Below are 144,179 nucleotides of genomic sequence, written 5' to 3'. Positions count from 1 at the left end.
GGGACATTCGAAGCTGGAAGACATTCCACCCACTGACTGAACAGCTCAGAACCACATCTCTCACGCATCTCTCACACAGCTGTTGTGCTGAGGCTGAAACTCGGTTGATTTTGCAAAGGTCTCCAGTTACCCTCCACTCTATACTAGGCGTTTCCAAGACATCCTCGTCTTGTGAATTTGGCATGGACCTGAAGGGAGGTGCTGTCTCTTTTCGTGGTTTGAGGATGAAGTTAAAATTCGCATTTCCCAATGACTCCTGGTTTTTCTGCCTGAAAGGCAGTTGTTTGCAGAAGCACCACGCTGGCCTCCCTTGCCCAGTTCGTACTCACAGGCAACTGAATGCATTTGTGCATTGCAGTTGGGAGACTAAGCAAATAACAGTTTGGGTCCCATTGTGAGCTGTAGAAATGGAGCTGGGGAAATGCTCCATTTTCCTCCTGACCTGCGCCTGCCCTACTTATTTGAAGACATTCTTGATAGTGCCTAGTGGCCTTCTCCACAAGTGGAGAGCCTTTGGGGGAACCTAAAGGCGTTCATAGCTATTTAGCAATGATTATGTGTTTTACCAGGATCTTGACAGCTATACCTGAAAGGTTCTCAAAGCATGCATCTTCTTGGGGACTCATGGATTGATTCTACCTTTGTTGAATCCTCTCTTTTCTCTTCTAACCTGACCAGGTTGCAGTACATAATGCCATGTACACCCTGCTTCTGCATTCATATAATCCACTCTTTCCGGATGATGCCATCCTAAGGACCAGTCCAGGTAGACTCTGCTCCGTGCTTAGCTTGAGATTGACCACAACTCAGACAGCCTGTTTATTTTTCAGCAACTCACACTCTTGGGGTTCTATTCTGCACATGCTCAGCTCAGCTGATGCCCACAACTTGAAACAACGTGCTGAAATCTGGTGTGGTAGGAGTTTTTAAAGCCACGGTTTTTCCAGCTCCCTTTGCTGTGAAAGCAATAGGTCAGCTGTGCTCTTTGTTGATCCACTTGTGTCTGTGTTTGAGCTGTGGACTCTGCATGGCTGTGTGAATCAGGAGCAGGGCTCTGTGTGTGCTAAGCACACATTCTCCCATTTGCCATCAGTGGCTTTTTGATGACATTAGGATACTGTCGAAGCTATTCATCTTAGGGTTTTACTGCTGTGAACAGACACATGACCAATGCAAGTTTTATAAAAGAGTTTTTTAACTGGGGCTGGCTTACAGGCTCAGAGGTTCAGTCCATTGTCATCAAGGCAGAAATGGTGTAGGAGGAGCTGAGAGTTCTACATCTTCACCTGAAGCCTGCTAGTTCCAGGCAACTAGGGTGAGGGTCTTAAGCCCACACCCACAATGACACACCTACTCCAACAAGGCCACACCTCCTAATAGGGTTACTCCCTAGGCCAATCACATATGAACCATCACACTATTGAAAGGACACTTCATCGTTCGTTCGTACATGGTTTTGAGTCATCACCCCCTTCTCCCATGGTCATGAATTATCCCAGAAGGTCACATTGACAGTCAGATTTGAAAGAAAGACTAGGAATATTTTTATTGTTGATTTTTTTCTTTGGAGACAGAAGGTTTATACTGATGAAAAAGTTTGAGTTGAACAGCTCATTGCTGTGAACCCAGGAAACTATTGCTGAGCCCACTGGCTTTCTGCGGGAAAAAACGTTGCCCTCGCAGATCCTGTAAGTCCAGTTCTTCGTGTGGGAATGTCCTGGCAACAGCAAGGAGGCAGCGGATATGACTTCCGTCCTTGAACAACCTGCCGTGCTCCTTGTGGAAGGAAGACTTACGGACAGAAAGCAAAAATAAGCTCAATAAATTGTTTCCAAATGACCTCGGAATGTTTTTATTGTCGGCCATATTTCTACCTTTTAGACAAAGCTATTAAAACGAGTACAGTGAGTCATTTCCTAAATCTTCCACTAGTGTCTGAGGCCAGGACCCCTCGTGAATACGAGAACCTCTAGAGTTTTCACTCTTTGTTTTGCTGCTGTTTTTTGCATGTGTGTGTATGGGGGTGGGGTTTGCCTATGTGTATATGGATGGTAGTGAGGTGCCTATGTGTGTGTAAGGGGATGGGGTTTGCCTGTGTGTGTTTGGGGGTGAGGTTGCCTATGTGTATGGATGGTGGTGGGATGCCTATGTGTGTGTGGGGATGGGGTTCACCTGCGTGTGTGTTTGGGGTGGGGTTACCTATGTGTGTATAAGGGGACAGATTTTGCCTATGTGGGTAAAGGGCTGGTTTGCCTATGTGTATAAGGGAGTGGTGTTTGCCTATGTGAGTAAGAGAGTAGTGTTTGCTTATGTGGGTAAGAGGGTGGAGTTTGCCTATGTGTGTATGGGGGTAGGGGTGCCTATGTGTGTAAAGGGGTGGGGTTTGACTATGTGTGTATAGGGGTGAGGTTTGCCTGTGTGTGTATAGGGGTGGGGTTCACATATGCATGCATAAGGGGTAGAAGCCAGAATACAGCCTTGGGTGCCTTCTATCTTGCTTTTTATACAGGGCCTTTTCATCTAGAAAAGATGATTAGGAGCTAGATGATTAGACTAGACTGGCTGACCTGGGGATCTGCCTTCTTTTCTTCTACAGTGCAGGGGTATAAGTGCATGACACTGCCTCTGGATTTTTTGGGGGGGAGCATGGATTCTAGGGAATCAAACTGATAGCCCTGTGCTTGGGCACATTGCCAATGGGGCCACCTCCCTTCTTTTGTTCTTGATGTGATGTGGATAGGACGTCCCATATTGCTTTTAAACGTAGCATGTCACATGCATTACAAGTATTGACGAGGGACTGGAAAGATGGCTCAGTGGTTAAGAGCATGGACGGATTGCTCTTCCAGAGGTCCTGAGTTCAATTCCCAGCAACCACATAGTGGCTCACAACTATCTGTAATGGGATCCGATGCCCTCTTCTGATGTGTCTGAGGACAGCAACAGTGTACTCACATACATAAAATAAATAAATCTTTTTTTTTATTATTCGATATAATTTATTTACATTTCAAATGATTTCCCCTTTTCTAGCCCCCCCACTCCCCGAAAGTCCCGCAAGTCCCCTTCTCTTCCCCTGTCCTCCCACCCACCCCTTCCCACTTCCCCGTTCTGGTTTTGCTGAATACTGTTTCACTGAGTCTTTCCAGAACCAGGGGCCACTCCTCCTTTCTTCTTGTACCTCATTTGATGTGTGGATTATGTTTTGGGTATTCCAGTTTTCTAGGTTAATATCCACTTATTAGTGAGTGCATACCATGATTCACCTTTTGAGTCTGGGTTACCTCACTTAGTATGATATTCTCTAGCTCCATCCATTTGCCTAAGAATTTCATGAATTCATTGTTTCTAATGGCTGAATAGTACTCCATTGTGTAGATATACCACATTTTTTGCATCCACTCTTCTGTTGAGGGATACCTGGGTTCTTTCCAGCATCTGGCAATTACAAATAGGGCTGCTATGAACATAGTAGAACATGTATCCTTATTACATGGTGGGGAGTCTTCTGGGTATATGCCCAGGAGTGGTATAAATAAATCTTTTTTTTAAAAAAAGCATTGACTATTAACTTCTGTCAGAGCACCAACCTAATACCTGTGACATGCTCTGTCCACACTATTCCCAAGTTGATCTTGAACTGACCGACTGTAACTGGGAACATTACAGGAAATACTAGGTCATATCTGACTGTTGAGCAGTGTTCTCTCACATTCAAATGTGTGCTCCTGTCGTTTTCATAAATTGTCTTCATCTACCTGAATGTGAAGGAAACTGGTTTGATTCTGTCCATTGAAACAGCTGCTGGGACCCAAACCATCTTCTTAAGAGATCATGTCTTCCCTTCATTTGCCAAACTCTCTTCATGTGAAAAGCTCTACCATTTTCCTTCCTGAAGGCAAAATGGCTGCATCATTTTGCTCGTCAAAGCATGCTGGTGGATCTGGCGTGGGGTACGGGTATGAGCAGGAGCAGGCTGCTATCACTTTCTTCCTGGTAACTTGCTCCTCTGATCTTATTATACTGACCAGTATTGACATCCTATTTTTCATCTCCACGCGATGTTTTGACTGGGATGCCTGTCTTTTTTCACCCACGGTTCTGTCAAAGCCACATCTCCAAAATCAACTCTTGACATCCTGATGATTTCAATTCTACCTGCTCAGCCACACAGACATGGCCCTACTGTTGGTCATCTCACTGCATCAGCCCCTGGGGATTTCTAACATGAATTCTGACAGTTCTGTTACTTGGATGTCGATGCTTTCCACAGAGATCCAGGTATGAGATTCTTGGTACCCGGGTGGTGCTGCTGGGAGATGCTGTAGAATATTTAGGATGGTAAGGGAGCACCTTAGGTTATAGGAAGCATGAGAGACAATAATGAAACATATATTTCTCTTCTTTCTGGTTTTGGTTTCCTTTAGTGTGGACAGAGCATGTCACAGGCATTAGGTTGGTGCTCTGACAGAATAGTCAATACTTTTTTTAAAAAAAGATTTAAAAGGCTGGGGCAATAATTCTTCATTCTACTCTATCATGTTCAGGTCCAATCTAGTGCCCCCCATGACCCCAGACCAAGCCAATGCCAAAGGTCAAACTATCAGTTTGCAACTTTCATTTGTATAAATCTCTACCAAGGTCTTGGCTCAGTACATTGATTAAAAGAGCCAAGTTAAAAAATGGAGAGTTGGAAAAAGGGATTTATTCAATATGGACACATTGAGAAGAGAGACAAAGAGATGCAGTGAATACCCATGTACATCTTCTAGACCCAGAAGGGAGAGTAAAGATTAACTTGACAGCTGAGGATCTTCACAACTAAACAATCCTGATCAAACCATGTCTGCCCACTGTTGACCCACCTACTGTTGACCCACCCACTGTTGACCCACCCACTGTTGACCCACCTACTGTTGACCCGCCCACTGTTGACCCACCCACCATTGACCCATCATTGTCTGGGCTTCAGCCTCATCCTGCCAGGTGGTCTGACAAGTTTTTCCTTCCTGCACAAACATCATGACCAAGAAGCAAGTTGGGGAGGAAAGGGTTTATTCAGCTTACACTTCCACACTGCTGTTCATCACTAAAGGAAGTCAGGACTGGAACTCAAGCAGGTCAGGAAGCAGGAGCTGATGCAGAGGCCATGGAGGGATGTTTCTTACTGGCTTGCTTCCCCTAGCTTGCTCAGCCTGCTCTCTTATAGAACCCAAGACTACCAGCCCAGGGATGGCACCACTCAAAAGGAGCCCCCTTGATCACCAACCAAGAAAATGCCCCACAGCCAGATCTCATGGAGGCATTTCCCCAGCTGAAGCTCCTTTCTCTGTGATAACTCCAGCCTGTGTCAAGTTGACACACAAAACCAGCCCGTACACTGAGGAAATCCCTATTTCTTTGGGGTCTATTGTTTCAACAGTCTGATGGTCAGATTGAGAGACACAAGTGTCTCTTTAGAATGTCTTCATTTCTGTTGTGCCTGTTATAATGGGTGTCCTGTGCTCCCAAACACACAGCAAAACCCAGAAAGATTTTGAACCACTGCATTGTATACATATGTTCTAGCACCAGTCTTTTACATCCTTAATTTCTCTTAAGTGTTAAGCATTTGTGGGCCAGGCACATCAGGAGATTTAAAACCATGATCATGTATAGCAGAACCTCTTTGAAGTAGATGCAATGCAAAGTTGCCCATATAGTATGGATGCAAGACAGAAGAATCCATCTTCTTAAGATCTATCAGGAAGAAACAAACCAGGACTTGGACGGTCTCCTTGACCGCAAGCAAGCCGTTATCCTTACTGAACGTGATGTTTCCACTTGCTTTGAGCAACATGTTTGTCCAGGTCAGTTTTGCTCATGGAATCTTGGAGGGTCACAGCAAACTTGTGGAGACAACCTAAAATAACTGTCTGGTCATTCTCAGTATCTTTTTCTGACTCACCCCTACAGGCTTGGAGTACCACAAGGTCCATAATTTCTGAGATCTGACTGAGACCTGACCCGAGAATTGTTTTTGCCAATGGGAAGTGTTTCACTCCATGCCAGATGTTACTTTGTTCTCGCTAGCTTGGAAATCTTGTTATGTGTGGCTACCTCCTTGGTGACCAATACAGTTGGTCAGAGGCATGTTGGGCTGCACTGCAAGTGGCAAAGGAAACATGGATCAATTCGTTACTTGGGTTGAATGTCCAAGCAGAGGTTATGTGTCAGCTGTCAGGTTTCTCAGGGAATGTCGGTGTTGAAGAACAAAGCGTTCTGGTCAGGCATTCATTCTCACATGTGGCTTTTGGGAAGCGAAGCAACAGAACCCACTGATGAGAAGCAGGGTAGCTCCAGGAGGCTCCCTGGAGCCAACAGTCCCAGCTGCCAAGGAGGCTGCTCCCCTCCAGCCTAGAACAGCTTCCCCGTTTCCCTGCAGATGCTGAGCCTCACATTGGTTTGACCTACAGCTGTGCCTCTTTTCTTATCAAAATCCACTTTTTAAAAAAAATTATGTATATAAGTACACTGTAGCTGTCTTCAGACACACCAGAAGAGGGCATCAGATCCCATTGCAGATGGTTGTGAGCTACCATGTGGGTACTGGGAATTGAACTCAGGACCTCTAGAAGAGCAGTCAGTGCTCATAACCGCTGAGTCATCTCTCCAGCCCCATCAAAATCCATTCTTAAAGCTTTGCTTTACTATTTTAAATTATGTATATATGTGTGGGGAGGGGTGTGTGGATGTGAGGGCAGGTGCTATACAAGGCTAGAGTTCTCAGACTTCCAGTGACTGGAGTCATGGGCAGCTGTGAGCCACAGGACTTGGTGCTGAGAACCCGGCTCAGTTTCCCGGGGAGAGAAATATGTGCTCTTAACTACTGAGCTACCTCTCTAGACCCGCAAAAACCTACTTTTGAGTAGTAGCTAAAGTGATTGTGGATTCTCTAGGCCTCCTAATCAGGAAAATGACAGGGATTTAAGGGAAAGAGGTGCTATCCGCCTTAGTTACATTCAAATGGTCCCAAAGCAAAGCACATAAGAGAAAGTCTACGGTGCTTCTGATTGTCTGCCCTCCAGGCAGAGCCAATGCTATCATCAGCTCTGTCAAAGCAATGGCCTGCCTTTCCATACCAAGACTGAAAGCACATTGAGGCCAGAGAGCGGGCTCATTGATCAAGAGCACACACTATCTTATACATGCTTGCTTCCCAGCACCCATGTTAGGCAGCCCACAACCTCCCATAAATCCAATTTCAGGGGATCCAAGCCTTCTGGCTTCTGTGGACACCTACACTCAGATGCATAAACACCCTAAAAGACAGACAGACAGACACAGACAGACACAGACAGCAGACAGACAGACACACACACACACACACACGAAATTAAAAATAAAATAGTTAGGGCTGGAGAGATGGCTCAGTGGTTAAGAGCACTGATTGTTCTTCCAAAGGTCCTGAGTTCAATTCCCAGCAACCACATGGTGGCTCACAATCATCTGTAATAGGATCTGATGCCTTCTTCTGGTGTGTCTGAAGACAGCTACAGTGTACTCATCATTTACATAAAATAAAGTTTAAAAAATAAAATAAAATAGTTAATTAAAAAATTTAGAAGAACTAGGCTGAGCTGGGTATAGTCGAGAAACAGAAACAGATGGATCTCTGAATTCAAGACCAGCCTGGTCTACATAGTAAGATCTAGGACAGTGGGGGCTGCACAGTGAGACTGTACCTCAAAAACAACTTTAAAAGGCCAAAAAGTCTGACTGCATTTAGATCAAGGGGTCGCTTCTCCAGGCCTGGTGGAAAGAAGGTGCCATCGAGTGGTTTAAGCAGAAGAAACATTGCCTCACAGCTATGGATTCTGTAAGTGTGGTGCGATCAGGTTGGTTCCCCTGAGGACTGTGGGAAGGATCTGTCCCGGGATCCCTTCTCTCCATGCCTTGCCGCCTTGCCTACGGCTGCTTTCTCCTCTTCTCTTCACAAAGCTTTCTGTACTCATATATCTTTCTCTCCACGTAGCCTCTTGTCCTAAGTCCCGAGGCACCCTGGGTAAGAGTTCACACTAGCAACTTTAACTTGGTTACTCCTCTCCAAGGTCGCTGTCTCCAAGGCGTGGGCTACTGGGGCCTTCTGGGAAAATGGAGGGAATAAATCTCAGTATTGCAAAACATCATCTTCTAATGATCTTTGCCTCCTCCTCACCAGTTATAATTCATTGTGACTTTGTTGGCATTTTTAGTTTCCTTTTTCTTGATTAAGTTTATGAGAAATCCATGACTTTTTTCCTCTTTCCAAAGAGATGTTTTAATTTTTCCAGCCATTTTAGTATTTATATTTCCAAGACCTTCTTGTTTTTACCTGTGTGTGTTGGGGGGGGGGGATGTGCATGAGCTTATATATGAGGACCAAACTTAGGGCCTGGTGCATACTGGGTAAGTAAGTAATCTCTACCACTCAATGCCACATCTAGCCCGACTCCTGAGTTTTGTAGTAAAAATATTCAGGACTAAAATTGACTTTAGACTCTGATTTATTTATTTATTTATTTATTTATTTATTTATGGTTTTTTGGATTTGGTTTTTTCGAGACAAGGTTTCTCTGTATAACCCTGACTGTCCTGGAGCTCACTCTGTAGACCAGGCTGGCCTCGAACTCAGAAATCCACCTGCCTCTGCCTCCCAGAGTGCTAGGATTACAGGCGTGTGCCACCACCGCCTGGCTTCTGATTTAGATTATAAAGGACACAATGACCACATGCACATGTGAGCCAGGACACCTGTGTTCAAATGTTACCTCTGTCCATCCTCTCTTGAGACTACGATGAAAAAAAAAAAATAAAGTAAGACTGTTGAACAGTTCCTGGCTCATAATAAGTCACTTCTCAGGGATAATTATAGGAGTTTAACTATTTTACATTTAATTACTTATTTATTTTGTGTGTATGAGGTGTTTTGCCTAAATGTGTGCCTCTGCACCTTGTGTATGCCTGGTACTCTCAGAGGCCAGAAAAGGGTACTGGATCTCCTAAAACTGAAGTTACAAATGGTTGTCACCCATGTGAGTGCTGAGAATCAAGCCAAAGCCTTCCAGAAGAACTGAGAGAGATCTCAACCACCGAGGTGACTTTCCAGTCCACTAAATTCGTATTGAAATGAAGCTTTTCAAACACTGTCTTTTCTCTACGGTCCTCATTAGCACACACACCCCATACCTAGGAACCTAACACAACTTTGGACATCTTGCTGAGGGGCCATGCTAAACGTCAAATTACTGGCAAACTGTGACCAAACCATGTCCCAAATAAGCCATAGAGATGACACATGTTTGTGGTACAAGAGCTAAAGCCGGAAATGTGAAGTGCAGCTACATGTTGGACAGAGTCCTGACACACCTCGAACCTTCATCAGAAAGGTTTCTTTCTGCAGTGGACAGAGACTTACAACTGGACAACGCGCAAAGAGCAGAAGACTCTGGAATGCTGGGACCTAACTGTAATATCTGTATCACAACCCTGCCTCCCAAGACACAGGGATCACTGGGAACAAATTTATATACTTCTACTTACTATGACATTTCTACAGTTCATAAAGTCATATAAATGAAAGGTGAAAACTGGACATCCATATGTAGCTAGCACAGTGGTTCGCAATCTGTGGGTCATGAGCTTTTTGTTAGGAGTCTGTCTAAGCTCCGCCCCACAGTTACCTGGCAACAGCCAGGTAGGCCTGGCCCACTATGAGGCTGCTTGCCCCTCCCCTCTCCCTTACCCTCTTACTCTTGCCTCTCTTGCCTCTTGGGCTCTTCCCTTCCCTTCCCCCTTCCCTTCTCCCCTCTCTCCATGTACTCATGGCCGGCCTCTACTTCTCTACTCTCTTTCTCTCTGCCTTTCTCCGCCTCTGCTACCCTCTCAACTCCCCTCCCCATGCCCTAAATAAACTCTATTCTATACTATACTGTCCTGTGGTGTCTGGTCCCTCAAGGGGAAGGGATGCCTCGGCATGGGCCCACTGAGGCACTCCCTTCCCCCACACCTCACCACACCCCCATAGAGCATACTCTTCGCAACTTTTTTTATGATCACATCATGGGTCAGTTTGTAACAATGACAATACATCCTACATATTAGATACTTACGTTACGATTCATAACAGTAGTAAAATTGCAGTTATGAAGTACAACAAAATAATTTTATGGTTGCGGGGTGACCCCAACATGAGAAACTGCATTAAAGTGTTGCAGCCTTAGGAAGGTTGAGAACCACTGCCCTAGCGATCTATCTCTCATGTGGCACAAACAGCAATTCAGAACAGTGGGAAACTAAGACGTGGCAGAGGAAAAGTGTCAAACACACTCTAAGATATAGACAAGGGAAGGTCCTTCTGAGCCAGACTCCGGTTACTCAGGAAGTGGGACCAGTTATCAACAGATGAAGCACACCCTCCAATCTTATCCCCGGATAAAATTAAAAAATCTATACAACAAGGGAAACAGTGAATTGAGTGAAGAGTTTTGAATGGGGACATATCTTTACCAGCTGTCCATCTGATATCTCAATAATGTTCGGGGACACAATTATCATTGTTATAAACTGATACACAGAGAACTCAAAAAGCTGAGCAGGACGAAAACAATGCAAAGGTAAAGATGGATCCAGTCACTTGTGGGGCACGTGGATCGTGCCACGAGACTGAAGAAATGCTAAAGTTGAAGCAGGTTCAAAGCCCTGGGAAATCTCAGAATTGAGAACGGTAGACTTGGAACCAGCTCCCTGCCAAGCTCCTCCTGTCCTGGAACAATTAACCATGTCACCCCGCAGAGGGGACCATGACAACCCATCAAGAAGCATAAAAACCTAGAGTTCTTCAAGCTAATGAGGTATTTAGATAGGCCCAAGTGTTTCCCCAAATGAGTTCCCTTCCTGGGCATTCTTTCCCACAAAAGGGATTTAATGCCTGGTTCACCCTGAGTAAAACAAATGCATTCACATATGCTATAATATAAAGCAGTCTGAACAAACAAGGACTGTCTTCTTCATCAAGGATTCCAACGGGGGAGGCCTTCATCATAAAAAGCCATGCCTGAGTCTCCAGGAGAAAGGACAAGGCCTCTCCTTCAGCCCCTCCAGATTTTCAGCATTCACTCAGAACCAAAGAGATTCCACCCATCTGGGGCTCAGCCATCCCCTTCCTGCCTGGCAGTAGACACAGGCCTACAGCCCCTATTCCCAACTCCCCACGTTCCTCAGTGGCATCTGGTTACATAGGAGATTGAGAACCACCTGTCCCAGATCTCTCTGTTTCTTGCCCAGAAGAACATTGACTGGGACCTTTATCACAGACTGTGTTCTGCCTCCCCTGTGCTGTAGTGCTCTGGGAACCCAGCGGTGAGGCAGACACAGCCTGACAGTTGCTAAACAGTGAGTTTTCAAAGGAGAAAATGGAAATGCCCAATATTTTAAATATTTACCAGAATAGTGGGGTATTCCTATGACAACCTGACCATCTTTTGGGGAGGACTGTGGAAGGACTTTGGAACTTTGGGCTAGAAGATCCATTCAGTGTTAAGAGCTCTGTGGGATGTTGTGTAGGAGCTTGGTAGACAATGTTGAGAACAGTGCAGAGGATGGAGGCCTGGCTTGTGAAATGTCAGAGGGAAGATTAAAGACTCTTATCAGGGCCATTGCTATTTTGATTGTGAAGATTCTGTGGGTTTGGTTAGTTGGAGCTGAAGAATCAGTTGTAATTAACAAGATAACAACTACTAAAGCAAAAACTGGGACTATGGATGCTGGTTAGCTGGAGCCAAGAAATTAGTGGTGATTAAGAAGAGACCAGCATCACTGAGGTGAAATCTTCTGGGAAGTGTTTTCTGAGAACACCGAGGCTGTGTTCCAGAGATAGCCAAGGCTGGACCTTGTGCTGTGACTGGACTTGGTAACATGTAAGAGTCACCCAGATGGTACTGGTTTTGAAAGCACGAAGGGATGGAGAGTAACTGAGGCTCTGCATTGTGAGAGGCCACGGAAGGCCATTGGTGAAGGTGCAGCCTCATTTACAGTCAATGGCCCAGGACTGAAGGAGTCATGCAAAGGAGTTGAGACTTGGTACCATGAAGAGAGCCTGTGAGAAGCTATTGGTGAAGCCTAGTTACAGTGGAAGATAGCAGTGTTTTGGAGATGCCAGTGCCATGAGATGACCACCAAGGACAGCAGCCACAGTGGAGTACAGGCAGCTGGAGCCTAGAAGACAAGCTGTGTGCTACAGAGGGCAGAGCTGGAGAGGTGACCCAAGCCCTCAGAGGAGGCCAGAAGATCCGTGAGTTGGATCCCAGACATTGGACGTTTGGAGTCTGATTTTACTTTTGATTGTTACTGTGCCCTGATACTTTTCCCTCTTGAAGGAAGAAAGCATTTTAGTGGAGTCCACAATTAAGAGACTTTGAATTTTTAAAAGACTTTTAATTTTAAAATACATTGGATATTTTAAATGAGTGAACTTTTAATATATAAAGACTGTGGGACTTTTAAAGTTATTTAGATCTTGAGGATGAATAAAAAAGTATGGGTTGAGGCTTAATAGCAATGTGTTTGTGTGTCAAGTTGACAAGGGGTCAATTTTACTGGCTGGTTCTGTGTGACAACTTGACACAGGCTGGAGTTATCACAGAGAAAGGAGCTTCAGTTGGAGAAGTGCCTCCATGAGATCCAACTGTGGGGCATTTTCTCAATTAGTGATCAAGCGGGGAGGGCCCCTTGTGGGTGGTGCCATCCCTGGGCTGGGAGTCTTGGTTTCTATAAGAGAGCAGGCTGAGCAAGCCAGGGGAAGCAAGCCAGTAAGAAACATCCCTCCATGGCCTCTGCATCAGCTTCTTCTTCCTGACCTGCTTGAGTTCAAGTCCTGACTTCCTTTGTGATGAACAGCAGTGTGGAAGTGTAAGCTGAATAAACCCTTTCCTCCCCAACTTGCTTCTTGGTCATGATGTTTGTGCAGGAAGGAATGGAAATCCTGACTAAGACAAATGTGTTCAACATTCCTGCATTTCCATAATTCACCAAGAAAACAAATGGCAGCAAATGCTAGAGGATGTGTGGGGAAGGAGGAACACTTAGCTGCCGTTGGGGGAACACAAACTGGCGTTGCTATTGTGGTAATCAGTGGGGAAGATTCTCAAGGCATTAAAACTAGGGTTATCAAGTGGCCCAGCTGTGTGCACCTCTCCTGGGAGTCTGTCCAAAGGGTTCTACATCCTACCACAGCGACATCATCAAAGTTCACTCTTCAGTGTCGCTCACGTCACAGTAGCAAGGAAACAGAGCAGCCCACCCGTTCGCCAAACAATAGCTGGATAATGGACATGTGATACGTACACAAAATGGGATTTTATCCAACCATAAAGAAAAGTAAAATTATTCAGTCTGCAGGAAAATGGATGGAACTGCAAAATATCATATTCAGTGAGGTTACCCAGGTTCAGAAAGACAGCCAATCACTGTGTGGTCTCTCTCTCCTCTGCAGAACTATAGCTTCTATATTTATATATGTGTGACTATTTATGAGTGAGGGACAGTTGCCCAGAAACTGGAGGGGCTAGGGGCAAAGGAGAAATTATTTTCAGCATAAAATTACTCTATAATCCAATCTTAGTTTTCTCTGCACTGTGTTTAAAATGAAGAGAGTCATGATTGATTGGATTATCATGATGAGAAACATTACATTCTTGATTACATTCTTTCAGGAATTGCTGTCCACATTTCCTTCCAGATGTACTTCTGACTAGTCATGTGACACTGACCTCTTCCCCTTGGGTCTTGTTTTCATGACTTTCACCTTTTGTTAATTCTCATTACATATATCTAAATCTAATAATAAATTAAAAAAAATAAAGTAAAAAGCCAAAACATTTTATACTTTGAAGATAAATGCTTTAAGTTAAAGCAAATAGCTCTAAATTATATACATCCGAAATTCATTATATATATGCAATCTTAATAAAGTCATATGCATATATGTCCTACAAAATATATATACATTTATCTATATTTGCATTATATATCCATACATATATGATTTTATTAAGATTGCAAACCATATGAAATGACAGATATGTATGCTTGTTAAAGATCCTATTTTCGATTCTGTTTTCAAATTACAGATCACAGCCCTACAAACAGTAGTGTTCAGACCCTGGGATAGCTTACACAATAGAAAATGTGCTGAGTTGGTAAGTCTCACCAGGAAGAAAGCAAAGTCATGTCATCTACTTAAAGTGGGATTGGATTGCTTGTGCTGGCGCTTCCAAATGTACTAAAGCCAAAAAGTTACAAAGAGGCTCTTGTTCATGCTCTCTTGACACTAGCTGGCTCCAACTTGTATTCTGTTTGTAATATTCATTTCAGATGTGGACATAATTTTAAAAATATTTCACACAAGGTAAAACAAAACAAAAAACCAAAATATATCAATCACCTAAACTCCTCAAAGTTAAGGACTAAAAACAGAAAGAGGGGAACTGTAGCCATCCTAGAGGAGAACACAGATTCTGGGGGGACACACCTATGCCCCTCCCTTCTGCTGTCACACTATTGAGGCAATGGATCCCCCAAAGAATTAAAATTTCCCCTGGGCATCCTGTGCTAGGAGGCAGAGAGGGATGAAGCCCTGGTGGCAGTCAGTGGAGGCGCCTGCTGCCAGGAAGAGATGTCACACATCTCTGACAGCTCCCCAGACTGCCCGGCAGGACAGATCTAGAGCTGAGGCAAGAATGAATCACTGGTGGACGGGACCATACCTTAACCAGGCAGAGCCGCTGAATTACGCTGAATTACATCTATCCCTCGCCAGCTCTTTAAACCTGAATCCCATACGGCTATTTCTGAAGAAAGAGTTGGGTGGCCTTTGTTGAGTTGGGTGGCCTTTGTTCTTGTTCCCAATCCGATGTGGCCACATTAAATAAAGCCTTCTTTCTCTTCTTTTCACCATGGGAAGGGAGGGGGGGAAAGCTTGTTGGAACTACCAGGGTCCAGGCTTTTAGCCTAAAAATCCAGTACCGAGGTTACAAATGGGGCGTAGCTTTAACTTGGTGGGAATAAGTAATGACATTTCAAATAACACGACCTTACTGGTAACATTACGGTTGTTACTCTCTGCCCGTCTGCCATGTACGCAGCATGCTTCCTAAGAGGCTCCACTCGGTGCTGACAGCGGCCTCCTCTGCCACGGACAGATCTGCTGACTGAGTCTTACTAATCGAAAGGATGTGTGACACAAGGCAGCTACATTCTCCACGTGGAGATAGCAATGTACGTTTAAGTGGAAAAATCTGAGTTTCGCGGCCCACCCGGAGAGCCATTAATAATGCCCAATAAGCAAGTTACCGGAATTAACTAGCGCGGAGTGCAACCTGCTTCTCAACACGTGCTCGCACCCACAGGATGTCCCTTAACTTCATATTGATCCAGTGCCCTGCCTTTGGTTCTGACTCCTTCCTGTTACTTCCTCAGAGGTGAGGGGAGAACAGATCAATCCTGCTTTATCTAAAAGCGACTCATCTTCGTGGCCCTCTCACTCTGAAAGGCTGAACTCCAGAAGGCTCTGCAGAGGAGAAACAGCCGGTAAATGGAACCATGAGGTTCATTCCTCTGCGGCAGGAGCTTGGAGGAGATTCCTGGATCATGCAAGGAGACATTCAAAATGCAACAGGGGCGATGCTGTATGCATGAGAGGGGACAAGGATTTATGATGACGTTGGAACCAAAGCTGCATCTCGCATGTCAGACATGTATTCAGGAAGCCAGAGTGGATCACGAGTTCTAAATACAAATAGTGCTGTCTTTCCTACGCTTTCTGGGAAACGTGACCACTGCCTTATATTTGAGGGGTATGGGGGTTCTGGTTTTCCCATTTAGGAATGCGGAGTGGGACCTGTGGGGGTGGGGTTGACACCTGATGTACTCTGCATTTCCTATAAGTTCTCCTACTTGCATCCAGGCAAGGCGATGTATGCTTTGGTATTTGCTGGCAAGCTCTTGCAATTTTATACCATATGATGAATTTACATTTAGATATTTATAATGGACCGGATGTTGGTGTCGCTCTTGCCAACCAAATCCCATGTTAAAATCCCATGCCCAAAGTGATAATGTTAGATGTTTAAGCCTTGTGAATGAGAAGAAATGAGGTCATGGGGTAGGAGCTTCAGTGAATGAAATCAGTGTTTTTATGGAAGAGAACCCAGAGATTTTCTTCACTGTCTTTCTACCATGAGGTTCAAGAAGATAACCCAAGTGAGGGGAGGACCTCAGAAAAACCTGGCTATGCAGGAGCCCTCAGCTCAGATTCTCAATAGCAAGAACTGAGAAGTATTTGTTCTCTGTAAGCCTCTCAACCTGCAGTAATTTGTTACAGTATCCCAGAATGACTAATATAATATTGAAATAAATATCTTCACTCTTCAATACAGTTGGGGTATAGTAGCAATCTTAGTCACATTAGATTGTGGATTTGCTACCAGAGAATCAAGAGTTAACTTTCAGGCTGGAGAGATGATGGCTCAGCGGTTAAGAGCACGGACTCTTCTTCTGAAGGTCCTGAGTTCAAATCCCAGCATCCACATGGTGACTCACAACCATCTGTAATGAGATCTAATGTTCTCTTCTGGAGTATCTGAAGACAGCTACAGTGTACTTACATATAATAATAAATAAATCTTTTTAAAAAAGTTAACTTTCATATTCCAATATCTTGTGACAATAATTTAAACCCATCACGAGTAGCAAAGGAAGGCTCTATCTACCATTACACTAGCATTAGGAAATTTTGCTTCCTGCAGCGTTGACTAACTTGCTATGTATTTGCAAACACAAATAAATCATTTCCTTTTCTATTTTAAAATACTAAAACCTGGAAATTAAAATGTCCAAAAAAAATTAGGGGGTGGATTTGAATATAATGTTCATTTATCTGGGGTTAAGAGAAAACCTTCAGACAAATTTAAATAGGGTTTATTTGTGCAGAGGATGGTTAAGGGATTGAGAGATGTCAGAACCAGATGTCTGAGAGGTTTTTGCTGCCATGTGGGCAGTCCAGGGACCAGAGGAACTGAAACATAGAGGTGTGTGTGTGTGTGTGTGTGTGTGTGTGTGTGCAATGTACTTCTAAAGCACATGGGCCACTCCCCAGGGGGGTCTAATAAACAATAGTCAGTCTTATGCGCTGGTGAGATGGTTCAGTGGGTAAGAGCACCATCTGTTCTTCCAAAGGTCCTGAGTTCAAATCCCAGGACCCACATGATAGCTCACACCCATCTATAATGAGATCTGATGCCATCTTCTGGTGTCTAAAGACAACTACAGTGTAGTCACATATAATAAAGAATAGTCAGCCTTAAGAACACATACACGCAAATGTCAAAAACAGACTTAGCAGGATATATACATATGTGTGTGTATACACATATACAACATATACACAATATATACATATATACATAATATATATGTACATATACATGTATTATATATATTTATATGTAACCAACACAATAGAAAATGAGACTATCAGCTTGAGGATGGGGTGTCATGGGAAGGATTCAAGGGATGGCTACAGGAGAGAGGAAAGGAAAGTAAAAGTGATATAATTCTATTTTAATTGAAAACACTCTAAAACATATAATAATTTACAAAGAACCACAGTTACACATTCACTTGCTTTAGCACTATTCCGTGTACTACTCACTTTCCCAAGACACAGTGAGGTGCCTGGGGCTGCCTCCTCCTACAGATGGGGAGCAGGACAGAGGCCTGGAGCTGATATGGGCAGAGGAGGTTGGCGGCTCTCTGGGTAGCGCGGCAGATTATTTTTAAAGAGTTTTTGCAGCGTGCGGATATTAAGATCTCATCTAAGCATTTGGCCGCCCTGAGAGAATCACATTTGTGAAGGATCACAGGGACCAATTAGCTGGAACTCAGAAGTCATGTTCACTGAGGTGACAGAGCCATGTTGGATTATGCTAAGAGGACGTGACCCCTGACCGTCTCCATTTTGACTCTCTTCCCTCAACCTGACTTCACTTCCACGCTTTAGAACCTCAAACCGCAAAGTGACGTACCGTAGATCTTCAGTCAAGATTGCCTTTTAAAAAAAAAACCCTAAATAGGGACATCTATTTCTTCAAAATTAATAAGATTTTAGCTCAATCTTTTGGAAGGTGAAGTAGCAGATACACACTGATATTTTTGCGGTGGTGTGAGTGTCTTTTGGACAATATTGTCCCCCAGCCTCTTGCCCATCCACTTCCTGTTCATATCTGTGGAAATGTCAGTCAAATGTCAACACTGTGGCCTCTGCAGAGCAGACTGGAGCAGTGTGGGTGAACGCCAGGACCAAGCCAACAAGAGGGGCACAGAGTTGGATTCATATGTGTGTGGGCATGGTGTGCCATATTGCACATAATAAAACTGTCATTTTATTACCAGAAACCGGTTTGTATTGTTATAAAGGTCAAAGAGACCCAGGAGAGCCAATGGTCTTGTGTAAGCCTGAAAAGCTAAAGTTTCAACTTATGTAAATTCCAATTAGAATTCAGACCCAAAGTCAGAGGCTGATGGCCCAGTTTGAGGATACTCTGTCAGGGAGAGAAAATTTCCCCTTATTTCAGGCTTTCGCTTCACTTCTGTTCTTCAACAGATTGGATGAAATCCACTCATATTCAATGCCCTACTCAATCTCTCAGTTCCAGAAATAACCTCACGGAAGCTGGGGAGATTGCTCAGTGGTTAGAGCACTGGCTGCTCTTGCAGAGTCTGGGCTGGTCTGATGCTGCTACGTATTCTAATGCTAGATACTGGCTCCCAAGAGCCGGTCACCCCAGTGTGTCTGTCTGCTTCCAGTTTGCTTAGTTTGAGCTGTGAGTTCTCTCAGCTGCAGTTCCAACCAACATGTCTGCTTGCTGCCACAACAATTTATTTCTATTTTATGTGCATTAGTGTTATGCCTACATGAATGTCTGTACACCACATATGTTCAGTGTCCACAGAGGTCAATGCCCTCATTCAGTCGCCCAGAACTGGAGTTACAGGATACCACCATGTGAGAGGTGGGAATCAAACCCAGCCCAGTGTGCCTAACCACTGAGCAACCTCTCCACCCGCTCAATAAATACTTCTTAATTGATCTGTCGATGTTTTGGCCACATTTCAAAATCTTTCATTGTCAGTACGGATGTGAGTTAGGCAAGATTATCAAAAGACTTTGCTAGATGGATTCCCCTAGTACCTTAAGACGGCATTCTCTCCTGGAAGGCACGTTGCTCCTCACGACAGACAGAAATATCAAAGTTCCACACTGTAGTTCAGACATGGCAACCCTGCCCGGTGTCAGGCCCATTTGATTAATGGCATAAAAGACCAGATGCTTGGGGTCACCTGTCCTGAACCAAACCTGAGCTGACAAGAATCAACTCTTGGTATTTGTGAGAAGGCATGACTGGTCCCAAGCTGGGCCTTCTATGACTTAGACGAGCATTCTAAAGCACATTCAATAGAGTTACCACTATTCCATGTGTTAGCATTCTGTCTAAGCTGCACCCGTTACCTAGCAACAGCCAGGTGGGCTTGATCCATTATAAAAGGGGCTGCTTGCCCCCTCCTCGCTCTCTTGCCCTCTTGCTCTTCCCTTCTTGCTCCCTCTCTCTCCCCTCACCACTTACCATTACCTTCCCCCCCCTCTCTCCACGTGCTCTATTCCTCTACTTCTCTACTCTCTCTTTCTCTGCCTCCACTACCCTCTTAACTCCCCTCCCCATGCCCTGAATAAACTCTATTCTATACCATGCCATCCCGTGGCTGCTCCCTCAGGGGGAAGGGGTGTCTTGGCATAGGCCCACTGAGACATCCTCTTCCCCCACACCTCCATAGAACACCTCCATGGAACATATCCCCCCCCCCTCTTTATCTTTGCATAAACACGTCACCACGGGGCTTGACTGAGTTCCCATCATTACAACAATGTCCCATAAGGTGGCATGTTCCTCCTTTACTGTCTATGCCTATCCCACTTTGAAAACTCTAATCTGGAACAACTACACTTAAGCTGTTGTCTTGGGTTGATTTGTCTTGGATTGTCTTGCTCCAAGCTGAAGAGGGGGTGGTCACAGTATGTGGGCAAGTTGGGGTTGGTTCCCATAGCTTAAAGAATGAAAGGTTTCTTCTCAGGGGCAAGGATAGAGTGGCTGGGCACTGAAGAGTGATGTTCTGTCAGAGTCTTAAAGATGAGGACAGTGAGAACATTCTAGAACCTAATGGACATGGTAGAAATGTTGCCTTTGAGCCTTCTCTCCACACTCCAGCCAGTTGATTGAGTTGTACCATGTACACTGTTAAAGGGGCAAGAAATGAGTGGGGTAGGCCAGCTTCAAACACAGGTGTAGAGCAGCTTACAGAGAGACTCTCTTGTGCGATGGAAGTGTCCCCTGTCCATAAAATGCTGTTGGCCTGTTAGCTTAGGCAGGAAATAGGGGGGGGGGGGATTTCTGGTATAGAGAGAGGATTTATGGGATAGAATCAGGAGATTTACCCCAAATCCTGAAGGAGACGGTGGCATGAAACTGAGGAGCAGTAACATGGCGGAACTTAGAATAGAATAAGCAGATAATTAAATTATGAGCCATTCAGGCGACAAGCCAGCTTTTGGCCTAGGCATTTATTCATGAAATATTAAGTCTCAGAGTCATTATTTTGGGAACTTGGACATGAGTGGAAAAGCCAGTAGTTACTGTTATGATTGTCACCCCGCTCCGGAAAGACCACACCAAGCCAAACAGTTCCCCGTGGGGTTGAGAGAGAAAGAGAGAGAGAGAGAGGGAGAGAGAAGAGCAAGGTGGTGGTGACAAAAGAAGGGAGAGGGGAGAGAGACGTCTGAGGGGTCTTCCTTTTATATATGGATAGTGACATAGCCACAGGTAAAGGTGGGAGGTGAGCCAAGGGGATTCTGGGAATATGGTGGGTGTTGCCTTGGTAACAGATGTGTGGGTCACACTATCGCCTAGGTGTGACGTCACTAGTAGGGTTCGGAGACCCTGGTGCCAATTGTTACAGCAGCTGAAATGCGCACTGTAGAAAATGACCAAGGTTCAGAGCTAAGAAGAAAGAACAGCTTACTGGTGAAAGGGGGCCTTTACTGCAGAGTGTGTGGCCACTTTGTAAACTATTTCAGGGAATGCTATAAAGTTTTATCTCTATGAACTGCATTTAAAATCATTATTATTATTATTATTATTATTATTATTATTATTAATTATTGTGATGATGATGCCTGAGGAGGTCAGAGGATAACTTCGTGGAGTCAGTTCTCTCCTTGCACCTTTTACAAACTCTGGGGACTGATTTCAGGTTACCAGGCTTGTGCAACAAGCGTCTTTCTACTGACTGCTAACAAGGTCTAGGGCCTTGTGAATTGCAGCTTTTAGCACTCTGTTTAGAGAGACTCCCGAGCTGGTCATGAAATGCTGCCTCTTTAAGGGTACTTAAAATCATTTAGAAGGAAAATGTCACAAAAATTGCCAGGAGAGCTTGCTAAAAAAAAAAAAAATGCAAATTCCAGGACATCATCTCAGCGAGCTCCTAGATAAGTAGAGAATCATCCCCACAAGCCATCTCCACGGGGAGGTTTGATGCTGGCTGGCTGCTCCCTGCCTCCTCCACTGATTAATATGCAGTGTGACTTCCCCACACAAGAGCCTTTCAAATGTACTGACATTTAAGAGGCAGGCTGCAGTAAACAACTCTATATCCACCCCACCCCCATCCTCCAACACCATCATTTTCATCACTAACTGGAGTGGCTGGTGTGCTTTAGCAATCACCACACACCTCATTAATATTCTGAAACAACCATGAAAGAGGGGAGGGGCATCTTTGTGTCTCTGCTTTGATCAGCTGAGAATAAAACCTGCAACTCTCCAGCCACCCCAAACCTTTCAAGAAAGGCTCCAAGGCGAGGTATGTATAAACCGCATCTAAACAGATCAAACATGCGGAAATGAAAGTCATTAAAGGACATTTCCAGAAAGTGTTTCTCTTACGCTTTGCACTCTAAATCCAGGGAATTTGAGGGCTGAAGAGATAGTTTCGCCATTATGAGCGTTTGCTGCTGTTGCAGAGAGAACAGGGTTCAATTCCCAGTCCTGGCATAGAGGCTCACAATCATCTCTAACTGTACCTCATCAGCTTTCTTCTTCCCTCCTGGGATAAGACTTACTCTCTACTACGAAGGCCAAAGAAAAGTATGTCTTGTCCTCTCAGAGCATAGAATCTTTGTGGCTCATTACACAAAGTGTCTGTTGTCCCGGAAGGTTCCATTGCGTGAGCCAAGGTCACTGATGCAGGGCTTCACCCTGGCCAACTACACCAATATTACTGACACAGTCCACAAGCTGGTACTACTGCAAGAGCGGATGCTGCCTGGAGCAACAGGGACTATGGACAAGGATGTCTAAGGTACAGTGATGTCTCCTAGTGAAGAAGAGGTCAGCTCAGAACCTTTGGAAAATTCCACCAGACCCACCCTCCCCTCCTGAACGAAAAAGGTTCTAAAGAACATAGGCACCCCTCCCCACCAGAAGACCACAGGGAGGAGAGACCTACGGCCCAGAGCTGGTAGACACATTCCTGACCATTCATGACCTACCTCATTCCCTAAAGACCAGTTTAAAAGTCACACTGTTGCTGGGCAGTGGTGATGCATGGCTTTAATCCTAGCACTTGGGAGGCAGAGGCAGGTGGATTTCTGAGTTCAAGGCCAGCCTGGTCTACAGAGTGAGTTCCAGGACAGCCAGGGCTACACAGAGAAATCCTGTCTTGGGGGAGGGGGGAAAGGAGTCACACTGTTCTGCCAATCACACTGTGCCTAATGGCTGCTGCCTTGAGAACTGTATAAAGGCTCACCAGACAGGCTACACATGGTTGTTCTCTCTCTCCATGTGCAGGTCTCCATGTGACCCCAACATGTTGGAACAATAAATTCCTCCTGCTTTTTGCATCGATTCCAGACTCTTTGTTGTTCACTCAAGGGGTCCCCCGTAAGCTAAGGCTTGCCAGAGTCTTACACTAGCAGGTATGTAATCTGCCTATGGATGTACGTGTAAAGCCTTCACACTTTGTGGTGGGATTGGGGTTTCTGGAGATTCACTGTATTTAATGACTATACACCAGAATGTGTCAGTGTCCACAAGAGGTGCCCCCAGAAAGCTCAAAGCCTGTTTTTTCTTGAATAGCCACTGCTTGGTTGGGACTGCAGGTTACATAGCTACCTCCAGAGCCTTGCTACTTCAGACTTAGGTCTTGTGGCAATGATCCCTGTGCCTGGCACTGTAATACTCCTGCTCTTCTGCCTGGGCCTGCAGGTTCCAGCTATCTTGACCTCAGCCAGGCCTTGTCAGGCCTCTCATCAGGTTTCCTCCTCTGTTGGAATCCAGAACAAGTTGATTCTAATACTGGCAAATGAATGTCACAGTTAATAGTCTAGATAAGCAGTTCTCAGCCTGTGGATTGTAACCCTTTTGCGGTTGAAACCTTTCGTGGGAGTCGCACCTAAGATAATTGGAAAGCTCAGATACTTACATTTTGATTCCTAATAGCAGCAAAATTACAGAGATGAAGTAGCGATGCAAATAATTTTATAGTTGGAGGTCACCATCACTTGAGGAGCCCGCATTAGAAGGTGGGGGCATTAGGAAGGTTGAGAACCGCTGTTATAGATGAACTTGCCAGCAAGAGTGTGAACAAGCAGGCAAAAATGGCCACTCTTATGTGGGCTGCCACGAGAAGGTGTCCCCTAGATTTAGAGTGTTCCTTCTTGCTTCACACAATCTGATTGAGAAAAGCTCTCACGGGAGTGCCCAGTGGCTTGCATTTCATTTGATCCTAGATGCAATCAAGTTAACAATCCAGATTAGGCATGACTGGGCTGGAGAGATGACTTATTCCTTAAAGGTGAGGCCAACATCCAAAATATCAAGATTACCCATCACAAGCAATAGACCACCTTTATATGTTTACCACGTAAACCATGTGGGATACTTCCCATTTGGGCTTTTTTTTTTCTTTATATAAATAACACTATACTAATCATTATCAGTTAAAACCAATAGGTTCATAGGAACTATTTTATAGGTTGTAGATGTAATTCCTTTTATTATGTGTGCTGTGAGGGTCTAGTTTGTGAGCTGCCTTCCTAATTTTCTTTATGACATCACCCCTACTAACAAGACTCCTCTTTCCTTCATCTAAATGTATCACAATCTTTACCTTTTTGTTATGTACACGCCTGTTTTTTGTTTCAACAAAGTACATTCCTGAGGCTGGAGAGATGGCTCAGTGGTTAAGAGCACTGGCTGCTCTTCCAAAGGTCCTGAGTTCAATTCCCAGCGACCACATGGTGGCTCACAACCATCTGTAATGAGATCTGACACCCTCTTCTGGTGTGTTTGAAGACACCTACAGTGAACTTTCATATAATAAATAAATAAATATTTTTTTTTAAAAAAAAGTACATTCCTGCCCCCAAAGTCAAAATGGCATACCCCTACCTTGTCTTCTAAATCATCTTATTTTCTTGCAGGCATAAAACTTTAATCTAGCTGAAATTGATTTTGAGTTGTGTGTCACCTTTCACACAGGAGTAACAGGTCCCAGTGCACCTAGGTCCTGTCCATCATCCCCACTTCTGCCCAGTTCTGCATCTTTTTTGAGAATGTCTGTACAGATGGCTCTGGGGTCTGCTTTTCTTTCCTTCTTCCTGTTTCCCACCTCCTGCTTCACCATGACTAGGTTTGTGGAGAACAAGTCCTTCTGATCCTTCTTGGAAGTTTTAAAAGTTACCATTTTTAATTACGTGTATATGTGTGTCTCTGAGTAGATCTGTGCATATGAAAGCTAATAGTGGTCCGAAGTTTCGTTTTCCCCTGGAGCTCAGGTGGCAAACATTTGTGAGCTGCATAATGTAGGTGTTGCAATCTGAACTCAGGTCCTCTGCAAGAGCAGTGTGAACTCCTAACCACTGAGCCATCCCTCCCACCTGCCTCCTGATTCCTTATTTGAGAATTTCTTGGCTATTCCCATTCCTTTTCTTTCTCCCAACATATTTTATAATGAGCTTATACTTTGGGGTTTTTATTGGCTTTGATTCAGATTTATAGACCTATATGAATGAAACTGACATGTTTTGGTATTGAATCTTTCTTCAATGAACTAAGCATATTTCTTCATTTATGTGAGACTTCTTTACTGCCTTTAAATACAGTCCTATCTGTGTCTATGTGATGGTCCTACACAACTTTCATGAGTTGTTTTTTTTTTTTTTAATGATCCATTGAAAGACATTTTTGGCTATAATAAATGACATCTTCGTGTGATTTAAATGAGAATGGCCCTTATACACCTTTATGTTTGAATGTGTGGTCCCCAGTTGGAAGACTAAGAGGTGTGGACTGCTCATTACAAGGGTGTGTATCACTGGAGGGTTTTGAGTTCTCAAAAGCCATATGCATTCCCAGACACCTCTCTGTGTCTCCTGCTTGATGTTAGGAATGTGAGTTCTCCACTCTTCCTGCCACCTTGCTGGCCCTCCACCATCTGGACTCTAACCTTCTACAACCATAAGCTCAGGTAAATAGTTTAATAAGTTGACTAGGTTATAGTGTTTTATCACAGCAACAGAAAAAATAGTTAATACATTCTGTGGGAAATCATATTTTCTAGCTGCCTTTGCTTTATGAATATTTTGCTTGTGGATATAAATATATATCTTGCTGAACCACCATATTAAATCTAGTAATAACTTACAGTCATTATGGATATTCTGCGTATTAATATCTTCTAAGAACAACAGATCTTTTCTAACTTTCTAAGCCTCATCAGGGAAGCCTTCTCATCCCATCAGTGATTAACAACTGGTCAAGGATCTGGGAAGGAGAGAACACTCAGCCCTAAATGGGATGTCTGTGTCACACCCCTTCCTCCTAAGGTTTGGGAGTCATTGTGGAAGTAGACACAGAGAGGCTGTAAGTGGTAACAGCTGACTGCAAGGATATGGTGCCTTCTAGACACAGCTGAGCAGATGCACCAAAGAACTCAGAGCAATCGTGACATCATGCACAAGATCTATACAAGCTCCAGGCAGAAAATCTTGCATAGAGAGGGGAAGTGGGCAGGAAGTCCCGCCCACAATGAAGAACTATTGGCAGTTGATAGCTGCTGAGGGTGTAACTAGTGGTAGCTTGACCATGTTCAGTGGAAGCTCACGCATCCAAGAGTAGATGACCAACACAAAAACACACTTGATGAGAACACAAAGGTGGATGGGTAGAGATGGGGAGGCAGATCTGGGAGGCGTGATGCTTAAAAAACAGTGTACAAAATCCTCAAAGAATTAATATAGAAAAGGAAGAGAAGAGTAGTGTGTGTGTGTGTGTGTGTGTGTGTGTGTGTGCGCGCGTGTGTGCACACACATGCGTGTGCATGTGAGCATGTGCACATGTGTACGTGAGTATATACCTGTATGTGTGCATGTGTGTACATGCATGTGGGTATGTGTATACATCTGTGTGTGCACATGTGAGTGTGTATGCACCTGTGTGTGCACTTGTGTACATGCATGTGTGTGTACCTATGTCTATGTGTGCACACATGTGTATGTGCGTGTGAGTAATTTATTTTCCTTGAACCATCAATTCATCATTGAAAAGACAGCAATAGCCTTAGCTTGTTCCTACTTATAAAAGAAAGGGCTTCTAAAATTTAAGCAGTAACAATATTAGTGCTAGTGTTTAGAAGTGAATTTCAGATTTAAGTGTTTGGTTTCTTATGCAAATGCACCAATACATTCTCATGAAGAGGGCAGAGTTTCAATGAGCATGTTTAGTTCTCTGGTGAGAACACTGGTTTTTCTCTTAATGGACTAATTATACAATGTTCTCTGTCTTTAAAGCAAATCTTAAATTTCTGCGGTGAACCAAAAGTGATAATATATGTGTGTATAATTTCATATTCTATCTGTTTGTGAGGGACACGGTGCACATGTGGAGATCAAATGATTGACAGCTCATGGCAGCTAATCCTCTCCTCCCATCATACGGAGATCAAACTCAGGTCAGCAGGCCTGACAGAAACTACCCTTGCCATCTTGCCAGCATGCGCACCAGAGCGTATTGGGATTCCTCACAAGAACGTGGGTAAGGGGTTATTACAGAAACATTAGTGCTTTGAAGGCATCTGGATCACCAAAATGTGTCCTGCCCACTCCCAAGCATAGCTGATAATTGTCAGAGGATGTATCCTTTGAGTTCCTAATACAGCGTTCCGACCACTTTACAGAAGAGTCTTGTCTCCCACAGCAACTGCCTGTGGCTTATTTAACCCCAAAGGAAATTTGTAAGCCTCATCAGTTTTTCAAGCTTTTGGAGTCTTGTAAGTTTTGAGAGCTTTTTGAGTCCTCTTGCTTCAATTCAGAGAAAATGGTCACACAGCATTCCATCCCTCCTTCTGGCTCTCAGACATCCTCCTCTGCAATGCCTCTGAGCCTTTGAGGAAATTATATTGATACCTGATTACTCTCCTTCATTTATACCAAACATGGAACTGCTGTCCTAATGGCAAGCCAGCCACAGGGCTTTGGACTGGATTGCCGTAGCAACCATGGATTCCCTCTGTAAGACCCCCAAAAACCGAGGGTGCCCCAGCATCCCACACCCCGGAAGGCGACACCCAAATCACTCTCGAGAAACGGTCTCGATGCAATAGCATGAGGATTTCTTTATTCCAGAATTCTGGGTTCCATAGCCGTGCACCATGCAGGGTTAGAGGACTATGGACCCCGAGTGCCGAATTGCGACAGCTTTTATAAGTTTACGACAGAGCCCGTGAATCACAAACCAATCATTTCTTAGCATGGAGAGCCCGCAAAATGGGAGCCAATTGATTTGTACCACTCCATAGTTTTTAGGCCAATCAGTTTAAATTATCGGAGCCCGTGCTCAGTGAACCAATTAGTTTCCTATAATGTCTACAGCTGCGTGAACTCCTGCTTAGGGGTAATGGCATAAGTTTACAGAAGCAAGATAAGCTTAGCCCATTTCCAGTTACCCAATGGGGCCAGGATCACCTATTCAAGGCCTTTCTGCTAGGTCTAAAAAAAGGGCGGGCTCTGGAATGTGACCTTTCACCTAGTTTCTAACAAAGCAAGATAGCATTTTAAACTCCTGATTTCTTGGGGTCATTAGAGTTAGGCTGTATTATTTTCTATCCTTTCACCTCCTGTGGCACAGGCCTTAAACCCATTTAGGAAGTAGTTGGTAGCACCCACTAATAGTCATACCACTGTTGTACAAATGAACACGATGCCACTGCATGCCACTATTATAATATGCAGGATCCATGATTAGTACTGTCAGCTACAGTATTAGCTGTATCCCCCAGTCTGTATAATACAGTTCAGCATTATTAAATCAGGCATCAGGGAGGGAGCCTCCTACCCTGTGCCAGTCTGATTTCCCCATGTTTTGTGGCCAAACTTTGCAGGTTTCAGTATTTATAACTGATGCCAGAAAATGCAATATGTATAAAATTATTTTATTCACATAGACTACTGGATTTATTTAAGTGTAAGTTTACTGAATAAAAGAGGGGAAAGCACGATATTGCTTGGATTATAGAACATCTTCTTACCCATTCCCTTTGCTCATTGGCACGCTGATTCCATTTCACAATACTGTTGGCTTCGCAGTTCAAGCTTGTCTTGGGAGACGAGCTTCACAGACCCTCGAGAGCCGTGCACTTCTGTTCCGTGAAAGCTGTGGTGTTTTATTTCACCCCAAACTCAAATAAAACCAATGTCACCCTGGAGTCTAGATCTCCTCTTTTCTGTACCCTGCAGGAAGCTTAGCCGGAAGGAAGCATTGGTGTAAGCCAACTATTTCTGTGGTAGTTATTTAAATAAAGTAAGTTTAGTTCACATGATGAAGATCCAGACAAGCAGAGCTGTCTGGGATGTAAAGAATCACAGAAATGCACTCTAGGCAAACAACCAGAAATGGGGAGGAAGACGCTGGTAACTTTAAGGAGGAAGTGAGTAGCTTGGAAATAGCTTCTCTGAGAGTCCAATACTGCCACCCATACTCCAAGGAAGATGGTTTTGATGAGTTCCGTAGACCTACTTGCTAGTGAAGCAACTTAACTTCAAAAATAGGAGTGGAAAACAACTCCTGTCTTGTCCATCCTACTGACATACAGAGCACAAGAAAGGATACCAAACACGCTATAGTGTCCTGGTAACTACAGAAGCCTGGCACTCAATAGGAGAGGAAAGCCACTCTGAGCGGACATGGCCAAGAAGTCAAGAGTCCTTGTCCCTGGAGTCCCCAGTGAAGGCTGCTAAGTCTGCAGAAGCAACAGGGTGCTAGCACTTTTTCATTCATGGTTTCGTGTTGCAGATGCTAAATCCAAGCAAGCGCATTGGACAAGGGCATCCTAAAATCTGGCTTTGCACACACCACTCCTACTAGTATATCAGAGTATTAGAGAATCCTGAGGCATAACCCGTCTCCATGCGACTTGTTCCTACTAAGTATCGCCAGCCTTAGGCTTATTCCAAGTCAGTAATAGGGGTTTACTAAGCCAAATACACACTTAGAATTGTGGTTATGTGTATCTCCACACATTCTGAACATCCTAGTTGCTTAGAACTGGCCATCAATCATTTGATTGACACAAAATCCTTGACGGCTGTCATTTATCCCTCCCTGTTCTTCACCCAATGTTGCATTAAACACATCAACCAGAACAGATCTCCCCGTGACAAAGGACAATTGAAATCAAACCAATGGACGGGTAGTCCATGATGCTGACTGGCCGTGTGGTTGAACTGAACATTGTCCTCCTGCATAGGCTCCCAAGTTTGGGGACTCGATCCCTAGTTAGTGGCACTCTTTGGGGAAGGTTAGAAGATGTGGCTTAGTCAGAGGAAGTACATCACTGGCGGCAGGCTTTGAGAGCTTAAAGTCTCACTCCACTTGCTATTGGCTCTTCCTGCTTTGTGCTTACAGTTCAAAATGGGATATCTCAGCTTCCTGCTTCTGTTGCCATGGCTGTTACATGCTGCCAGGCCTCCCGACCATGATGGACTCTTGTCCTTTAGGAATCATAATCCCAGATAAATTCTTCCTTCTATAAGTTTGGTCATGAGGTTTTACCACAGCAACAGAAAATTAACTAATGCGCTGGGAAGGCGAAACCTGAATGGAAGAACTGCCTCCATCTGCACCTACAGCATGTCTGGTACAGAGCACCCCACTGTGCTAGCTTCTGTCCTGTGCTCTTAGGACTAGGCAGGGTAGGAAGGTGGCCGAGAAAGCCGGAGCAAACTAGAACGCACCCTTCCTGCTTCTAGCTTCTCTTTAATTCCTGCCCTAGCTTCCCTCAGTGGTAGATTCTGACCTAGAAATGCAATCTTCCTCCCCTCCGCACCCGTTGCTTTTGGTCAGGGTGTTTTTCCAAGCATCAGAAAGCAGACTAGGAAAATTACAAACCTATGTGTGGCCTTTGGAAATCATATTGATATTTAATTTTTTGAACCATGGTCTATTTTCCATAGTTACTACACCATTTTAATATTATACCATGAATGGTGTAGAAGAGTTCTGTTTCTCTATATCCTCTGTTTTGATGTTTTTCTTCTTTGATAATAACCACCATGATGGTCCTGAGATGGCACCTCCTCCCTCCTGGCTTCGATTGTTATTGCCCTCGTGATCAATGACATCAAGTGGCCATTGATCATTTGCTTATCTTCTTTGGAAAAATGTTTATTGAACTCATTTGTTCATTTCTAATTTGGATATTAGTTTTTTCTCTTGTCGAGATAGAGGTGTTTTATATATATTGTTGAGATAGACGTGTTATACGTTATTGATTTTAATTTATTCTAAGGTATGTGGCTTATTAATAGTTCTTATTGATGGGTTGCTTTTTACACTGTTAATGATTTTCTTGGTGCGCAGACATTTTTCATTTTCATGAGGTCTACTTTGGCTGCTTGTTTTCTTTCCAGTGTTTTTGTGTTTTGCTGCCAAATCCAATATCAGGAAAAATTTCTCTGCTTTCTTTTAAGATTGGCAGATATGAGTTACTATAGATCTGTTTATTGTATTGATATAGATATATCATATTCAGAATGATTCTTGAGGTATATAGTCATTGTTTAATAGTTAATCAAGCAAACTAACCTAAATGTTACGTCAAGTGCTCTCATTTTTAGAGGGTGTGGTGAGAAGCTTAAATCATTTTTACGGCATTGTTATTGTTCACACATTGCTATTGACTATACTATGTTCCACAATAGAATCATTTCAATACCAAACTTTTGAATTCTTTTACCAACATCTCCTCAGCCCATGTTTTATCCACAGCCTCTCCTCTGTGTTTCCCTCAGCCTGACTTCTCAGAAGTCAGAAGCTGCAATTCTCATCCTTACGTGTGTGCTCCACTTTGAGATTATTTTCTGTAATATGTCTATAGCATGCATGTTCCCGTTACTTAGGGTCTAACATTGTCCTTTGTCCTATGGGTTTGTCTCATTTTCCCCTTACTGATTATTGATGTAAAACTATTTTTTTCTCATTGAATTGTCCTAGTAGCCTTGCCCAACACAATTTGACTATAAATCCCAAGGACCTTTTCTAAACTCTCTGCTGTCTTCCTACAGTCAATAAGTCTGTCTTTAGTCCTTGACATTATTTCAATTATTCTACCTTTGCAGCAAGTATGAATCCTTTAATGGTGTTCTTGGTTTTTCATATCATTTGGCTATTTAGGGTCCCTTGAGAGTCTTTACACATTCTAAGCATATTTTTTATTTCTGTAAAATTGTCATACTGACTTTAATCATAATTTCCCTGAATCTACAGATTGCATAGACAGTGTTGACACTGTATTACACAACAGTGTCTGAGAACTTGGGCTGCTTGCTGTTTGGTAATCTCTTTTATCTTTTAGCTTTTTTAGTACACATCCCTCACATCTTGGTTAACTTAATCACTGGGTGTGTCATTCTTTCCACTGCTACTATAGACAAAAGTATTCCTGTTTTCTTTTCCTCTCATTCCTTGATACTGTATAGAAACTCAAGGAACTTTGGTCTGTTGACATTACATCCTGGACAAATGCCTTTTTTAAAAAAAAGAGTTATTATTTTTTTATGGGTATGATCATTTGCCTGCATGTGTGTATGCGCACTGTGTCTGTGTCATGCCCACAGGGGTCAGAAGAGGGCATTAAATCTCCTGGAACTGGAGTTAGGGACAGTTGTGAGCTACCATGAGTGTCCAGGGAACTGAACTCTGGTCCTGTATAAGAGCTCAGAACTATAGAGTCACCTCTGCACCCCCTACAAATACATTTCCAAGATTGCCTTTTTGTACCTTTACCTTGTCAATAGACCTGCCATATCTACCTTTATATTATTCCCTAGACCTTGCCTAGGAAGAAGACACCTGTAGTCCCGTTACACAGATGGTTGTGAGCAAGTAGAGTGATCTACTTCAACCCTTTCAGCTCTTAATGGGTCAGCTGAGAATCAGACACAGAGCTATGAAACCTGGAGTTTATTCTATGTTCTCTGAAATGTACTTTCTTCTTAAACACCAAGCAATGAAAACTATCTTTTGTACATGTAGTGATGTCCAAATGATTCAAGGTCAGATGTTACACGCTCTTCTCATCTCCAGAACTGGAGAAGAAACTTTTAAATACATGTCCTTGAAATAAAATCTTTCTCTGAGGTTCAATCAATAGAACATAAGGAACAGAATTTGCCAAGACACACAGTTAACAGCCAAGACCCTAAATTTAGAACCATAGTCAAATTTAGAAGGATACTCAGTCTAGTCAGTCATTAAGTGACTACTTTTGATGAGGCATTGGCGACACCAAGGGCTCCATAAGAGAGCCAGACCTGGATTTTGCTATCACTGGAAGAGCCCGGGAGGATGATAAGATCACTAGAGTTGATTTCTGAGGGATAAACTGGCTTCTTCGCTCCATTATACCTCCACTCCAAGGTAACATAGGAGTCCCAAGAGCTGAACTCTTAAATTAAACATTCTTCAGCCAACTCATTCATTTCCTTGTATCTACAAGAGAGAGTCATATTCCCAAGGAGCACAAATATGTGATTTCTAGAAGCATCACCACAGCAGTTCAAACACTGCAAACAACGGCATGAACAGAGTTGTTACAAGCATACTATTTATTAGTTTAAATGTATGGATTAAATCTGTAAAATAATTTTTAAAAAACAAAACACACCATCACATGAAGATGTGGTCTACAAAAGAAGTATATACATACTGCATGAATCCATCCACAGAACCCAGCACAGTTCCTCTCCAGACAATAAGGGTATCGACTCTACTCTTACCAATCAGCATCAACTATGTCACTGACAATTCCAAAATCCTGCCATTTTTATTATTGGCCAAAGGACACAAAAAGATCAGATGACAGCACCAACTTTCACTCAATAAATGCTCTGTTAGAGTCACTAGTAGAAGGAATCTTGAGTCATATTGCCAAACCTGTGCCTCTATTAACCCAAAATGGAGGCTTCCCAACTCTCAAAGCTACAGCTACATATTTCAGAGAGTCACACACTCGGGGAGACAAAGCCAATTGAACTGTAAAGCATGGGGGGGGGGCTGTAAATATATCTGAAGGTGGACTACTGAGAGAAACCAATGGGATTTTAAGCTTGATTTAATGCGTCATCTCAAGCCTATTGATTGGCCATATTGGTATGTCAATGGCCTGGAAGTTTCTAGAATCAATAAAATGGGATTCTTACAAACCAAAGGGGATTTGAACATAGAAAACATTACTAGATCCAGTGTCAAAGTGCCACCTCTAGCATCATGGCCTCTCTGTGGTAAATCACTGAGAAACTATTGCAAAAACTATGGGACAGATTTGACTGACATTCACAAAATCAGCCATTTGCCTCTCTGATTCAAAGCATTCCCTGGGCTTAAGGGCTCTTGGGAAAGAAAACACGTATGTGGAACTCAAGCACTTACACTTTGACCTTTTCAAATATTCTATAGGCATAACTCTTCCCTGGCGCCCTTTCACCAGACTTCCTACTTCATTCCATGTGTCTGTTTCCCAAAAGAGCCATTAGCAATAGAGTCAGCAATTCATTGGCGATCCTTTGGGGCAAAATAATTTAAGTTCTTGTATCCTGGGAGGATTCATTTACTACTGCTCTTCCGTGTAACCCCAATTAAGTCCAGTTGAACAGAAAAAGGTTCCTGGAGTTCACATATCATTGGGGTAGTCCCTGAAGGCTCTGTGATTAATGATAATCTCTTCAGCCCAGCTGGTGATGAATAATGCCCTAGGGTTCCCTGAGAGTGCATTGATAAGGGAGTGCGGCTCTCTAGGGTTTCCAGGTTGACAGTCACTGAATTTCATAGGATATTATTACTGTATTATTTCTCCACAGTCCCTGGTTTTCCCTTTTATTCAAGATAATTTAGAAAGAGCTGTGGTTACCTGCTAGTTCAAGTTAGTCCTGTGCAATCTGACTCACGTGGTTGCACACTTTCCCTTTGATTTATGAAATGCCCATCTTCCTGATTCCAGAAACCTTCAGATCATTCAGGAGCCACTAAGGCCAATCAATATGCTTGAGCTGACATATTGAATCAAGCCTAAAATCTCATTCTTGTCTTCCAACTCCAAATCCATTTCCAGTACTTTCCAGTATACAAGCACATGAGCATTAGTCTCCTGAGTAAAACTTTGCTATATTTCTTCAGTGCCACACTGATAGAAATAAAACTCTGGTGATTGGCATAAAGTTAACACATACAGAACACAGAATGTGTCGCCATTCATTCCAAAATGCCATAGCTCTTTAAAATACCCAGCTATGAATTCAATAGATGAGAAACCTAGATGTCAGGCTGATACAAACAGAGGCTCAGGAGATTTGTCCCCAAACTCCAACTTCACAGTCTCTTGTAGTCCACAGGTTCCTTTATTGCTACTCAAAGCTTTGACTCTTACATTGGTGATTCTGTGATGGCTCCATAGATATTTTTAGCCCCATGGCTGAAAAGTGTTTTATTGTTATTGCTGTCTTTTGTTGCGGGAACTATTTTTAGCATAAACATAGGATGTCCATGGTTTTTAACTCAACAATAGTTGAATATTTAGGAATAAGCCTGGAACTCTATTTCTTAAGACTACTAAGAAACTGGATATATAGACACAATGTTCAAACCAATATAAAGATAGAACTCGTACTTGATGCAGAATCTATACAACATGGCTGAGAAATTAGACCATAACTTCTGCAGCTGTAAGACCCGAAAAAACCGAGGGCACCCCAGCGCCCCAGAAGGTGACACCCATATCATTCACGAGACATGGTCTCGATGCAATAGCAAGAGGATTTTTATCCCAGAGCTCTGGGGTCCACCGTCATACACTGCACAGGGGTAGAGGACTGTGGGACCCCGTGCAACTGAAGTCAGGGGTATTTAAAGGGGAAAAGTCACAAAGCAAGGGGTGGAGGACAAAAATCAAAAGGCAAGGGATGGAGGACAAAACATGCACGGAATGGGGAAATACAGAATGAGGAAGTCAGGCAAGTTTATGCCTTAACGAAGGTTAGAGATTATCTGGAGCAAACGTCCTTGGGGGCACTGTATAGTTAAAAATTGGAACTAGAACAGGGTAGGCTATCTTTCTCAAGCTGAAAGCAGAAAAAACAAGTGACTCTGTGCTGGGCTAGTTGTTAAGGGGTCTAAAAACATTGAGTTGGGAGTCTCTCACAGCTATATGTTCATAACTTATAGTTCCTTGGTTTACTTACATCCCATTTAGGATTCGCTAGTAAAGACCAAGCCTGCTCTGCCACTCACGCCACCCCCCCCCCATGACTTTCACAATCTTCCACAACAGGTGTTTCATCAGATATACTGATGACATTTTGTGTTTTGTCAGTTATTATGGTATATTTCGTGAATGTCTGGTACCTGCAGTGGACAGAAGAGGGTGTCAAATCCCCCAAAACTAGATTTACAGATGGTTGTGAACTGCTGTGTGGGTTCTGGGAATTGAACCTAGGTCTTTGGGAAGAGTAGTTAGTGCGATAGCCTCTGAGTCATGTTTTCAGCATCAAAATTTTCCTCTTTTGATGACTGAGAAATAAAGTGGTCAGATTCCATCCCTGAATCCTGTTGGAATGTCATTGCCTTCGATGGTAAACCCAGCTAGATAACCTCAGGCTGCATGATTTCCTTTAAAATGTTGTACCAGAAACCATGTCTGTTGTTGTGTGTCTCCATCACATTGTGTTGGGGGTGGGGAGGAGAAGAGAAAGAGTCAGAAGATAATGAAGAATGGGGAGGAGGCAGAAAGGAGAGAAAACAGAAAAAGAACAAGAAAAGGGAGAGAGAGAAGAAAGAGGAGAGAGAGATTGCAAAGAGGATATTGAATCACTGTCAATAAACTTAAGAAATACGCTTGGGAAAATGGGGAAAAGTGAGAAAGGCTTAAAGCAAACAGTCCCACCCCCTCTTCTCCTTCCCAGAAGAAAATGGTTTGGTGAGCCCACCATTCCCACCGTCAATGGTCAAGGAATGACTCAGTACTTTGGCATGCCCCCATGACTCAGCACTCCTGTATGCTCCCATGACTCAGCACTCCTGCATGCACCCATGACTCAGCACTCCTGCATGCACCCATGACTCAGCACTCCTGCATGCACCCATGACTCAGCATTCCTGCATGCACCCATGATTCAGCACTCCTGCATGCACCCATGACTCAGCACTCCTGCATGCTCCCATGACTCCATGCCCTTGCATGTTCCCATGACTGGAAACTCAGTGAGATGATTACCACTGCTCCCTGCCTTCAGAGGAGATGCTCCACACTTGGCTCCTGTTTCTTCACCTGCCTGGATCTTGCTTCAGCATTTAAAACTGAGGCTTCTGGTTGGTGAGTTAGTTTGAGGTCACTTGCTCATGCCCAGTCTACATGGACACAAAGAAGATCAAAGTGCAGTTGTCAGTTTCTACAGTCAAAGGAAAGTTATAAAGTAGGATGTTTTTCAACCTTCAAAGAGGTTCAGTTGCCAGAAAAATGAAAATTATGTATTGGAAAAACCAAAGGATTGCACACTCCAGATCTATAGTTGAATCCTGTTAAAACCCAGGAGTTTGAGTCTCTACATTCAAAGCATAGTTATCCTCATAGAGGAGAGACAGGGATAGTTATAGTTCGGTTTTGTTTGGGTTTTTTTGTTTGTTTGTTTGTAGATGTGTATTCCTGAGTGTATGTATCCTTGTAAGATACCCACAGAGGCCAGAAGATGGTACCCCCTAAAGCTGGAATTAAAGTCAGATGTGAACCACCAGTTGGGTTTTGTAAATGTGGTGATTTGAATAGAAATGGCCCTCATAGACTCATATGTATGGATACATGGCCTATAGGAAGTATCACTATTAGGTAGTAGTATTATTGTAGTAGATGTGGCCTTGTTAAGGGAAGTATGTCACTGGGGGCAGGCTTTGAGGTGTTAAAAGCTCAAGTCTGGCCAGTGTGTCATAGTTCCTCTTTGCTGCCTACAGATCAAGTTATAGAACTCTCAGCTCCTTCTCTAGCACCATGTCTGCCTGGGTGATGCTGTTTCCTGCCATGATGATAATGCACTAAACTTCTGAAACCGTCAGCCAGCCTGAATTAAATGTTTTCCTTTATAAGAGTTGCTGTGGTCGTGGTGTCTCTTTGTAGCAATAAAACCCTAACTAAGCGGGGCTGGAGAGATGGCTCGGTGGTTAAGAGCACTGACTGCTCTTCAGAAGGTCCTGAGTTCAAATCCCAGCAACCACATGGTGGCTCACAACCATCCGTAATGAGATCTGACGCCCTCTTCTGGTGTGTCTGAACACTGCAACAATGTACTTACATATAATAAATAAATAAATCTTAAAAAAAAAAAAAAACAAAAAACCCTAACTAAGATAGTAGACCGAACCTGAATCCTCTGCAAGAACAGCCAAAGATGTTAACCCTGAGCCACCTCTCCATTAACCATTGCTAGCTTTCAACTGTTGTATTGCTTCCAAACTTGTGCAGCTCATGGTTTAAATGATGTCTTCAGACCTCCCCACAACCTTTCTCTGTTGGTGGCAAAGATGAGAGACCCTGACCTTTCATGTCAGTGTGGAAGAGAGATTTATGCTTGACTTCAAATGACCAATCTGTAGTTTCTCTCCATGTATACTTTTGCTTTTGTTTTTGCTACAGAATAGGGCTATATTTTACATTTATTGCTTCTCCCTTTAAAAGAACTTCACACTACTTGGCTTTAGTTATAAGAGAAGGTAATAAACTCTCAAGGAATCTACAGGTTCACCCTGACAGATCAGAGAACCTGCCCTTCATTCATCTTGCTGACAGCCAATACTCCTAACAGAGTCCTTCCCTGGACTGCCCCTATTTCAGAACAGAGGACACTGGGGGACAGGTTTCTAAATAGACTCTTCATTCAGAAAAATGAAGACAGTGAGTTTGTCCTCACACCTCTGGGGTTCCTGCTTTTTCCTAGAGCTTTGTAACCATCTGTGCACATGCCCGCTTTTCTCATTACAATGCTTGCATTTACATAATATTCTACTTTAGTAGTTTTAAAGATAAAGAAGCAGCCAACCAGAAAGATTCAATGACTCTGCTCATCCAGAGTGCAGCTAAGTCAAGACCCATTCTTATTGCAGTCCCTGCTCTTCCCAGGTCCTCATAGAGCACACAATAGATGAGCACTGTTTGCAAAGTAACTTGAAAGGGAAATCAAGTTGCCCTCGAATGTGCTTGGTTATAAAAGCCCAAGATATGTAAATCAATGAATTAAAATTCACTATTGATAATTACAAAGTACTAAGTTAGCACCTTCATTCTCTTGAAAGTCTGATGCCTTGGTAATTAACTAAGAGCCTTGGGAGAATTATCTTAAATTTCTCAGTATGCTGCATGCTTGACAAATGTAGACAGTATTTTGCCTGGTGGTGCTTAACATCGAATCTAGCGATGTGAATGAATCTTTGAGCACAGAGCAGATGTTCGTTGAGTCTTATCTTGAATCCCTAAGAAGGAATATATCCTATGAATGGATGCATTTAGTGGGATGTTTATTGGGCGACTATGGTGTTACACATCTCTGAACAAAACCCACAATGGGAAGTTGGGGAGAGAGGTCATGAGGCACTCTGTAGGAAGTCAGAGGGGAGTAATGGTACAGTAAATGGAAAATTAAAACAGAACAAAGTGGGAGAGAAAGGGTAGGAGAAAGATGTGATGTGGGTTTAAATAAGGTGACAGGCAAACTAAGGAGACGTTTGAACAAAACCTTGAAGGGGTTGAGGAACTTGGCTATGCAGACCTCTGAGAAGAAGGCTCAACAAAGCCACAACTTTGAGGCGGGTTATACTTGGCATGTTTGAGGAACAAGAAGGAGCCCAGGATGCCTAGAGTTCAGGAAGCAGAGGAGACATGTAGGAGAAAGCCAGGCTTTGGTGCAGCCTCTTGTAATCCTAGCAATCAGGAGGCAGAGGCCAAAGGATTAGCTATTACTTTAGGCCAGATGAGCTACATAGTTCAGGCAAGGCCAGCATGAGTCTAGAATACTTGGTGAGATATCGAAGAGGGGAGGGTGTGCGAGGATATGGAGGAAAGAGAAAGAGTAAATAAATGAAAGTAAATGAATGAGCTAATGTGTGCAAGACTCTAGATTACTCAGATTCTTCTGGAATGGAGGCTAACTCTCCAGGACCAACTATGGTGATATTCTGAAGGAAAAAGGAACTATTGATGGCGAAGGAGACAGTGACTGAAAATGTCAGCTGTAACCCTGTGACCAAGTTACAGTTGTGTGATTGTTACTTAGGACTGAATCATAAGCATGTATTCCTTATTTTGTTATGAATATGCATGTATGTATAATATATGCAGATGAATACATATTAAATTTGTTTTATGTGGTCTCATTCTTTATAGTGTTGCTTAAGATGAATTGATTTCATGTCACAGTGTTTAAATATTGTTTAAAAAAAGAAAACATCACCCATGAGCTTTACTGTTTTTTTAATATTTATTTATTTATTATATGTAAGTACACTGTAGCTGTCTTCAGACACCAGAATAGGGTGTCAGATCTCTTTACAGATGGTTGTGAGCCACCAAGTGGATGCTGGGATTTGAACTCATGACCTTTGGAAGAGCAGTCGGTGCTCTTATCTGCTGAGCCATCTCTCCAGCCCGAGCTTTACTTTTAAGAAAGACATTATTATACTTTGGGTTATAAGTAAGTATAACATGATAAGTTGTATCATGTTAGGCAGAATTATAATGTTGTTGCTGTGTATATTTGGAGGTTAAGTGTGGTTTAGAGATATAGGTACCAATCTGGTAAGAAATAGACTTATGATAAGTAATTTTATGTGTCAACTTGACTGGGCCATAGCACGCCCACATTACTTCTGTGTGGGTCTGTGGAGTGTTTCTGAGTATTTATGGAAGGTGTTACCATGCTGACTAGCTGGTTAAACAGATTCCTTCCTAGCACAAATGGTCACCAACAGCCCGAAAGTGACAAGAAGCTTCAGGAAGATGGAGATTCCTCTGTGCCTACTGCTTGAGCTAGGATGTCTGCCCTGCCCTGCCTGGAGTCAGGATTTAACCATCTTAGCTCTGGCTTCTCAAGTATTTGACCACAGACTAGAACTTAACCATTGACTTTCCTGAGTCTCTAGTTTTTAGATAAGAAGTGATGCAACTTCAGAGCCTTTGTAAACACAGAGGGATATTACAGTCTCCTAGTAAACACACACACACATACATACACACACATATGTATACACGTATACATATACACACATACATATACAGACATATGTATACACACAGATACACATACATATACATACAGATATATACATATATACATAAACAAACATACATATATCCACACATACATAAACAAACACATATATACACACATATACACACATACATATATATACACACATACATAAACAAACATACATATATACACACACATAAACAAACATACATATATACACACATACATACATAAACAAACACATACATATATACACACATACATACATAAACAAACACATACATATATACACACATATACACACACATACATATATACACATACACACACATACACACATGGATTCTTTGGAAAACTCTAATTAATACAGCAAGCAGTAGCTGCCCAAAGTTCTTCCCTTCATAAACTTGTAGAAAAATTAATTGCATCAAGATTTTGTTACAGATAAAAATTAATGATAATACAATGAGATATTATATAAAACAACGCAACATGTATTGAACTTTTCCAAAAAAAAAAAATCTATTGTACAACCTATATAGCAACTACCTTTTGTGAGAACTTTTGTAAAACTTTGCTTGCCCTTCCAGCATTCCTGAAGGTCTGTTTGAAACTTCGATCAGAAAGTTTTCAGATCCTATGAGTAGCCCAGGGGAGCCAGTGTAGAGAGCATTGGTGGCTCACAGGGACTGCAGGAGACTGCAGTGAGTCCCTCAGGACGCAGGCTGGATAAAATCTGCTCTGGTGTTTCCATACAGAGTGATGCTCTGGAGTCCATCTGGTCCCCCAGTGGCAGCTGCTAACACTGCGCAGGCTGCCCCTGTGAAACCAACCATCAACCTGCCATGACTCAAACTCTAAGCTCGACATGCATGGCTCACGGGAAGATGGGTTCTGGGCAAGGGTTCACAGCTTCTTTAAAACAGGCAAAATCAGCAGAGGTGAAGCCAGGTTACAGTGGAGTTCTATCAAAACAAAACCCTGTGCTTATTTGAAATAGGAAGCAATATTGTTTCCTAAATGGAAAGTTGGTTAGGAGTAGTGGCTCAAGAATGGTAGGCTGGCTTATGGTGCATCAAGGAAAGGAGAAACATTTTACAGCCAAATTAAATCCTGAGTTGAATGAGCTGTTGTCAAGAAGCCTGGGCAAGGAGCTAACCTGACCCTGACCAACATAAGAAATCCAAGCTTCTGGGCATTAAAGAACAAATGCATTCCGCATGTCAGAAGAGGCAAATTCAAAATAAGACAGATGTGTCTTTGTTTCCTGAGTATCCACAAAGACGAGACAGCCTGATAAGAAATCTTTAAAAGATGTTGTGAGATATTTGTTCCTCCCAGGAGAATGTCCCGAAATGTCTGTTTCCTGCTTCACAGATACTTTTCTTCATAAGAAGAACATTGCGATTGAGCATCTTCCTAGTCCTGTGTGTACACAGGAATGAAAGAAGAAAGAAACCAAGCAAGTGTGTGCTTAGAGCAGGCAAAGGAGTCAGGAAGATGGAAAACTGGAAGTAAAGAAATAAGCTCATAGGAGTGCCGGTGACAATGAGCTCACAGGAGTGCTGGTGACAATGAGCTCACAGGAGTGCCGGTGACAATGAGCTCATAGGAGTGCCGGTGACAATGAGCTCACAGGAGTGACGGTGACAGTGAGCTCACAGGAGTGCTGGTGACAATGAGCTCATAGGAGTGCCGGTGACAATGAGCTCACAGGAGTGACAGTGACAATGAGTTCACAGGAGTGCCGGGTGACAATGAGCTCACAGGAGTAACGGTGACAATGAGCTCACAGGAGTGCCGGTGACAATGAGCTCACAGGAGTGACAGTGACAATGAGTTCACAGGAGTGCCGGTGACAATGAGCTCACAGGAGTGCTGGTGACAATGAGCTCACAGGAGTGACGGTGACAATGAGCTCACAGGAGTGACAGTGACAATGAGCTCACAGGAGTGCCGGTGACAATGAGCTCATAGGAGTGCCGGTGACAATGAGCTCATAGGAGTGCCAGGGACAATGAGCTCACAGGAGTGATGGTGACAATGAGCTCACAGGAGTGACGGTGACAGTGAGCTCATAGGAGTGATGGTGACAATGAGCTCACAGGAGTGACGGTGACAATGAGCTCACAGGAGTGACGGTGACAATGAGCTCATAGGAGTGACGGTGACAATGAGCTCACAGGAGTGACGGTGACAATGAGCTCATAGGAGTGACGGTGACAGTGAGCTCACAGGAGTGCCAGGGACAATGAGCTCATAGGAGTGACGGTGACAATGAGCTCACAGGAGTGATGGTGACAATGAGCTCACAGGAGTGACGGTGACAATGAGCTCACAGGAGTGACGGTGACAATGAGCTCACAGGAGTGACGGTGACAATGAGCTCATAGGAGTGACGGTGACAATGAGCTCACAGGAGTGACGGTGACAATGAGCTCACAGGAGTGACGGTGACAATGAGCTCATAGGAGTGACGGTGACAATGAGCTCACAGGAGTGACGGTGACAATGAGCTCATAGGAGTGACGGTGACAGTGAGCTCATAGGAGTGCCGGTGACAGTGAGCTCACAGGAGTGTCGGTGACAATGAGCTCACAGGAGTGTCGGTGACAATGAGCTCACAGGAGTAATGGTGACAATGAGCTCACAGGAGTGCCGGTGACAATGAGCTCACAGGAGTGACGGTGACAATGAGCTCACAGGAGTGACGGTGACAGTGAGCTCATAGGAGTGACGGTGACAATGAGCTCACAGGAGTGACGGTGACAATGAGCTCATAGGAGTGCCGGTGACAATGAGCTCACAGGAGTGATGGTGACAATGAGCTCACAGGAGTGACGGTGACAATGAGCTCACAGGAATGATGGTGACAATGAGCTCACAGGAGTGACGGTGACAGTGAGCTCACAGGAATGATGGTGACAATGAGCTCACAGGAGTGACGGTGACAATGAGCTCACAGGAATGATGGTGACAATGAGCTCACAGGAGTGACGGTGACAGTGAGCTCACAGGAATGATGGTGACAATGAGCTCACAGGAGTGACGGTGACAATGAGCTCACAGGAGTGATGGTGACAATGAGCTCACAGGAGTGACGGTGACAATGAGCTCACAGGAGTGATGGTGACAATGAGCTCACAGGAGTGACGGTGACAATGAGCTCACAGGAATGATGGTGACAATGAGCTCACAGGAGTGACGGTGACAGTGAGCTCACAGGAGTGACGGTGACAGTGAGCTCACAGGAGTGACGGTGACAGTGAGCTCACAGGAGTGCCGGTGACAATGAGCTCACAGGAGTGACGGTGACAATGAGCTCACAGGAGTGATGGTGACAATGAGCTCACAGGAGTGACGGTGACAGTGAGCTCACAGGAATGATGGTGACAATGAGCTCACAGGAGTGACGGTGACAATGAGCTCACAGGAGTGATGGTGACAATGAGCTCACAGGAGTGACGGTGACAATGAGCTCACAGGAATGATGGTGACAATGAGCTCACAGGAGTGACGGTGACAGTGAGCTCACAGGAATGATGGTGACAATGAGCTCACAGGAGTGACGGTGACAGTGAGCTCACAGGAATGATGGTGACAATGAGCTCACAGGAATGATGGTGACAATGAGTTCATAGGAGTGACGGTGACAATGAGCTCACAGGAGTGACAGTGACTTGCTGGAGCAGTGAGGGAATAAGTAAATGGAGTGATGGTTCTCAACAATGGAACACTTTATCAGCTAGGACCAAGGGGGAAAAAGAAAAACAAAGAGGAAGGAAGGAAGGAAGGAAGGAAGGAAGGAAGGAAGGAAGGAAGGAAGGAAGGAAGGAAGGAGGGGAGGGAGGGAGGGAGGGAGGGAGGGAGGGAGGGAGGGAGGGAGGGAGGGAGGGAGGGAGGGAGGGAAACCACTCAAAAGCACAAAGCCAAAATGCATGTTCTTAGCAAAAACACGTTGTTTTTTAAGTTTTAATTTTAACTTCCTGCGTTTATGAGTGTTTTGCCTTCCTGTGTGTCTGTGAACCACGTGTGTCTGTTGCGTGTGTGAAGTCTGCAAGAGGGTATTGGATTATCTGGAGCTGGAGTTACAGGTGGTTGTGAGCCTCCATGTGAGTCCTGAGAACAGAACTTGGGTCCTCTGGAAGAACAGCATGCGCTCTTAGCCACTGAGCCATCTCTCCAGCCCCCTTCATTTGTTTTAGTTCTCTTTTTGGTGGTTATGGAGTGGCTATTGCTAGTGCTTCCATACCTGTGTCTCATGAGACTCCATAACCATCTGTCCAATCTTACAGAAAAAAAAATCATTTGGAGGCAGCTACATTCTTAGCATATATATGATAGACAGACAGACAGATAGTCCTGTTGTTGTTTTTGTTTTAATTCAGCTTCTCTTCCACCCAGCATGAAGTAATGGAGCTTGGAAAACTAGTTGGGAAATAAGTGTTCTTTCTTAGTTTCAAAACAAGTCGGAAAGGGAGAGAATGGGATGGGTTTAAAGCGCATTGTATTTTCCAGCCTGTCAAAAGAGATGACTTTAGAGCCACATTCCACAGCAACGCCCAGAGGTCTTGAGGGACAGGATTCTGAACAGGGGGTGCCTGTGACAGTCTTGGGACATCTAACGGTGGAACCAGCCTTCTCTGGTTGGTGAAGGGGAGCCCGGTGCCTTGGAGTGGGCTGGGCTGCGGAGGCTGCACAGGTCACCTCTGACCATGCCCTCTTCTAGCCCTGGGCTCAGTTCTTTGCTGAAGCCTGAAATTAGGGCTTTGAAACTGGGTTTTCACCCACCTCTTATAAAACTGCCCAGCTGTCTATGGAGATTTTCTGAGGACAAGACAGAGAAAAATAACAGACTAATAAATAACATAGTTTTATGCATGCGTGATTGCCAAGTCCGTGGACAGGATGTGTGTAGTAATGGCCCCAATTCTCTCATTGTGTTTCAACTGTCATTTGGTTACGAGGACAGGAGACTCGGTAATGTGACATTGCTGTTTGATTCATAGTCTGTCTGTAGTTTCCAGGACCACCACAGGCCCTTAAGACTTACTTAACTACAGCCTGGACCCTTCAGAACCCAGCCCCCACACTGCCAGCCTGTGTTCTAAGTAACTAAACACTAATCCTGATGTAAATTCTTTGTGGATTCCTCTCTGTCCATAGCACAAAGTCCAGGGTCCCTCGGGGGCATATAAAGTTCCTTAGTGCCCACCTCTACCTATTTTCCCTCCAAAACAACCCCATGGGTGCAAACTGCCCACCCTGCTCCATCTTCCTACTGGAATATTCTTTGTCCTGGTTAGTTTTTATCGTCAGCTTCACACAGCAGAATCACCTGGGAAGAGGGAACCTCAGCTGAGGGATTTCCAGATCATACTGGACTGCAGCCATACCTGGGAGAGATTGCCTTGACTGATAATTGATGGGAGAATCCAGCCCACTGTGGGCGACACCATCCCCTAGGCGGGTGGGCTGTGTTAGCGGGCTGTGCGTGCGACAATGGCTGAGACGGTAAGCGGCCTTCCTTCATGGTTTCTTCTTCAGTTTCTGTGTGAGCTCCCTCCCTGACTTTCCTGTCATGGATTGTGACCTGGAAGTAGAGCCTGCTGACTCCTGGAGAATCTTGCTTTCTGTATCCCGACACCTCAAACAGTACATACATAACCTTGATCAATATTTCAGAAAATGAATACATGGATGTGGCCTTGCCCCCTACATAGCCAGCCAATCAGGATAGTCCCAGAGGAAAGCGTAATATCCATCCTCATGAGACTTTCTTTCTTTCTTTTTTAAATATTGATTTATTTTATTTATACGATACACTGTTGCTCTCTTCAGATATGCCAGAAGAGGGCGTCAGATCTCATTTCAGATGGTTGTGAGCAGCCACCATGTGGCTGCTGGGAATTGAACTCAGGACCTCTGGAAGAGCAGTCAGTGCGCTTAACCGCTGATTCAACTCTCCAGCCCCTGATCCTCATGAGACTTAGTCATGGCTATTTAACCATACAAGCAAAGACAGGTCTTTCCAAAGAAAGCCCACAGCAGGGAAAATGACACGTGCCCCACCCAACCCCGCACTAAGAAAGCTATGCCTCTGCACTTTAGGGCACTTTATCAAAAGGATCTTAATTAGGGAAATAAGTTTGACTCTGAAATTTCTTAAATATTTTAAAAAAAAATTTAAAAAGTTACAATATTAACCCTAAAGTCACAGGCCAACATAAAAAGTTCTCAAACACTGTTACAATAAGTTAGTTCCCTTCCAAAAAAAAATTTTTTTTGAAATTGTTATCAATATACTATGAACACAAAATGTACACTGATTTTGTTTGTTTTGTTTTGTTTTTAAGTCTTTCAAAAGGTTCATTTTCATTCTTTGTTGATTGGTATTTGGTCGTTTGGTGATTTTCATTTTCTTTTGTTTTGGTATTTTTGAAATAGGGACTCACTGTGTAGCTTTGACTGTGCTGGAACTCACTCTGTAGACCAAGTTGGCCTCAGACTCACAGAGATCCACCTGCCTCTGCCCCACAAGTGCTGGGATTAAAGGTGTGTGTCTCCACCACACCTTTAAAAAAAAATTTCCATTAAATTTAAAAGGAGTGTGTCTCCATTTAAAAAAAAATTTAAAAAGCCCTACTTTGTATAAATTAACTCAAATATATAGATCTCTTCCACATTTTTTTTTAAGGAAAAGATTTGTAGCTTAAATTATTGCTTCATTTTTCACAGTGAAAAACAGCAAGCAGTATCTGGAAAAGCTGCCACACTGCCCTTGACAAATACCAGCAATTTTCATTGGTTAAAATTGAGTCCTTTTTCTTTATTTTCAATCGACTACTGCTACAGAAATAAATTAGATTATCATGGAAAAGCTCAGGAAGTAATTTAAAGTACTTGGTGTTGAACAAATAAGACAAATTTTCACGTTCTTCTCAATCACATTGAAATGGAGGAAGCCACAGAGTCCTATAATAAATATACAAAATGTACTTCAGGTGTCATAGAAGATATTTGGAGGCGATAGGATTTTATATTGTGTGTCAGCAATTTTATTGGACTCCTGACAAGTCTATTTGCAGATGGAATTCTTTGCACATTCAGCGGTGTTGAGCCTGAGAATCTCTTCCTCAAAGAATTTCATGGAAAATGGCTTTTTTTCATATTTTTATGAACCAGACTGAGTGGGCTTTTAAATACGGGCCTTTAAGCCTACCTCTGTGGGAGTTCACGTGGGAATACGCTTCTGCCTTTGAAGTTTCAGCCTCCTCTCTTTGTGGATCCTAAAGATGCTTTATGATATCTGAAAGGATCCTCTTGCATGTTGTTCAATCCCCAAGACAACTAACTTCAGAAAGGCCCCCGAGCTGGGGTGCATCTGCTTTCCAGTACCCTGCTGAACTGCTGAGCATGAATCACAGAAAGATCTATTTGATTTATCAAAGAATGACCCTTACGCATAAATCTCCGTTGGCATCAAACTATTCATTCAATGAACACAGAGGCAGGGGACCGAGGGTCTCGTATTCTGGCCTCTTTCTGTGTAAGTAGCCTGGGACCCTCCTTTGTCACATAAATTGAACTAGATGATTTCTAAGGTCTCCTTGTTGGCCTTGATCATGAAAAGAGATTCTGTGTTATCCTGTAAAAATTACACTTCCGGGAGTACGGTAATTTCCTTTCTTGGATCACCAAATAATTTTACATTTTAGCAATTCAGAATTTGCATAGGATGCTCTCGGCAATGTTGTAGATCCTGAATTAATGTTTTTTAAAAAATGTCATTGGAATGTATTAGGAGGATGTACTTGTCTCATTTTTCTGTGCAGTTATAACCTGAAGAATTTTACCCATGTGCTCTTTGCCAAAACCTCCCGATTTCCCCTTGATCACTGGCTCTCTGGTGAGTTTGTAAAGCTCTGCTCATACAAAAAGTCCTGATGTCAATGATTTGGCAGGGTGGTGAGTAACAAAATTAAAAGAATCTCACTACCAGGTTTAGAATAATGTATACACTGACGTATATTGGATGTTTTACCATAGAACCCACTGACAGTGCTGTCAGTGGGGTCGCCTGCCGCCTGATCATCATAGCCTATGGCTTCCAGATCTGTGGCTAGAACACCTATGTATACATATAAGAAACCAGAGTCAGATTTAGTTAGGGTGAGGAGAGCTGGCCTTCAGTCAGTCCAGCAGGGTTTAAGTTAAGGGCTCGCCAGTCTGAACGTAAAGAAAGACTCTCTGCGCGTCAGAGATGAGCAGACCAGAAAAGACTTCTGGAGGCAATGGACTGTGATCCCATGAAGCCACTGGGAATAAAAGAAATAAAGTATATTCTGCATATATGAAAGCAGGGGGGGCTTCTTAGAAGGAGCTTTACGGTGTATCTCTGATACATGTTAATTTCTGTGAAGGGGAACCCGCACAAAGCAGGAGTGCAGGTGAGTTCCAGGGGACGGCCTAAGGGCCAAGGCGAAATCAGAGACCGATTTCATTCTTTAAGTATTCTAGATCTATGCTTTCATTTGAATTTCATGCTAATTGTATATATTAGGTAGGGCGGGTGTAGCGTACTGTGCTTTTGTTCTTGAGACCAAGAAACCAGAGCACAGAACATTTGAATAGTGGTGGCTAAAAGCTTTAGGATCAGAGAGGACTGGTTTCCAATTAATCCCATTCTGCCCTTGTGTAGCCGCCCGTGGCCACATGTGAACTGGAGACCTGGAAGAGAATTCTGGGGATAAACGGGAAGGCGACAAAAGAGATTTGAGTCAAGACGACAGTTTGCCGATCAAGACTGACTTTACTATTATTTAGCCAATATATATAGTTTTTAGAAAACAACCCTGCCCCCCCCCCCCCCAATGGCCGAGAATTCCTCGGTTCTTCTTCTCAGAGGGTCGCCTGCTTCCAGTCACGCAGGTCTCTGCTGGTCTCCAGGTGAGACTGCCCTGAGGCAGACTTGGTTGTCAAGGTGAAAGCGGCTGTATTGTTCCCAAGTGAACAAGGGCGGGAGATAACACCAGGGGAAGGGTGGAGACTGCAGGCCAGGAATGTCGCAGCTTGAATAGGATGGGCTGAGAAGTCCAGCTCAATGCTGTGGGGGAAGGGACACCCTTGCCTGACAGGGCTATAGGTAACTCAGCCTACTCTGTCTCTACTTCTGCTCCTCTGAGATGGAAGTAGTATTTGCCTTGCAATGTCATGGGGAATCAGAGAGTGAGTCACAGCAAAGCCTGCGAGTTAGAGGAATCAGGATTGTCACCATTTCTCCCACAGTCTTTCACCTAATTTTGTTCTTACCGCTTTTGGAGAATAATTAGCCATCACCAGTGGTTGGTAGTATTTCACTGAGTGAAAACATTCAAGAAGAAAAGATGGAGAAGGTTTAGAGAAGCCTAGAAAATTCTGTAAAAGGGGTGGGACTTAGGTGGTTGCATGGGTGTTTAGAGTTTGAATATTGTGTTGAAGGGGCAGGAGGGATGCTCCCGGTCCGAACATAAAAGGCTGGGTGTGGCCTTAGATGCTCATATCTGTGACTCCAGGGCTGTGGTGGACAGAAGCTGAAGGCTCACTGGGGCTCGAGGGCTGCCAGCCTAGCTCCAGGTTCAATGAAGACCTTCCCTCAGGGGAACAGAAGAGAGCAATGGGACAGGACACCCAGCTTTCTCCTCTGGCCTCCATGCACATGAACCTGCACACACACATGCACATACACCACCCACACATCCCACATCCACTACACTCACCCACATATGTGTGTGGATACATAGTAGCATTTCTAGGGATGAAAGAAGAAAAGTTACATACTATCCATATGCTCTGCAATTACTCCGGGATTTAATCCATTCTCCACTACACTATTCTGTTTCCTCTGTCTCTTTTTAATTAATGGCAAAAACCTGTTCACAGTGCATTCTAAGAGGTGAGGCCTGCCTGGCATCTGGCTGTAGCATCTGTCACCTCATTGATCTCGAGGGTTGATTTGGCTGTTCTGACTGGCTTGATAAATCTCCCCACACCTCTCACCACTCCATACACACACACACACACACACACACACACACGAAAACTGAGGACCAGTCTTCAGTGATCCATATACACAGAGCTGGACTGTCCTGTTAGAACCTCCACACGAGCTCTCAGAATACATACTGAAACACAGCCTTATCTGACGCCTAGATTTCAGTGTGTTTCTGGCAAATTACATTATGTAATCAGACATCAAACTGAATTCATCATCATCATAAGACATTAGGGGGGAAGAAAAAGCCAATGCACACAACCTTGGGCTATGGTTCATCAGCGGCAGGGAAATGATTATACATCATTTCACGTAGAATTCTCATTTCACTTCGGCTAAATGTTACTTTTGCTAAGGAAGTGCAATTACAGATGGTTTGTTTTCATTTTCGTCAGTAGTTAGGGATTTTTTGTAATGGTCTTCAGGCAAAATGACTGTGTTCCATCTACCTGGACCGAAATGAACCTCTCTGACTGTCAAACATTGCAGCTATTTGTAAGTTTTCAATTATGATTTCCTCCCACCCTGTAGAGTCTTGATTTCTTTGTCCTCCAAGTGTTTGCCATTGCTGGTGGGGACGTTTTCATCCCCTCGGAACACACTTAACACCTTTAACACCGGGCTCTTCAGGAAGCACAGAGGGACGTGTTAATGTTTCCTTTTAACTTTGTGTCTGTAGCTTGTCCACTGAGACATGAACCACTGGAGAGTTCACAAAGATGAATGCCAGTTAAACATTGACAGCTAAGATGATAGCCTGGGATGAGCGGGCCTCAAGACCTCTCCCTCTCTCTCTCCCTCTCTCTCTCCCTCTCTCTCTCTCTCCCTCTCCCTCTTTACCCCTCCCTCTTCCTCTCTCCCTCTCCCTCTCCTCCTCCCTCTTCCCCCCCTCTCTCTCCCTCTCTCTCTCCCTCTCCCTCTCCTCCTCCCTCTTCCTCTCTCTCTTTCTCCCTTCCTCCCTCTCTCTCTAACCCCCCCCCACTTGTGTGGGTGGGCATCTCACCTGCACTGCATGCATGTGAGAGAGAAAGAGAGAGAGAGGAGGAGGTGTAGCCTGCAAGTCAGTGTCTGTATCTTTATTTTTCTTCACCTTCTTTCATAAGACAGAGTTTCGCTGGACCAGAGCTTACCCTTCAGCTGGCCTGGCCTGCTGGGGAGCCCTGGGAATCTGCCTGTCTCTGCATCCCAAATGCTGGGTTTACAGATGTGCACAGTGACATGTGCCATCTCCATGTGAGTGCTAAGAACCGGAGTGTAGGTAATACTCGTTATATGAGAGCAAGCACTTTCCCAGCTGAGCTGTTTCCCCAGCCCCTCTCGTCATTCTTGACAAGTTGCTTCTGTTATAAGGAAACAGTTGATTGAGTCCAGTCTTATCAGAGACAATGTGTAAGAAGACAATTGTCTAAGTCCAGCTATCTCCACCTTGCTGGCAGGGTCAAAGAAGTTCATGCTCCCACGCTCAGGAACCAGCTCCTAACCCAACTGGTAAAAATTCCCTTGCTAAACTCTTTACATCAAGATATGATTGGACAATGCTATAGCCCACCAGGTCCCCCCACCCTATTGTTTTATCCTTTAAATGTGCTGGACAATATCCCCTCAGGGTCTACTCCAGCTCCCAAGCCTGTTCTGTGACTCTGGTCGATCAATAGTGGCTTGATGACTCTAAATGTTTGTCCTCTGCATTAACTTTGTGTTTGAGTTAGGTTGGATGCAGGTTGGATTTAAGCGAACCCCACAACACCAGCTTCAGTGTCACTCGAGAAATCCTTGAACTACCAATGCAGTGGTTCATCCAAGCCCTCTCCACTCCCACCACTCCCTGGAGTCCTCCTAACTCACACAGACTCCAAGCTCCTCTTGGATGGAACCGTTTCCCAGTCTGTCATTTGCATCCTATCTTGTTTAAAGAGATGCTTGGTGACCAATGAGATGAGGTTTGAAGAAGCCCTTGCCCTGTGTCTGCTGTACATGAAAAGACAATACCACTGGAAGCAAAGCTAGCTGATGGTGGAGGACCCACAGCAGTAATTCCAATATGGCGCTCTTCCTATTAGGAACGGACTGGCATGCTTTCTTATTGCATCGCCCTGCTATGAATAAATGATTTGCAACAAGGTCTATCTGTGGGTGTGTGTAACTGTGTTGGGGGAAGGGGTTCTGGATCTCAATCTTCCTATGTGTGATATGAGTGGCAAGTCTCCTTGACAAATAAGGTCAGCCATGGGCGTGTCAAGTCCCCTAAATGGCAGTTGTACAAGAGAATACAATGCACTATATAGGGACTGGGAACAAGGGAAAAATACCTGCCCCTGACTTGACCACGGCCAAGAGAAAACACCCCACCCACCGGCTCGGACCCCCCCCCCCCCAAGCTTAGATATCCAGGCCCTGTGACTCAGCAGACAAAACCAACCTGCTGCCATGTTCCATAGCTCACTATGCTTGCTTCAAGAACCCCATAAGAGCCCTCCTCTTCACCCAGCCCTCTGCGGTCTCTCTTCCTGTTCAGAGGTGTCACCACCTTATGTTCCTCCCCAATACATCTCTTGCGTGAGGAGGTTTGTTTCATGGTGTGCCTTTGTGGGATTTCTTGGCTCCCTATTGCTAAGATACCCCTGTGCTAGAAAAACCCTGACCCAATGCCTCAAAGAACCATATCATGCCACCTAAAGGATGCCATCTAAAAGAGGGCGGCCATGGCATTAGGTGCGTGGCCTTTGCTCTAGGTAATAAAGCATGCTACTGAACCTGAGCTGCCCTACCCCCACCCCAGCAGAAGTGCACGAGAAGAAGATAGACAGATGCTGTCCTCCTCTCTAGACTGTGAAATGTTAGGGAGGGTAATGGGTGGGAAGAAGAGGTAGACATGCTGACTTATTGTTTCTTGTGGCTGGAGGAGGGAGAAAACATAGGAGAGGGCACAGAATTAGGTCTGTGATAAATAACCCCTCATAGGACCCCCAAAGTTATGCGTGTGTTCATGTCTGGGAACATATGCTGTGGGGGTGGGGAGTGCCTGTGGAGGCCAGTAGAGGATGCTGGATCCCCTGAGGCTGGAGTCACAGAATGTTCTAAGCCCCCTGACATGCGTCCTCCAGAAGAGTAGCAAGTTAACCATGAGCCATCTCTGCAGACCTTTTCCTAATTTGATCCTACGGAGCCATCCATGTTCCTTTGAAAGCATCATATGACCTAGAGAGTTTTTCCGACATTTTTGTGGTGGTGGTTGTTGTTGTTGTTGTCGTTCTGTTGACGTTTGCATCTGGAAGGGAAAAATATCCCTACCATATTTATATATGGTGCCTGTCTTGAAGGATGGCTTTCCCCTGCACGTCCCTTATGAAACTTTAGTTTGTAAGGAATGTTCATTTCCATTCTATCTGCACGCCAAAGCATAGTTCCCTGTAGCTTGTTTGATTATGATGAATGCGTTTCGCTCGAGTGTGTACCAGGAAGGAGATGGACACACCCACCGTCTTCAGGAGGCCCTGTGGGAGTGGGAAGATGCCTGCCCTTCAAGGGGCTGTGACAAGGGAAATGATGAGTGGCGCGGAGGAAGGGTGACAGGGCAGTGGCTAGCTTCCTCCAGTACTGTTGCTTCTAGATGCGTGATTAGAGAGAGAATCCAGAAGCGGCAGCCCGAGAACAGGCCAGGGGCCTAGAGCGTCTGTGTCCTAACCGTTCAGTACCATAGATGCTGCTACACAGGCAGGGATGGCAGCGGAGCCACAGGCAGAGCCTGTTCTGTGCGGAAGTGGCTGTTCAGAGAAACTGTGTGGGTAGGATACCAATGGAGTTGGGACAGACTGTGCTACTCTGTATGAGTGTCGGCCGGAAGCAGAACACTGGCTACAAAGTTGCTCTTAATTCACTCACTCCATCCAACCCTCACAGCCCCGTGTCGCTGACCACATCCGTGCCCAGGCAGGACAACAGACAAAGCCATGGAGGCGCTCAAAATGCCCTCTGCATACTTTGCAGACAGGGCAGCGATGAAAGCTATCGTATCTCTTCTTTCCTCACCTGTCAATAGTGTGTGCATAAGCATGGTGTAGTGTGAGGGTGGGCGGGGCTAAAGGGAGCAGGGGGCGGGGCTGGGGAGGGCGGGACCTGATTCTTTATTCCTGGCCACGGCCCATTCCACACGGAGTAGGCAAGAGCTCAGATCTGATTCTCAGTGGTGGTGTCCTCCTTTCTCCTTCACGTCACAACAGCCATTTCCTAACGTGCAAACCTAAGGGACTTTGGTTATAGTCACTGCGCTGGGCCAAGTTAGGATTGTGAGGCCCCTCCCCCACAGCCACTGCAGAGAAATGGTTATGGAGCCCAAGAGATGGGAATATATAAAGGTTTCTGTCTCCTGCGTCTGCCGAGTTCACATAACTGTTCTCCCCTTGGCACTGCTCCTGGCTACGATGTCCTGAGGTCACTGGGAAATGACACGTGTTCTAGTTAGCTCTCCCTCTATGATTAACACTATGACCAAAGTCAACTTAGGGAGGAAAAGGTTTATTACATCTTACCGGTTACACTCCGTCACTGAGAGAAGCTAAGGCAGGAATCCCAAGCAGAAACTGAGGCGAAGAGTGTAGAGGGATCCCCGTTACGTGTGAGCTTGCTCTGGGCTGCTCTGCTCCCTTCCTTATACTGGCCTGGTCCAACCTGTCCAGCGACAGCACCACCCAGTGTGCTGGGCCCGCCCACATCAGTTAGCAATCCAAAAAATGCCCACCACAGGCACGTCCATCTGATGAAGGTAACTTCTCAGTTGGGATCCCCTCTTCCCGGATGAGTCTCACAGACAACTAACTAAAGCTACCTGTGACAATGTGTCATCCCTTTCCAAAGCAAGGTTACTACTGTATGGGTCTCGCTTCAGTGATGTAAGGGCTGTGGAACTTTCCAGAAGCTACTTTACCGGGACTCTCATTCACGATCAACCTTTTCTGCGGGGAAGATTTCCCCTCGTCTATCTATCCACAGCACCACAGTGGCAAAGGACATTTATTATGCCTCTCTTCCTCGGCTATTGTCCAAGGTATCTGAATTCTCTTGTGGTTCCCGTTTCTCTTCTGATGTTTCCATGGTTACTTGTCTCAAACTGTAGCTATACTCTACCTGTTCCGCCTTTGCTGAGGTGATTATTGGGTTATCCTTATTTTCCCGTCTCGGATAGTTGCTTTGGGTTCAGAACCAATGAATACATTCATCACCAAGAAGAATGCCAGCCACGATCTATCTCCCCACAGCCTAGGATGGCCTCACGAGACAAGAGCCACGGAAGCGCTTTTCTTCTTTCCACGTGCATTGATCAAGGGGACTTCTTAATAAGATAATTAGCCTTTGTAAATTGAAGTAGGAGGAAGAAAAATGTGCTTAATTTTTGCGGCCTCCAGGGAAGCAATCTATCCACTGCTAATGCTCTTTCATTCTGAAAGTTTGGGCCACCATCTAGAAAACTGCCTTCTGCTGCCTGCCTCTTCCTCTGTGTCGTGTTTTCGACTCTTCTGTCTTCCATTTGGCCTTCACCTCCTGGCCTCTACAAAGAAAGGAAACCTGAAAATCCATCTGGGTCTTCAGGACTTACAGTGGCCTTGCCAGCACCTCGATGGTTCTAGAAGCAGACTGTTGAACTGTCATCCCACGCATCCCACGCATCCCACGCATCCCACGCATCCCACGCATCCCGTGCCTCGTGCGGCGTGGGGCATGTCGTGCATGCAGAGGCCACAAGAGGGCAATAGATGCCCTAGCACTGCAGTTATGGGTGCTTGTGAGCTACCAGGTCGGGGCTGGGAACCAAACCCAGGTCCTCTGGAGGAGCAGCCAGCGCCCTTAACCAGTGAGCCATCTGTCCAGCCATTTTTATTAATGTGTCATAACTGTGGCTGCTGAGATGTCCTAAAGATCAGGAAATCTTCAATGTCACCCTGTAAAAGTCTACTTCCTGTCCCCTGCAGAGTAATTCTTCAAAGAGGCAACTAACAGCTTGAATGTTAAAGAATCATTTCTAGAATAAGATGATTTTCAAATTCTTCAGAATGAGACTCAGAGTTAAATGAAGGAATCTCTCAAGCAAAGGTCCTTGTTTTTCCCTTGGAGAGCTCAGGATTTGATTATCTATAGAACTGTGTTTGGGAAGAGATAAAGGTATTGATTGCCAAGATAAACAAAAGATAAATAACTCAATTATAGAAAATTTATTCTGCCATGCCTAGAATGAGATTTGAGGTTGTTTGGTAGCTCGAAGCCATGAATGTAATAATATTTTAAATGATTTATGAATCCTTTCAGGAGTGAGTAAATTTCCTGAGAAACTTAGGTTTGTTATAGAGAAAACAGCTGTTACTTGTGTTGTTAGTTTTTTGGTTTTGTTTTGTTTTTGTGTTGTAATTTGGGAATCTTTAAATGAACAAACATTGTTAACCTGTAAGAAACACCAGGCCATCAGCAGGTCAGTGAGAAATGGATCAGAAAATGCACAAAAGGAGGAAAAAGGCTCGAGAATCAGAAACAATAGCAACAGCAAATGCGAACGTTCTTGGCAGAATTGATGCAGAGAAAACAGCCCAGAGTTGAGTAAAATGCAGATGGGCCAGTGTCCTCTAGAGACGGCCTTCAGGCATAGCCAGGCTGGGGAAACAGAGTCAGGAAAGGCTCAGGGATGAGGGAATCCAGACCTACAGATGAAGGCAGTAATGAGGCAGCCCCAGTACACAGCTGGACCTGAGACGGAAGGGTTTCAGAGAATGGCTGGCTAATGTTTTATTTATACATTGTTTGTCCTGCTGACTGCCTCCTGGGTTTAAATGTTTAAATGATGAAGAGGCCAGGAAGAACCCAGAACCCCACTGATCTAATCAAGGGGACCAAGAAACACCTAAGGGACAAGCAAGCCCCCAGGCATCTAGAAGCGGCCTCAGCAGACTGTATGTTTCTGCTACCCAAAGGGGCTGAAGCAATGTTAATTTAAATGCCGTGGATATGGATGCATTTAGTTCACTGGAATACTGGAGAAATCCGAACACCCTGCAGCTTGCAGAAAGAGAACAGATTCTTAGGAAAACAAAACAAAAAAACAAACAAACCTATTCAAATTAAAACAAACATCAGGTGCTATATTATACCCCAAGTCAGAGGGAGAAAATGTGCCCTTTAGAACATTTATACATCTATACAAAGCATGTAAATTTAGGGCTGGAGAGATGGCTCAGTGGTTAAGAGCTCTTGGCTATGCTTACCAAGAACCCAGATTCAGTTCCCAGCACCTACAGCTCATCAGAATTCCGGTTCTGGGGATCCAGTGCCCTCTCCTGGTCTCTGTGGGTACTGCACATGTGTGGTATACTTGCAGACAAAATTACCATATACATAAAATGTATATTTTTATGTTGCCCTTGTTTTGTTTTGTTTTTAAGAAAAAGAACCTAGCAGAGCATGGTGGCACACGCCTGTAATCCCAGCACTCTGGGAGGCAGAGGCAGGCAGATCTCTGAGTTGAGGCCAGCCTGGACTACAGAGTGAGTTCCAGGACAGCCAAGGCTACCAGGAGAAACCCTGTCTTGGGGAGGGAGGGATGGAGGGAGGGAGGGGGAGAGGGAGAGGGAGAGAGAGAGAGAAAGAGAGAGAGAGAGAGAGAGAGCTTAGTCTTTTTTGAAAAATGCAAATTTACTTTAACCTCTAGAACAACTAGTAGCAATACTAGTTTTTTTGCAAGCCTGCAAAGCCACCATGGAACTGGCTCCTAAGGAACCAATGCAAATGGGAGAGCAGCAGCAGCATTTGTACAAGTTAAAATGGAATGGGGGGGGGGGGAGTGACACATTTTGAGACAGCTGTTTGATGCCACTCCTTTGTCTTCCTGGTCTCCCCAAAGCCCAGGGAAATTAACAACAGCCCAGGTATTTAACAACAACAAACTTTCTCAAGTCTGAAAAACTTACTGTAAACAAGAAAAGAATCTGAGTAATTGTCAGATTCCATAGTACTGAGAGAAGCAGATCTGTTTTTCAACAGGAGCTGGGAAATGACAGACAGGACACCCCGCAAACAGTCACTGGAGAAACACAAGTGGAGGAGAGAGGACAGTCTCGGGAGAGGTTTGTCAGTGTCTGTGGAGCTGGACACGCAGATGCCTGTGCTCCACTGACTCCACTCCCACCTGGCGCGCACAGATGAACTCACTGTGAGAGGCACCCATAGGCATCCTCGCGACGTTATGCTCAGCTGCTGCGGGTGACCAGACCAGATGGTTGTCTGTGCTGAGTGATAGATAGGTCTCCACACGATCTTGGGTAGAAACCAGTGACAATTCGGGATTTCCTGCATGCGCCAGGGAGGAGTGTTGCTGATGTGAGATTGCCTCAGGAGGCTATTCACAGAGGAATCTGCATGATTCCATCTATGCAGGACAAACATCGTTGCAGACGAAAGCTGGTGTGTGTTTAGGAACTGTCCAGGTTTTCTTTCAGAGGTTGTGGTGAACACGGGACCAAGAGCGACTGGGGCGGTTCCGGTTCGTTTGGCTTATGGGTTACAGCCCATCCTTGAGGGAAGGGAAGGCAGGAACGCCCCAGAGGCCATGGAGGAATGCTACTTGCTGGATTGATCTCTGGGTCTTGCTCAGCCTGCTTTCTCACTCACCCCTGGACCACCTGCCCAGGGGTGACACAGCCCACAGTGGGCTACCCCGCCCCAATTAATCATTAAGCAAGAAAAATGTTCCCACGGGCTTTCAAGTGACACTGATGAGGGCATGTTCCCAACTGAGTCTCCCAGATGACTCAAGCTTGTAGACAAAACACTTAACACAGCAGCCTTGATGGAGGGACGGAGAGCGGGTGGGGGGAGGGGTGGAGGGGTGGGGGGGCGGGGCGGGGCGAGGCAGAGGCGGGGTCAGAGGCTGGAATGCGTGGGTTACTCTGACACAGGACTGTGTTTCGTGTGTGTGCACAGGTCACTCAACGGGGCTTATTTTGTTTTATGGAAGTGACCTCAGCTGTACAATTGAATGTGAGACATTTTCTGTCATCCTTCAGTAATATTTACCCATCACAGATTAGGATGTGAACCCAGTGAAGAGAGCCCAAGGCAAAGCTATTCTCTGATGACACGAGCGAGCCCTTTGTCATCATAGTTAAGGGTTAGTTAATTAGGCCGCAACTGGTTTTGATTTGCGCCATGTATTTAGAAGAAGGATGTTGTTTTCTTAAGCTATTTCTCTCTCTCTCTCTCTCTCTCTCTCTGAAGTTAAATTTTTAAAAATGACTGATGATATTTTTTCTAGGTTCACTTATAATAAATTATTTTCATTAAAAAAAATAACTGAAAAGTCACCAGAGACAGAAAAGGGGAGGGGGGCATGGACTTGACCTTAAACAAAATACCGAATTTGAGCTCGTGTGCTGCAAGGAGCAAGCATTCAAAAATCTATCTTCATGGTATATTTTCAGTCAAGAAGACTTGCTTGGGACAAAATGACAAATAAAACTGAAAAAGAAAGAAAGAAAGAAACAAACAAACAAAGAAACAAAGAAACAAAGAAAAACAAAGAAAGAAACAAACAAAGAAACAAAGAAAAAACCAAGCAGTGATTCTCAGGCTAATACGGAGAACACGCTCTGACTGTCCTCATCTCCGAAGCTAACTTGGACCATCTCTACCAAAGCAAGCAGGATGCAAAGCAGACACCTAAATCCTGCTAATCTTAAAGGCAAAAACGTGACCTAAAACAACAGCAAATGATGCACGTGCATCTCACACCACTTCCGCTGAACTGCCAGTGGCTTCTATGCAAAGTTTCTCTCCCCATAACTGCACTACCAACCACCGACAAAGGAATAACAGCGGTACTGAGCCAGCGTATTTGAATCCAGCATCCCATTGGAGGAAAAATGTGTTTAGTTCAAAATTGCTGAGAAATTGGGCCTAGCCTCAAATGTGCCAGAACAGAAGGATGTACGGGGCAAGCCAGATTATAAAGCCACAGTGGGGACTGGAGAGGTAGGTAGGTAAGCAGTTAGGGACACTGACTGCTCTTGCAAGAGACCAGAGTTCAAGCCCCAGTTTCACAATCCTCTGTAACTACAGTTCCAGGGAATCTGGCGCCCTCTTCTGGCCTCCATGTGCTGCACAGACATAAATGCAAGACAGCATACACATCAAATACAATCAAAATCTTTTTTTTAAAAAAATAGAGTCATACTATACTGTTAAACAGTCTTGAAAGGTACATATTATATATTGTGATTTTCAAAGAAAAAAGTCATTTATTGAACAAGGCTTGGAGGGATTTCAAAGGTTTCTCATTATTTATGACATAATAAATCCATATCAATGTAGCATTTTAACTACATATGCGTTTCTGGGTAATTGATTTATCTGACACATTTGTCAGCTAGGTTTTGTGCTTTTCTGGATCTGCAGCTTGTGGGAATGAAGGAAAAATAGTTTTGATTGCAATATTCCACTTCTCTCAAAGTTAAAGTATATTTATTCTAAGAAAAATCTCAGTATCCCCCTCACCCCTCAAAGACTGCATTCTGGAATTTTCCTTCAAGGAATCATAGAAATGAAGTTACCTAGAGTCTAGCTCCAGGCTGTATAATGTCACTTCTTTAACTGTCTCAACAAGCGACTCTGTTTCACGGTTTACACTACCTGGCGCGACTTTTTAACAAAAGGTATAGGTTCCTGGTGTGGCTGACTGTCATGGAACCAAAATCCAAGCGATGAATCCAGGGGCCTACTCCACCTGTAAGAATACGTGAAGTTTGACTTCCACACTTCAAAATAAATGAGAGGAAAATCCCACCTTCCCGGCCCATGACTCGATAGGATCAGATCGTTGCTAAAAGGAAGGGTGTTCGTATTTGTTCATATTTTTTCCTAAAAGAAACATGTATCTGAGTTTCCATTACATTTAACAATGTTTGCTATTTGTGGGCAAACTTTGAAGGAGACTGACATATTAGATTATAACAGAAGAGCGTCTATCAAGTTTAGCAAACAGAAGAATACATGCTTTCAAAAGAGTTTTTAAAAATCTAAATGCTAGGAGTCCTCTGTGGGCAGGCATACACAATGCCGTCTCTACAAGTCTCCAATACATCGGCATCTACATAGATAGACACAGCTGTCGGTATGAAATATGAATGGTGGTGTTGGTTGACTTGACATAAACTTCATTCCCTTAAAGGGGTGGAAAAGGGAGCCTCAGCTGAGGGATTTTGTGTTCATTAGATTGACCTGAGGGCAAGTCTGAGGCCATTTTTTTTTTGGTTGATGATTAATTGATGATTGATATTGGAGTGCAGGCTCACTATGGGTGGGGCCAACTGTGGGCAGATCTTCTTGGCCGATCTAAGAAAACAGACCTAGCAAGCTGTGGAGAGCAGCCAGTGTGTAGCATTGCTCCACGGCCTCTCTGCTTTGGTATGGTCTCCGCTGTGAGTTCCTGTCTCCGTCTGGTCTCCGCTGTGGGTTCCTTGCCCCATGAAAGACTGTAACATGTAAGCAAGCTGCTTTGGTTAGTGTTTTATCAGAGCAAAGGAGAAGCAAACCTGACCGGTCCCTCCTCTAACAGTCTGAAGTAGAAAATAACTAACTGTATAGGCTGGCTTTGTGTGTCCACTTGACACACACTGGAGTTATCACAGAAAATGGAGCCCCCCCCCCCCCCGAGGAAATGCCTCCATGAGATCCAGCTGTGGGACATTTTCTCAGTTAGTGATCAAGGGGGGAGGGCCCCTTGTGGGTGGGGCCATCCCTGGGCTGGTGATCTTGGGTTCTATAAGAGAGCAAGCTGAGCAAGCCAGGGGAAGCAAGCCAGTAAGAAACATCCCTCCATAGCCTCTGCATCAGCTCCTGCTTCCTGACCTGCTTGAGTTCCAGTCCCGACTTCCTTTAGTGATGAACTGCAACGTGGAAGTGTAAGCTGGATAAACCCTTTCCTCCCCAACTTGCTTCTTGGTTGTGATGTTTGTGCAGGAATAGAAACCCTGACTAAGACATAACTGATGGACATTCCTCAGTACTCCTGATTGTAGCTTCCTGGAGAGAGTCGGCTCAAAGGAAAGACTGTGCAACACAGTTTCTTAGGATCTATCTAAGCTGAACAATTACGTTCTCTGCAAAGCCTAGGTGTGTGTGCTTGATATTGTGACCAACACCCGAAAAGAGCAAAACTGGTGGTCAGAACCTTGTCTGTAACTACAGAAGAGGAGCGATTTCCTCTGGCAGGGTTTCCAGAATGTTCTCCCCTCCGTCCAGCTCCCTTATCTTTCTAAGAAGTCCAAGCCCCTAGGGAAGCCTGTTTTGTGTGTGAGTGTGTGTGTGTGTGTGTGTGTTTTATAATCTTAGAACCTCCCTAGAAACCACATCTGACATAGCCTCTGGGGCCCCTGTGAACTAATTAGTGGCCAAATTCAATTCTACTGCAGTGATACCACTTCCAGGCTCCAAAGCAGCATTGGTAAGCAATTGTCCTTCACAGTTGGCTTCCTTAACATTTCCACTCTGGGGGAAAATGTTGCTGATTCAATTGTGCTCCATGTTCAGGAAATAGAAAGAGAAAGACTAAAACGGATCACTGGCTGGGTCTAACTGTAAGCAACTTCCAGCTAAGGTCAGACTCTAGTTTTAAGGCTAGAGGAAGTGCAAATGCTATTGTTCTCGAAATTTAACCCTTAAGTACCCTGTGTGTTGCTGAAATCTGGGTAGGTGTCAGCACAAGCGCCAGTCATTCGGGTAGGTTCTCTGTGCTCTCTGAATGGGGTGGTGGGTGGCACTGGTCATCTGCCTGCAGTTTCCAGTCTCCTTGGAAGGGGTTCCAGGGGAAGGGCCATCCGGTGTAAGGGGGTGGGTGATGCAGTTCCCCAGTTTTAGCGTTCAGTTCTCTGATTTTGTTCCCTGGGACTCTGGGCGTGCTGAGCTATGACAAGGCCTGTAGTTCATTTCCACAGTCAGTCTACGATCACACCAAGCTGGGGTGAGAAAGCTTGCTTGGCACAACACTGAAGGGCTTTTCAGTCTACCATGCTGTCAATCACACATCTATGGGTTGTCAGGAAAACCAAGCAAGCTGGTCGGTGAGCATGCAGTTACAGTGGAGGCTGAGAACACGCAGGCCAGTCCTCCTCTGGTGGGAGGGACTTCATGTTGTTAGGGTGTAAGCAAAACCCAGCAACTGAGCCAACGCGCTGATGGCCGTAGGATCAGACCCACTGGGTGAGTCCAAGAACATTGACTTCTCCACCTGGCATGTGAGCTGTTTGTTAGCCATGGGGTTCCTTGATATTGACCATTCTAGGAGCTGGATTTGGCCATTTGATAGGATTGTCAAATAAACAACAACAACACCACCACCATCAACACCATCACCATCACCACCACCACCACCACCACCACCATCACCACCATCACCACCACCACCACCACCATCACCACCATCACCACCATCACCACCACCACCACCACCATCACCACCATCACCACCACCATCACTACCATCACCACCACCACCACCATCACCACCACCATCACTACCATCACCATCACCACCATCACCACCACCACCATCACCACCATCACCACCACCACCACCATCACCACCATCACCACCACCATCACCACCACCACCACCATCACCACCATCACCACCACCATCACTACCATCACCATCACCACCACCACCACCATCACCACCACCACCACCATCACCACCACCATCACCACCACCACCACCACCACCACCATCACCACCACCACCACCACCATCACCACCACCACCACCATCACCATTACCACCACTCATGCACTTGGCAGAGTGGAATCCTTGCCTCCATGGTTGAGGCCTTGCCCTTTGGCCTCAGGGCTCTGCTTTCTCATCCCAGACCTCCAACAGGATCTGCCTCCTTTTCTCTGTAATCTTGATGGCACTTGGAGATCCGTCCCTTTAGAACCTTTTTCTTTCTGAAACTCATTGCTCACGATGAATCAATGGATGAAAACTATGTGAACTTTGATGTCCCTGAAACCTGGACTCGAATCAGCAAGGAGCCCTGCACAGTCATGAAGCTGCTGGCAGGAGAAGGTGGCCTGCACGGAGTATCGTCCATCCGCTCCACACTGAACTTAAAGGCGCCACTACCATTTCTGATAACAAGTCCCACCCGATAAAAACGGCACCAGCCAGTCAGTGATTCATTGGCATCCTGTCAGGAGCTGAAATTCCCCCATCCTCCTTGCCCCCTCGTTATCTTCTCTTAACCTTTAAAACAATGCTTCCTTTATCTGTTTGCCTGCCTTCAGGTACACGCATTACATCTGTGTAGTGCTCTTGACAACCAGCAGAGGGCGCCAGATCCCTGGACTGAGCCACCTCTCCGGCCCCCTTCTGGTGCTTTTAGATTAATGACGTTGACTAATTATAAGGGAATTAAAAGAAACGTTTCTCATCAGTTAATTATAAGGAATAAAAACCATACTTCTACCAAGGACTTGAAATATTAGAGAAAAGAATTAATCAAGGGATAAAAACAGGTGGTTATTTCCTGAGAACTTTAAGACACTAAATTTATCTATTTACTCACAGACTAACAAAGAATTGTGAATAGGTTTTTATTAATTAGGCTCTTTGAGTTTTATCCAGTTGTATTAGGTGGCTTATTCATTTCAATATGGGAAAAGCAAAATATTTTTTAAAATGAATAAAAAAATGGCAAGAGATAAACAGAAATAAGGATATTTGATATGCATCGTATGGAAAACACTGCCCATCCACTCAGCTAGCAGATAGTTATCGAGGGTGTTTCCATGTACTCTGCATAGATCTAGAAGGAAGAAAGAGGAGAAACAAACAAAAGGAGCAAAAAGCCCGACCCTTGACCCAGAAGGGGTCAGGGGTCAGGGGTCAGGCCATATGCCACAGCTGTGGAGTGTTGGGTGGTAGGTATATCACCTGAAGGTTACCACCATCAGCCTCCAATGATTTATTGACCTGAAATACTCCCGTGCCTGAGTCTACACCGCACACCTGCAATCCTCCTTCAAGCGCAATAATCCCAAAAATAAAACCACAATGGAAGTTTCGGGAGGTTTTGCCAAAGCCACACTCACACAGAGGACAGCTGTGGAGAAGCAGATGAACCAGGACCAGGAGGGTCAAATTTCGTCCATGGGCTGGAGGTCTGCCAGAGTCCTAAGCATTTTCCAACAAATATTCTAAAGTGTGTGCTGGTGTCCTGAGTTCACGGTTTGATGTTCTGAAAGAAATGAATTGTTACCTCAAGAACAGGGCAGAAAACACAGATGAGAGCACACAGAAAACTGTGGTGCCCTCTGCCCAGGGCACGGCAGAGAGTTTTCAGAAGCTGTGGCTTTCTTGGTGACTTGGCAACTATGTTCAGCAAACTTATTCAGCATTCAGACCTTTAAGCTAAAATGAGAAAAAAAAATATACAAACATAATTTTCACATGTTTCTTCAAATCCTGTTTGCAGTTTATAGGAATTATTTTACCGGAATTGCAAAATGCTGTCTATGTAAAATATTTAAAGGCTTCCTTGTATCCTGAAATGTAGTTTTCATGGTGTCTTGGGGCCAAATGGATTCTGGAGAAAGACAATTGTGCTTCATAATGCAAAGCAGTTGGCTTGGGAAGAAGATTATGTTACAGATGCTGCGTTGGTGACTATGGGATACTCTGTTACGTGTTGCAGATTTGGGCTGTTGGCAAGATTTTTAGAGGAGGCAACTGTCACTGACATCCTGTAGATGAGCTCTCTATAAGGAGACCAGCACCAGACCTGACGACACGTGGTGGGTCCAGGACTTCAGAGACTGAAGCATGACCTTGAGTTCGAGGCCAGCCCGAGACACAGGGAGGCATTCCAAAGGTAGCCAGCACTGCACTCCCTCAGGGGTTCACTTTCCAGTTCACTTTGGGGGCTGTAATTTCCAGTAATACCATACAGCATGGACAAACATGGTGGAAGAAAAGTCCAATTCATGTAATTCAGTGTTTGTCTGTCTGTAAGTGGTCAGACAGAATGCAGGGATCTGAACACAGAGAGCACAATACACAAAAGTTCTAACAGGGGGTTCCAGAAAGACTTTCCACAGGGCCAGATGCACCCAAAGCAAGGCTCATCTATTGCAGGGACCCTGCAACAGCCCTCCCCTCCCCCATCCTCCTCCTCCTCCTCCACAGAGGCCACACTGCGGTAAGAATAACAGCAGACGTAGGAACTGAGCTAATCTTGGGGGATACAGACCACGCCACTTCCACAAAAAGCAGCCTCAAGGTCTGGAGCACGTGACGTAAAGATGTACCAAGAAGCCACGCCAATAAATGCAATGTGATATTGGCAAAACGATGGGCAATAAATCAATAGAGCAAAGTCAGGAGATAGACTGTGTGCGTGCATGTGCGTGTGCGTGTGCGTGCGTGTGCGTGTGTGTGTGTGTGTGTGTGTGTGTGTGTGGTGTCTGTGTGTGGGGGGGCAATAAATCAATAGAGCAGAAGCAAAGTCAGGAGATAGACTATGTGCATGTGCATGTGCGTGTGTGTGTGTGTGTGTGTGTGTGTGTGTGTGTGTGTGTGTGTGGTGTCTGTGTGTGTGGGGCAATAAATCAATAGAGCAGAAGCAAAGTCAGGAGATAGACTTGTGCGTATGCATGTGCGTGTGCGTGTGCGTGTGTGTGTGTGTGTGTGTGTGTGTGTGTGTGTATGTGTGTCTCTCTCTGTGTGTGTCTCTGTGTGTGTGTGTCTGTGTGTGTTTGTGTGCGTGTGTGGTGTGTTGATTTGTAGTGAAGTTTTCAGGGTATCTCAATAAGGCAATAACAGCCTTTTTAACAGTTGCCAGAGTGACTGAATTGCCAAATTCAGGAAATTAGCCTTGATTCGTTTTGTCAAAAACAAAAGAAAATACAAAGTTGATCATTATGCAAATACGCATTTAGTTGTATATAATCTATAATCCAATAAAGTTGTTTCAATGTATATATATATATATATATATATATATATATATATATACTCTCCATTAGTGTGTAGGACATACTTTTTGCTATATTCAATATATTAAAAGAACTGATTAAAATTTGTTGGGCTGCGGAGATGACTCTGCAGGGGATCCAAAGTCAATATCTGTTGAATTCTCTGCAATACCAGTTAAGAGCAGATATTGCTCTTGCAGAGGCCCGAGATCAGGTCCTTAAGCACCTTTAAAAAAACAAGGCCACCAGATGGTGGTGAGGGACACCTTAATTCCAACATCAGCACTCAGGAAGCTGAAGCAGGTGGATTTCTGAGTTCGTGGCCAGCCTGGTCTGTAAAGCGAGTTCCAGGACAGCCAGGGCTACACAGAGAAACCCTGTGTAGTGGTTTGAATATGCTTGGCCCAGGGAGTGGCACTATTAGTAGGTGTGGCTTTGTTGGAGGAAGTTTGTCACTGCATGTGGGAGCCAGTCTTCTCCTGGCTGCCTTTAGGGAAAAAGGTAGAACTCTTAGTTCCTCCTACACCATGTCTGCCTGGATGCTGCCATGCTCTCACCTTGATGATAATGGACTGAATGTGAGAACCTGTAAGCCAGCCCCAATTAAATGCCGTCCTTATAAGAGTTGCCTTGGTCATGGTGTCTGTTTACAGCAATGGAAACCATAACTACGGCACCGTCTCAAAAAACAAACAAACAAACAAACAAACAAGGCCAATTCGAAGAACAAAGACAAATTCAGTCACTCCGTTGTTGTTCTGTGGCAGGAAGTATCAAAGGTGTTCCTTAAAAGTCATTCAAATTCTAGTGCATTCAAGGTATTCTTAGGTAGCTTCTGCAATGCGATGTACACATCTGAACACTGACATTTTTAGGCTTGCGTGACTAACAACTGAATAGCAAAGATGTGAAACGTTAAAAGAAGAATGTCGTGTGTTACCGGGACTGTGGGATGGCGGCTGGAGCGGGGAGCTGGGAAAACCAGGAATCCTCCATCACTTCACCCCGGTCTCCTTCTCCTGTGCGTAAAGGGAAGTCTCGAGCGTTTTGTTTTAGGGGTCATATACCGCCGGGGTATGAAGCAGCTGTTCTCATCACGTCCCCTGAGTTCCGGGGAGGCCCAGGAACAAAAAGGAGGCATATAAACTTGTGTTTTGACTCAAACAAAAGCAGTATATGGACGGCTTTGGGAAGCTTTGTGGCAGTCCTGAGCGTTCAGACGGGGCTGACGGGCTCTGGGGGCTCAAGCAAGCTCCTGGTTTTTATAATCTTATAAAAAAAAGGGGGGTGGCTAGCATGATGAATTTAAAAAGAATGTAGATTAAAAAAACCTGCTTCGTGACTGTTCCCTTTAAATCAGAGATCATTACCTTGCGATACTCATGATGGACATCTATAAAGGTGCATTTGTCCCCTGTAAACTCGGCACTGCCTTGAAGTTTTAAACAGTCACCTAGTAAAGTTCTAACTTATTTTGTTACCTGAAGCTTTAAGGTGAGTCACCCAGAAACTGTAAAAATAAAAAAAAATAAAAACAAAAACAAAAACAAAAACAAAAACAAAAACAAAAACAAAACAAAACAGTTTTTTATGCACCAGAAGACTGTGGCTCTTGACTAAGTGTGCATTTAAATTCCGGTGCAGTTTGCATTGTTCCAAAAGAGAAAGAATTGAGTTAATATTTCAGGAACCCTTTTGTAAGTAACAAAAGGAATGTTAGCTCTGGAATTAATTGCTGAATAATTTATTCCAAGAAATTTGGGTGTAGCATACCCTATAATGGCTATTGGAAGAACATTCTGAATCATACGCTAGTTCTATTTTCTGAGAACTCTTCTCAGTGACTGCTGGTGTTTATTCCCTTTACACTCACATAAGCGAAGAATCCGTGTTCCTCATATATATATATGTGTATATATATATATATATATATATATATACATATTCCTATACACACATATATATATATATAAGGAATATGTATATATGTATATATTCCTATACACACACACACACACACACACGCACGCACATATATATATATGAGGAATATGTATATATACATATACACATTTTGGCTCACAGCAGAGAAAACATGGCCGCCCGGGTATGAAGCAGCTGGTCTCATCACATCCACAATAAAAGAGAAGAAAGATGGGTCCTGGTTTCAGATAATTCTCTCCTTTTTATTGGTGGGACACCCCCCCCACACACACACACACATTCAGGATGGGTTTTCCCATCTCAGTTGAGCGTTTGTAGAAGAACCCTCACAGATATTCCAAGCTTTGCCTCCTAGATGATTCAAAATCCAATCAAATTAGCAAGGAAGATTGGACAACACAAGCCTCATCTTTCCCTTTCTAACTTGACAACCAAACACCTCACTTTAAATCACAGCAATCTTCTCTGGTCCTCAAAGGTTCACAGCAAGCTCATAATGCAAAATATGTTTGGTTTGGGCTGGGAGAGATGGCTCAGTGGTTAAGAGCACTGACTGCTCTTCTAAAGGTCCTGAGTTCAAATCCCAGCAACCACATGGTGGGCGAGCTCTCAGAACCTACCCTAGACTTGAAGATGCAGTTCTAGCATTCTCATCTATTTATCTGAAAATGGAGCCTTTTATATCAGCTGACTCCTTCCAGCACTTTTTGTCTTTCTTTCCCTTTGGACTTCATTTTCTTGTCTCCAGAAAAGTAATCCAATTTCCTTAATGTAGATGTCGTTATCTTGAAGTGCAGGAGCTTTTAGATCCTTGGTCCTCTGCTCCGCTCCGCCAGAGTCGGATGTCTAGATAACAGGTTTTACTCAGGCTGTGTGTACCTAACAGCAGTTCACACCCAGGGTGACAATTCCAGATAAATGGAGCGTGACTTAAATTATTTTTGATTTAAGGCGGCTCGGTGAGTAGGCTTGGCCCCTCATGACTACACAAGACTGGGTGACTGGTTTGCTCAACTAATGGATGCAAGGGCTGATGGGATTGTGTTCTTCTGTGTTACTTCTGCCAAAAAGTCTGTGGTCATTTGTGAGAGGGTCATATAAAGTATCAGTTTTTGTGACTAATTAATTCATGACCCACATTGAGAAGCTAACATATCATACTCAGATACCGTACTTGTAGAGCAGAGTTACATAGATTTTTTTTTCCCATAATACCTATCGGAGAGTAAATTACCCAGGTGACACTGTCACCATTGGATCACTACTGTAAGCTTCGGGTTTCTAGCTGTAGCTATTGCACAAATCCATGCTGTTGAGGAAAAGTTTTGCCTGGTTATGTAATTATGTGTCTGATATCAGCATACCCTTTACTCTACAAAGAGAAAATGATATTAAATTGGTGATCGACCAAATTTGTGATGAGGGAGCAGCTGTAGTGGTGAGAGGTGTTTCCATGCCTACATCACCCTTAGGTACAGGGGAAGTGGGATGGTTTGAATAAGAAAGCTCCCCACGGGCTTAAATATTAATGGTGGGTCACCAGGAAGTGGAACTGTTTGAAAGGATTGGAAGGATTAGGAGGCGTGGTCTTGATGAAGTGTATCACCCAGGTTTCAAAAGCCCATAGCCAGTCTTCTCTCTGTGTGTCTCTCTGTCTGTCTCTGTCTCTGTCTCTCTGTCTCTCTCTGCCCCCACGCTGCCAAGCTACCCACCATGATGATAATGAACTAAACCTCTGGAACCATAAGCCAGCCCCCAATTAAATACTTTCTTTTATAAAAATTGCCTTGGTCATGGTTTCTCTTTACAGCCATAGAACACTGACTATAAAAGGGAATTTAGCAAAGGCCTTGATTGAAAGCACGACTTGGCATTCTGGGTGCTGGTGGCACACGCCTTTAATGCCAGCACTCGGGAGGCAGAGGCAGGAGGATCTCTAGTCTAGAGAGCATCTTCCAGGACAACCAGGGCTACAGAGAAAAACCCTGCCTCAGGAAAAGGAAAGGAAAGGAAAGGAAAGGAAAGGAAAGGAAAGGAAAAAAGAAAGGAAAAGGGAAAAGTTTGGTAAGATGGTGACTATTACAGCCAACCAACAATAAAGTCATTACATAATTCTGAAGAGACATTAAAATCAAACTTTTCTGAGCATAGTTAGGTAAGATATATTGTAATTTTATTTTATTTTTTAAAAATTAGATGGGGGGGGGAGCTTTATCTTCCACTAGCCACAAGGAAAGATGGCTTTTTTTAAATTTTGTTTTTGTTTGCTTTTAGATTTATTTTATATATGTGAGTATTTCCCAAGTGTCTGTATGTGCACCTCGTGTGTGCTTAGTGCCCACAGAAGTTAGAGACAGTTACAAATGGTCCCTTGGTTACAAATGGTTGGGAGCTGCCATGTGGTACTGGGATTCGAACTCAGGTCCTCTGTAAGAGCAGCCAGGGCTCTTAACAGCTAAGCCATCTATCCAGGCTGAAATGTTATTGTCTTCAATGGCAGAATAGTGTACAGTCTCTCTGTAACGAACATTTGGACTGTGTAGAATACCTTCTCAACCAACGCAAGAGAAAAGCAGGCCTGCCTGGTTGCATTTTTTTCAAAATAATTGAAAATTTTCAAAAATAAATTTAAATTTGGATGGTGTGAAACCAAAGCAAACAGATAATGTATTTAACAGCCATGACACATCTGAGAAAGTGCTTGATATCTGCTAGCACTGAGATCCTGAATTACCCATGTTGTCAAAAAAACAAACAACACAAAAAACCACAAACACAAACAACAGGCTGGGGGTGGTGATGTATACCTCTTATCCTAGCACTCAGGAGGCAGGGCAGGCTCTCCAAGAGCAAGAAGCCAGCCATGAGGCACAGGGAGGTCCTGGGGGAGGGGGTAGACAGACAGACAGACAGATGAGAGAGAGAGAGAGAGAGAGAGAGAGAGAGAGAGAGAGAGAGAGAGAAGAGAGGGAAGAGAGGGAGAGGGAGGAGGAAGGAGGGGGAGGGAGGGGGAAGGAAGGAGGGAGAGATTAAGAGAAACACAGAAACAGGGAGAGAAAAGGAGTCAGGGAGGGAGGGAGGGGGACAGACAGACAGACAGACAGACAGATACATGTAAAGAGAGACAGACAGAGACAGACCACTTGCTGGAGAGCCCCTGATCCCTATCAGTGATGGAAGGCCTGGAAAGGCCTGGTGTCAGCAGCGCGCTGAGAGGGAAGCAGGCGGAGAGCAGCCCCCTCCTTCCGCACACCCTTTTGATCTGGCTGCTTCCAAAGGGTTCTGTGAGCTCACAAAACCAAGGGGCCACGCCCGGTGACCACTCCCTAGTCTCAGAGAAGGACAGACTCAAAAGAACTGATGAGGTCAGATTCCAACAGAGATACCTGCAGGTGTGTGTACGGACTCAGCCTAAAGGCCCAGCAACAGGGGGAAATGGATGAAGAGAATGTGGGGGACCAAGACAGTGGGCATTCTTAAGCTGTAAAGAAACCAGCCAGGTCCGGGCATGAAGAGGGGAGTCCCCACGCCCACTAAGGAACTAAGTGTCGTTATAAAAAGAGAAAGAGACCTGAGAGTATGTTCTGTGGGCGTGTGGGGGAAAGGGGTCTCTCAGCGGGCCCGTGCCAAGACATCGCTTCCCCCTGAGGGACCAGACACACAACAGGTATAATACAGAATAGAGTTTATTTAGGGCTTGGGGAGGGGAGTAAAGGGGGCAGTAGAGGCAGAGAAATGCAGGGGGGGGAAGGGAAGGGGAAGGGAAGAGCCCAAGAGGGCAAGAAAGGAGATAAGAGAGACAGGAGAGAGAGGAGGGGCAAGCACCCCCTTTTATAGTGAGCCAGGCCTACCTGGCTGTTGCCAGGTAACGGTGGGGTGGAGCTTAGACAGAATCCTAACACAATGGGCGATAGATAGATGCCGGCACAAAGAAGCCAGTTTTCTTTAGTGGTGTGGCCCTGGTTAGGTCGAGCATACTCTCGTGATAGACGGACACACACACACACACACACACACACACACTCACCGGCTCCGACTGGACTTGAGTTTAAAAAACAAAAAGAGAACACAAGGTTGGGATGTGTGTCTTCGAGGAGTGGGTGTCAGGGGGTGAACATGACCAAAACAGAGTGTACAGAATTCTCAAAGGAATTACTAAAAAGTGAGACGGGAGGGAAGAATAAGAAAGGGTGGAGGTGGTCAAAAGGCATCGCACCGCCGTACTGCTCATTTGACCAGTAACGGCTCTCAGAGAGGATTAGCTTTTCCATTCAACAACCATCCCCATAACGGATATAAAAGTTACTGCATTTTATAGGGGGCGCAGACCCCCTATTGAGACAGAATCAGGTACCTAAAGTTTCAGGACATAAACTCTTCTCCATTAGTAAGCACCCCAGTGTATTGTAGTGGATAACACACCATGTATTTATATGAAATCTTGTAGTATTTGTATCAAGAAGTACAGGCTGCTGCTGACGGGAGATTGTAACAACAACAACAACAACAAAGTGAGTTGGTTGGAGACATGATCAATAAAGTACAAGTGTACGTCTCTGAACCAATTTGCCAGGCTTTCTCTTCTAGCTCTGCGTGAAGCCGGTCCGGTCCTGGATCTCCCTGCTGAGCTCCCCTCTCTTGAGACTGAGTTCATTGGCCCCTGCTTAGCTGCCTGTGTGCATTTCAGTGTCTCCCATTACAGGTCAAAGGTCAGGCGTGCACCCGGGATGCCTGGCAGATTTAAAATGCGTTAACGGCTCATATCCGAATGCTTGAGTTTTCGGCCTTTCGAATGCCAGTAGTGAGCTGGAGGGGTTCTTAATTATTATTTATAGTTGTTGAATTCGGATTCTTCTTGGGCTAACATTTCAAAGATTAACTTTGAGCGGCCCTGGTGGGAAAAGATGAATTGGCTTTTGCAGTTTCAGAAGATATCAAGCTCGGGCTTTGATATTAATGCAGGATTCTAAACTAAATTCTTTGAGGTCTAGACACCGTTTTCTTTCGCTGAAGATATATCCTTGTAGAAAATATATTTAAACTTCAAATATCGCCTTGTGATGGCCAATTAATAGTACTTAGTTGCATTTTAAAATTTATGTTTTAAACTTTGACACCAAATCTCAGCATCTGTCATGTTGGCAGAACACAAATACAGGGTCATTTAATCAGCATAGTGGGGGTTTTGTTTTTTGAAGTGCCAGAGGGGTTTCTTGGGTTTTATTGTTTGTTTGTTTTGTTTTGTTTGGGGGTCTGCAGAAGATGGGGGAGGAGGTTATCTTAAAAGATCTCAAGTTCAGTGAGCAAGAACAAAAGTTTCTTTAAACATAAGGCCGTCACGTAGTTCTTCTCTTGTTTGATACTGTCCCTGTTTCCTTTTGGTTTGTATCACGGGAGAACACGGCTAGAAATTTAACTCACTTCTTAAAAGGCAGAAGAACCAACTTCATTATGTGATAAATAAAATATTGTGTATCTCTAATTCTGTTTGAATTCTTATCCTGTTGAAAGCTGGAAGGAAAGACAGAGCAAGGCTGGCCCCAGCCGCCGGCAGCCAGTCGCTGCAAGCAAGGGAGCACCGGGCAGGGTTTCCGCCCCTTCCCAAACCCTCCGCTCTAGTCCACACCAGGAGCCTTTCTCCCGGACACTTCCCAGTGAGCGAAAAAATAAGTCTGTACTCTGACAAGGAAATCCCGCTTGTCTTTTTGGACCAATCTTTAGGATTACACTGGGATCAGCTGAAGTCCCTGCCGTCGCTTACACAAAGCTGGCTGGTTAAAAAGCTATCTTAGGGATGTGAGAGAGGAAAAAAGTCATGGCTTTGAGTAGATGTGGGATTCCGGATTTAATGCACTGAGTGGGGAGTTCTGTGCTTTAAAAACGAGACTGTGATTACGGGGAAAGTAAGTAAAATTCGAAGTATTTTGAATGCGTCGCCCGTGAGCATGAGGCCACATGTGGCGTGCTCACTGTCTCTGAATGTCACTTGAAAACTTCTCCGTACGGTCCTTCATGCAGTCCTCCATGTGTGTGACCGCGAGGACTCATTCTAAAGTTTCCTAGCTGGTCCACGGTAGATGCACGGTTGGTCCTTCCCTCACAGTCTGGGATCTGTAGTGTGTTTAGATGCAGAATGAGTGCAAGTCACTGCAGGTGCTATGAGGAGGGACACTGAGCTATTAAAATGTTGCTTATTAATAAGGCTAGGGAGCTATTTACCTTCTTACGTTTCTTACTCCTTACCCTTAATATACTGTGACGAATGTGATGGCCAGAAACACAACTCTGCTTTTAAAATAAAGCAAAGCAAGAGAAAGGAATGGACCGAACAAGAAGGGGGCTCCCTAGTGACAAGCGTCGGTGTCCCTTTGTGCCAGGGAGGTTTCAGTGAGCATGCTCAGACACATGGGAGGCACCAGACTCTATCAAAACTCCTTCTGAGCAGCAAGAAGGACACGTCTAGGAACTCAATGCTGCAAATCCACAGCTCCTTCCTCTGACACTGGACGCCCAGCTCCCACCGGCTGCGATGTGGCTCCTACTTCATGTCATCCTTCTGACAGAGGTCAAAGGTAAGACTGCCGCTTTCTCACTATAAATGACTACGGTTCCCAAAGATTAGAAAATCGTGCTGTGGTTCTGTGGTGTTTCCAAGAGACTTGGTGCGGGGGTTTGAAAGGTAGACACCCTGCTGTGTGTCCACTGAAAAGATCCTTAATTGCCCCAGCACCAGAGAGCCTTGCAGTTTTGAAATGAAGCGTGCATCTCCCAGAAATGTGACTTTTTATGTTGTTAGAACTAAAGATGGGTTGTATTTTAAAAGTCAGTGTTGACATATCAATTCTAGCAGAGGCAAGTGCTATGAATATCCTGAGAGCAAGGGATATTCATAAACTACAAGATGCATTTGTACAAACCCAACCTGTTTGAATATGCCCATAAAATTCATGTAATCAATTGTTAGTGGTTATGGGGTTTAGGATTTTTTTTTTTAACCTTTGTTTGTTTTTGTTAATCTAAACTGGGGACTGCAAACCAAAAGCAAGTCCAAAAATGTCTAAGAGTTCACCTATGTAAAACAGTGATTAAAATATAAAAATATGTATTTGGTATAACTTTCTTACCTGCTCTGAGGTGTAGGAAGTTGGTGTGAAGTGCTCACTTCCCAGTCCCTGACTTGCATGCATTCAGAGCCACAAACAACTACTGTGCAAATGTAATTTTGCCTCAGGTCTATACGATTCCCATCACTTCCCAGAGCACAGGAACTCATTATCACTTTGGTTCAGAATGTATTCAGTTAATTCATAGCTTTTCTTTCAAACTTCCCAGAATAAATATTGGAATTTGAAATTATCATTGGCCTCTAAAAAAAAAAACCAATTTAGTTAAATGAGGTTCAAATGAGTAGTTTTAATCTTTAAGTAAAAATGCATTGCTTAGGACAAACAAATGTAATTTGCAAACATAAAATACAGTATTTAAGGGCAACTACCAAAAGATTTTTAAAATGTTAAAAATTTTATTTTGAACTTGTAGTGACACTAAAACTTTCTTCCACATTGTACAGCAAAGGCCTTACCCACCCCGATGTACCCAGCGCAGTTTCGATTTTGGGTTCTAACCTCTCCTGCATGTAAATCTATTTTCTAAAGAGAAACAACGAATTCTTTCAGGAAGCCACAGCTTTAGAAACAGGGGTGGGATTTGATTTAAGATCTAAGGGCAGAAGCCTGTGTTCTGTCTTTAGTCTTAATATTAGGTTTTGAAGGACGATTAAGAATTAGTGATTTGAAGAGTCTTTGGACTCTTTAAAAGATGTTCCAAATTCTAACCAGCACTCACCAGTTCCTCCCTCTGTGCACGTGAGTAGGATTGCCTGGCCTTTCCGACCCCCAAATCACTTCAAAGTGACAGCGTATGGTTTTCTCTAGTATACTGGGCTCTGAAAATGGGAGAGAAAGAGGGAAAAAATTAAAAAGGTCATTTTGGATTTTTCTAAGTGTCTGATTTCAGATTTATACCTTGAACCTAAAAATAGTTCACTGATTACAAGCCTCTGCTCTGTTTTATTTCTAAGTTTGCACTACTTTTCCTCCGTTTAAACCCTTTTATTTACAACAATTCACTTTAGAAGTGCAAAGTATGAGTCGGTAGTGACATCTTATGAGATATTAATTATTTGTTTCTTAATGGCTAAAGCTTTTGCGTTTTCTCATACAATTCTTGACAGCTAAAATAGTAAGGCTTTTTGTCATGACCAAACAAAGGTTATTATTATTATTATTTATTATTATTATTTTCTCAGAATAAAAATTGCTTTCTGAGGTCTGTGGTCGGTCATGTTTTAGGGCAGTTTCAGTCACACAATTGATTGTTTTCTCTTTGGACCACGGTCACTCAAGTGTTTAAGGAGTAAATGACATTTCCTGTCTCAATACATTAGCCAACAGCTCCAGCCAGCACACCCTGACACCTCTTATGACGTGCGCTTTATTAATAATTAATTCACTCTGGATCATTGCTAACAGGCTCCAAACCACCCTAAGAAGACTTTTAATGAATGGACAGGGGCAGTGTTAACTCAAAACAGTTCAACTCAAACAGTACGCTTAAGTAGAAAATTAAAGTCTCGAGTACGGAGAATCCTTTTTGATAACTTCCAAAGGCTGTATTCTCTACTCTTTAATAAATGTGATCCTTCAAAGCAGAGCCCGGGCGCCATTCTGCAGTGAGCAGTGTTTGAGTGCCCCCTAGTGGCCAAGTTGCACCTAGGCCTTAAGGGGATGCTTTCCAAACCGTAGGTCATTTAACTGCATCGCTAAGGCTGCAGGAAAGCTTTCCAACTACATTTTAATTTCACACAATTGCATCCATGCTGTGCCTAACTGTGAAAATCAATTGTACTTCAATCCAATCTTCTTGAAATTCTTTCTCGCCAGTAATGGAAAAATAAGTTTGCTCGCTTGAGGCAAAAACAGAGCCTGCTTGGGGTGAGTGAGCTGGGACCCCAAAGTCAAAGCATTCTCAGGTGTGTAACCTCCAGAGCGCTGGCTCTGCACATCCGGCTGCAGGTGCATGAGAAGCAGCACAGGCAGCCAGCTGTAGTAAAGACCTTCAGAACGCCTTCCGCTTGAACCCCAGACACAAAACCAGGACACTAATAATTAGCAAGCTGGCTGATAATCAAAAGCTGTGTGCTTTTAAATATTTTTTTTTTAAAAATGCAGTCTCAAATAAAATTCAGCTGGTAACAAATTATTTGGGGCAAGGTAGTTATGCAATCATAAATTCATTGGAGCTTTTAGAATGAGCCAGCATCCCCAAACTCCGTGTTTTACTTATGCAGTAAGTGTGTAACTTGCTAATTAAGCAGAATCGATGTGTTTGTTTTACAGGAGAAACACTAGTGGAGGTACGAGGGGGGCAGGGTAATCGCGTGGAAACAATTCCTTTTTTTTCTGTGTGCTTAATTTACAGTGTATTAATTTCTCGTGGCTATACTTGCAGAGGAGAAAGAGACCTAGGAGGGTTCTGAATATATAAAGTGTCCTCCAAAAACAATTGATTTAGCAGTCACATGATAAAGAGCTTTTTGAAAGGTTAACACTAGAAAGAAATTGCATTAACCAGGTTGTGAAGCCAAGGGCCAACACGAATGTATTCAGTGACAGCTGACAGAACCCCAGCCTTCCTTCCTTCCCTGCCCTCCTGCCCGCCAATCTTCGACTTGGCTCCTTGCCTCTGTCCCTGCTGACCCCTCCAGCTCCCTTCCCTCCTAGCCCTAAGAGGAGTCGTCTGGTTTTGTTGATTTTTTTTTTGTTGCTTTCATTTTGACTTCACCTTTTTTAATTGGCTTGCAAACGTTGTATGGGGACCATGTGATGCATCTGTATGTGCCCACGGTGCGATCGATGTTCAAATTAAAAATCAACAAATACTTTGCGTACATTTTTCATGTCTTCATAGGCAAGTCCTTCAAAACCCTTTCTGTCCGCCTCAGTTTCACTTCTTACTGACATGTGTTGGTTGTGCTCATCAACAGAGTCCGTGTGAGGAGTCCGGGGAGTAGCAATCAAAGCAGGATCATTTGAATTTCCCTGTCCTTCACGTGTCCTCACTGAAGGAGTGCGTGCGCACCTATCTTCCAGGCAGAACGAAAAATATAATACACATGCTCCAATGCAGGAGTTTCGAGAATCTCCTTGCATGTAGAACAATGGTTGCTAGAGGCAGAGGAGAAGCGAGCGAGGGAGGAGCTCGATAGAATTCGCCAGAACAGAAGGGACACATTCTGCTGTCTACAGCACAGTGGCGTGACCACAGGTCACGTAGCCTGTTGGGCATTCGATGACGTCACCGCTGCCTAGGCTCACTTCCGGTGCGATCCTCTCTGCTCCCCTTTCAGCGGCTCCCTTGTCCCACCACGTCTACATCATCTAGCCGAGCTCTCTCCGCTGTCTTCCTGTTCTCCTTCCTCTGAAATCTTCCCGGTTTCCACGCCTGTGCCTTCAGTCTCTTGTTACATCAGCCCCTGTCTCAGCTCTGCTGATCCTGCCACATCCCGCCCCAACCCAAGTCGCCGGGCTGCTTCATCAAAGGCTGTCCACATCTGCGGTTGCATTTCCACTTGGGGATCCATTTATCTTTCAGCAAGACCCTTCTTCAACCAGTCCTCTCACTGTGCTGGGCTTTTCCACCCTCCACCCCTACCCCCACCTCCCACCCCTAAAGACTTCCTGTAGCTTTCTGTTTCCTATTATTAGCTCAATCTCCTTTCTGGAGTGGTGGCTGTCCCCTCAACTCCTGGCCTAGTCAACAGTCATCAGTAAGGTTCTGTGGGCTAAGATTTGAAGGGAGCAGGGAGGGGGGGGGCAAAAAAACTCAAACCGAACCAAATAATCATTCTATCTTCAATTTTAATACTTCACCGCCCGCATGCTCTCTTAAGGTCTATAGTGATTTCCCAATTCTGAAAGATAGGACACTCTGAAAACCAAGTTTGAACAAATTTGTCTACAAGTTTAGTCTGAATCAGTCAGGGACAATTCAGACTCCTTCCTTAAACATGTATTGTTTAAAAAAAAAAAAAGTAAAAAAAAAAAAAAAGCATCACTTTGTGCTATAGAACACTAATTTACCTGACTAAAAAAAAAATTTGCCTTATTCAGCAGGAAAGAGTAGGCAATCGTGAGCTTTCTAAAATTAGTAAAAACATGGACATAAATATGTATGTATGTACATTGGAGCTGGAGAGATGGCTCTGGTTAGAGCACTGACGGCTCTTGCAGAGGACCTGGGTTCAGTTCCCAACACCCACACTGTGGCTCACAACCGTCTGTAACTCTAGATCTAGAGGGAATCTGTTTTGCCTGAATGTGGCGCAGGAATCGGAGCCCCTTGAAACTGGAGTTACAGTCCCATGCAGGTGCTGGGAATCGAACTCACATCATCTGGAAGAGCAGTCAGTGCTCTTTACCTCCGACCCATCTCCCAAGCCTCTATTCACTGCGAATTTAAAGGATTTGGATTTTAAACTACTTCTTAAAGCTGTCTTATTCCCTACTTCTCCAAATACAAGTTCTCCCTGTGCTTGGCCCTAAACTTGTCTGTGAGGTTGGAGAAATTTCCCGTTTTTGACCCTCCATACAGGCTCCATACGTTTTTGACCCATCACAACCAGGCTCATGGATGTCTCCACATAGGCACAGACCCCTAGCTCATTCTAATAGTGCAGACGTTTTGTCTTGTGAATGACCCAGCTCCACATCCTTGTCCTACTTATGGAGGCTCTCCATGGCACTCCTGCTGGCTCTGAGCAAAGGGTTTATTGAGATCACCACCTTGGGTGGCCACTCAGAGACGTTCTTTCCTGGCTCACCCAGAGCGGCTGCACACAGCCGCCTCAAGCTATCATAGAGCCTGAAAGTACACGTTAAAACACCACGGCAGGCTTTGCTTTGTTGGGGAAATTGTTTAATACAGAAGCATGTGTGGGATTTGCCTACAGTGGAGTGGGGTGCTTCTCCAAAAGTCAGATGATACCACATGCATGCAGTTCCCACAGAGGCCAGAAGATGGCGCCGGATCCAGATCCTGGAGTTACAGGTGGTTGTGAGCCAATATGTGGGTGTTGGAAACTGAACCCAGGTCCTCTGGAAAAGTAGCCAATTCCCGTAACCACTAAGCCGACTTTTTAATCCCCAAGTCATTTTTTTAAAAAGAACAATATGGTAATTTTTGTTATACAATCTGTATTTATCTGGATGCCTAACTGAACAGACCTGGATCATTTATTATATTAATTCTAACTGTAAATCGTTTTTTATTTTTAATTTGGAGGTGATAGAGACAATTAAATAGTTGGCAAAGGAATTACTAACCCCACACTAACAATATACAGACTCTTAACGGGTAGTAACTCAAAACTCTGAATACCTACATGACAGCCTTAATGGTCATTAATCGCCATTCCAATCCTATAGGGGAAATTAATCATGTCATAACATATGTCTAGCAAAAGGGGGGCTTTGGTACCTGAGTCTCCTCATCCCGGCCATTCCTTATCTACATCTTTGATTGTGTCTTAGAGAACATCTGCTTGGCCTCTGCTTGTAACTCCGACTCTCCTTTAAGGGGAAAAAGTGCCGCCAGGGTTTGCCCCCGGGGCTCTGTCCACTCTGCCACTGAACTGCAGCTCCTGCCTCCCAGCCACAGGTTCTCTGAGTCAGTCTGTCTCAACCAGATACGCTTAAAAAACCGGGTGTCCCTCCTGCTGTGGACATTTCTACACTCAATTTGCTTTCATGGGAAGTGGGTTCTCTTCCAGGGACGCAAATGACTTTCACCTGAGGTAAGATGGCACAGATGTGATGTAAAACTGTGAAGGTGGCAGGAAGATCGGGGTCTTGAGGAGCTCAGGGAAAGTTGGACTTCCTTAGTGACGCCATTTCCAAATGCTGCTCTTAAGGTAATAAAAGCTAAGATCACCCCCGGCCAGGATTAGGTGTCCTTCCTGACAGCGCCGAGGTCAGTCTGCCCCTCGCATGTGGGACTGTAATGTATTGATTGCTTGCTTGCAGAAACAGCTCTGCCTACTCCTGAATATTTCATGCCTAGATGACAACTTCGGAGATACTCGTCATGCACTAGAAATCGAGAACGTTCTTAGCCACAGGAACAGTCAACATGAATAATTAATTTCTTTCCATCAGACAAGACTTGTCGCACTGTGTGAAAAACAAAACAAAAACAAAAACAAAAACAAAACAAACAAAAAACAAAAACAAAATCAACTAGAAGCGAACGCTGCAAGGATGGCCAAGGAACGATGTCCGAGGTGGTTTGTGAGGGAGGCTCACAATCCGGAGTGGGAGCCTTGGAAGGTTCAGGAGGTTTCCCCAGAAATGACTTCAGAAACGAACACGAAATAAGGAGGAAATAAACAGGAAAACAAAATGTATTTCCAATGCAAAGAACAGTGCATAAAAAAAAAAATCTCAGTACTGGGCTGGAAAGATGGCTCAGTGGTTAAGAGCACTGGCTGCTATTCTAGAGGTCCTGGGTTCGATTCCCAGGAACCACATGGTGGCTCACAACCATCTGTAATGGGATCTCATGCCCTCTTCTTCTGGTGTGTCTGAAGACAGTTACACTGTACTCATATAAATAAAATATTTTTTAAAAAATCTCAGTACCTTTCCACCATAAAAGGCATATTTCCGGGAATGTTTTCCTGACAAAAGACAAAATAGCTAGAAAAAGTAAAGGAAGCCTGGCCAGTGAAATTGTTAGCGGTCCGTCTAAACTCCACCCCCACAGTTGCCTGGCAACAGCCAGGTAGGCCTGCCCACTATAAAAGGAGCTGCTTGCCCCTCCTCCCTCTCTTGTTCTCTTGCTCTCTTGGGCTCTTCCCTTCTTGCTCTGTCCCCTCACCCTTTCCCCCTCTCTCCCAGTGCCCATGGCCGGCATTTACTTCTCTGTTTCTCTGCCTCTACCACCCTCTTAACCCCCCTCCCCATGCCCTGAATAAACTCTATTCTATACGATACCGTCGCGTGCGTGGCTGCTCCCTCAGGGGGAAGGGATGCCTTGGCCTGGCCCACTGAGATATCCCCTTCCCCCACACCTCCTCTTTCTGTTTTATAAACACGTCAGAAGTCACGTTGGCACTTTTCCAGACTGCGTAGTATGCCACTGAGGGACCCCTCCCCCCCCCCACACTATCTTTTGCACATCTTTCCTTTCAAAGACATTTAGGTTGCTCCCAGTTTGGGACCTGTGCTGACTGGTGCTTTTGAGAATGCTCTGGTGGCAGGGGTGGGGGTGGGGAGGGGTGTCTTCCGGCACACTTTGCACACATTTCTGCAGACTCGGAGAGAGTCTGACGATTTGTACACTTTGCAAAAGCTTCAAGTTCAGCAAATGGTGCGATGCTGTTTTCCAGAGCAGGTGCTCTCATGAGCGTTCCCGGGGTGTGTCAGGGCTTACAGGCGTCATAGCCTGCCCGAATTGTCTATCGCTGCTTTTAAAATCCTCAGGAGGGCAGGAGAGAAGGCTCCGGGGTTAAGAGCGCTTGCTACTCTTCCAGAGGATCTGGGTTTGGTTACCAGTATCTACACAGTGGCTCACAGGCATCTGTAACCCTTCTTCCGCTCTGCCGCCTGCTTTCTCACTACCATGCCTCTTTTCGTTTGTCCCACGGAGTGTTTTAACCCAGGCTGCTGGAGCCTGGTGGGTCCCATTGGGTACATAAGTGGAGACAATCTAATCATAACCTGTCCCAGAATCTACCAGCAGTTTAGCTGGGAGAGGTAGGGCCCCTAGGGGTCCCTCCCCAGTCTACAATTGTTGACAGGCTCGGCCTTGCGCATGCGCAGTGCAGGCAACCACAGCTGCTGGGCGATCGAGTTTGCAATGTCTGAGTCGTGCCCTGGAGACAGCAGCGTTTTAAGCCCTCCTCCCTGTCCTCCAGCCCTTACACCCCATCTGCTCACGCTTCTTTCTTGTTTCTACTATTTAGTTACATCACTGGTTTTTCTCAAGGATACACTTTACATAAACACCTTGTAGGACGTGCTTTAGGCTTATCCCTAAGTGTGTAGCTGGTGATGATGTAAACAAAACAAAAAAAAAGTTTGTTTGGTCATCTTACTTTCTAATTGTTTGCTGATTACCTACGTCTGGCTGTGTAGAAAATCTTGCTTCTCTCCTTATTAGCTTATTGTTCCAGCACATCCGGGTTTACATCTTTAGGTGACAACACTTGTAACCCCCTTCTGGTATTCATTACAGTGTCTCAGCCTCTTGATTACCTGTTAGGTTAGTGTTCCGGTGTAATTCCGAGCCAGCCGTGACAAGCATCGTTGCCTTCGGAAACCTATCATGGAGCCAGCCACGATTTTACAGAGTTAAAGCAAGTCGACTGCCTTTACTTCCTGTGTGTATAGCTATTTGAATGCCAGGGTCCAGGAGTTCCACCCCTGGGGCCCCTCTTGTCAGGGAAGTTGCAGGCAATTGACAAATGAGGGGACGATCTGCCTGAGTTAAAACGAGAGGCCTGACCCCCCCCCCCCCGACCCCTGAGAATTCCAGCGACATTTTCAGACTGTTTTCTCACACAACATTGCCAACGCTGTGTCCCAAAGGCCTCTGTCAGGGAGGAGCTTCCCACCAGCCCCTCCCTGATCATGGCTGCTAGTTAGAGTCTCAGAAAGCAGACGGAATCCTGTGGAAGGATTGACTTGTCTTCTCTGGGGAGAGTCGTTCTAACGTTTGGATACAAGAATACTATGTTTCTAATGAATGCGTATGAAATGTAAGGTGACAGAGATTTTAGAGCACCTTTTCAGAAGCTAAAATAGTCATGACGCCTGCAAGCTCCTGTAAATTTTTCCATTTGTTGTTCAAAGAAATGAAAAAACCTAGAAAGTTCCGACCTTTAGGACACTGCCCAGCCCCACAATTATTATTCTTTTATTTTAAAAACAGCAAATGAATTAAGGAGCTAAGAAGATGTTAGGAAATACAATGTGGCAAGGGGGTCTTTTGGCAGGCCCATGCCAAGGTGCCACCTGAGCAGTCACGTAGTGCATACATGCAGGCACACACATACACACACAGCACACACATACACACACGGCACACACATACACACACGGCACACACATACACACACGGCACACACATACACACACGGCACATACATACACACACGGCACACACATATACACACGGCACACACATACACACACGGCACACACATATACACACGGCACATACATACACACACGGCACACACATATACACACGGCACACACATACATACATGGCACATACATACATACATACACAGCACACACATATACACATGGCACACACATACACACATGGCACATACTTACACACATGGCACACATACACACATGGCACACACATACACACATGGGATATACATACACACATAGGCATACACTCATGCACATACAGACCCATGAACACACACACACACACACACACACGTAGGCGCACACGCAGGCACACCCACACAGGCACACACATGTAAACAAGCCAGAACATAATCAGGCCTCATATTCAAAACAAGTTAACAAACCAAATGCTATTACATCCAGTTGCCTTTGGGGCAGAGACACAGTCTTCTCCCCTTTAAAAGGTCACTTCTCAGAAGAATGACAAGCCATTGTCTTCACTGCCTTTCTACCCACGGCCAGCAGCCAGCGTTGGCCTGTTACCCATGTGAGTTCCCACAAGACCAATGTTTGTCTGTTTGTCTGTCGGCTGCCCGCCCCAGTTCTCCTTTTTAAGATAAAGTCTCACTGTGTAGCTCTGCCTAGCAGGGCACATCCTGAGCAGGTGCATGTCAGGAACCCTGGGCGTGGGGGAAGTTGTAAACTGATTGGAAGACTCCCCACTCAGAAGAAGAGTGAACGATGAAGGTTCTCTGAGACAGGGCCTGGGACCTCGGAATTTGAGGAACAAGAGATGAGACAGAGGTCCCTTCCTCTCTCTTCTCAGTGTCGCCCTGTCAGGGATTCATCTAGTCTGACGCCGGCACACTTTGCCCTGCCCCTCTGTCTTTCACCCACTCACTGGGCATTCTCTGAGTTTCTCAGTCTTGGGCAGCTTTCAGAAAGAAGGCAGACACTCTAATCACACTCAACAAGATGGATTTTTAGACACCAGAACACCGCCAGGCAGGCATGCCAACAGGCTTGGGAATCTCTGCGCTCCAAGCTACTGTTGTGATCAGAAAGAAAGTGGTGTAAGAGTATGCCGTGTGGGGTGTGGTGAGGTGTGGGGGAAGGGTGCCTCGGCTGGTCCATGCCAAGGCATCCCTTCCCCCTGAGGAACCAGACACGTGAAGGTACAGTATAGAATAGAGTTCATTTAGGGCATGGGAAGGGGAGTTAAGGGGGCAGTCGAGGCAAAGGAAGGCAGAAAGGAGGAGAGAGGAGAGTAGAGGCCAGTCATGACCATGTGGAGAGAGGGGGGAAAGGGAAAGGAATGGGGAGAGAAGAGAATCCAAGAGGGCAAGAGAGAGAGACGAGAGTTAGAAAGAGAGAGAGGAGGGGCAAGCAGCCCCTTTTATAGTGGGCCAGAGGATGGGCTGCTGCCTGGTGACTGTGGGCTGGAGCTTAGACAGAATCCTAACAGCAATTCAGGAGAATTGTACGTTTGTGGTTAGCCTGGGCTCTAAACAATGGGTTTACAGATGCTCTGACTTGCCAGAAGTCGAAGAGCTTCCAGAAAATGGACTGATCAAGTGCGAACTACCAGAGAGAGCTACTGCACCCCACTCAGCACCCAGGGGGGACTGGCAACAAATGAGGCCCAGTTAACATTTCCTGGACGTTCGTAGTTAAGTCTGAAATGTGTTGCTGAGGCCCTGCTGGTGACTTCTGCTCCGTGGCCTCCTTCAGCGACAGTGTCGTCCTCACTGAGGTGAGCAGCCCCACACAGGTCACTTAGTCCCGTCTGTGGAATGCCCTCTCTGGAAGGTACTGGTGTGGGGGGGACCATTAATCCCAAAGATGGGAGAAGAAAGACCGCCGACCCAAATCATCACGGCCAAGTTCATTAAAGTGAGCCTTCCTCCCCATGAACTTGGGCTGCCTCCCCCTAAAGCAGGATTGGAGAAGTCAGGACTGGACATGAGGAAGACAAGGCTTTTATAGCTCCGGTGAAAGAGGGCTTCTAAATAGAGGATTTGCGGAGTGCAATCACAGGCGCAGAACATAAGCATAACAAGTTAGTCATAATGGCCTGAAACAAAAACATAATTGCACGGTGGGCATAACAGGGTAGTCATAACAGCAGGTGTCTTACCAAGGTAGTCAGAGGTGGTCATATAACCTTCTGAAACAAAGGCAGGGTTGCAAGGTGGTTATAAACAACCCCTTGAAACAAAGACACGATTGCCGTGCCTGCGACAGGCGGAAAAGAACTATTCCCACTTAAGGTTACAGGTGGGACTAGCCCCGTCCTAGAGAAACAGAGGTTTAATCATAAACAGGAGTGAACTGAGTTGTCTTTACTCTAAGTTGGTTTTCAAGCCTAAGTTGGAGGCAGACTGGTTCTTCAGAACACATGGCTTTCCTCAGTCCCAGAAAGCACCACGGTTGTCTGAAAATCGAAACAGGGACCTGACCATCTTTAGTGATTTTTACATGGCAAATCTAAAAGGCCCTTCTCACACATCTCTTCCCAGTAGCCCAGGAAGAGCGTTGACTGGCAACCACAGCACCTGGGCAGCAGCCCAGCTGGCTCCTCTAGAAGGCAGCTGCAGAGCGATTATGTCATCAGTGCACAGCTGGAGCACTGACTGGAGATGGGGGGACCTGGACAGTAGTTCCCTTTCATGAGCCCAGACCTCCCCACTGCTGTCGTTTGGCCAAAGGGGTCCCGTGGAAACCTCTGGAAGCCACCCGCCTCACTTTGAGGTTGGCAACCTCCACTTTTGTAACCCCCGAGGTTCAGTCAAACTGCCTCTCTCTACTTCAGCCAGCGATGGCAGGAGCCCCAGACTGCAAAATATGTCTCCCCCCAGATGGCTGGTGGGTCTCCCTCAGTATGTGCCAAACACAGCCAGGACTCTTAATTATTATTTAAATTTCATAGTATGAACAGGGCCCTGGATTTTATTTACTAAGACCTGAAACGGGAGTCTACAACGTTTAGCTAGGTCAAATTTTGAAAGGGGATCTTTCCTTTTTTTTAGCTCCCGTGGGAGTTTATTTCTTTAAAAGTTAACGGAGCATCAAGTGATACCAGACATGAAGAAGACTGAGGGCAAAGAGTAAAGAGCTAAGTTCAGTCATTTTCCCTCTCATATCCTGTTAAAGCTAGAAATGTCCCAGGAAGATGCCACCATGGAGCGGGAAGTGGAAACTCTTGGCAGATACAATGGGCAGTTGGAGACACTTGTGGTCAGCCCCTCTCCTCCACTTTTTTTGACCCTCCCCATTTGACACCCTCACCCCACCCCCACCCAGCATTTTTGGGTCACGCCAGATTGGCCTCCTCCATCAGGAAAGTTCCAGGAGGTGCACCTGTGAGAGCCTCGGGGAGTGCTCGATGACATCACTGTCCCTGGGGGAGAACAGCTGCCCTGCTTCTGTGCACTGGCTCCGGCTCCAGGGTCATCTCGACTAGGAGCTAAGCTCACATAATTCCTACTGTCCTCTCCAATGACATCCTTGGGAGCTGAGTGTGCACTTGTGAGTCAGACAGCCTGAGTGCCCAGGGTCACACCTGCCTGTTGACACCTGCATCCTCTGTGACCTGGAGCGTCAGCAGGGAGGCCTCCAAAGAGGTTTGTGGCATGCAATCTCTCTGAAAGGCACCATATACTGGAAGGCCCAGACGACTGTTTCCCCAGACCCAGATAAAAGCGTCTTCATAACGATCATGGATAGGTTATTTCTCTTCCAGTGAAATGAGGCAGTTCAAGCCAGATTAGATCATATTAAAGGCAGGTATATGGGGAAGCTGCTCTCAGGAGAGTTCACTGGCCCCAAGGACTGAGGCTTGGAAAGTAATCATGGGGAGAGTGAGGGAGAGGGGAGAAAAAGAAAGAAAGGATGTGTGCACAGAGAGGAGAGAAGGGGAGGAGGAAGGGGAGGAGGAGAGGCCAAAATGTCTGGCTCATATAGGGATCAGGGCAGCCCAGCCCCTGGGCTGGAAAGTTCAGAGTCGGGGGCAGGGTGTGCCAGGCAGGGACTTAGGGATGCTGGGAAAACCTAGAGATCAGCTCTGCTTTGCTATGTAAACTGTGCACCTCAGTCCCCTGCCCTGGGTCTAAGGGTCTGAGCAGATAATCAGAGTATTGATAGGCTCCATTTCCTTTAGCATTCACTGAGATAACTGGGGAGGGGGTGAGGCTGAGTGAGGGCCAGCCTAGCTAAAGCCACTGAACACCCCCCCCCCCCCCCCCGTTGTTCTTTTCTGCTTCCAGGCCATGGTGGTGACGTCATCCTCAGGCACAGCCAACACCTCTCCCATCCCTTCAACAGGTCATAATTAACTAGCCATTTCAGAGTCCCCTTGCTCTCTTAAGTGTGGGGAGTGTTATGTGTTAGCCTGTAGTGTCTGGTGGGACACTGTGGCTGGGTCACAGGGTGTTAGAGGAGCATTTGACCTCTGTGTGTGTGTGTGTGTGTGTGTGTGTGTGTGTGTGTGTGTGTGTGTGTGAGTGTTCTGGGGTAGCAGGTTTCTAGGACTGTGAAATGCCTTCAAGCGTTAGTTATCCCTACCTGCAAGCCCGCCCTCCTCTCCCCTGCCGCCCTTCACCCTTTACCCTACATAAGCCTTGCTACTATCCCCCTTCACCCCTTACATCGTCTCATTCTGTCTCTTCTCCCTTGAAATCTCCCAAGGCTACACCAGCAGCACAAACCGGACTCTAGTGGGATAAATGAAAAGGACGACAAAAAGCTGGGAAGGGCTGGGGGCGGGGAAGGGGAGTTGGGAGGACTTGGCGGAGGGGCTGGATGGGGTGCAACCTTCTCAAAGAACCAAACAAACCCGTGAAGTTTCAACCTGACCTCAAGACTTCCACAGTTGTAGTAGTCAATTTACAAAGAGCGTGTCTATTTGTTTCTGGAAAGCATGCTCATTATGCCTAAATGTCTGGGGTTGCTTTGTAAACCCTGCCTCCTGGCATGTGGCCTTGTAAAAGGTTGCTGGACTTCCTGTCTGCACCCCTCTGTCCAACTAGACTTGGGTTCAACACTTGTTCATTGTTATGCCCTCTTTCTGGGAAGATGATTTTTTAATTTCTCTTCATAAATGCCTTCTACTCTTGGAAAGACATATTTCAGGAGGTTTGATTCCCCGCGGTGACTAGTAGCCCCTGACACAAGAAGGTAGAATCAAACTTTACCCAAGTCACCTAGGAGACACCCCCAAGCAAAATGCTTAGCTTACCAATCCCATCTACATCTCTCTGGCTGGAGAGGGGTAACTGAGATAACTACCCAGCAGAGTGTTGGTGCTTGGTACCTCCTCAACATGAGAGTTATTGCTAGGGCTGTCACCCTTATTTTCATGACAGTTAGGTGCTCCCTCAAGCTCCCACTTAAATTTTATATATCTGCATAAATCGATTTCTTTGTTCTCATTTAAACATGGTTGTAGCCTTCTGCCTCAGCCACTAAATACCTCCCTGACTCCATGCAACAGTCAAGCAACCACTTTGGCTTTCTTTGCAATTACTTCCCCTAAGTGAAAATTCAAAATGGGCCTTCCATGGTATAGCTAGTGTTAGGTTCAATTGGGGTCACTGACGATGTTATTCCGTATTTGTGTTCTAAGAATGATCCTCATCGAGTTCTTACCACAGGACAACGCCAGTGAGGTCAAGCCACAATCACGTCTGGTTTCTTAACGCAAGACTTTTGAATCTGCCCTCTCTCATCTTTCATGTAGATTTTGCACTGGCTGATAGCAATACAGTGGCTCCTCTGTGCCCCAAAGGGCATTTTCCCTGTGGGAATCTCACCAAGTGCTTGCCCCGAGCCTTTCACTGTGATGGCGTGGATGACTGCGGAAATGGCGCTGACGAGGACAACTGTGGTGAGTCCTCCCCATCACACTGCACTTGCTTCCCTAAACCGTGGGCCAGCCAGTAAGTGAGGGAAACTGGGAGGGGGATCTAACGTCCACTGTCCATTGCATTCAGGCTAACGACCTGACTTTTAAAAGACCTGGAGCTTGCTAAGATCAGAAAGATGGTCCCATAAAAAATCAAAATGACATTCCAAATTCTACTTTGGTTCACATAATTCAATTTTAAGAGGCTTCCTTGTGGTCAATAACTTTGCTCATCTGTGAGAATGCCCATAAACTGTCACTGGGCTAGCCTGGGGAATTAACCGATTGTACAGACTGACCTTGAGTGTTGGCTAGGTCCAGGGCTGCCCCACAGCACTGGGACACAGTGGGCGAAAAAGACATGAGGGACAAATGAGAATCTAGACCTCGGAGCTCATAGGCCAAGACGAACTAAGAAAACAATAATGCTGTACATAGATGAGCAGAATAAACCTTATAGAGAAAGGACCGTGAATTTCAGAGATGAATAGCATCTTGGAAACTCATTTTAAGGACAGAATCAAGGAAAACTTTAAAGTAAACTGACTTGAGTTGAGAACAAAATAAAAGGGGGAGAAGGGAGGAAGGAAAAAGGGAGGGTGGAAGGAAAACAGGAGGGAGGGACAAAGGCCTGAAGGGAGAGATTCTGGAGGAACAGCATTCAGGCAGAGGAAATACCAGGCTCCAAGGCTGACTGGAAGGAACTGAAAAGGCCACGTGACTTGAGCACAGAAAGTGTGAGGAGGTCGCCCAGCTCCTACCTCCCAGGCCCAGCTGAGGCCATCTGCTGAGACCGTACTTCTCGGCTGATCAAATCTATTTGTCCATGAGAAGAACTGATGGCCTAGAGGTTAACTTGTGAAGTCTGTCACAGTCAAAGCTGAGACTCAGCCCTTCCCAGTCTGCCACACAAGGCCAGCTCTCCTCAGGGTGATCACATCCTGGAGTGGCAAGCGGCTGTCTGTAACTTGCTGTCTCCCGCCTGGGTACCTGGAAGCACCACTACTCTACCCACCACAGCCCACTCCTGTTCCTCTTCACCCTCAGTTCAGAGGCTCAGGGGGAGAATGCTTGCCTATGAATGCAGTAGGCACTAAGTTCAATCCATAATACCCAAGACAGACAAAAAGACTCAGCTCAGGTGTCCCTCTCCTCCTGGACATGCCCATGGGTAAATCTCCAGCCATGTAGAGCCATGTGTGTCACATTGCCATCTCTTGGCAGATGCAAGCACCCTAAGAAAAGAATCTTCTTTGCTTTGTTACCACCAGAATGTAGGATAGTAGGGTACACAGTAGGCACTCAATCTGTGCTCAGTAGGGTACACAATAAGCAGTTAACCTGTGCTCAGATCACAGGTGCTTCTCTGATTATCAATGAACAAGCCAACAAGATTTCTTCTTTGCTACAAGGGAATTAAGGACCACATCTGTTTATCTACCCAGCACCAGGACATTCTGAACCAAACCGAAGAAAGCACATCGAATAGCTTGTAATACAATTAGAGGTATCACAGCAGCACAATTCAGGATATGAAAAAGGAATAAAGATAAATTATAGATATCAGGGATCAAAGGAGCCTCAAAATAACTGCGTAAATTTACTTTTTTAATTCATGTGGTGTCCGGTACCATCGATTACAGTGCAAATCTTACATTTTCACTGTACATATTCAATTAAGGATGCTCCAAAATGGGCCTGGTTCTTTGTAAATATATATTATTCATATGCAATTTTTTATCATAAGGACATAGCAAATAAGAATTTCACAATAGCAAATGACAAATTGACATTAAGGCAGGATAAAGGGAGGCAACTAATATTTCTCTCAACAGGACTCCACACTCTTTACTGAAAGGTATTCTGGGTTTTGGCTTTATTTAAAAATAACTCCTGGCAAGGAGTGGTGTAGCCCGTGTTGAGAGCATGTGAGGCCCTAGGTTCAAACCCCGCCACCGAAACAAAACAAGGAAGAACACACATCCCTTCTGTCTTCACAAGGCAAAGCACCTGAATGGAATAGAGTCAGCGGTCTCCAGAAACCCCCAAATTTCAGGTCAAATGTCCAAAATGTCAGTATTAGAAATGGATACTATTTATCAAGACATTTGTAGCCACATAAGGTAACGCAGGCCCTGTACATGCTGGGAAACACGCATCTGCAATCCTTGTGAGAAGAATCAGCCGTTGGTTCTTTTGCTAGAGCAGGTTTTTTTTTTTTTTTTTTTTTTTGTCTTGTCTTGTTCTGTACTTTTGTGTTGTGGTGTGGATTCTGATCTCCAGACTAACTGACGCGTATCACTCACCATCCCACAGGTGACACTAGTGGATGGACGACCATATTTGGCACAGTCCGTGGGAATGTCAGTAAAGTGACATTGACACAGGAGTGCTGTAAGTGGTGGGGGTTCAAAGATGGTTTCCGCTTTGCAAAAACTTGACTGTGGCGCATGGATCTCTCTGGGAACAGCAGCCCCCTCTTATCTTTTGCTGTCCATCAATTGCTGCAATGGTCTGTAGTCAACTGCAGTCGCAAAATAGTAATGGCGGTGGCGGTTCCTTGAGACAGACAGACCACGTTCACATAGCCTTTGTCGTGGAATACTGTCGTCATTTTTCTATAGAGTTATCAGTTACTCTTAATCTCGCTGGCCTGACTTATGGACGTCCCAGAGGCGTGTAGGCAGAGGGAAATCAGTCAGTCGAGGACTTGGCACTATCTCTGGTTTCAAGCATGCACTGGACGTCTTGGGACGTGTCCCTGTGGGTAAGTGGGGACTGCTGTAGCAGCTCAGCTGCCTTCAGAAGGTCGATGTCGTGTCTTTGTATCTCACTGGTAACCACTCTACTGTCTGCTGTGGGCCTGGGGGCGGGTGGGGGAGGAAGAACAGATCCCCGTCTATGCATGCTCACTCCTGGTGTTACTGTATGGGTCATGAGAATGCACGGATAATAATTGTGACAAATGTCAAGGTTCCATTTCCTTTGATTTTTTCTTCAATAAACAGCTCACACTATGTTTCAGACACAGAAAGGACAGTGCTGATTAAGGTGTCTTCCCAACTCACAAATATCATAGATAGCTAGAAAGTCATTCTTGCTGAGCCGTGGTGATCCCAGGCTGTACAGGGAGGCATGGAGGACCACTGTAAGAAATGAGGGCTCTGCCAGGGATGGGAATACTCTTCCAAGCAATGCACTGAGATGGCCCTGAAGTCCCTGGAGAGAGAAGAGGTAACGGGTCTGCGGGGAGTTGACCAGTGTGGGTTGCACAAAGCCTTCAGAGGAGTGCATTGAGATCCTACAAACCCGAGCTAGGAGGAGGGCTGAACTCAGGAGTCTGCAGAATGCTCTAATGAAGAGTGTCTGGGGCACACACTGTGGAGGCTGGTCTCTGTACTGTTATAGAGTTGGACTGTGTGTGTGTGTGTGTGTGTGTGTGTGTGTGTGTGTGTGTGTGTGTGTATGTGTGTACATATAGTCTGGCATATGTAAGAATACATACATCTCATTTACATATGTGATGTGCGCACATTAAATGCTATACAAACATTGGACATGGTAGTGCACATCTTTAATCCCAGCACCCTGGAGGGCAGAAGAAGGTAATCTGTGTGAGTTCCAGCCAGGGCCATGGAATGAGACACTGACTCAAAAACAAACAAGCAAACAGGCAACAACAATGAAACCCTGTGCCAACAGTGCATAGTCAGTACACTTCCCTAGGGTCACACAACTGTGCAGCCAACCAGCTCCAAATCAGAAACAGTCCGATCAGAACCACATCGGTGCTGAACGTGTACAGAAAATCTCCCAATCACTAATCCTTAATGTATATTATATATTGCTACAATCATACAACAAGGTAAAATATGTGAATAGTGGTACAACTGTGTCATCATCATTTATACGGTAATCAGCATCACAAAGCCTCCAGAGATCCGTTAAAAGATCTACACAGATACTGCATCACTTTTAAAGGAGCTTAGCATCTGTGAATTTAGGTGTCCACAAGGCCCCTGAAAACAAGCCCCATAACTGGGAAAGACTGACGTATGCACTTTATTATACTAGTTTATAGCTTATTTATATTCTTAGACATGGATATATAATGTATAAAAATAAATTATGCCAGATAGGGTGGCATGCACTAGTAACCCCAATAATCTGGAGTCTGACAATGGAGGATCCTGAGTTCAAAGCCAGCCTGGGCTGTGTGGAGATGGTTCAAAGTTCAGAGCCCTGCCTGACCTTGCTCCAACACCCATGTGGTGGCTCACAACCTCCTCTAAGTGGATAGATGACTCTTCTGACCTCTATGGCACTACATGCATGAGGTGCACATAGACACACACACACACACACAGAGTAAAATAATAAAATAAAACAAATATTTTATAGCTGCAGGTAGAAGTTGGCTAGGTAAAGACCCCCCACACCCACACACACACACGGAGTAAAATAATAAAATAAAACAAATATTTTATAGCTGCAGGTAGAAGTTGGCTAGGTAAAGACCCCAAAGAAAAATGACCAGTGTCTCTCTTGACTAAAAGCCAGAATTGCCCTTCGGACTCCCGGCAGCTTCATCCCTGCCAGAGGCCCAGGAACCAAATGTGTTTGAGAGCACTGATCACTGTTCTGGGCCGTGGATGATTCTGGCGTCTTCAGGAGATGGAATGTTAAGGCATCCGTGAAGGCCTGTTAGGAGGAAGCTCCTTCTGACCAAGAGAATAGAATCTCTGGCCTGGTGCAGGCCAATCTCCTGGCCAAGGGGCCACCCGCAGGAAGAGGGCTCACCTGAAACCAACCGTGCAGCAGACGCAATAACTCATTTTTGTCCCAGGGGCCTGACCGGGCTTCTTTCTTATCAGCTATTATTACACAGACACCCCACTGCACAGCAGCTTTTCCCTCCAAGAAGGAATGAGAAACATCTTAGAGTTTGAAGGAAAACAATGTTTAAGAGAAGAGGAGGAATTTGTAAGGAATAGTAAAAGAGTCTTTTTCTACCAAGTGCTATAAAAACTGTTTATGACAGGGAATTCAAATCTTTGTATCTGCCCCACCACACACCCTGTGAAACCTTTGTTTACACAAAGGCCCTGCTACATGCTTGAGTTTAAGTGGCCAGTCCCCTTATTTTCTTTATGTCAATTCTTTAAAAACTAGCCAATCATGAAAGACCATGAGGTCAGGACCCCGCCCACGTGGAAAAGACACCTGTGTGAGAATGAAGACCACGGTCACTTCCTACCCTGTGTGCTTGCTCTTATTAAAACTTGCCTTATTGATACTTTATTAAAAAAATCTTTCCACTACTTGAAAAAAAAGAAAAAATAAAAATATAATTTAAAAAATGACAAGATTAGTAAGAAATCAAAAGTCAAAATTCCAACAGCTTCTTCCTAACACAGTCTGGAGCTCACCTCACACACAATGGCAAATCTGTGTTTGATTGGGTTGGGTCTCTGTTTCTGTTTTTTTGTTTTTGTTTTTAGTTTTTAATAGTAAAAGTAAACACTCAGGATCAGGACCAGATGTTCCAAACTGGCCCCTTCAGAGGCAGATCATGGATGAGAGAAGTCGAGTTTGGAACACCATGTCTGCTATGACTGTCAGAATTTCTGGGTGGGTGGGGAGGGTAGCTACTGGCCACTAAGTGGTAAAGGCCAGGCAGAGACACTACAGAGTCTTATATCAGGCACAAGACAGATGCACAACCAACGGGGACCTGGGACAACTGAGGGGAAAGAATGAAGTCGGTGATGATTATTATGACATCAAGTGCACACAAAGGCTACGAGGCTAAGTCCAGGAAATGTCTTGGGTGAGTAAAGAAGAGATGGGACTGGCCTTTGAGGACCATCCACAGAAGTGGGCGGTGGCCTTTCAGGACCATCCACAGACGTGGGCGGTGGCCTTTGAGGACCATCCACAGATGTGGGTGGTGGCCTTTGAGGACCATCCACAGAAGTGGGCAGTGGCCTGACTGCATTGCAGGATACGGAGGGTGAAGAAACATCCACATTTCTGCCTTCTTAAAGATTTGCTTATTTGTATTTCTATGTGTAAGTTTTACCTGCATACATGTATATGCACCGCAGCCATACTTAGTGCCTGAAGAGGCCAGAAGAGGGCATCAGATCCCTTAGAAACATAGTTACAGGCCGGTTGTGAGCCACCATTTGGGTGCTGGGAACCGAACCCAGGTCCTCTTCAAGAATAGCCAATGCTCTAGCCACTGAACCATCTCTGTTGAACCACTCTGTCTTGCCATGTTTCTGCTTTAAGCAGCACACCCAGCTTCACCACATGAAAGTCTTTTGTTGGCAAGTGCTTTCTGACCAATCTTCAATCTAATAATACGTCCATAATATTCCTGATGTGTCAATAAACATTAAACAAAACATATTAACGTTGTCTTTATTGGGATGAGCTAATTATGATGCAGACTGCATCATATCATCTAAAACATTATACACTGAAGGCATCTCTTGCAGTAAGTGGGAGTTCAGTAATAGCTGGGGTGGATTTGCTAAATTCACCTTAAATGTGACAGAAGAAAGAAAGAGCAATCAGAGGGGATTTGCACTCACGGCTCCGTGGGTGACAGTAGGCTGGGCCGTGCCACGGCACATGTATTCAATGCCACCACCCAGGGGGTCAAGGCCGAAGGCGATGTCCTATATAACAAGACCCTATGTCTAAACAGTTTGTAAATTAATTATAATAGTGATATAAATAAAAATTAACTTCCACTTCCTTACCTGCATCAAATCAAATACCCATGGGTCGGCAGAGAAATTAAAGACGCCGTAGAAATCCTGTCTCTCTCTGCTCCTCTCTCATGTGTGCCTCATGACATAGGAAGTCATTACCATGGAGATGTACTCAATGACGCTTTTCGTTGACTAGAACTTGATCCCGTTTCAGTACACGGCCTGTGGCTTTCTCCTGCTCACCTCTTCAATATGTCTGAGATGACTGCTGGAGTTAAAGAGAGGAACACGTAACTGGTCTATATCTGATTTGGAGAGATTTTTTTTTTTTACTTGTTTTGAGGAAAGGCTCAATGGTCCATTAATAGATATAAATTGCTATGTAGTTGATGAAAAAAGAAAAATGTTAGTTGCTGTCATAAATAAGAGTATTTTTTTTCTGGTGCAATTTTTTGTGTCTTTTCTCCATAGTTCTCAGACAGTATCCACAGCACTGTTACTGCAGAGAAAATGAACTGGAATGTATAAAGGCCAACTTGAAAGCTGTGCCAAAGGTTTCCAGCAATGTAACATTACTGTGAGTAAAAACAAGATATTTGTACCTAAAGTCTCATAAAACCATGGAAAACCCTAATATATTATGAATAATAAAATGGGCAAATAACTGAAAGTACTTTTTAAAATATGTATTTATGACCTCGTGCCTGGTGCCCCAGGCTCGCAGGGCAGTTAGAGCAGTCAGGCCAGGCCCTGCCCGGTGTGGGGCGGGCTCCGTGAGACAAACCCCGAGCAGCACCTCAGGTGTAGGGTGGGATCAAGGGCGACTCTCTCAGGTATCCCAGGCATGCTCAGTCAGTGTGTCTGCAATGCAATAGGCGAGGCTGAGGCCTCCATTTTCTGTGGCGAACAGTCACTCTGTTCTTTCAAGGCCTAGCCAGCAACACATATTTCCGAGGTATTCCCTTAGGTACCTTGCTTCTTCTGAGTCCCTTTGCACATTCTATCTCCTACCCCTTCCCCTGACTATCCTGTCTTCCATCAGCCTGTTTTAATTTAAATCTAGAGCACAGAAAAAGACAGACCTTGAGTAACAATCCCAGCTGCTACCTAGTAGACACTTGCCAAACATTCAGTGGCGCATACAAACCAGCTTTTAGCAGATAGGGCCTCATTTTCAGAGACTGTAGGTGTGGTTAAGGCTTTGGGACCTTACCTGCATTAGAATCCTTAGCTCTGCAGATGACCTGTCTGTCACAGGAGGGTAGTGAAGTCACTGTTCACTTTGTGCCTTAGTTGCTTCACCTGCACTATGAAGATGGTACTTTCAAGGAATTACTATAAATAATAAAGTCGGACGTTGGTGGCACACGCCTCTAATCCCAGCACTCTGGGAGGCAGAGGCAGGCAGATTTCTGAGTTCGAGGCCAGCCTGGTCTACAGAGTGAGTTCCAGGACAGCCAGGGCTACATAGAGAAATCCTGTCTCGAAAAAACCAAATCGAAAAATCCATATATGTGTGTGTGTGTGTGTGTGTGTGTGTGTGTGTGTGTGTGTGTGTGTATAGGATGCAGGTGAAGAAAAGCCTGGGCTAGCCTGGACTACATCGTGGGCTTTCCTTAAAGTAACAAAAATATGTTTTTTTAAATTTCAGATCTCTTAAGAAAAACAAAATTCACAGACTTCCAGGCAAGGTTTTCAGCAAATACACAGAACTCAGAAAGATGTGAGTAACTGCGAAGGGTGTATTTACAGTGCTTTAAGATCTTGTGGTATTTAAGATGCTTTTGATCTGAGAACAGATTTGAGTTTGAGTAGCTTTCATATGTATCATTAACTCTGGTTTTAAACTTAAGCTTAGAAGGTAAAGCACTGGAAAGGAGGCTTTGCTTCCATTTCATGATTTAGAGCACAGTTTCACTTAACCAGTTTCAGAGGGTTGACTTATGCTTCAGATAAACCATCTCAATACACAGCCTCAAGTCTTTCCTTAATATTATTCAGGAATAACACTGCAGGATCAGAGGATCTGGGTCTGATTTTGAATTTAAAAAAGAGTGAAAGATTAGGCAAGACTAATCATTGTGTTTAAAACATGTAATGAGAGCATACAGCCTCAGTCCTGGAATAATAAGGGCAAAGACATGGTGGTGGTGGTGGTGGTGGTGGTGGTGGTGGTGGTGGTGGTGGTGGTGGTGGTGGTGGTAATGGTGATGAGGGTGGTGGTAGAAGTGGTGGTGGTGATAATGAAAGTAATGATGATGGTGGTGGTATTGGTGGTGATGGTAATGCCAATGATATTAGTCTATGTGAGGACAGAACACAATAACTTGTATATAAATAAAATAATTAGTATTCGATGAGAAAGAAAGAGACTGCACGCTGCTAGCGTCCAAGAAAAACAACAACTAGGACCTGGAACTGGTGGGTAGTCTCTGTGGGAGAGCAGCGAGGAGCCCTCAGTTTCCACCCCAAGTTTCATGAACTTGACACTTGGGATACAACCCAAATGCCTTTGCTTCATTCCTTCCTCACAAAGCTCTCCATAATCCTCACTCTGCTTTTATAAAGGACGCTATATATTTTTCACATGCACCACATGCATGTAGTGTCCACTGGGGCCAGAAAAGGGCATTAGAGTTCCGGAACTGGAGTTACACATGGTGCGGGTGCTAGGAACTGAACATGAATCCTCTGGATGAGCTCTTAACCACTGAGCCATCTCTCCAGCCCCGCGTTAATTTCCTTCATAATCTTCATACTGGAGTGTTTAAATAGTCAGATAGGTCACCATAATGTCTCCTATTGACATTTGCGGGTATAAAACTCACAGGTTTGTGGCTTGGTCCTTCTATCCTCTGGGTCTTCTTCTGGGTCTCTGAAGATGCTACATCTGCCAAGAGGGCCAATAGTCTAGGAGGTTCTAATGCTAACATAGGAAAGCTTCACATGCGATCTTTGACAGAATATTTTCTTCTTTTATCCTTCAACGCCTAGCATAAAAGGGAAGTCTCTAGAAATACTCTCAGTGACTCCATGTTCATGAAATTAAAGACAGGTACTCTTAAACAAGAAAGGAAGTCCCTGGAGGGATCCCACCTAGCAGAGCTATCATTATCAACTTACCTGCTCTGGTGATCATCTCCGCAGTCCCAGATGCAGTCAGTGCCTTCCGCTTCATCCTAGAATAGGTCATACTGTCTTGTCACACTGGCATAGCTACTTACTAGTCCTAGGCTACAGGAGTCCCCCAGAGAGGAAATCATAACTGCAATGCTTCCAAATCTTAGTAACTCCTAAAGTCACGCATTCCTTCAGTCAATACTGCCCTTGCCCTGCATGTAGGATATTCACCAGAGATGAAACGTAACAGCAGTCACAGAAAGAATGGCAAGAGTTCTATTTTACAATCTGTGTTTAAGGAATGAGTCAGCTTTCTGTTACTATTATGAACCACCTTCCTTTGATCACAGTTTCGGAGGTTTTGGTACAGGATAGAGGGGTCCTGTCCTGGAGTCATGGAGTGAGACAAAGGTCCAAACCTCCTTACTAGGACACAAATGAGAATAAGAGGAAAGCCTCTCTCTGGTCCCATCTTTTGAAGTTTGTGTCCTTCACAACAGAACCAAGATGAGATCCAAGCCTTTAATACATAAGTCTTTGGGGGACATGAAGGAGCCAACTCTTAGCATCAAGTGTCATAGAAGTTGTAAGAATTCCCAATTAGACCACCTTAGACATGAGTCAGCCAGTGCACAAAAGTTAAGGGACTCAATTAAGACGTATAATTAAGTAGTAGGAAAAATACAAGCAGAGGCCAGGGCTTCTAATGAACCCAATAGTACTTAAGCTATCACAATGAAAACCTAGAGATGGAGAGGAATTGGTCAGTACATCCCAGAGTTCCTACTGAGATGTGCTGTCCTGCCCTGAGCATGATTCCATCCTATGCTTTCTTCCTGAGGAGGGAGGAGGATCACTAGCACATTCAAACAGGAGACCTGACAATGGGCATCTCTAACCAAGCCCTTCCTCCTCGTCCAAATCCCTTCTTGGACCAGCTGTTATCCACAGGAAGGAAGAACATTAAAACAGCTGTGTGATTGGTGCCCAAAATATAGAGGCTAGCCCTCCTTGCTGACCCTGAAACAGCACAGAACTTCCTGTCCACTGAATCTCTAGTCTAGACCCCTCTAAATCCCCGTAGTGCTTTCCCGGTCATTCTGACATTGAGAGAAAAAAATACCCTACATCAAAATTTAATTTTAATTGCCAGATGAATAAACATTGCTCAATGAATATAAATTTTATTTCACTGTGGATCAATTTTGTTATCTTAATAATCTCTGAAAGTGCGGGGATTTTCTAAAGTTGAAGTAGTTTGAGATGACCTTCCAGAGAAATAAAATACAATTTATGGGGTCGGCTGTATGCTTTGTCACTGCTTCCATGGAAACCAAAAGCCATTCTCCTCCTCGGAAAGTAGTCTTATAAAAATTAGGTATTTCTTCTTAACCTCAGTTCTTATTAAATGCAATCAATCATTGGCAATGAGACATAGTTTAAGGTGACTGCCTGGCTCTGAAGTACATTGTGTCACATTTAAAAATAGCTCACGAACATGCGCGACATTAGAGCATTTAGTTGCTTCAGTTTGGTACACAAGTCCTCGGTGTTCTGCTTGAAAAGTGAAAGACCAGGCATCCGTGATCCGGGACTCTGTTCTTAGGGAGCCGCTCAGTGTGACAGACATTTCACAGACTCACGTTTGTTTGAAACAGAGCGAGGCGCTGCTTGCCCAAATGCCATGCTTCCATTCTTACTCTTTAAATGGCTCTTGTGGGCAAAGGAAGCAGACACCATGGAGAGAGCTGAAGTTCACGCTCAGCTCAGTCTCAGGCAGTCCACGCCTGAGACCCGGTCTCTCCACAGTGATACCTGTTAGCTGAAGCTCAGACTCCACGCCTGAGGCCCAGTCTCTCCACAGTGATAGCTGTTAGCTAAAGCTCAGACTCCACGCCTGAGACCCGGTCTCTCCACAGTGAGAGCTGTTAGCTAAAGCTCAGACTCCACGCCTGAGGCCCAGTCTCTCCACAGTGATAGCTGTTAGCTGAAGCTCAGACTCCACGCCTGAGGCCCAGTCTCTCCACAGTGATAGCTGTTAGCTAAAGCTCAAAAGAGCAGCTCTGTTATTTAAGGAACTGGAATCTTAAAGTTGTAGAGACTGGCTGTGGGAGGCAGAGGAATCACAGGGATCCTGGGTTTGAACTTCTCTTTCCTTTGGCTTCTAACATGAAGGCACAAGGTCAGACTCAGTTTGCAATTGAGCGCATCTCTTCGCCAAGTAGGAAAAGCATGTGTTGCACCCTCAGATTAAAAATCATCTCAAATAAAAAGGAACTGGATTTTATATTTAAGAGAAATCTCAGTGGGCCCCATTACTAACATATCATACGCCTATTTGTTTTGATTCCTGTGCATTGCTATCTAAATTACCACATTCTCTTTCATTCTGTCTAGATACTCCTGCCCTCTGATGTTCTGACAGATACTGATCACTGTCTGTCTGTCGTCTGTCCTATGCAGAGCAGGATCTTAAGCCCAAAGAGGGGTTTCTGCTGTACTGGGAAGCAACTCACCACAGACACAGTGCAAGAAGCAGGCAGGCATTTGGGGTCAGAGGGAGGGGTTAGGACACGTGAGCTCATGTTTTCTCTCAAGTCTCCTTTGTGGGATTGCAACTGGCGCTCTGTACGTGGGTACGGGTGTGATTCGGATGCTCCGCATCAGCACCACCTTCCACACAGGGATATACATGAAGTATGGCTGTTTTTGCACTGAGGATGGCTAATGAACTAGAGGTTGCTTTTGGCTTCTTCCTTCAATGCCTTGGGGCGTAAGGATGTTCAACTCTTGTTATTTTTGCAGCATACTCATGACCCTAAGGAAAGGCTGGGAAGCTCTGACAGAAAATAACTTCAGTAGAATGAAATTCAAAGTCTAGTTAGACAGCAAATACATGTTTTGCCCATGGTTTCGTAGTAACAATTAGCACAGCCTTGTGCAATACTGTATGCATCGCTACAAATGGAAATGAGGGACATCAAAGCAAAGTAGATTATGTAGGGGTTGGCAGTGTAGCTCAGTAGTAAAATGGTTGCCTAGCCTGCATGAGGACCTGGGTTCAGTCCTCAGCATAACTGTGCACGCACACACACACACAGACATACACAAACAGACACTGACACAGACACACAGAGATATACACATACACACACACACCATACAAAATCAAGACCAACTTACGTAGTCATCACTACTGTCAGTATGGCTGTTTCCTGCCCAGGCTGGTTTTAGAAAATACAGATTCAGGGCTAACTTCCTATTGCAGGGCTGACTTCCTATGGCATAATGAAGACAGGAAGTGTGTGTTCTTCCCACAGATGGGCCAGTCCTGCTATTACTGAATCAATTCTGTAGTTTCAAGTTGCCATAACTCAGAGTCCTGGACATTGACAGAACATAACTGCCCTGGTCCAGGAGCAGCAGGAACCCTGAGCACGTTACTGATTCACTTGCTTCTTGCTTAACATCTAGAAAAGGCCCAAAGGACTCCTCTTTTGTCTGTGAGAACACAATGAAGACAAATGAGGAACTAAAGGTGCAGCGTGGTGCTAACAGTCTGCAGAAAGGCCACTCGGTCTCTCATGGCCAGCAGTTACCACAAGCTAGAAAGGATGGTTGCTGGAGCTCCTGCCTGAATAAAAGAGGACTAGTTGCAACACACACACACACACACACACACACACAACTTCAGTGGTACAGATCACAGACAGCCAGTCTTCATCACATGCCTTGTCTTGCTTCATCCGATTTCACCCAGGTCCTTTTAGGTGGAAAAACCAAAACTGCTCATTACACAATTTTAGCTTAAAGCCCGCACACTGTAATCACCTGGCTTTCCTGTCTTGCTCCTACAGATACCTTCAGCACAACTGCATCACACACATCTCCAGGAGAGCATTCCTTGGATTACATAATCTACAAATACTGTGAGTAACTCCTTCATCACCGTCCCATGGGTTTCACTGAAGAAAAGACTGCAAGGGCAAACTCCGGTGGGGTGGGGTTCCATGCTGAACTGAGGGGTGCAGAGAAATGGAAGAAATCTTTGAGGGCTACAAGGTGATCATATTAGATCATACAAGGTGTAGCTCAGAGAATTTGCCTGATGTGAGATGTGAAGTCTCAGGTTTGATCTTCTGTGCCAACAAAAAAAACAAAACAAAACAAAAAAACAAACAACAACAAAAAAACCCCTATATTCTCCTCACTGTATGTAAATAATTACCCAAGGCTACTATGGTCGTCATCATGCTGTTAGACCACTACCACAGCATCTCAGTTTATCCCCAGCCCCCACCCCCACCATTGCTCACTGAATATATATGTCTTAAAATAGTAACGTACCAAGAATATAACCAAAAAAGGGCACAAGTAAGAATTGCTGTACATATTCTGTTGTTTTTTTTTTCTTTATACTCCAACCTAATGTACCATCCCCAATATTGTTCTTGGCCGCATTGCTCGCCCTGGTCATACTGTGACCCAGTCTGGGCTCCTAGTTCTGGGTGCTTCATGGCCGTCCCCCGCACCCTGTCCCCCTCTATCCCTCCCCCACCGCCTTCCTCTGCTTCTGCTCATTCAGAACATGCTTGAAGCAGCAGACATCCAGACTACAAAGCCCCATCTAACTACCTGTGGCTGCGGGCGTGTGGAGTCTGCCTAACGAACCCACCCGTACTGTTCGTAGGTACCTCAGCCATAACTGCATCACCTCTCTCAGGCCGGGGATATTCAAAGACCTGCATCAGCTTGCTTGGCTGTAAGTATCTTGGCTTTCCTCCCTCCTGCAAATGCTCAGGGTCCTAGTGATTTCCAGCAACGCTTGGGTAGTTTCCAGGCTGGGATGTCTCTGGTTTTGGATGCTTCTGACTCACATATAATCTGGAGCATTTGTCTGAGCAATTCAGACAAGGGTAAGACAGGTGGACGAAGCAGGAATTCTGCCATGTTGTTACAGGGGAGCCTCGGCGCCCAATGACTGCCTGGCCAAGCCAGGCAGCCATCCAGGGTCACCAAGAACAGAAAGTCCTTGACCCCAGCAGTCCTGACATCTTGACGTATGCAGTTCTTTGCTCCGGAGAAGACAGGGTGCCCCATGTATTGCAGGAGGCCCGTGCTCACTCCGTGCCAGAAATGCAACTTCTCTTAAGAGTTGTGACAACAGAAAAACATCTCCAGACACTGCCAGTGCCCCTGAGAGGGAAGAACACCCCTCTGTTAGAAACCTGTATTAGAAAGCAAAGGTCTGGGGCGTACTCTGGTCCCCAGGGGCCGGAGAAAAGTTTGAGAATCTAATAAGCCCTGGCACATTCCCCGGGCCAAGCCTCCATCTCCAGGCACCTCTCCGCAGCTGTTCCTGTTTCCTTGGCGCACTAAGGGAAGGGCTGTAGAAGGCTCCCTGTCGCCTTGCTCAGTGGCTGCAACCTGGCCTGGCTGGCGGAAGGGCTTCGGTTTCATCTAAACCTAGTGTGAGCCTGGCCGCCGGCTAATGTTCCAAGCAACTTCCTTATCATCTCAGGACTTTGTCTCAATGACTCCTTCTTTTTCAAGGAATGCTCTGGGCACTGTCACATGCCCAGCCTCTGTGGGTACCAGACATGCACATAATGCAAAGACTGTATATCCAGGCCAAAAAAAAAAAAAAAAACCACCCATAACTATAAAACAAAAGTAAATTTTTAAAATGTGATTTTTCTAAGAATTATACTATCATTTACTCTTTGAAGGCACAAGACGCCATCTGTTAAAGGACCGCACCTGCCTGCTGGTGCTTCATTCATGATGCCACACCAACTCCTCAAAATGCATATTCCCATGGAAAGGGAAAGGGGGAGCAAGGAAGAACATGAGAAAGGGGAGGGGCATGGAGGGGGAGGGGGGCATGAAGTCCCACCCCACTGAGGAGCTATTGGCAATCGATAGCTGTTGGGAGAGGGAGAGCCAGTTTTCTCTACTGTTGGTGGATGAAACAGTTTTCTCTCCTGTTGGTGGGAGAACCATGCGTCATTGGATGGACCCACACCACAGAGTATACGGAGCACATACTGGACTCAAAGGATTTAAAAATAAAAAAGAATACAAATTTTGCATAGGTAGGGAAAAGGGGAAGAGGGAGGAGGGACTGGAAGGAATGGGAGGAGGGGGATGAGCATGCCCATTGCAAGTAAAAAAAAAAATTGGGTTTTTTTTTTTAAATAGAAAAATTAGCATGTGAAAAAGATCGCATTAAGGAAGTGCATTTTAAATTTTTTCTAATTGATATATAAAATCATGAAGATTGTTCATACAAGCAGGTGCTGTGTGACATTCCAACGTATGTAAACACTGGGTGATGCTTAAATCTGGTTCGACACATCTGTCTCTTCAACCATATGTATTTCTTCTCTGGGATGAAGATATACACACAGCCTCCTCCAGAGATGAACAGTGCATAGCTGCTATGTTATCTGAGGTGGGGCGTTCCTCTGAGTATACCCGTCTATGAAAGAGGAGCCTTAAAGAAAATGCCTTCTAACCAGCCACGCGGCCCATCCTTGCGGAGCTTCGGGCCACAGCTACTGTTGCCGAGTCAGAGGCATCCCTCCTTCATTCAGCCAACCAGCAGCTCAGAGTGCCTATGGAGCCCATTACAGCAGAAAATGCTTGTCAGGCAGATGCAGAGATAGAGAGATCAGGCCCAACTTGATACGTGCTGGGAGAAGAGGTGTGGGAATCTGGAGGACGCAGTGTCCCATCCTAGAATCAAGGAAAAGATACCTGTGTCCCATGGGGAAGGAGCGGCTCAGGTGGTGGGAGTCTGGAGTCTTGTGGACCTTTTATACTTTTTCTGGGTTTCTTTCAGAAATATCACTAACATTGGAAACATTTTTGATGTGTTTTGTCAGAATTTTAGATGACAACCCGATCACCAGAATCTCACAGAGGTCCTTTACGGGATTAAGCTCCTTGTTTTTCTTGTAAGTATCACCCCCCACCCTTTCTCTGAGTATACCCGTCTATGAAAGAGGAGCCTTAAAGAAAATGCCTTCTAACCAGCCATGCAGCCTATCCTCGCGGAGCTTCGGGTCACAGCTACTGTTGCCGAGTCAGAGGCAGTGGCCGGAGCGGTTACAATGTGTTTCTCAAGCTTGCTGCTCAATGCTGTTCTTCTGCCATGCTTTTATTTGCAGTGGTTGAACAAAGGTTTGCTTTTATTTCCTGAAATCCTAGTTAAACTGAACCAAGCATAATAGGATTGCATAGGAGCACAGTTCCAACTCTTTTAAAAGATGTGTTATTTTTATTTCTTGTGCACAAGTGTCATGCCTGCCTGTCTGTGCACACGCATGTAGTACCCACAGAGGCCAGAAGAGGGCATCAGATCCCCCCTCCCTGGGACTAGAGTTAGTCTGCTGGGAGCTGCCAGCTGAAGCCGGGTCCTCTGCAAAAGCAGTCAGTGTTTTTAACCACTGAGCCTTCTCTCCAGCCTCCAATGCCAGTTTCACTAGAGGAAAATGTGCTTTTGCCCAGTGACAGCCAATGAAAGTTCCAAATTTTACCTACTGATGGAGCAGTTTTCCTACTTGTGCTTCCATTGTTACTATCCTTAGGATGACCGACAGCCAGGGGCTTGCCACGTTCCTTTACAGTGGATGTGGCAGCATCCTCCATGACTGGTCCACTTAACACCAGTTAACTGTGTATCTTAGCATGTTCATGATCTGTTTGTTTTTGACAGTTCCCCTTGCTGTCACATCTTCCATTCAATGCTGTTTCCAATGTGGCTCTTCAATGCTGTAAATGATTAGTGTACCCTGAGAAAACATCTCAAGAACTAATGGCACTGCAAATCATTACAAGCTTGCAGCACACAAGGAGAACAATCATGAACTTCAGTTATTGCCTGCTACTTGCTTTAGCTTTACACCATAAAACCAAGCTGAGGAATCCTTGTCTTAGGATGCACAAAACACACACACAGCTATAGGCAGGCAGTGCCTTAGTGCTTGCCACACACACACACTTAAGCACTGTGTAAAGACGCAGTTATATACAAAGACTTCATCCTGACATATAGATTACAGCGGACTGTAATTTTTCAAAACTGTGGAGGAGCAAAACTCCCCTCCTTAATGTACTTAATCATTGCGTCTAACTGCTATTTTCTCTGTGTGAAGGTCTATGGTGAGGAACCAGCTCGAGGCCCTTCCTGAAAGGCTGTGTGCCCAGATGCCTCAACTCAACTGGGTGTGAGTATTCACTAGGGATTGGCTTGTTCTGTGCTAGGATCAAGGAGGCTAGCTGTGATTTCAATGAAGAATTACCTTTAAAATCTACCTGGGATGTCTCTCCCAAACCAAAAGCTAACAGCTACTTCCTGTTTTAAAGATCTTTTGAGGGGAGAGCAGGGAATTGGGTGGAGTGCCGTCAGCGTGTGTCACACGCTTGCAGAGACATGACCCTACATAACCTTGTGGGATAAAACGATGCGGTATCTTTGGAGAATAGCTGGAGCATGGCACTTATGAGGTTGAGGAGGGTGGGTTCAACGGTTAAGCCAAACCTGGGTTACAATTTTCTGTCTCAAAAAGAAAACAAAAGAGGGTTGAATAGGTGGCTCAATGATTAAGGCTGCTCTTTAGGGGGTCATGGGTTCAAGTCCCAGCAGATACATAGCAGCTCACAACCACCTGTAAATCCAGTTCCAGGGAATCTGATGCCTCCTTCTGTATTGTGCAGGCACTGGACATACACTGCACAGACATGAATACAGGAAAGCCCCTCCTACACGTTACATAAAAAGAAACCAATCTTTAAGAACTAAATAAACAAGTCCTTGGAGCACGCCAAACACGTAAGGTCGGGCATGACCTTCTCCGGCCAACCCACACGTCTCACACGGTCAGCCCACGGACAGCGGCATTTTCTGCTCTTTCTGTTAGCATCTAGTTCCACGAGCCCACTGTAACTTGGTTTCTCTTCTCTTGCTTGGTCTAACCAAAGTGAACTAACAACACATCAGTACTGTCTGATATTGTCTGAGAAGAGACATTTTAGAGGTTCTGTGTGTTCTTTAGAAAGGCTTGCTTTTATCAAGTAATTTTGTTATCCCTAAACTCTTTCTCCCAGCACGGCCTTCCCTTACCTGTCCGCTCTTCTTCCACCGTCCTCCATGTGCCTCTTCTTTGGAGACACAGCAAAGCACAGTTATCAGCCATCTCTACGCTTATGTGCTTCTTGATGCTGGTAAAGGCTTTCTCTGTCATCCTTTGGCTAAGCTCTACCATTCCCTCCCAACGCTCAGAATATCACCCTCAGAATGTTGCCTCCACACATTGGTCCACTTCAGTGAATGCGTATATGTTTCTATCATACCTCATAAGAATATACCATGCCCAATAAGGACTGAGACCATGCCCACCACATGACAGGTGACCAATCAACCTTTGTTAGACACCCGTGCTAAGCCATTCCCATTCTTTCTTGCCTTGTAACTAATACTTACTTGGGAATCTCGTGGCTTTACCACCACCTACACTATTCCCTGCCGCATGCACCTCCCTCATATATGTCAGGTGGAAGCAGAGGGGTCAGAAGTTCAAGGCTACTCTCAGCTACATAAGAGTCTGAGGCCAACCTGAGTTCCGTAAGACCTAGTCTCAAAAATTCTTAGCAACTGAACAAATTCATGTATATAGTGGCAAACAGAAAAGAGAAGGGACAGGTGGGTCTAAAGGATGAGGCCTAACCAGGCTCTGCCTCAAAAGCAGAAAGACAAGACATGATGGAGCACACCCTTCATCCTAGCACTCGGGGGCAGAGGAAGGTGGCTCTCTGTGAGTTTGAGGCCAGCCACCCCACCACACTGCTAAAAGTGAGAATTCCAGAGGTTCCAGAGGCCATTTCCCGGGTGTGCAGGATGGCAGTTGTGCCAAGGATCCAGTTGGCACAAAGCAGTGTCCCCACTAGTGCTCTCCAGAGTTCTAAGGACATTTCTGAGCAGCTCAAGAGGAGGACATGCTAAGAGGAGCCTCTGATCCAGCAGTCTGCTGGGAGCCTGGGAGTCTACACTTCCACCCCTGCCACACTCACAGTTGTGTGGTACTGGGCGTCAGCACCCGTGTAGAAGGCCATACACAAAAGACCTACTTACGCTTTGGTAGCACACAGACCAAGACATATGCCCTGAGTCTGGTGAACAGTCTGTGAAGGAGGTTGGTTCGAGTTTCCCCTTCACCAAAATATTGACCTGCATGGGGCAGAATGTGAGGCAGTGGTCCAGATTACCACAGGACACATACATGTCTGGCTTTGGATTCAGAAAGATCTCTAACACTTACCAAGTGTACAGCGAGCTGGAAATGAAACATCTCAAGAGGCCTGCCGCATGTGTTGAATAGGGCATAATGGTGAACCCTCTGCAGGAATGCTTTATAGACACTGGAGCAGTACCAGCCCAAGGGAGGGTGATGGATGAAATCTAGCATAGAGTGGAGTGTCTTAGTCTTTTATATCGCTTGTAGGGGCATTTATTTTGTCCTTACATTTCCAGGGTGTTAGAGTCTATGGTGCCAGTGTGGAGGGGCAGACAGCAGGGGCCCAGGGCAGCAGCTGAGAGCTCACATCTAGAACCCCAAACAGGAAGCAGAGTGCATTCACACTTTAAATGGCAAGAAACCTCAATACCCAACCCCCAGTGACATACTTCTTCCCCCAGCAAGACCATACCTCCTAATCCTCCCCCAAAGAGCCACCCACAGGCACCAAGTATTCAAAGGACTGAGACTCATTCAAACCACCAAGTAGAGCTAATAGCATGGTGCCCAGCTGAGAGAGACACTCCCACCCCAAATATCTAATTGCCCTCCCCTTGGGTTTATTATTATTATTAATTATTACCATTGCTATTAGTAATGTTTTATCATGAGTTGGAAAGAAAACAGAAACCATATAAATTATAGAAAGCCCACCGACATTAGGAAAGATGCCAAAAGTAAAACAGAATGAAGGAAAGATAAAGTTCTCTACAAAAGTGTTTGAAGTGTTTTCCCTCTGTGGCTTTCAGGGACCTGGCAAACAATGGGATAAAGTATGTAAGGAACTCCACCTTCCTGACCTGCGGCTCGCTCACGGTTCTGTAAGTGCACCTGACTTCAGTGTGAGAGGCCTGTAGACTGGGAGCATCCAGAAAAAGGCTGACCCTGGGATTCAAAGTGCTGCTTTGTTTCCAGCGTTGGTGTGAATGCTCAATAGTGGGAAAGGGCAAAGAACGATGTGTTTATTTGCCATGAAATGAAATCTTTTACTGCAAAGTGGCTAGGCTCAACAACTGGGTGTCTGTACCTGAAGAAAGCAGGAGCAATTTAGTGCATTCCGATTGGCCATAGACTCTGACTGATGATTTTTGATTGCTGTCTGTGCTTGTCCTGGTGGTTGGGGAGGGCAGATGTATTGGCCAATCGGCACCTTGCCATTCCTGCGATAAGAAACACAACTAGTTTGTGTTTCTGGTAATCGGACTTTTCTGGGGATAGCAGGCACTCAGCAATGCTTGTTGATTACACGGGTTACCAGAGAAAAATAAGGGAAAAGAAATTTTTTAAAAAGACAGTTTTAAAAATGATCAGAAACCAAACAAGATATAACTTCACAGACCACCCTCGGTGCCTGGAACTGCTCCAGGCAGTGCTTCCTGAGGGATATGGGTATCCTCAGGAGAAAAGTTCTGCTTGGCTTTTATAAACCTTACAAACTGGAAAGCAATCCAGTTGAGTCCTCATGGGGGGCTTATCCAAGGCACCAGGAGCAGTGGCGTCTCTCAGCAGGAACTGATTGGGACAGCAGACAGAAAACCCCCAGTGCTGACTCTCACCATGTTTTACAGGTTTCTGCCTAGAAATCAAATTGGTTTTGTTCCAGAGAAGACATTTTCTTCATTAAAAAATTTAGGAGAACTGTAAGTAGCATGGTCTACTAGGAAGACTATGATTGCTCTCTTCCAAGATTATTAATCTAAATGATGAGTGAGACTGTCTTTCTACTTGGAACAATCAAACTTGTGTAGACCATTAGATACTGGAAACCAATTAAGGAAGCCAGATGACCAAGAGCACATTGCGTTCATGTGCTGGGGCTGACAAGGGAGCCAGCCTGCCCTATTTTCTCTGCCTATTTCCTTGGGTCAGTTTTATGTATATGTATATGTATGTGTGTGTTGGAGACGAGGAGGGCTTTCCGCAGCCTCAAAATGTGTGGATGGCATTTCTCTAGGGGCTGCTATGGTTAACTCTCAATGGACACCAGGAGGTTAGCAGGTGAAGCATGCAGACATGTTCCCTAAGGAAGACAGGTTTGTGAAAAAATTTTCAGACAGCTCACATAACTTTCTCTGTCCAAATACATGTTTTATAGCTTTAAGACTCTGGAAAACATCTGTTTAGCTATGAATTCATAGATACTAAAAACCCACATTAGCTGAATCATTGGAAGTTAAAATTAAATCTGTGGTATGACACATGATAGCAACTAGACTAAGAACTCATCCTGCTGATGAGGAGTTTAAAAGGGCCACTGATATCTTAAATAACCTTTCCTCCATTCATTATGCCTGCCTGGCTCTGGAGGATGGGGCTAATAACTCAGTAAAAATATTTTTTAAATAATTATAATAATTACATATAATTAGTGGGCATCATAAATAAAATCCAGAAATATTTAAAGTGACTTGTATAGACAGTGTTTCATTCTTGAATTAAAAATGGTTTTGCGGCAAACTACTGTAGAAGGCTCATTCAGAAATAACTCTCTTGGGGGCTCATTCCTGGTCAGAGTCTGTTGAAGAAATGTGTCTGTGGGTTACAGGAACCAGAGGCAGATGCCAAGGTGTGAGCATGCCTGTGTGTAAAAGCACCTTGAATTTCCCGCCATTCCTCTTCTTACCCAGTAGAACACGAGCTCCCATGCCCGCCCCAAAGAGGGAGTGGCAGCCAGTTCAGAAATAATTGAAACTCTGGACCTCCTTTCAAACACCTGTAGTCTCAATACTTAGGAGGCAGAAGCAAGAGAATCAAGAGTTCCAGGCCAGCCCCAGCTACAAGAGACCTTGTCTGAACAGGAAGGGAGGAGAGAGAGAAGGGGGAAGGGACTGGGTTGTGATTTTTAAAACCACCAGTAATCAATTCCAAACCATATGGCCTTGGAGAGCTACAGAAAAGCCGAGCGTCCACAGGTGAACGCGAACCAGGTGTTTATACATGAATTTACTTGTTGAGAGATTCTGCTGTTCAGGTGTCCTATCCAACTCATCCCCAGGACGAAAAGTCACAAGTACAGGAAGCCCCTGATGTTCCCCACAGGGGTATCCTTCACTTTCCTATGTGACATTTCAAGGACAGTTTCTCAGTCCATGAGATCCCCTGCATCCTGCATGGCATCCCCACAGCATGCCTGGCATCCCCTGCACCCTGCATGGCATCCCTTGCACAGTGCCCTTCGTGATGTTTTCCCTGGCCCATGCACACCCATGGCTTTCTTGATGACCCACACATGTGTCTTCCATCTAAAGCTCTAGGAAGGAATTCCCTGCTAAGCAGGGCTCGAGGACCATGATCACACTTCCTTAAACCAGTAGGTTCTCTTGAACTACCGCTGCCTCATGTGCTCCTGACACCTTCCTCACCTGGACTTGGGCTGCATGCATTTTTTTTTTCTCCGTGTAAATTAGCATCTTATCCCAAGCTGGGACAGCACCAACAACTCAGGTGAGACTCAGAATCATCTTCATGTACAAAATAAGTTATCAGACGTTAAAATGCAGAACAGGGGAGGCCTTCCCCAAAGTCACCAGCTTCCTGGACATCAAACTCCTATCAAAAGGCAGTAGTTCCTAGCCTGTGGGTCTCCGCTGCTTTAGGAAACTCAATGACCCTTTTATAGGGCCTGCATATCAGATACCCTACATATCAGATATTTACATTACAATTCATAGTATTAGCAAATTACAGGGGCTGGTGAGATGGCTCAGCGGGTAAGAACACTGACTGCTCTTCCGAAGGTAACTGAGTTCAAATCCCAGCAACCACATGGTGGCTCACAACCATCCATAATGAGATCTGATGCCCTCTTCTGGTATATCTAAAGACAGCTACAGTGTACTTACATATAATAATAAATAAATCTTTGCCGGTTGTGGTGGCGCATGCTGGTACGATTTGCTGAAGGGAGGCAGAGGCAGAAGGATCATGAGTTCAAGGCCAGCCTCGGCTATACATTTTTAAGCCAGGCAGTGGTGACACATGCCTTTAATCCCAGAACTTGGGAGGCAGAGACAGGTAGATTTCTGAGTTCCAGGCCAGCCTGGTCTACGGAGTGAGTTCCAGGACAGCCGGGGCTACACAGAGAAACCCTGTCTCAAAAAAAACAAAAAACAAACAAAAAGAACAACAACAAAATAAATTACACTTGGGAAGTAGCAATGAAATAATTTCATGGTTGGAGTCACCACAACAAGAGGAACTGTATTAAAAGGGGTCAGCATTGTGAAGGATGAGAACTACTGTGATGCGGCTTTCAGTCTGCAGCAGAATGGATGCAGACCTGGATTCAGGGAGCTACCTAGCATTATAACAGTTGACCTGAGCACAGGTTCAGAACGTAGAGAGTGCCGATGAAAGCAGAGTCTGGGAAAGGCGTGTGTGTGTGTGTGTGTGTGTGTGTGTACTGCCATGCTTGGCTGCGTCCACCCCATAGAATGCTAAACAGCAGTTTGCTACAAATGTGCTCATTCTAGCCAGAATTTTCCATCTTAATGATAATAGTATCCGCCCCAACAGCCAGTCCTAAAGTCGGCTGCCTAGCCCTCTGCTCCCTCCTAATGCTAAGTGTTCTCGGACCCTGATCCCTGCTAGTGTCTCCGAGGAGCCTCCGCCAGCAATCTCATGGTCCCTGTGCACGCCTCCTTCCTCACCTCCCTCGTGACTCTTTCAGTCACTGTCATCCTGTGATCATCTCAAGCACTGTCTCTGCTCACCTGCTCAGTTCTTGAATGTCAGCATCACAGAGGAGACTGGTTCAGTGCAGATTGCCAGCCTCCAGGGGCGGGTGTCTGGAATGTGACGTTTCTAAAAGCAGCCGCTCCCGCGACCCTCCCCACCCCCCACTCCTGTGATCTCAATGCTTTGACTGCACCCTGAGCTTGTGCACAGGCCCCATATGGTATATCAGGGACCCGTGCATTTTCTCCATCTCTCCCACAAGTTCTGTCTTCCACTCATGCTGAGTCACATGTGGACGTTCTGAGGGTGAGAGCCAGGGCCACGGGTTTCCAGGCAAGCTTTACTCTCTCCTGAAAAGTGGCACTTCTTTACTAAAGCGAAACCCTCTGGCTCTGTTCTAGCACGTCCTAATTTCCATAACCAGGACTGATGGCTCCGCTTCTTGTCATTCATGTTTTATTTTGGTTTTTCCTTCCCTTATAATACAGATTACTTGTCCATTTTCTGTCTCTGTCACAAAATAGCTGAGGCTGGGTACTTTTATAGAGAAAAAAGGTTTAGGCCACAATTTTAAAGTCAGAATCACCAGTTCAGCCTCTGCTGAAAACGTCCTGATGGGGATGCATACGGGGGCTACGTGGTGAGACAGGATACCAAAGAGATAGCCAGGGGTCAGACCTGCTGTGGTTCTTATCTTCTCTTGCAGGAGCTATCCAGAGCCGCACAATATTTTCTGAGGGTATCCATCAGTGGTCTACACACTCCTCACTATGCACTTCTTTTTGAAGGATCAACTATTGCAACACTACAGACCAGTCCTTCCATACATGAACATCTGGGGAGCAGACTATGCCCAAACCTTAACCCTGGCTGCTACTATAAACTTTTTTTTTAAGTTAAAAGCCTCTATAGTTATTTCTAGCTAGCCATCCCATATGTATCACAAGATACCAAGAATAGTTAAGATTTTATACTTCAGGAGCTGGAGAGATGATTTAGCAGGTAAGAGCACTGGCTGCTCTTTCAGAGGACCTGTGTTGGGTCCCTGCACCCACATGGAAGCTTCCAGCTGCCATCTATTATAACTCCAGTTCTGGAGGTTCTCACGCCCTCTCCTAGTCGTCATGACAACTGCATGCACATAGTATGCATATATCCAGGCAAAACACCCAGACACGTTTTTTAAAGTTATTTTTCTTTATCCTTAATTAGGCAATTGTACACAGGTTTAATCCTTAACATTGTCTCTATTCAGAGAGATGATCCAGACCCTCCACAGATTTGTGTCTCCAATTGCAACAGATCTCTTTGCCACAGTCTCTAGAGTCACTACCCTATGATTCTTTCTAGATTGGACAATGGTATCATATTTCATCAGAACAGAACTATATAAGAATGTACTTCAACTACCAAGGAATACAGCTCAGTAGAAAAGCACTTGACCTGCATGCGAGATGTCTTAGGTTCAATCCCCAGTAACAGGGGGTGGGGTGTATTTAAAATATATAAATTTATCAACTCAGGATTGTCTGAGTAGCTACTGAGTGGCTGACACTCATTTAGATGGAATGCAGTATAAATAGAAGATTCAAGACTTGACCTCAAAAAGATTAGCTGGATAAACATGTGGAATGAGTGGGAATCACAGCTGTGCGGGTGCACAGAGTGTGCTCTGAAGAGGAAATCAGTTAGAGATCTCTGAGCCAGAATGTGCTGGCAGAGGGGTGAGAGGAAATTCCAGATAGGAACTGGATGATCAGGATGCCACATGGTCTGCCAGCGATGGAAAACAGCCCCCTAGCTGACTCACGGGGTCTTGCTGTGTCACAAGTTCACAGCCTGGTTGGACTGGATTCATGTTTTCTCTTGCGTCAAATGGGAAGATGGTAACTGTGGGGAGAGAAGTCCCTGCCATTTATCCCCAGTGTGACTGTGTTTGGTTTTCACTGTCATCAACAGGGACCTGTCTAGCAATATGATAACAAAACTCCCAGTACACCTTTTCAGCGACCTGCATCTTCTCCAAAAGCTGTAAGTTCCCCTGTCTCATCATCAGATTTAAGTGGCAACATCTTAGCCTTCCAAAATAATAATAACAGCCGTACTTATCCCCCTCCCTTCCTCTAATGGTAAAAAAGGAACCTGTCGTCCAACCCTCTTCTGTATGTCCACAAGAACCAGTTTGGAAGTCTCAAACAACTTCAGTCTCTGTAAGTAAAGCTTCCTCATTGTGCTGGTTACCACTGCAGGGAGGCTGGCTTGCTTAGAGCCGGATTCGATTCTATGTGTTTCTCACACTGGGGCAGGCATCCCCAGGAGGCCCGGTCACAGCAAAGTTGCTGATTTGACCACTTGGTGGCATGAAAGTCGCTGTGTTTGAAGCAGCACACACAGCTACCCAGGGAGCCGGACTTGGAGTGAAACCTAATTCCATCATCGTGGTAAAGAATTTGTAATAACTTTGTTTTGGAAAGGATTGACAGAAATAACTTCTCAATGACTTCCCTTCTTTTCCTCTGTCCCATTTCCCTGAAGAAATTATAGGATAAAAATCGATCTTTACTTTTTTAATTAACAAGAACAGTCCCACAAACATTCAAACAACTTAGTGTTGTCTGGATATGTTATAATTTTAGCCAATTTAGTTCCAGTGATACCAAAAATCCTGCCAATTCCTCTTTATAAATGTTGTGATCCCTTTCCCCTGGGTGACCATCTGTTGGCTAACATTTGTCTTGACCCAAAACCGCATTATATTACCTATTTCTGCCTAACACATTCTTTTTCTTTGACTCCAAAGACTGATGTTTTTGTTTTACTTGTTTTTAAAAGTAAGGCTTTTGTTTGTTTGTTTGTTTGTTTAATATTCTGAAAGTGTCCCATAGCACAGGCTAGCCTCAAACTTAGTATGCAGCTGAAGACCTTGAACTTCTGTCCTACTGCCTCCACTTCCCAAGTGCTAAAGTTTGTTCCACTACACCAGGCTTCTTCCAGAGACTAATCTTCAATATCACATTTCTTTTTTGTTAAATAGATTTCTATTTCTGTTCTAATAGAAATCTATTTTAAAACACACAATTTAGTGGTCTTTTAGCCAGTATTAGTGGGCATCCACTGATGGACAACATGGGCTTTGCTCTTAGGAAGCTAGCTAGAGTGTTATTAACCAAAATCTATAAATATCTTGTGACTTTTCAAAAGACCGTATTATTTATTTGAGCTGAAGGCAGGTATGTGAACATGCACGCCAGTGGCTTTGGAAGCCAGGGGAAGACACTGGATCTCTGGAACTGAGTTACAGACAGTTGTGGGTTCTGGGAACTGAACCTGAGTCCTCTGGAAAAGCAGCCGGTGCTCATAACTATTGAGCTAGCTGTTATTTTTTTAACTGTTATTTTTTTAACCTGTTATTTTTTTAACTTAACAGCCGACTTCGGGCCTTCGACATGATTCTCCTCTAGAAGGACAATGTTACCATATCTCATTATAAATACTCAACTGCATGAGGTCTTGTTTTCCTCCCAGCCCCACGTTCCCCGTAACGAATGATTCACTCAAAATATATTTACAAATACCTAGGCCATATAGCTAGGCTCGTTCCATGACGATCTAATAATTTAAAATGACCCATTTATCCTAATCTACATTCTGCCACGTGGCTGGTTACCTCTGTAACACCGGTTCCTTCCTCACATCTTCCCCAGCGACTCTTCCACTGGCTGACTCTATCCCAGAATTCTTTGTGCCTACCGGAAGTCCCACCTTCTGTTCTACCCCTTCTTATAGGCAGTAGGTTTTTTTAATTGACAGGTCATGCATCCATACAATACACAAGATATTCTCTCGGCACTGAATTTCAGGCGCAAAGCAGTCCTGTGGAAGAATGTATTTAAGCCGCTGGGGAATGTAGCTCAGTGGCCGAACACTTGACCAGCATGAGGTCCTAGGTTTACTGCACCTATTTCTAAAAAAGAAAACTCTCCCGCTGCTCTCTGATCCCTTTCTCAAACATGTTTTCATTGATTTATGGTCTGATTGTTTCTAAAACTCACTGGAATATGTACCTCACCAACACTAACTGGACTTCCTTACATACAGGCTATAATGGCCCCTGTGCTGCAGCAACACACAGTCCACATAAAATGTCAGTGGAGATAAGCGAATAAAAAAGCTGAAAGTATATGAAAGAAGTGGGGGTGAGGGGCGTTTAGAAGAACTCGGAGAGTTCCTCAGAGGGGCCACATGATGATTCTGTAGTATCAGCATCTCTTCACGTTTTTAATTCTGGTCTAGAGAGCAAAGGGATTCTTCTGTGAAGGAGCCGCTGGGCCAAGGAAAATTCAAAAACATAGTGAAAAAAAAATCTTTATTTGGTTCAGCTAAAAGCATCAGGATAAATCCTGCTTTTTAAAGGTGTCTTCCGATCACATGCTGCAGGCAGGGGGTTCTCACTGTGTTACTGCCTTTCCCCTGTTTGCTTGCGGAGAGGCTCTCCTCTCACACTGTCCTGAAGCGATCTCCGAGACCCATACCTTCAGAAGTGCCTGGATAAACTCAGAATGTTGAGGGCTCTTAACCACCAAGCCATCTGTCCAGCTAACTCAGAATGTCCGGCTGCATGCTGGTGCCCTTTGAAGATGTTATAGAACCTGGGGGGGGAAGCAAGCATGATGGTCTCTCTGGGCTCTTAGTACACGATGCTTCTGAGTAGCATCTTCCCACTGCCTCTGGGGTTTCACTCCAAAGACACATAGGCCAGGGAGAAATGAATATTCAAATGCAGATTCCCATCGGACTCACTTTAATGATACTTTCTGATTGGAAGTTCTAGGAATGAAATGAAATCCATGAACTTCCATGGCAGTGCTGATTAAACCAAAGCATAAAAATAATGTTAAACTCACATCAGACACCACTGCCATCTGATAGATCAATTATTTATTTATTTATTTACCATTTATTTATTTATTATTTCTGGAGGTAGAAGCCAGAATCTTGTGTTTGTCAGGCAAAAAAATGTAACCACTCTCCCAGCCCCTTGCCATTTCAAAACCAGTTTTATATTAAAACATAATTCTGCATCTAAGTGACACGAGAGCTCCCACGTTCAGCAGATGTTAATATTAATGATGGTTTTTTTTTCTCAGACTGTTTACTATGGAATTTTTAGCCATAACATAAAATTTCAGAGCCTCGGATTTTAGACGTGACCCAAACACGAAATGATATCAAAGTTTAACCTTAAAAACCATGAAACTTATTGTGTATATCTTCCAGAGACCTGGAAAGGATAGAGATTCCAAACATAAACACAGGCATGTTCCAGCCCATGAAGAACCTTTCTCACATGTATGTATGCTTGAAGGGATGGAGGGAAGAGAGGGCATGATGAATTAATTCAAATATTCTCATGCTCAGCTGTCTGATTATCGCTGAACTGTGTTTGTATGCAACAAACGTCTTCTTTCCTATTGAGAACTTTTTAATTTTGTCACCTTTGGTCCCTGTTCAAATAGAGTTCAATATAATGATGTGCCGACATGAATGACCCTTCTCTCTGGAAACACGATGTTTATCCAATTGAGGCCCAATAAGAGATCAGGGTACCAGAATGCCACACATTACATCAAATGAAGTCACTGGCTAAAGGGTACTCAGGAGACCTGGAAACATTAATTCACTTCACATGCTCTCAGATGTGGGCTATGTAGATTCCAGGTGTTGTTTCTCTTATTAAAAGTGCACTGCAAATGGAGGTAATTAATCTTTATCAGTTTTGTTAAGTCACTTGAATATATATGGCTAAAGTGCACTGTGTAAGTTGTGTTCATATTTGTGTTTATTTTTAACGTGACCATTTCTTTATCAACTGTATATGATCTATATGTTCCTGATTATTCAAAATTAACCATTGTCATCCACAAAAATAGGGAGAAATCGATGTAAGATCCCAAGTTGGGTGCAGCCAGTCGATGAGAGTGTTGAGGTGAATTCAGGTGCTCATTGGGGGCAACACTTTGGTTGTGTCTGTGCAGGGGGTGTGGTGCCTAAGAGACAGGTGTTCAATGGTATCCTCCCGCTTTTGCTCATCCCCTTCGAGGGCACCAGTAGATAAATAATCCATGAGGCTGCTCTTTTACTTGCTGCAGGCAAAGGTGAGTTTGTCTTAGACTAGAGAGATCCAGACTTTTCTGAATTTGGTGAAGCTGGTGTCTAAATGCCAAGGTCATGGAGGGACCCATAACAAACAGAAAAAAGGAGCAAGCTTAGCTACATCCCTGACATACAACCTGCTCTCTTCTCCTTCCTTGGCCTTCACTTGCTGAAAGATCCCTACCTCCTCATCCCATCCCCCATCCCCACGCCCCACCCAAACCCCACCCCCGACCCCCATCCTGCCTGACCCTGGTCACAGTGGGAGAACCAACCTGGTTTTCTCTCTCTGAAGACACTGAGCATAATGGAGTCCTAAAAGAACCAAGTTTGTGCTAGGAGTCCAGGTTAGGAAAAGAAACCGATGAGGTCAGATGTCAGATGTTCCTTTAACTGGGTGCCAAGTGTTGTTAGGAAACTGGACTCTAAGCTGTTGGGGTAGAATTTGCCTTCTATGTCTCCATGACACCCAGCACTCAACAACCCATCATCCTTTGGTGAGACCCTTGTTGAGCCCTTAGCATCTGGCGGCCACAGAGTGATGCTGAGGACACAGCGATGCGAGAGAGGAAGAGTGTACCAGAGAACTTTCCCTTGGCTTTGAACTCAGTCTAAATAAGCCAAGAAGTAAATGTCTATTGATTCCATGATGAGACATGAAATAAAGTAGAGCTAGATAAAGGGTCTGGATGGTCAGTCACGTGGCATTTGAGACAACAGAATACATCCAAAGAAAAAGCGGAGTCGAGGCTCTCCGAGGGGCATGGGTCTGGCTTGTGCATGATTAGAAGGCCACTGTGCCTTCACGAGAGAAGGCCAGGTAGCTAAGGATGCCCGGGCACACTATCTTGAGAGGGCTCCACATAGGACCATGGAATCATCTCACTTGCTGGTTCGGAAACTGAATTCGGAGATGGTAAAAGTATGTTCAGCTGGCAGGGAGGGGAAAGAGTAGGCGAATGAACAGCAAGACACAATGGAAGATTGCAGATACAATTTGTACTGTGGGAGAAAATCTACACAAACACGTTTAGGGTGTGGCCCTAAACCTAAGGGGCTGGCCCTCTCCAACTGGCAAGAGTTCCCATGCCCAGATTACAAATGCATTGACCACAAACACAGCTTCATTTCCCTGTAGAAATGAAACTTTAGTCCTTTCAAAGAAACTCTGATATAAACCCTATGTTTACAGTGACTGCTTCTCCTCCCAGTCCAGCAAGACTCAATTTTCCTAGTCTCAGACTCTTCCCCCTTTGGCCAGCACAAGAATGTTAATTGAGAGTATTTTTGTGAGTCAGAGGTTCCCTACAGTGAAAGCCTGGGATGTTGGCTAGAGATCAATTTTTTATAGTGATCTAGTCATATCCGATATAGCCAGGGATGGTAGCAGAGCCCCTGAAACTTTCACATCTTTATAGACCCCTGACCCTTGACTCTCTCCAGATACAGACACACACTTCTGAAGTCTGTGTCCCATACAGCGCTAGTCTTTTCAACAGCCCCACCTAGACAAGCAAATTACTGGAGAATGATAATACTTCACAATAACAAGCAAACTAGCCGAGTGCCAACCCCTACTCCCGCCTGTAGCCCTGGTAGGGGGTCTGGAATCACTGCTGCCAAATGACTCTCTTTTTTTTCCTTTGACTTCAGTTATTTGAAAACCTTTCGCTACTGCTCCTATGTTCCCCATGTCCGAATCTGTATGCCGTCGACTGATGGTATTTCTTCATCTGAGGACCTCTTGGCTAACGGTATCCTCAGAGTGTCTGTCTGGGTTATAGCTTTCATTACCTGCGTCGGAAATTTCCTTGTCATAGCCGTGAGATCTCTCATTAAGGCCGAGAACACGACTCATGCTATGTCCATCAAAATCCTTTGTTGTAAGTATGCGTCTTGTATAAATAAAATGTCTTCTATAAGGTGATATGTTTATGATGCATGTGTATGTGATGTATATACAGGATTGTATAGTCAACAAGTATCCTTCAATACAAATTAGCCTCAGTGGGCAAATACTTTCTAGATGTGAATGAACTGTTCTTGTGACAGCCCTGGGAATCACGTCTTAGATATGGAAACCCCAGTCAATGAGTGGGGGATGAAAGATGGAACACGTTTTGATATTTGTAAACTAAATGCCATGTATTATTAATTTCAATTACAAAAGCCCACACGCTTGAGGTTCTCTCCTCCTGCCACTGACAAAAAAAAAGATGGACAGATATTTGTGTTGGTCAAGAATATTTTGTTAACTATACAAGTAGTATATATTTTCATCTAAGTACTACCCCTTAGAAACTGTTAGTACCGAGACCTGTGACATCATATAGGCAACAATAAGCACAGTGCGACCTATAGGCCTGTTGCCAAGGCAACAGCCGCCATATACCCAGAATTCAATGGGCCTACCTTTACCTGTAATTTATGTCATCATAATTGGGTAGCATCTCTCTTTTTCTCTTTCTTTTCCTTCCTTCTTCCCTCTAGCTGCCCCTTTGCCCCACCCTAAATGAAGCTCCCACGTGGAACTGTTTGGTCTGGTGTGGTCCCTCATTGCGGCCAGCATCTCCGCCTTGCCTTGGCAACCTGCACGTAAAAACAACAGAAACTGTTACCCCTTTCCAGTCTCTTAACTCGAAATCAGGTCCACTGGCTGGTTAGTCTAGTAGGTTGTTACATCGGTTCATTAATACAGGAAGAAGGATCTAGGAAAACAAAAGGAGAGATGCTGAACGCACCTGTCTTGGGCTGCTTGGTCCTGCAGGTGCCGACTGCCTGATGGGGGTGTACCTGTTCTCCGTGGGCGTCTTTGACATCAAGTACCGAGGGCAGTATCAGAAGTATGCGCTGCTGTGGATGGAGAGTGTGCCCTGCCGCCTGCTGGGCTTCCTGGCCACGCTGTCCACGGAGGTCTCCGTCATGCTGCTGACATTCCTGACCTTGGAGAAGTTCCTGGTCATCGTGTTCCCGTTCAACAACCTGCGCCTGGGCAAGTGCCAGACTGCCGTGGTCCTTGCCAGCATCTGGGTGGCGGGATTTCTCCTAGCGGCCATTCCCTTCACCAGCGAGGATTATTTTGGCAACTTCTATGGGAAAAATGGAGTCTGCTTTCCACTTCATTACGACCAAGCAGAAGATTTTGGAAGTAGAGGGTACTCCCTTGGGATTTTCCTAGGTAAATTTCATCTTTAGCTTCCACAGAGACACCACCATCTTTCTAGAAATGACACAAAGCATCACATGTGCATCTGTTCACTCTGAAAGCAAACAAAGTTCTTGGCATGCATTTTGTAGGTATTTTTTATTAAACTTTTATTGTTGAGGTTTAGTGTGGAAAACACACTGAAAGACACACTCTGAGGATCTTTGGGTGATTTTTTTTAAATTGCTCCTTGTTCTTTTTTTTTTTTTATTCATTCACAATGAATTTTTCCAGGCCATAGTCATTGCCCTGAAACCCTACCAAATTACTCAGACTCCTTTTAAATCATTTTAACAATGTAGTTATAATTTAAATAAATATTAATAAAACTCTGGAAACTCAGACCAGATTGCCAAAACACCCGCACATTTATTGCCTTTTGTAAACACGGCTCTTGAGGTCCCTCAAAACAAATTCTTTTCAGCTTTCTTTGTTTTTGTTTTTTGTGGGTTTTTTTTTTTTTTTTTTTTTTTTTTTTTTTTTTTTTTTTTGGTTTTTTTCGAGACAGGGTTTCTCTGTATAGCCCTGGCTGTCCTGGAACTCACTTTGTAGACCAGGCTGGCCTCAAACTCAGAAATCCACCTGCCTCTGCCTCCCAGAGTGCAGGGATTACAGGCGTAAGCCACCACCGCCCGGCTTTTTTGTTTTTGTTTTTGTTTTTCGGCTTTCTTAATCCCTTGATTATTTTTTGTTTTGTTTTGTTTCTTTGTTTTTTGTTTTGTTTTTCTGAGACAGATTTCTCTGTGAAGCCCTGGCTGTCCTGAAATTCACTTTGTAGACCAGTTTGGCCTCGATCTCAGAAATCCGCCTGCTTCTGCCTCCCAGAGTGCTGGGATTAAAAGCGTGCACTGTATAACCTGTTTTAGTTCTGCTGGAATGGAGGCTCTTCCCACAGTCTTCCTTTACCTGAGACACGTCATTTCATCAGCCTCTCCTCTCATCCTCCTCATCAACTCCTTGATGCTTTTTCAAAAATACTTTTCCTCTGCCTTCTGCTCCTGCCTTTCTCTGCCCACTGCTGCTGTAATCTGAGACCTCACCTTGGTATTCTCACCGCTCCTGCTGTGACCCGCACCACATTCCCCCTCTTACCACCACCCCACCCCCCCACCCCCCTCCTCACTGTTCCACAGCACTGCTTATGAACACAGCCCTTTCCCTCTGGTCAGAAACCCACCAGTGTTCCAAAGTGCTCTCAAGGTCAACTTTAAATGGCTTGCTTAAAAGTCATCCTCATTAGGGGTGGCCCTAAGCTCTGTCCCTGGTTCTCCATTGATTCCTTTTCCTTCTCTGGAAAACAAAACTCTGTGTTTACATCATTTTGTTGATTCTCTTCAGACATCAGTCTTGTTTGGCAGCCATGTGTTCATAGGTGTCGTCCTCCCAGGATCCTGTAGGCTGTTTAGGCTTCCTCCTGACTCATTTCTTCACAGTACCTAGCACACATGATCTTCATAGCGACCTCTGACATGTATGTATGTGCCGACAGTCTACTTATAGGGACAAGCATTTACTGTGCATCTTCTATGGCCGTGCACAACATTAAGAACTAACCAGAGATACACCAGCCCCAGCACTCACAGATGCTGCAGGACAGCAGGATGCAGACTCTCAGCTGTATCCTCATAGCACAGGCCGAAAAGCACCATGGGTAAAGAGTATAGGCTATCTACATCTGAGGACAAGGGAAGGCTTCGAAGGAGAAATGAAGACCCAGCGATGGGGAGGCACAACCAAGACGGAGGATAGGGGTGGGAGCTGTATTCCGGGAAAAGATGGTGGGTTCAAAGTGGACCCCAGCTCCAAGGGCCAGACAGGCCCGGTTGACGTGCTAAGGGAGAGGGACGTGGCTGGCTTTTATACCTAAGGCGCAAGACTGCTTAGACAGATTAAGCACCTACAATAGAATCATTTTCTTTTATGCTAAGCTAAACTCTCAAACCAGTGTTATAAAATCCCATTGTACGACAATATAGTGAGCCCATGGAAGAGGAAATGCTGTGGATAAAAATAACCTTGAATTTAAACTGTTTCCCCAGCCATTACCAGTCTTCCACACAGTCTAAATTCAGTTTAGGAATGTTTTCAGTAGATCTGGAAATATATGCAAATTGTATGCTTATTAAAAGAAATTTGATAATCACTATTTTGGATTTTTTTATTACATTACAGCAAGAATAAAGCAAGCAAAAAAAACCCAAATCAATGTTATAGGGGATGGCTGTGAAGCAATTTGGCCCAAAAGAGCTCATTTAGTTGTATTTTTAACATTTTTATCTCTTTTCTAAATGGAGTTTAAAGGGTTCTGAACCAAAATAGTTTAAACTACTGTGGACAAAAGTAAACAAAAAATGCATTTTGTTTTTATATACTATGTTTATTGAAATGCCCAAAGCTTAAAGAATAATGCTTCTGAGGCAATTATATTCATGATAAATTCTAAGATTATTTTATTCATATGTATAAGACAAGTAAGATTGTTATCTACTTTTGAGACATGCATTTAATCACAGCATCACCTTAAGGGGTGACTTTCCGGGAACCAGCATGTGTGTGTGTGTGTGTGTGTGTGTGTGTGTGTGTAAGTGAGAGAGAGAGAGAGAGAGAGAGAGAGAGAGAGAGAGAGAGAGAGAGAGAGAGAAAGACAGTCTTGCTTCATAGTATTCTAGATCTGAGTTTCCAGCCCTAATTCTTCGTGAAGAACTTACATCTTTGAAATCTTCTTTTAAGGCTAATAAAAACCCGAATTCTTGATCTTATTTCCTGAACTTGGGAAGTTTAGCTTCATAGCTCTGAGAACGCAGGAGAGGGCACTTCCGAGAAGGCCAGTGCCAGGTGCCGTATTGGCAGCCACGTTGCAGTGCCTCTCTGCCAACCACGCAGAGAATGTAAAACAAGCATGCTTTTCCCAACAGGTGTGAACTTGCTGGCTTTCCTCGTCATCGTGTTTTCCTATGTCACCATGTTCTGCTCCATTCAGAAAACGTCACTTCAGACTGCAGAAGTGAGGAGCCACATCGGGAAGGAGGTGGCTGTTGCGAACCGGTTCTTTTTTATCGTGTTCTCTGATGCCATCTGCTGGATTCCTGTGTTTGTCGTTAAGATCCTGTCTCTCCTTCAAGTGGAGATACCAGGTCAGTCCCTTTCCTCATGCCCAGCAGGTACACAGTGTCTTCTCAGAACCTTTGATTGACAAGACCAGAGTCTTGGACAGTACCCTGCACAAAGTAAACTCTTCATAAGTACCTGTGGTATCGAAAAACAATTAACACTCCCACCCCAGTGTTTTACATTTAGTATTCTAATTATCTTGCTTCTACCTGAGCTGGCTAGTCCTTAGCCAAGAATATGAAGGAAAGATAGATAAATAGCTACATACATACATACATACATACATACATACATACATACATACATACATACTGTCTTAGTTTGGGATTTATTTCTGTGAACAGGCATCGTGACCAAAACACCTCTTATCAAGGACACCATTTAATTGGAGCTGGCTTACAGACTCAGAGGTTCAGTCCATTGTCATCAAGGCAGAAGCATGGCAGCATCCAGGCAGACATGGTGCTGGAGGAGCTGAGTTTTACATCTTGTTCCATTGGCAACAGAAGGGCACTGACTGCCTTGGGAAGGCGGCCAGGAGACTCTCCTCCACACTAGGCAGAGCTTGAGCATAGGACCTCAAAGCCCACCCTCACAGTGATGTATTTCCTCCAACAAGCCCACACCTCCTAATAGAGCCATTTCCCATGGGCCAAACATAAGCAGAGAGATAGATAGATAGATAGATAGATAGATAGATAGATAGATAGATAATGGATGGATGAATGCACAACACAATACCCAGTAACCAAGTAGAATCAAGACCCTTAAAGCTTAATTAACCAGATTTATAAATAAATGACAATTTTATAAGATGCCAATACAGTAGTTTCAGAGACAATTGATAATGATAAAAGCTTTATCCCAATATTTCTTTCTTTCTTTCTTTTTTGTTTGTTTGGTTGTTTGTTTGTTTGTTTTGAGACAGGGTTTCTTTGTGTAGTCCTGGCTGTCCTGGAACTCACTCTGAAGACCAGGCTGGCCTTGAACTCAGAAACCCACCTGCCTCTGCCTCCCAAGTGCTGGGATTACAAGCGTGCGCCACCATGCCCGGCCTATCCCAATATTTCTAACCTTGTGAAATCATAGCTACTTGTGGCTGTATAGAACCGTGTGGGATCAGGATCTTCTTTCTGTCCATCCACCTCCTTCTTGGTTTTTTTCCCTGTCTCTCTCCAAGACACTCCTGTCTCTGCAACTCTTAGCTCTGCCTCCCTTTTCCCTGTCCAATCACAGGCCTCCTCTGTACTAATGTCATTGGACAGGGAAAATCCTGGAACACCACCACAGCCCTCATAAGACTCCCAATTCCAGCCATCTTCTCCTGCAGACTCTCCTTCTACCCCATCCCACCCTACCCCTACCTAACCCCCACTTTTCCCTCCCTTACCTACAGGTCCCAGTCTGTTGAAAAATCTACTCTATTTCCCCCTCTGAGGGAGATCCTCGTGAGCCCCACTTAGACCCTCCTCTTTACCTAACCTCTCTGGGCCTACAGATTGTATCTTTGTTATCATTTGCTTGATGGCTAATATCCACTTACGAGTGAGTCTACACCCCATTTGTCTTTCTGAGTCTAGGTTACCTCACTCAGGAAAACTTTTTTTCTAGTGCCATACATTCGCCTGTGAATTTCATGATATCATTTTGTTTTAAAGCAGAGGAGTACTCCATCTTTGTAATTGTATAAATTTAAAAGTGTACTCCATTGTATAAATGCACCACATTTTCTTTATCCATTCTTCTGTTGAGAGGCATCTACGTTGTTTCCAGATTCTGGTTATTATGAATAAAGACAAAATGAACATGAGTGAGTAATGTCCTGGTGGCAGGATGTAGTGTCCTTTGGGTTTATGTCCAAGAGTGGTATAGCTGGGTCTTGAGGTAGATTGATTCCCAACTTTCTGGAGAACTGCCATATTGATTTCTGTACTGTCTATTCCAGTTTGCAATGGAGGAGTGTTTCCTTTGCTCCACACCCTCAACAGCATGAGCTGTCACTTGCTTATTGATTGTTTTATTGTTAGCCATCCTGACAGGTGTAAGATGAAATCTCAGAGTAGTTTTGATTCATATCTCCCTGATGGTTAAGGATACTGAACATTTCTTTAAATTTTCTCAGCTATTGGAGATTTCTTTTGAGAATTTTTTGTTTATATCTGTTCCCCCGTTTTTAAAATTGGATTATCTGGTGGTTTTTGTTTTTGTTTTTTTTTGTTTTGTTTTGTTTTGTTTTGTTTTGTTTTTTTGATAGCTAGTTTCTTGAGTTCTTTCTGTATTTTATATATTAGTCTTCTATCAGGTGGGAAGTTGGTTTTTAAAAAAAATCTTTTCCCTTTCTGTAGGCTGCTGTTTTGACAGTGTCCTTTGCCATACAGAAGCTTTTCAGTTTCTTGAAGTCCGTCTTATTAATTGTTGATCTAGTGCCTGCGCTATAGCTGTTGTGTTCAAAAAGTCATCTCCTGTGCCGATGCATTCGGGGATATTCCCCACTCTCTCTTCTGTTAGATTCGGTGGATCTGGTTCTATGCTGTAATCTTTGATCCACTTGGACTTGAGTTTTGTGCAAGGTGATTAAAAGAGATCTATTTGCATTCTTCTGCATGCAAGCATTCAGTTTGACCAGCACCATTTATTGAAGACACTGAGTTTTACTGTGTGTTTCTGGCTTATCCAAAATCAGGCGTCTATAGGTGTGTGGATTTAAGTCTGGACTTTAATTCAATTCCATTGATCAACATGTCTATTTTTGTGCCAATACCATGTGGTTTAATATTATAGCTCTGTATAACTTAAAGATGGAAATGGTAGGATCCCCAGCCGTTCTTTTACTGTTTGGGATTGTTTTAACTATCCTGGGTTTCTTGCTTTCCCAAATGGAGTGGAGAATTGTCCTTTCAAGATCTATAAAGAATTGTGTTGGAATTTTGATGGGGATAGCACTGTTCCTGATTTTTGCTTTGAGTTTCTCATCATTTAATTTGATGTTGGCTTTAAGCCTGCTACAAAGTGCCTTTCTTATGTTTAGATATGTCCTTTGGATCCATAATCTCTCCAGGATTTTTAACATGATGGGAGTTTGCCTGTGGCCTTTTCTACATATAATGGGACGACCATGTGGTTTTTGTCATTCAGTCTGTTTAAATGATGGGTTACATTTACAGATTTTTCTATGTTGCCTCTCTGGGATGAAGCTTACTTGATTATGGTGGATGATCTTTTTGATGTGTTCTTGTACTCTGTTTGCAGTTATTTTATTGAGTATTTTTGCATCTATGATCATAAGAGTAATTGGTTTATAGTACTCTTTCTTTGTTGAGTCTTTCGATGAATATGGCTTCGTAAAATAAATCAAACAATGTCCCTTCTGTTTCAATCTTGTGGAATAATTTAAGGAGTATTGGAATTAACTCTTCTTTGAAAGCCTGGTAGAATTCTGTGCTAAACCCATCTGGATCTAGTTTTTGGTTGACTGGCTGGCTGGCTGGTTGGTTGGTTGGTTTGATTTGGTTTTTGGTTGTGGGATTGGCTTGTTTGTTTTTTTGGAAGAGACTTTGAATGGCTGCTTCTATTTCACTGAGGGTTAAAGATTAAATCATTTATCTCGTCTTGATTTAACTTTGGTAAGTGGTACCTTTCAAAAAATTATCCGTTTCTTTTAGATTTTCCAAATTGATCGAGTTCATGGTTTTTTTTTTTCAAGTATGCCCTTATGATTCTCTGGAATTCCTTGGAGTCTTTTGTTATCCCCACCCCCACCTTTGCTTTCTAGTTCTGACTTTGTTAAGTTGGAGATTCTCTCTCCACCTACCAGTTAGTTTGGATAACAGTCTATCATATTGCTTTTTCTCAAAAAAAAGTAAAGAAAAGAAAAGAAAACGACTCTTTGTTCTCTTTGTTTCTATCTTATTGATCTCATCCCTCAGTTCCATTGTTTCCTGCTGTAGACTCCTCTCGAGTTTGATTGGTTCTTTTTGTTCTTGGCTTTCAGGTATGCTATTATGGTGCTAGTATGGGATCTCTCTGACTTTTTGATGTAGGCACTTGGTGCTATAAACTCTCTTCTTTTATGTAGGCACCACTTTTATTGTGTCCCATAAGTTCAGGCATGCTGTGTATTCATTTTCATTGAATTCTAAAAAGTCTTTAATTTCTTTATTTCTGAATTAACCCATTTTTCATCCAGTAGAGAGTTGTTCAGTTCCATGAGCTTGTAAGCTTTTTTTTTGTTGTTGTTGTTGTTGTTGTTGTTCGTTTGTTTCTGTTGTTCAGCTTTAATCTGTAGTAGTCAGAGAGGATGCAGGGAGTTATTTCCATTTTCTTATATCTGTTGAGACTTGATTTGTGTCCAGGTATGTGGTCAGTTTTGGAGAACGTTTCTTGAGGTGCTGAGAAGGTTTACTCTTTTGTGTTTGAGTGAAAAGTTTTGTAAACACCTGAGGTCCATTTGGTTTACAAGTTTTGTTAGCTCCAACATTTCTCTGTTTAGTTTCTGCCTGGATCACTTGTCCATTGGTGGGAGTGGGGTATTGAAGTCTCCCACTATCTGTGTGTGAGGGTCAATATGTGATTTAAGCTGTAGTAGTGTTTCTTTTATAAACTTGTATAACATCATCTTAGTGGATTTTCCTTTGATGAGTATGAAGTACCCTTCTCTATCTCTTCTGAGTAGTTTTGGTTTGAAGTCTATTTTGTTAGATATTAAAATGGCTGCCCAGCTTGCTTCTTAGGTCCATTTGCTCGGAATATCTTTTTCCTAACCTGTTACCCTGAGGTGATGCCTATCTGTTAGACAATGTCTTTTTATGGAGGACTTGAGACCATTAAGAGATCTCAATGGCCAATAATTGTTGATTCCTGTTACTTTGGTATTGTCATTGGTGCTGATGCTCATGCTGCTGGTGGTGGTGCTGGTGATGCTGGTGGTGATGGTGGTGGTGGTGGTGGTGGTGGTGGTGGTGGTGGTGGTTGTGGTAATGGTGGTGGTGGTGGTAATGGTGGTGGTGGTGTGTGTTTCCCTTCTTTTGATTTTGCTGGTGTGAGATTATTTCCTGGGTTTTAGCAGGTGTAGTTAACCTCTTTAGGTTGGAGTTTTCCTTCTAGCTCCTTCTGTGGGACTAGATTTGTAGAGAGATATTGTTCAAATTTGACTTTATCATGAAATATCTTCTTTCATCTACAGTGACTGAAAGTTTTGCTGGGTGTAGTCATTTGGTCTGGCATCTATGATCTCTTAAGGGTCTGCAGGACATCTGGCCAGGCCTCTGGCTTTTACAGTCTCCACTGAGAAGTTGGATATAGTTCTAACAGGTCTGCTTTTGTATATTACTTGGTATTTTTCCCTTGCAGCTTTTAATATTCTTTCTTTGCCCTGTATGTTTAGTGTTTTGACTATTAGGTGCCAAGAGGACTCTCTTTCATGGTGTTGTGTATGCGTCTTTTACCTTTATTGGTATTTCCTACTTTAGGTTAGGAAAAGTTTCTTCTAACTTAAAGAGGATTTTATTAAAAGCATTTTCTGGGCCTCGGAGCTTGGTTTCTTCTCCTTCTTACATTCCTATTATTCTTAGGTTTAGTCTTTTCATGGTGTCTCAGGTTTTCTGGATATTTTGAGTCAGAGGTTTTTAGATTTACCATTTTCTTTGACCGATAGATCATGTCTTCTATGCCTGAGATTCTCTCTTCCATCTCTTGTATTCTGTTGGTAATGCTTGAATCTGTACTTCCTGTTAGCATTCCTAATTTTTTTTTTCAATTCCAGAAGTCCCTTAGTCTGGGTTTTCTTTATTGATTCTATTCCCAATTTCAGGTCTTGAGCATGTTATTTCCTTACACTAGTTTGTGTTTTCCTGAATTTCTTTAAGACATTTATCCATTTCCTCTTTAAGGAAATGCTATCATATTCATAAAGGCTGATTTAAGGTCATTTTCTTGTGCTTCAGCTCTGTTGGAATATTCATAGCTGAGCTCTCCTGAAGAGTTAATGCCCTGGCTGTTGATTGTATTTTTACACTGACATTTCAGTATCTGGTTTGGGGATGATTAAATATCTAGGCACTGATTGCGGGATTTGTGGTTTTGTTTGAGATTTATTTATTATATGTAAGCACACTGTAGCTGTCTTCAGATACACCAAAAGAGTGAGTCGGAGCTCCTTAAGGATGGTTGTGAGCCACCATGTGGTTGCTGGGATTTGAACTTTATCAGTCAGTGCTCTTAACCGCTGAGCCATCTCTCCAGCCCTCTGGATGTGTCTTTGTGGGGTGGGTATTTTGTTCCTTGGTTTCTGTTTCCTCTCTGGATTTTGGGGGCATGTGATGCTGTATATTGCCTATTTTGGGGTCCTATTCAACTCTTCTGTCCATGAGGAATGCCTACTGGTGTTTGAAGGCTAGGAAAAATGGGATGGGGAAAGAAGGTTGGAGGAGAAGGTCCTTGTGATCCATTGAGGATGGGGTCCTCAATGGAAAGGGAGACCTCAGCAGGTTTCCTGCTACAGAGCTGCGATGTGACCGGGGGTGGGGGTAGGGGTGGGGTGGGGGGCATCGGATCTCAGGAGCAGGAGGAAAGATGCAGGTCTGTCTCCAACCTATTTGTTGCCCCGTGAGGAGTGGCCCTTGGGTTAGCAGAAGGATGCTTGCTGGAGTCTGGGACAAAGAAACAAGTTGAGGGAGGAAGGTTAGGAAGGGAAGATCTGTGGGATCCACAGGGGGAGCAGGGGGCAGGGGAGGATGTTCTGCTGCAGCACTGGAGATGAGATTGGGGAGCGGAGAGAAAAGGTCTGCGGACACAGCCTGTCTGGCTTTCGGGTAGGCACTGATATGTTCGATAAAGCCAAGGATATGTTTTATAGAACGTGGTATGGTGCCATGGGAAGGGGTACCTCAACGGGTCCATGCTGAGGCGTTCCTCCTCCGGAATAGAGTTTATTTGGGGGCATCAGAAGGAGAGTTGAGAAAGGACTGGAGGCAGAGAAAGAGAAAAAGAGGGGACAGAGAAGGAGGGTCGAGGAGAGAGAGAGAGACAGAGACAGAGAGACAGAAAGAGAGAAGCAAGCCGGTAACACATACAGATTTGGCCTGGGGAAAGAAAGTGGTCAGAGAGAGAAGGGAGTCAGGGAGTAAGAGAGAGAGAGGGAGAGGTCAAACAGTCCCTTTTGTAGCAAGCCTGACCTACAAGGCTGTTGCTAAGTAATGGCTGGGCCATAGAAGGCTGGCCAACAGGGCTGGCCGGTGGCTTAGCAGGGGGTGCCTGCAGCAGTTGCGGGCTGGGATTCAGCCATGAGTGGGGACCAGGAAGTCAGGTGGGGACGGTGAGTGGGGGAGGTTGCAGTTGGTGTTCTGTGGGAGCAATAGGAATGAGATGGGAACCGGGTGGGGTCGGGGGAGGGGAAGTGGGTCTTGGGGAACAGAGAGAGAGAGAGAGAGAGAGAGAGAGAGAGAGAGAGAGAGAGAGAGAGAGAGAGAGGATCCACTTTGTATTTCTTTTCAAACTTATTTCTCCAGGCACAATCACTTCCTGGATCGTGGTTTTTTTCCTTCCGGTAAACAGCGCCTTAAACCCCATCCTCTACACTCTCACCACCTCCTTTTTTAAGGACAAGTTGAAACAGTTGCTGCACAAACATCGGAGGAAATCCGTTTTCAAAGTTAAGAAGAAAAGTTTATCTGCTTCCATTGTGTGGACAGACGACTCCTCACTTAAACTTGGAGTGTTGAACAAAATAGCCCTTGGGAACAGTATAATGAAGCCGGTCTCCCCGTAGTGGTTTTGGATCACTGGACTTTGAGGGCACTACCTAAAACAAGGTACAATTTGGGGAAGATGGCATCTGAGACGGTTTCCAGCCTGGCCAGCAGCCACCCCGTTCAGCACCGGGGACACAGTGGAATGGCTGTCGGCCCCTGCATTCCGGTGACAGCTCTAGGACCCGTGGACCAAGCTGAGAATAATATCGCAAGCCTCTCCTTGGCGGCCCAGACCTGGCATGCACAAGTAAATCCATGTAGACTGACTGATACATGGCGGATCTCCAGGTAGTCAGCATTGCCTGCCAGCCTGGACGGGCAATTGTAGCCACTGCCACGGCCTTCTCTTACACCAAGTTGCACTGTCTGTTGAGTATGGGTATCCATGCTATCTTATTCCAGTGTGAGCATCACGACACAAAATGAACATCTTTGTCACTGCTCTTTGAGTAGCAAATGAAACCATCAACATCTTATTAATACTTTTGACAGCTTCTGCAGGCTGCTGGAATAGCAACGTTGAACACATTTCTTCGCACCAGTTTATCGTGACTAGCATGACCAGACAAGCGGGAGGCATGCCGCGGGAGACTAGCACCAGTCACTTCTTGACTTCTATTTAAACTCAGAAAAGCTGAGATCTTAGATGTTTTTCCTAAAGTTACCCATGGAGCAAAGGAAATCAGAAACCCAAACTTCCCCAAACAGTTAAAATTCTCCAGTGCTTTAGAATAATATTTTTATTGCTGGTAAGTTCTCTTCTCATTTAGCACAGAGACAAGGAGAGTTAAAAGATGTCTCAGGATGGCCGGTCTGACCTGGGGCCATTTGCTTACTTGCACAAATCCTCCCTACCCCCATTCCCACACAAAAAACGCCAGAAATGATGGCTTTGTTTTTTGAACGTGAAAAATGTTTATGAAGACTTGGACACTTTTATACTGAAAGTTTATAAATGCGGGGGAAAGAACACTATGAATAAATTTATATTTTGCATTTGTCTGTGTTACTTTAAGCTTGACAATGTGGGTAGGTTTGCACGTGGCTTAACGCATACAGCATTGCTAGGGCGCACACCACTGTCTCACCAGACACGCTGACATTTCTGTTCTGTTGCCAAAGACTGAAACAGTAAGTGAACTTTGTTACCTCCCTCCCCTTGTTTCTGGGTTCCTTGGAAGAGAAAAATATAAGCATCTGTCTAAGCATACCATGTCACCTTTTTCAACAGAGTGAATGGAATAAATAGTCTTCTATCCTGTAGCATCCAGAAAACAAAAACCTAGAAGCAGTCACAGTTCTCCTGGTTTATTTGCTACCTAACACTGACTGAAGTCATAAAACAGGTTCCTCCATTTAATCAAGACCGTGTTTCTTCTATCAGGGAGCGATCCCACATTTGGATTCTATGAATGGCGCCCACTACCTGTGAGCAGGCTGCTTTTCTCCCTGAAGTTGTTTCCTTTCCCGTTTCTTCACTGGTTATGCAGACTCACTGCTGACATCTCGTTAAAGTCCTTAACCACTCTTATGATTTTGGATCTTAGATGTCTAATGGCTCCCAGCACTGTTGAGAGTTTATGGACCCTTCTGGAAGTAGGTCCTATATATTGAAAGTTAAGTCACCGGGGGTGTGGCCTTCAAAGGAGGCCATCTTAGCTCTACCCTTCCTTCGTTTCCAAGCTGCTGTGAAGGAGATGGGTTTTCTCAGTCCACTGAGGCAACACAGGCCGAGCTCCACCGACACCTCCTGCAGTGTTTGTCAAATCACTGCTTCCTTAAATGCTCAGCTCGGGTGGGTTTTTCCATGATGGACACACAATGGACACAGTCACGGCATGGCTTCTTCCAAATCCACGATCCAAACAAAGACTTACAGAAAGACTAGGTCCTCGGTCTAGAATATTTCAGTTTTGATCCCAAAACCTTTGTCCATGGCCCATGACTAAGTGTGGTTAATTTTGTCGATTTGACACACAAACTTGACACACCTGAGCAAAGGAAATTCAAACGAGGAATTACCTTCATTCATTCGACTGGGCGTGTCAGTAAGAGATTTTCTTGATTGATAAGGTGGGAGCGCATTGTGTACGTTGCCGTTAGCATTCGGTCTAAGCTCCGCTCCACAGTTACCTAGCAACAGCCAGGTATGCTCCACCCCACAGTTACTGTCCACAGCCAGGTAGGCCTGGCCCACTATAAAAGGGTCTGCTTGTTCCCTCCTCCCTCTCTTGCCCTGTCTTGTTTCTCTCTTGCTCTTTCTCTGCCCCCCTTCTCCCCTCCCCACTCTCCACATGTTCATGGCCGACCTCTACTCCTCCTCTTCTCTTCTCTCCTCTCCTCTCCTCTCCTCTCCTCCTCTTCTCTCTCTCTCTGTCTGTCTCTGTCTCTCTCTTCCTTTCTCTGCCTCTACTACCCTCTTAACTCCCCTCCCCATGCCCTGAATAAACTATTCTATACTATACAGTCGTGTGGCTGGTCCCTCAGGGGAAGGGGTGCTTTGGCACAGGCCCTCTTTCCCCCATACCTCATCGAACCTCCATAGAATGTATTCTCCCCTTTTTATCTTTTTATAAACACATCAGTGCCAGCCCTAGACAAATGGGCTTGCTCTGTATAAGAAAGGCAGCTAAGAGCCGGGCGGTGGTGGCCCACGCCTGTAATCCCAGCACTCTGGGAGGCAGAGGCAGGCAGATCTCTGAGTTCGAGGCCAGCCTGGTCTACAGAGTGAGTTCCAGGATAGTCAGGGCTACACAGGGAAACCCTGTCTCGAAAAAAAAACAAATCCAAAAAAACCAAAAAGAGAGAGAGAGAGAGAGAGAGAGAGAGAGAGAGAGAAACAAAGAAAGGCAGCTGAGCAAGCCATAGAGAGCAAGTGGTAAGCATCATTACAGTTTCCAGGTAACTGTGGGGCGGAGACTACCTGGCTGTTGCTAAGTAACTGTGGGGCGGAGCTTAGAATGCTAACAGGCAAGGTACACATTGGGCTCTCCCATTAATTATCATGTGAAGCAGCATGGTCTATGCTTCAGTTTCTACTGAGAGTTCCTGCCCTGGCTTCCCTCCTTGATATAGTGTGACCTGACGTGTAAAAGGCCATAAACCCCTCCCCCATCCCCCACCCCCCCACCCCCCTACCCCTCCACCCCCTGGTGGTATTTGTCAGTGTTTTATCAGAGAAACAGAGAGACAATCAAGAATACCCAGTTATCTACCTGACAGCTGTCAGTCATCAATGTCCATGTTGTTCTTGAATGGAGGACTTGAGACACAAGTCATAGAAGCTTCTGGAAAGTTGGCAGTTTTATGGGAAACTAAAAACCACGTAGTAGTCACCAACCTGATGCTGTAGGGTCCAGTTAAGTCTGACAGCCTAGTGATTTACAATCTTACCCCATACTGTCACAGGGATAGAAAAAACATTACAAATATGTCTGCTTTTAGATAAGAATTCCCACTAGACGGTGGTGGGCACGCATCTTTAATCCCAGCATCCTGGAGGCGAAGACGAAGGCAGAGGCAGAGGCAGAGGCAGAGGCAGAGGCAGAGGCAGAGGCAGAGGCAGAGGCAGAGGCAGAGGCAGAGGCAGAGGCAGGCAGATCTGTGTGAATTAGAGGCCAGCCTGGCCTACAGAGGGAGTTCCAGGATAGCCAAGGCTATGCAAAGAAACCCTGTGGAGGAGGAAGAGGAGGAGGGGGGGAGGAGGAGGAGGAGGAGGAAGGAGGAGGAAGAGAAGGAGGAGGGTGGGGGAGGAGGAAGGAGGGGGAGGAGGAGGGAGGGGGAGGGGGAGGGAGGGGGAGGAGGAAGAGGAGAAGGAGAAGGAGGAGGAGGAAGAAGAAGAAGAAGAAGAAGAAGAAGAAGAAGAAGAAGAAGAAGAAGAAGAAGAAGAAGAAGAAGAAGAAGAAGAAGAAGAAGAAGAGAGGAGGAGGAGGGAAAAAGAAGGAAAGAAAGAGAAAGAGAATTCCCTCTTATCTCAATCGAATGAGGCCTTTTGTTAGTGCAAACCTGTTTTCTAAACCCAGATTTCTATATGACTATGTAAATACCATGTAAATCCAGGATTTTTTTTTTTTGACAGTCTAAACATCAGGTAGATATCACTTCAGCATCTGAGAGAAGCTATAGCCCGGGCCACCTCTGAGTTGGAGAGGATCGTGGTGAGCCGTACACTCCACGTTCCTCCATTGCATGTGTGTGAAGTGCGTCTTCTCTTGAAGAGAAGCGCACACCCTCAAAGATCCACAGGAGCCTCAGATGGAAGTCTAGGAAAACTAAGGGGTTTTTTTTTTATGTAATTTTTATTTCATTCTTACATCTCAATTATTTTTACTAATAGGATTGTTTACACCCACCACAATTTCTAAAACACCTTCTTTTTGATCACAGGCTATATCTGGTTAGTTTTTGTCAACCTGAAACACAAAGCAACAATCAGGGGAGGAGAGGCTCTCAACAGAGGCACTTCCTCCATCAGACTGGCCTGTGAGCTCATCTGTGTGACTTTGCTCATCCATGCATGAGGGCCCCGCCCACTGTGGGCGGGGCCATCCCTAGACAGGCAGATCTGCTACACAAAACTGTAGCCTGGGAGGTGGGGGATGAGCAAAGCAGTATGCACCATCCTTCTGGGTTCTCTGCTTCAGTTCCTGTCATGAGTTTCCTTATGTAATGAGCTATGTAACTTGTAAGCCAAAGTAACCTTCTCTTCCCCAAGTTGTTTTTGGTCATGGTGTTTATCACAGGGACTTGGGTTTTAAAGAAAGAGATTTGAGCTTGACGTGCAGACAGTGGCAGCAAGACATGTTTCTCACCTGTCTTTATGCCCTACCTCAGCTCCTTTCATAGCATTGGTACCTAGCGTGGGTAAGCCACACAGCTTCATTCTCTTAAAGAAATTGAGGGTACTCTGAAGGGTACTCTGGGGTCAGATAGAACCCACACTTGCTGATTCTTTACCCCCCCCCCCTTGTATCAGCCTCTGTTTAATAAGCAATGCAGAGAGCTACAGAATGCACACCACAAAAAATGAGAAATGGGAGACTTTGAAAAAGTATGTACAACCTAGAATCTCAGCTTCTAGATCAAACCAGGAATACATGCTAGATGTGGAGATAAGGTTGTGTGAGGGGCTTTTAGCACAGCATAAGGACATATGTTATCATGTTACCAGAAGTGACCTGTAGTGGTTTGGATGAGAATGGCCCCAGAGGCTCATATGCTTGCTTCCCAGTTGGTGGAACTGTTTGGGAAGGATTAGGAGGTGTGGCCTGGCTGGAAGAGGCGTGGCACTGGGGCAGGCTTTAAGAGTTCAAAAGCCCACCAGTTAGTCAGTCTTCATTTCTCCTGCCTTTGGATCAGATGGGAGCTCTCAGCTATTGGCCCAGCGTCATGTCTGCCCACCTGTCTTCCTGCTACCTGTCATGATGATCCCAGACTCTAACCCTTTGGAACTGTGAGCTTACAAATTTAATATTTTAAAAATATAAAAGTTACTTTGGTCATGCTGTTTTGCCCTGGCTATTGAAGAATAATTAAGACAGATCTTTGGAGACAGAGGCAGGAGGATCACAAATTGAAGACTAGCCTGGGCTATTGGAGAGCTATTGGTCTGAAGGTAGGAAGAAAGGAAGGAAAGGATGGAGGGAGGAATGATGGGGGGAGAAGGGATAAAGGAGAAGAGAAGAAAGAAAAAACATTAAAGGAGTTCCCATTGTCCTACTCTCTTATGCTAGAGAATAAGAAACTTAGCACAAAGTTCTCCCTTTATATTTATCTGTTTGTATGTTTCTATAACATAGGTCTGTTGTCAGATGACCTGTTGAATGCAAGGTAAAATACGCATATTTAATTCTGATGATGTTTATTTCTAAGCTACAAGATGAAGCTATTCTCTCTCTCTCTCTCTCATTTTGTTTCTGTTTTTGATTCTTTTTGTTTGTTTGGTTGGTTGGTTTTATTGGGTTTTTTGTTGTTGTTGTTGTTGTTTTCGAGACAGGGTTTCTCTGTGTAGCCCTGGCTGTCCTGGCCTCAAACTCAGAAATCCGTCTGCCTCTACCTCCCAAGTGCTGGGATTAAATGCATGCGCCACCACCGCCCGGCCAAAACTATTCTCCTATTTTTAGTTTATTTATTTTAACTTTGAATCTGGTTTTATTTTATTTCTTATTGAAAATAGATTATTTTTTTACATATGCTATATTCTGATTATGATTCTCCCTCCCACACAGAGCCACAGCTTGTCTTGCTCGCTCTCATTAGAAAACAAACAGGCAGCCAGGCGGCGGTGGTGGCGCGCGCCTGTAATCCCAGCACTTGGGAGGCAGAGGCAGGTGGATTTCTGAGTTCGAGGCCAGCCTGGTCTACAGAGTGAGTTCCAGGACAGCCAGGGCTACACAGAGAAACCCTGTCTCAGGAAAAAAAAAACAAAAAAACAAAAAACAAAAAAAAAACAAAAAAACAAAAAAACAAAAAAACAGGCATTTAAAAAAAAAGAAAAACTAATAAAATAAGATAAAAACAAACAGAAAAACAAAGAGCCAAAAATGGGGGGGGGCATAAACATGTACAGAAGCACAGACACACAGACACATAGACTGGCACACACAGACATCCCCCCCCCAAAAAAGGGGAAGGGGCTGGTGAGATGGCTCAGTAGGTAGGAGCACTGACTGCTCTTCCAAAGGTCCTGAGTTCAAATCCCAGCAACCACATGGTGGCTCACAACCATCCATAAAGAGATCTGACACCCTCTTCTGGTGTCTGAAGACAGCTACAGTGTACTTAGAGAAAATAAATAAATATATATTTTAAAAAATGGAAACCATAGCATGTAAACAAAAGACCTGTAGGGTGAAGGGGGAAAAAAATCCCCAGACAAAGCATTATGAGACAAAACAAAACAAAACAAACTCCATATTATTGATTTTGTCTCGTGTTGTCTGTCTGCGCTGGGAATGCGGCCTGGCCCTAAGAGTGGTTTGCACACCCACTCTGGTTGATGAAAATGAATGCTTCCTTTGCAAGTGGCTATCAACTGGAGACAGCTTCCGGGTTAGAAACGTGGGCTTGTGTCCACTTGTACTCTTCAC

General features: G+C 44.6%; 1 protein-coding gene across 1 annotated transcript; it reads left to right on the top strand.

Annotated features, from left to right (window-relative positions):
- Positions 1–74,063: 74,063 nt before the first annotated feature.
- On the top strand, positions 74,064–137,194 carry Rxfp2 (relaxin family peptide receptor 2). Its single transcript, XM_052168886.1, has 18 exons — positions 74,064–74,185; positions 91,807–92,039; positions 94,374–94,451; positions 99,251–99,356; positions 100,431–100,502; positions 105,757–105,828; positions 106,590–106,661; positions 108,787–108,858; positions 110,059–110,130; positions 112,947–113,018; positions 113,766–113,837; positions 118,834–118,905; positions 119,013–119,084; positions 122,152–122,223; positions 124,681–124,910; positions 125,795–126,205; positions 129,148–129,366; positions 136,849–137,194. The coding sequence occupies exons 1-18, from the start codon at positions 74,064–74,066 to the stop codon at positions 137,106–137,108; spliced, it is 2,379 nt and encodes a 792-aa protein (XP_052024846.1). The 3' UTR covers positions 137,109–137,194.
- The last annotated feature ends 6,985 nt before the right edge of the window (positions 137,195–144,179 follow it).

Source organism: Apodemus sylvaticus, chromosome 22, assembly GCF_947179515.1.
Source record: "Apodemus sylvaticus chromosome 22, mApoSyl1.1, whole genome shotgun sequence".
NCBI lineage: Eukaryota > Metazoa > Chordata > Mammalia > Rodentia > Muridae > Apodemus > Apodemus sylvaticus.
The sequence above is the reverse complement of the archived record's forward strand: the minus strand, read 5'-3'. Positions and strand labels throughout refer to the sequence as shown.

Excerpts from the sequence above, each read along its gene's own strand:
- Rxfp2 (XM_052168886.1), top strand. The coding sequence starts at position 74,064 with ATGACCAAAACAGAGTGTACAGAATTCTCAAAGGAATTACTAAAAAGT. Across the intron at positions 94,452-99,250 it reads GACATTGACACAGGAGTGCT|TTCTCAGACAGTATCCACAG; the intron begins GTAAGTGGTGGG and ends TTTTCTCCATAG. Across the intron at positions 100,503-105,756 it reads TACACAGAACTCAGAAAGAT|ATACCTTCAGCACAACTGCA; the intron begins GTGAGTAACTGC and ends TTGCTCCTACAG.